The sequence below is a fragment of the Paroedura picta genome, chromosome 17 (assembly GCF_049243985.1).
Source record: "Paroedura picta isolate Pp20150507F chromosome 17, Ppicta_v3.0, whole genome shotgun sequence".
Lineage (NCBI taxonomy): Eukaryota > Metazoa > Chordata > Lepidosauria > Squamata > Gekkonidae > Paroedura > Paroedura picta.
Genome location: NC_135385.1, coordinates 18,461,853 through 18,586,107, shown reverse-complemented (window position 1 = coordinate 18,586,107; position 124,255 = coordinate 18,461,853). Strand labels below are relative to the sequence as shown.

General features: G+C 48.9%; 2 protein-coding genes and 1 long non-coding RNA gene across 14 annotated transcripts; 1 reads left to right on the top strand and 2 right to left on the bottom strand.

Moving 5' to 3' along the window:
- Positions 1-5,006: 5,006 nt before the first annotated feature.
- On the bottom strand, positions 5,007-78,300 carry MRTFB (myocardin related transcription factor B). 8 transcript variants are annotated; one of them, XM_077316415.1, is made up of 17 exons: positions 78,209-78,300; positions 73,230-73,288; positions 63,893-64,059; positions 26,404-26,469; positions 24,740-24,795; positions 23,759-23,834; positions 22,589-22,750; positions 21,247-21,428; positions 19,003-19,146; positions 16,599-16,846; positions 15,664-15,817; positions 13,286-14,266; positions 11,516-11,662; positions 10,112-10,267; positions 8,609-8,746; positions 7,493-7,553; positions 5,007-6,394 (listed from the first exon to the last, which is right to left on the bottom strand). In XM_077316415.1, the coding sequence occupies exons 3-17, from the start codon at positions 64,044-64,046 to the stop codon at positions 5,877-5,879; spliced, it is 3,243 nt and encodes a 1,080-aa protein (XP_077172530.1). In that variant the 5' UTR covers positions 64,047-64,059; positions 73,230-73,288; positions 78,209-78,300; the 3' UTR covers positions 5,007-5,876. The 8 variants fall into 8 exon arrangements, with proteins under 8 accessions (XP_077172530.1, XP_077172533.1, XP_077172531.1 ...); XM_077316418.1 differs by having other exon boundaries at positions 21,247-21,425; XM_077316416.1 differs by lacking the exon at positions 78,209-78,300 and adding an exon at positions 77,909-78,110.
- A 6,404-nt stretch (positions 78,301-84,704) lies between these two features.
- On the bottom strand, positions 84,705-99,523 carry ERCC4 (ERCC excision repair 4, endonuclease catalytic subunit). The gene is made up of 11 exons (XM_077316457.1): positions 99,304-99,523; positions 97,699-97,879; positions 96,739-96,934; positions 96,136-96,343; positions 93,771-93,951; positions 92,590-92,718; positions 91,946-92,056; positions 90,109-90,682; positions 89,160-89,252; positions 87,306-87,418; positions 84,705-86,017 (listed from the first exon to the last, which is right to left on the bottom strand). Exons 1-11 carry the CDS (start codon positions 99,484-99,486, stop codon positions 85,284-85,286), a joined length of 2,703 nt encoding a protein of 900 aa, XP_077172572.1. The 5' UTR covers positions 99,487-99,523; the 3' UTR covers positions 84,705-85,283.
- A 432-nt stretch (positions 99,524-99,955) lies between these two features.
- Positions 99,956-106,643, top strand: LOC143827100 (uncharacterized). 5 transcript variants are annotated; one of them, XR_013227186.1, is made up of 8 exons: positions 99,956-100,113; positions 101,835-102,012; positions 102,112-102,182; positions 103,376-103,568; positions 104,565-104,618; positions 105,000-105,113; positions 105,312-105,956; positions 106,413-106,643. It is a non-coding gene; the product is annotated as an uncharacterized LOC143827100 (long non-coding RNA). The 5 variants fall into 5 exon arrangements; XR_013227188.1 differs by lacking the exon at positions 99,956-100,113 and having other exon boundaries at positions 101,696-102,012; positions 103,519-103,568; XR_013227187.1 differs by lacking the exon at positions 99,956-100,113 and having other exon boundaries at positions 101,696-102,012; positions 103,466-103,568.
- The last annotated feature ends 17,612 nt before the right edge of the window (positions 106,644-124,255 follow it).

Below are 124,255 nucleotides of genomic sequence, written 5' to 3'. Positions count from 1 at the left end.
AATTTAATGTCGTTTGGCCAGTTCTGTTGGATTTGTGATCCTCCTTGGAAGCGACTTGCGCACAAATAACACAAACAACTAGGGCACGTACTAACTTGGGTTTATTTGACACACAAATTGCAAAATGGCTGAGATATCAAACGTTTCCTCATTAGCTACCACATTGCCACTATGTACAAAAGAGATCATCGATGTACGACACATATAAAAATACAGTATGCATTACATATATACATTACAATGTGCAAAACATGGCAAATCAATGCATGGAATTGATTTCAGGGGTGCAAACGGCAAATACAAAAGGCATCGTGGTTTCTTATACAAAGGCAACGCACCAGGGGCGGGGGGGGGGGGGAGATGTTTCGGCTACCTGAATGTTTCTCTTTCGCCTAGAGCAGGGGTGGCTGAACTGTGTCTCTCCAGATGTCCATGGACTACAATTCCAATGAGCACCTGACAGGGCCTAATAGGAATTGTAGTCCATGGACATCTGGAGAGACACAGTTTGGCCACCCTGACCTCGAGCATAAAATGAACAGGCTTGTGTAGACCAGTATCCATCATCTTGTTTTCACAACGTGAGATGCTAAGACATAATTGGGGCTATGGAAAGAAGAAGATGGACACCCGGAGTCACGCCAAGTACTCCCTCTACGGCGAGCCTCGCCGGCAAAGAGATCGATGCCAATTTCTTCGGGTGGTTTCAGAAATGACAAAAACGGGAATCAAGATTGCTAAGATGCCCAAACTAAGAGAGATACTTGCAATCTTCAGCTTTAAAAAAAAAAAAACTTTCAGCTGAGATTGCGGGAAGGGCTTTCAATTACTATCTTAACGGGTTAAATTAGTGTGTGTGTGTGTGGCAGTTGGAGTAGCAATACTTTGGTTTCTATAACGGAGTTTTGCTGCTGATTTTTAAGGCTCTGGATTTTTTGTAAAGTGTCACATGCAATCGTTATTTTAAAGGCTGGTTGTGTGTGGTTTTTTTTTTTTTTTTTTACTTTGAATCTTTCCAAGACACAATTCCAAGTCTTTGCAGTTTGCCTTCTTCACAACTGTGGTGCTGTCTGCCAGATTTTTAAGCCAAGCCAATATACCGGTAAACAAATACTCTGCACTCGGCTGCAGGCAGCCCAGAACAGAATGGTGGCGGCTGCTTCTTGTATTGGCAAAATTGCGGGTAAGCATTTGTCACTGAAGTTCGGTTTCGTAGCAGCTTAAAAATGCACAATAAAACGCAACAGAGTTTGCTGAGATCTGATTGAAACGTCAGTTCCCCCCATCTCCCTTTTCACGTTGTCCCGTTTTGTTGTGCCACGGCTGCCGCTTGAAATGAGCTCGGAAAGATCTGCAACGAGGATCTGTTTTTAAGACAACGCCGCGGCCAAGCTGGGTTTCCCAGAAAGCAAAAACTTAACTCCCCCCCCCCCCCCCAGCCATTAGCCTCCCTGGATTAAAAGGGGCGGAAGTAGTTTCCGGATTCCAGTTCTAAAAGAACTAAGCCCCCGCCCGCCATGCGCTACTTCCGTTTAATGCCAACAGTGGGTGCTGGTTTTTCAACCTGCTCGATAATTAGGGAACAACCCTATGCAAAGTGAAACCCCTCTGAGTCCTACTGATTTTAAAGCAAATTCAAAACGTTGCCTGGGCCCCGCCACATGCCCGTTAAACGTGAATCGAACGTCAGTTAAGTCCTTACTGCATTTCCCCCAAAAAGTACAGTACTCCCCCAGTCAAAACATTTGGTTGTCCTCTGCTCTGGAGAGCTCTAGAGCTAAGCAACGCAGACTAGGTCTCCGCCTCCCGAATTTATTAGAACCAAATTGGAAGCGGTGAAGGCAAGCGATGCACTCGGGAGCAGTCTCCCAGTAGGCCATGGGACTTAATCAGGGACCCTTCCAGAACGAGTGGTTCATACAGTGCAGATTCCGTCGACGGGCGATGATCGAAGGAATGTTTGTGCAAACAGGCGAGCATGCAGGGCAAAACCCGACGGAACACATTCCAAGGGAGGGATATGCGCTTTATCCTTTTGGACTTCTGTGCCTGAGCGAAGAATGTTTGATAGATTTTGCTTAAAAAACAGAGCTCGGTAAAAAAAAAAAAGAGAGATTCCTATGCTATACGTATTCAGTCTCACAATGCCCTGAAAAGGCAAGTCCGCGTCATAGATTCGCAGTGCTAAACCCAGCAGCATCACATGTTCTACTGATTCCAGTGGGAAGGAGGGCTCTGTTGGGGTCTGGCACAGTGAAGAAGTCACCTGCATGCTTGCAACTTCCCCAACCGGACTCAAAAGGAGGAGCTGACTGTTCATTTACTCCGCCGCCAAGCAGCGTGCAAATTTATCTCGACGACATGCTGTGGCTTTCAACAGACGGCTAATGGATGAAGCTGCCACACCGGAGACCCTGAAATTCCTACAGGGAAGCGACTCCCGGGTATTAAGCCAAACATCCAAGATGGGAAGGTGACACTGTCTGCAGCAGGGTAAGTGTGTCTGGAAATGCTGTAAGCATCACAATGGCTCTAGGGATGGAGGTAAGACGAGCTGTGAAAGCCGCAAAACCACCAGACTGCAAAGGGAAAGGTGGAAAAACTCTTGTCGTACAAAAATAGTCGCTGTGCACAAAAATTGACCCCGGCAATTAAAAAAACAAACAAAACCAAGCCCAAAACAACCTTCTCACAAGTACAGGTTCACGCGTGTGTGGGGAATCATGTACAAGAGGGAGCACATTTCAGAGCATGGGACCGAAAGCTAACCCTTATGGAGGCCCAAGATCTGTTCCGAAATGCGCAGAAAGGTCGCACGGTAGAAAATAAATACCGTCAAGTACAATTGTTTCATGATCCCTTTAGGCTGTTACAGAAAAAAAGCAGATTTGCTCTGGTTCTCAAGTGCTGGACGCAGCTTCCCTTGAAGGAGGATTTCTTTTGGTTGCGCATGCTCCTGTGGCTCGGTTCGCACACAAAGCGTGAAGGAAGCTTGGTGCCACACAGCAGTCAGACAACATCATTGGTGCTAAGCTATATTTACATGGGCTTCTGCTTACCAGCCAAGAGCAGCCGAAGGCAGAGGATCAAAAGTTCGGCAGGTGCCTTAGAGACTCTGAACTGAGCATCTTGTAAATCCAGGAAGGCGGAAGCTGGCCCTGAGGAAATGGGGGGCTGCCTGCAACAGCCAGGATCCAAAGGCCAGAGGGGAAAGGCAAGTTGGACTTACATCTGGACTGGTGTTTGGTGGGTTGGAGGACTTCCATCAGTGGAGTGGGATTTTCTCATTCTCCATGCACCCAAAATCCTGCTCCAGGGAATCCTCTGGCTCCCAAGAACAGGATTCGAGGTAATTTTGAGTGCTGGGTGTGAGGGAGGGGAGATTGCACGGCCCAGCAAGACCTCCTTGAGCTCGTAGGAATACCTAGTTGGGATCCAACCCCAGGCAAAGGGGATCAGAGTTTTGTACCACTGGGGCATAAACACCTGGCACCTGCATGAATCGTTCTTCCTTCTCTTTGGATCTGGCTTTGCTCCAAGAACCATGGGAGAACTGCAGCTTTGTTTCTACCTAGCGTTCTCCCCCGTGACATTGCAGGGAGGTTCCAGGGCAAAGGTGGAGGGGTGTTCAAGGGGAAAACAAGGCAATCTTGCTTAGGAGAAATCTCGTAAGACTAGGCCTCCATCGGAAGACAACCAAGCAGAACGGTGGCCTTCGACACGTCGGTCGGGCAAGACAAGACAAGACAAAGTGGACTTTCCGATTCTCCCGCGAGACATGTCCACACACCCGTGCTAAGTCACAACAACAGAATCTTAATGCGCTTAATGCGAAATATACAATCATATGGCAGCGTTAAGGGGAAAGTGGCGAAAGGACATTCTCCCAAACATGGTGCCCAAATTAGAGGGTTTTTTGGGGGGTTTTTTGGTGTGAAGCTACTCTGACATTAATAACATGTCCCATAAATTTTAAAGCTCCCTGCGTCAACTCTTAAAAGGAAACCGTGCTGTCTGAGTTGGCAGCTTCACCACGGCGGCTTTAACGGAAAGCAATTGGCGAGGACACAATTAAAAAGTTATGTTTTATACCCTGCTTTTCACTACCAGGAGTCCCAGAGAGGGGCTGACGATCGCCTTCCCTTCCCCTCCCCACAACAGCCGCCCTGTGAGGTAGGTGGGGCTGAGAGAGCTCTGACAGAACAGCTCTGTGAGAACAGCTCTAACAGGGCTGTGACTAGCCCAAGGTCACTCAGCTGGCTGCATGCGGGGGGGGGGTGAGGGATTGAGCCCGGCTCTCCAGATTAGAGGCTGCTGCTGTTAACCACGACTCCACGCTGGCTCTCAAAGGCGTTTAGTCGGGCTTGCAGACGCTATGCAATGGTGCGGTGCGTGGGGGGAAACCCATTTTATTCCCTTTCACTCAAAGATCTCTTTTTGTCAGCTTATTAGAATGTGGGGACATTCTAAGAGAAGACCGCTTCTTGGATGCCCCGATGAAGCAGCATACACAACCCACAGGGGTCTTTTGGTGAAACGTAATTCTAAAAAATATTTTCTCTGCTTGCTCCATTTTTTTTTCTCTCTCTCTTCCCTGCTTTGCCCAGAGGGGCTGCACACCAACCGAATCGGTGCCGCGCTCCGTATGGATCGGGCTGATTTGGATCGGTCGCAGCCAATTCAATGCGATCCATCGATATAACTTGGCTTTTTAAAAACAAGCTCACAAGTGCAAAGAGCCGCACTCTAAAACCTGATAATTTCCTATGATTCCGAGTTCCAGTAGTTTTGTCGCAGCTGGACTGAGAAAGGAACATGGTTCCGAAGGAAAAAAACGCCACTAACGCGGGGAAAACATAATTTCCCCCTCGCTATTGGAGTGTTGCTTGCAACGCAGACCCTCTGGATCAGGGGTAGTCAAACTGCGGCCCTCCAGATGTCCATGGACTACAATTCCCAGAAGCCCCTGCCAGCGAATGCTGGCAGGGGCTTCTGGGAAATGTAGTCCATGGACATCTGGAGGGCCGCAGTTTGACTACCTCTGCTCTGGAGCAACTGCGGTTTCAAAACAGTCCTTCAGGGAAGTAGAACAAAACTATGACATTTCTAGACCTAGCTTGGAAACCAAGCAGCCTGTCAGATTATCGACCAGGAAAGGTCTTGATCTAAATTCTCCCCCCCCCTCCCCCTGTGGCCAAAGAATCCACCAAAGAGGTGAATTACAGGCATTTGCAAAATATTTCCCGTTTCCCAAAAATGCAGCTCATTCTGCATTTCTGGTGTCTTGCCTCTGCACCCCCCCCCCAAAAAAAATAAATCCCCTGGACACATATTAAAATACTGAACCAAGATCCTAAATGAAAGGCGTACAGGACGTGCATGCAGGTTTGTGTGTGTGTGTGTCTGTGTGGGGTGGGGGCTTTTCTGCCAAAAGTCAGAAAGCTAAATCCAGAGCGTAGCCGGGTTCAACCGTGCCTCGAAATCTGCCAGCTCGCCCTTTCCGAAATGCATCTCGAGCTCGGCTCAGGCTGCCTGCAGGAACAGTCAGGTGCAGCGTTTATCCAGCCTTTCCGCAAACGGACGACACTCCCAGATTCGACTCCTCTCAACCGTTTGCCGGTGATAAAAAAAAACATCCGATGCTCGCAAAACCCCTTTCTCCTTATGCTTTTACCGCAGTGGAACATCCTCGGACGCGTTTCTGTCCTTGCTATCCAGAAGCACGTTTCATGTTTTTTTTAAAAAGCAAAACAAAACATTCACCCCTAAACTCGTCACTTAAAAGATGATCCCGAATGCGAGGGTTACGAAAACCGCGGGCTGGCGCCGGGAGGAGAGCTTTCCGAACCGTGCTCCGGTGTGCTGGTCCGGTGGGGCTAGTCCCAGTGCAACTGCAGGTCCTGGGGATCGAGGAAGTCCGTGGAAAACATGCCGGGGGCCGCCGCGCTCAGAGGAGTCAGCCCCGACGAGCTGCCGTGCATGGTGATGTCGAGCCACTCCATGTTATCCAAGTGCGTGTCCGGAAGGTCGAGGGACAAGCAGGAGCTGGACGTTGTGAACTGGGAGTCGGAGGTTTCCATGGGCGACTGCGAGTGGTTCAGGAGGTCGTTCTGAAGGTCCTCGGGGAGAGAGAACGGCTCCCTGTCCTCGTGGCTGCTGCCCAGAGCGGCCATTTCGTTCCCCGCGGGCAGAGTCCCGTCCAGGAGCGCCTCCAGCTGGTTCTCCAGGGAGAGCGAGAAGCCGCTGGTGGAATCTAGGGAGAGGGGAGGGGCCATTTGGACCTGCGGCGGCGGGCGGGACACGACGGTGTTCACGGGCATGGTGGTGATGCTGGCGGTGACGGGCCTCATTTTGGAAATCAGAGACGGCTCCTCCTTGGTCGGCAGGGAGATCTCTGCTCGCGAGGGAGGGAGGGAGGGAGGAAACGACAGGGGGGTCAGAATGGCGTCGGACCGCCGGCCGAACCGGTACAGAAAAGAAATGAATGCGCCAAGATGAACCTGTGCTATATTTTGACAGGGTGAATGAATACCGAGCAATTTAGAATCATAGAGTTGGAAGGGGCCATAGAGGCCATCTAGTCCAACTCCCTGCTCAACGCAGGATCAACCCTAAGCATCCTAAAGCATCCAAGAAAAGTGTGTATCCGACCTTTGCGTGAAGACTGCCAGTGAGGGGGAGCTCACCACCTCCTTAGGCAGCCTATTCCACTGCTGGACTACTCTGACTGTGTTTTCCTGATATCTAGCCTATATCGATGTACTTGTGGTTTAAACCCATTACTGCGTGTCCTCTCCTCTGCAGCCAACAGAAACAGCATCCTGCCCTCCTCCAAATGACAACCTTTCAAATACTTAAAGAGGGCTATCATGTCCCCTCTCAGCCTCCTTTTCTCCAGGCTGAACATTCCCAAGTCCCTCAACCTATCTTCATAGGGCTTGGTCCCTTGGCCCCAGATCATCCTCGTTTAGGAAAGGTAAAAGGAATTTATGAAACCTCCTAGCCGCCAGCGTCCGGATAACTGCGCTACGTGTGGCTTAAGAGACACGTTCCACAATCCACCCTGCACTAAGGACTTGCACTTGCTTTGCTCCTTGCGCTGAACTGTCACAAGGCTTTTAAACAGGGCTCAAGGCAGCCTCGGGCCACCGACTTCTTTGCACCGACTGACAGCAATAAGAGCTTTCTTTGAGCCGGAGAATTCCAAGGGGATGACTGGGGCTCAGTAGAAAACACAGCAGATCCCTGCTGGTTAATGAACCGTCATCGCCTTGTGGGACAGGGTAGCATGCTGCTCAAAGGGTGAGGCGACATTCTCTGCCCGGTCCACGCTGCTCTGGGAATTCGCTTCCTTTCTAGGCCGCACAGGGAAAAAGCTCAACAAAACAGCCATTCACTTGCTCCTCTGATGGAAAGGTAGCTATTGATTCCGTGACACTGGCAAGCCCTGCTCGGCTGCTTCTTTTCCGCCCCTGGCTTCGATCCCACTTACCTCCGCTCTTGATGAGGATATCGAAGAGGTCGTCCATCTGCTGGCTGTGTGCGCTGGCAATCTGTAACACAGAGAGCTCTTTACTGACTTTGGTCACGCAGTTGTGAAAGAGGGTCGGTTTTGGGGTCCAGCAGGGTGGTCAGGGTTATTTGGGGGAGGCCGTGTCTGTGTACTTGCATTGTCCCCTTTTGCCCGGCTGGGCGATCCCCTCTCTCTGTTTTTTAACGCATCCTGCCTTCGCAGGCTTGTTGGTGAGGGTTACCGAGAGGTGTGGACAAACCGGGCCTGTTGTCCTGGGGAAGACGGGGAGCTTGAACACAATGAGTGGCTTTTGCATCATCTATCTTGGGAGCTCTAAGAAGATCGCTGCCCCTATGGGCGGCTTGTTTAAGCAGGGCCCAAACAAGCTGCTTTGGGTCACTGCGGTGGGCGCAGGGAGGAGCAGAGCGCTGTGCTCTCCTTATTTTGGTTTCACCCAGCTCGTGGCTTCCCACGCCAGTCACATGATTTGGGAATGAATGGGAGGAAGCTCGCAGGCAGCTAGGCGGTAGGAGGTGTCTATACATTTAGGGCATAGTGCGGTTCAGGGATGAAGAACCTGCTAGAGAGGACAGCCTCTCCAAGAGAGACAAGGAGTCTTGAGGATGATGCTGTCGGGGTAGAAAAAGAAGGGAGACACATTGACTTTAACCTCCCGCTGGTTGCTCCTATGGGTGAACAGGAAGAAGGAGAAGGAGAAGGAGAAGAGGAGGAAGAGGAAGAGAAAGAGAAAGAGGGAGAAGAAGAAGAAGAAGAAGAAGAAGAGTTGGCTTGTATACCCTTTTTTACTATCCGCAGAAATCTCAAAATGGCTTGCAACCGCCTACCCGTCCTCTTTCTACAACAGGCACCTTGTGAGGTATGTGGGGCTGAGAGAGCTCTGCGAGAACTGCAACTGGCCCACGGTCACCCAGCTGCCTGCATGTGAAGGGGGAGTGGGGAATCAAACCCGGCTTGCCAGACCGGAGGCCTCTGCCCTTAACCGCAACGCCGCGCTGGCTCTCTGGCACAAGATGATTCTACGTAATAACACGGCTAAGCAAAATCATCCATTATGTTTCGGCGCCTGGGACCTACCTCTCGTTGGGAGGCCTGCATGCTGCGCGTCTGCTTTATGGCTTCTTCGTAGCGTGGGGGGTCTTTGGCCTTGGTCACCGAATGGCTGAACAGAGGCCGCGGGACGCTGTACTGCTGGGACTGGGGTGGAGACGCGGGCTGCGGGAAACGACAGCAAGGGTCAGCAGAGGATGGCACAGCAGCAAGCAGGCCCTACCAGGCGCCCTGGCCGAGATATCCCCCTGCAAAACCCACCCTCAATATGGGAAAAATGGCCATATGTGGCTGGGCGACAGTATAGCCTGGGGTATTCTGGATTCACACAGATTTGGGTCTGGATCCCTGCTTTCTCAAAAGCATTGGATACAGTGCTAGCTGTCCGGCTTGCAGAGCCTGGTTCTTATTTAGTTTGGTTCTTATTCTTCCTGACAAATATATAATTGCTAAATATGCTGGGGCGGCTGCAGAAATAAGGGAGGGCTGGTCCAATCCGATAAATTAACTGTGACTTCTATTGAATCCGTACAGTGCGTTTTATATACGTTTGTCTTATCTGTGTCCATTTTGGATCCATTCCGTAACTGGTGGAATTCGAGGGGACGGATTCATAGAATCATAGAATCATAGAGTCGGAAGGGGCCATAGAGGCCATCTAGTCCAACCCCCTGCTCAACGCAGGATCAGCCCTAAGCATCCTAAAGCATCTAAGAAAAGTGTGTATCCAACCTTTGCTTGAAGACTGCCAGTGAGGGGGAACTCACCACCTCCTGAGGCAGCCTATTCCTATGATTGTCTGTCCTACGGCTGCATTGGGATGCTGTGACGCGGTTTACTAATTTAACAGGATTAACTTTTGCTTACACATTCCCGCTGTCATGATGGTCGGTTCACGGTCTGACGAAGAGTGCTTGCGCTCGAAACCTCCCCCCTTGAATAAATCTTGGTTGGTCTTAAAGGTGCCGCTGCGCTCTGGTTTTGATTTGTGCTGATATTTTTCGCGGGGTGGCCTATGGCCGCAAATTGCTTTAGGATGCTTAGGGCTGATCCTGCGTAGAGCAGGGGGTTGGACTAGATGGCCTGTCTGGCCCCTTCCAACTCTATGGTTCTATGACTAGATGGCCTGTCTGGCCCCTTCCAACTCTATGATTCTATGACTAGATGGCCTGTATGGCCCCTTCCAACTTTATGATTCTATGATTCTATGACTAGATGGCCTGTATGACCCCTTCCAACTCTATGATTCTATGACTAGATGACCTGTATGGCCCCTTCCAACTCTATGATTCTATGAAATAAAACGGACAGGCCGATCCCTCCTTATCCCAAATGCTCTGGGATCCCCCAAAGCTCTTGTCCAGAAGCAAGACGCTCCCATCTGCTGTAACGTTTGGGGGGCTCCGTGCTGTGGCCAGAATAGGCCCCCTTCCAAAGGCTGCCCATGCACTGTTAACCTCCTCATTTAAGACAGCAACAGGGGACGCCTCTCTCCAGCGCCACTGAGCCGGCCCGGAGAAAGAGAGGTACCTTCTGAGGAGCGCTGGGTCCGTTTTGCACCAAGGGGACTTGGCTTCCTGAGTGGATGCTTGAGCTCGAGGACTGGCTAAACAATGGCTGCGGCAGGGCTGTCACAGACTGGTTTTGGGAGGAGAACACTGCGATTGGTGAGGTAGAAGGGAACACCTGTGGGAACAGAACGGGTGGAAGCCTGTTAGATGGACTTCAAATTAAGCAAGCGTGGTTGGCGAGGAGAGCGGTTTGGTTTCGAAGACAGTCAGGGGTCGCCGTAAGGAAAAGGGACCTCGTCTGGGGAGAATCCCAAATTGCCGTCCCAGCTCTTGAAAAGCCCCCACGATGGAGAAAAAGCTGATTTGAGTTCTCATGGATATAAATAACATTGCTTTGGGAGGGGGGTGTGTGGATCTAGCTTAAGGTGACCAGATTTTAGCATTGGTAAAGCGGGACACCATTGACCGGGGAGGTTCTTGATTAAAAATTTGGTCTCTGAGCAACAAAAAGTTTCAGAGAACGCATAGAACGCAAAAATTGTAATATATACATTTTAAATTTCAGCATAAGTACAATTTGCCAGGTACCCAAAGATGTCCCTCCAAAAGTGGGACAATCTGGTCACCTTAATCCAGCTGCACAATCCTTGAAATCGCGGATTTACTAACGGAACGGGCTGCTGGGTCCCTAAGGCGAGGTCTAGAGGCACCTCCGTGCAGGGTGAGAAACCATAGCCATGGGATCATGCTTTATCAGGCCCCTTGGTTACAGGAAGCGCCTTCTTCTGGCAGAACAGGATCGTATGCGGTGGCAGGAGGTTCCATGGGCAGGAGGGCAGGAGGTTTTGTGATCAGAAATCAACGCCCGGCTTGAACAGGGCCACGGCTTCAAATGAATCAGGCACTCAGTAAGAGAGGTTCTATGTCAGGGCATCAGAGACCCGGAAAGTGACTGAGCTACGTCACTGTTTTAACGGAGAACTATCACGGAGAAGCAATATTCTGTAGTTCGCTTAGCGACTTCTTGGCGAAGAGCACAGCCCAGGCGTCACTGCGGAGGTTTCAGCTAAACAAACGTTTCAGGAACACGGGGTTATTTGCCTGCTTTGCAGAACGCTACGCTCCTTGTACCACGGGGGCTTCCCGTCAGGCGTTTGGGGAACGCATTCAGGCGGCTGCTGTCCTAGGTCTCCCAGAGAAACGCCAACCGGGATCTAAGCGGCAGAACTAAGAAGGGCAATGCTCAGTCGGGCAGGGTGCCCTGCTTAACAGGACATGTTTTATCCTGCCTTGAGCAGGGGGTGGGACCACATGGCCCTGGGTGGCCCCTTCCGACTCTATGATTCTATACCCCTAGAGAGCCCATGGGTCAGTCTGCAAGCCAGGAGGGCAGGGAATTAAACCGTCGCGGCGATTCACCGACCTTTCTGTTCTGGGGCGTCTGGCCAAGCGCCTGCTGCTGGGGGCTGTTGGGTTGCGGGGGGGAAGGGTGCATCTGTGGCACGTTCGGGACCAAGCTGGAGGGAGAAGGTATCGGTGCCACGTTTGGCATTCCTGGTGGCGGCTGAGCCTGCGGGAGGAGAGACAGGGAACAGCGGCTTGAACGACGGCAGCAGGGCCTCCCTGGCCCGCACGACCACTTTGGGTCCCTTGGCCGGACAAATGAAACAATGCCGGGCCGCCCGAAAGAACAGGTGGGCGTGTCCTAAGCAGCCCCTTAAGAAAAGCCATCGGTTCCCTCCCTTTAGGTCAGTTGCTCCTCTGAGCGTATTGAACAGGACATGCTCAAATTGGATTTGAAGTGCAGCAGACCTCTACCAGGGCTGGGGGCTTCTCGAGCCTGGCCCCCGCCTGGTGGAACAAGCTCCCTGAAGAGATCAGGGCCCTCCCCGAACGTCCACAATTCTGCAGGGCAAAAGGGAGCTCCTCTGCCAGGCATTGAGAGCCAGTTTGGTGTAGTGGTTAGGAGTGCCGACTTCTAATCTGGCATGCCAGGTTCGATTCTGCGCTCCCCCGCATGCAACCAGCTGGGTGGCCTTGGGCTCGCCACAGCACTGATAAAACTGCTCTGACCAGGCAGTGATATCCCAGCGCTCTCTCAGCCTCACACACCCCACAGGGTGTCTGTTGTGGGGAGAGGAATGGGAAGGCGACTGTAAGCCGCTTTGAGCCTCCTTCAGGTAGGGAAAAGCGGCATATAAGAACCAACTCTTCTTCCTCTTCTTCATTGGCTTGAGGCCGACCGACCCAACAACATCTGCCAGCCCCCCCCTCCCAAACACGCTCCTCCGTGACTAAATATACCGACCCATCTAAGTATCTCAAAGTTCCTCTTAAGATATTGTTCTAATTGATATGTCATGGCACGATGGTTATATTGATTTATTTTATTTATTTATTCCTTTATTAGATTTTTATTATACGGCCCGTCCATACGGCTCAGGGCGGCTGATTATAAATATTATTATAAATGATTATAAATATTAGTTATATTGTAATCAACCTATGACGTTCCATGTAAACCACCCAGAGCCGTAAGGAAGGGCGGGGTAAGAATCCAAATAAATAAAATAAATCTAAAGTAGAGACACCCGAATGTATTTCCTTAGTAAGTAGCAGCATTTGGGATGTGTGTGTGTGTGGGGGGAGGGAATCTATATTTGGACCAGGGAGTTTTTCAAACCCCAACACCAGGGGTAGTCAAACTGCGGCCCTCCAGATGTCCGTGGACTACAGTTCCCAGGAGCCCCTGCCAGCGAATGCTGGCAGGGGCTCCTGGGAATTGTAGTCCATGGACATCTGGAGGGCCGCAGTTTGACTACCCCTGCCCAACACCATTTCCTTGACTTCAAATGGTTTCTCTTACCCTGCCGGAGAAAACAGAGGCCAGTTATGCTTCCCCTCTTATGGAGGAACCTATGAAATTTGGAAAACAGTGAGAAGTGGAAGAGGCTAACTTTTGTGTGGCAGCCCTGATTCTAGTGACCTCTCCTGGTTGCTCTTTACCAAGTAAAAAGGCTTCCATTGCTAGAATACGCAAATCTCCGCCATCTCATTTCCCGGCGCAGTTCTTCGTTCTACGGTCGGTCCCTCCCCACGCTATTTACGACCGCTGGATTCAGAAGCCACCGGTTCCGCCCGGGAAATGCAGGACAGAAGCTGCCTGGCCCAAAGCAGAGGAGAGCTTTCCTACCTGGACTTGGACGGCGCCCACAGGGAGCTGCACCGAGGCGGCCGGATTTGGGCCCTGCAGAGTGAGCGGCAGCAGCAGCTGCGCCGTCCCTTGGGCAGTGAGGACGGCGTGTGGCTGAGCCACCAGGGCTGTCTGAGGCTGCCTGCGCGAGCCGACGTAAAACTGAGATATGACATTCTGGGGCTCGGCTTTGGCCAGGGGGACCTCCTGCTTGATCACGAGGGCCTTTTTGGCAACGGGATTCTGGACGCCCGCCGATTCTGGACGCCTTCCGTCGGAGCAGTCTGCCAAAGCGCCTTCCTCTTTGACCACGGGGCCGAAGTGCTTCCGGTTCAAAGGGGACGCGGAAGCCGCAGGGGCCTGGGAGGGCTGCTGGTGGCCCCTCTTCTCCACTTCGAGCTGCATTTTCAGCACTTCCACCAGCTTCTGCTCCTGTTCCAGTTTCTTCTTGAGCTCTTCGATCTGCTGCTCTTTCTCCTTCAGCCTGCGGTCCTTCTCGGCCGCCGCCAGCTCCGTGCTCCCGTCGGCGGGGCCGTCTTCGCCGGCGGACGCCCCGGAAGGCGACGCGCCCGGCAGCTGTGGCGGCGACATCAGGGTTATGATTTCGCTCAAGGCGTCGGCCATGTTAGCGTCGTCGGAGCTCAGGTTCGACGGCTCTGAAGGAGACGGCGAGATGGGCAGTGAGGAGCTGAGGCGTTCCGCGTACATGGCTTTGCTCCCGGCCCCGGCGGATGGCGCTTCCGAGGAAAAGCAGTGCGCGGAAGTAGCTGCTGGCTTATTTAGCGTACTGGCGGGGAATATGGCCGCTACTTCCCCGGGGTTACTTAGATTGTTAGCGGAGGTCGTTGTGGCTGACACGCTGCTTGTGCTGACAGAATTATTATTCAGGTCCTGATAGGGTTTCAAACGCTCGATGAGATCCATTTTCGTCCCGGACACAGGTAACCCCCTCAGCTTGAGCTCCATTTTCAGTTCGGCCACCTGACGTTAAAAAAAAAAAAAAAAAAGGTGAAAAATTAGGCTGTGACGGTCGAGGAGCCTCATACAAGCTCCACATACAGGCTCCACTGCACGCGTGAGGCTCCTGCATTGATGAGGCTCCCACATTCGCTGTTACCTGTTATGTATCTCCCTTTGTATGTGCAGAGACACCGTTAACGTTGCAGTTCAGAGGCCTATGCCTAAGGGAGAGCTCTCCTGAGCTCTGGATCGAAGGTAAAATGCTTAGCTTCTTTGGCATTTTGGAAACAGGTTTTGTTTTCGATTGCAGGAGCCATTTATCTGTATTTTTAAGGTGCAGAAGATATCTGCAGCAGCCAGAATCTTACGTTTGATATTCATCTTCGGTTTACATTTTTTGATGCGGTTTTATTGTAAATCAATGTGAGTTTTTTTTTTAAAGAACGGTGTGCAAACGAGTGTAATCATTAACCGAGTCATTAAGAAAGCCACCCAAAGTGTAACGCAGAGAAAAAGCACAGCTTAGCTGGGACAAATGTAACTGTGAAGGACTTTACACTCAACGTGTGGGCCATGATCCAGCAAAAGGTGAGGGAACGAACCTGCAGATTTTACGATTAGGACGGGAAAGAACTGATATGTGCCTGGGACAAGGAATGCTCAGAGCTCTGCAGTTTTAGGAAGTGATGCAGTCTTGTCTACTGGATCATGGGGGTGGCCAGATGTCTGAAACAGCTTTTAGGTTCCCTCTTTCCCTCGATTATAAAAGCTGAGCATCTGCTGGCTGCCAACCCAGAAGACTCATTTGAGCACCCACAAGAGGTCGCTCTCCTTCCACACAGAGAAGGGCTTGCAAAATGTATCTGAAGCCGAGGAAGGGAGTGCACGTCCGGGCGCCCTAGTGACTGCCTGATTCGTTTTAAAACACCGGCTGTGGCTCAGGCCAGGCTCTTCCCTACCTAAACAGACGGCCATTTCAAGGTCGTCATGGCTTTTAAGGGTCAAGGGCCCCAAATTCCTTGTTTCTAATCCAGCCCTTCCCCGAAGACACTTGGGGAAATTATACATGGCTCCCCAGTTCAGGGGAAATGCTGCTTCCCCCCCCCCCCCCCCCCTGTACAATGTTCAGGGAAAGTGTTGCTTTTGTGCTTTTCGGCCTGCATTGTGCTTTCTTTGCCTTCACGGGGAACCGGCTTCATCGAGTCATCGTGCAATTAAAATTTTACTGGCCATGCAGGAACACGACATCCTGCCAGGCGGCATGATCCCTGACTGGGTGGAAGCAGCAAGGGGTGAAGAGGGTGTGTGTGAGTGTGTGAGTGTGGGATTAAGGCAAACATCCTCCTGCTCCACAAAAAGAATTCCTTTTGCGCCCCAAAACGCCCACTTCTGGAAAGGCAAAGGAGGCCTAGTTTTACCTTTAAGTCGTCCAGGCTAGGAGGCAGTGGTCCTGGTTTCCTGTTGGGGAGGGCATTGTTCTGTCTCGGAGCGCCGGCTGTGGTCGGCAGTGTGCTATTGTTCAAAGTGGTCAGTGGTCCATTCCCGCTGGTGCTCTGAGGATCGCTCACGGGCCTTCCGAGAAAAAAATCCACAGTTAAAGCTCACACCAAAGGCTCTCTATCATGTTACATGACGTTCTATTTCCCTAGGCCTGCAAGAATGAGCCAAGCATGGACACAATCCCTTCCGCCCACCCACTTATAATCTGCCTAAGTTCACAGAATCAGCATTTCGGTCAGATGGCTCTCTAGCCTCTGCTTAAAATCTTCCAAAGAAGGAGAACCCACCACCTCCCGAGGAAGCCTGTTCCACTGAGGAACCACTCCGACTGACAGTAACCTCTTCCGGATGTTTCGCTGAAAATTATTCCAATTCATTTCATTCCGTTGGGTCTGGCCCGACCTTCTGGGGCAAGGGCAAACAAATTTGTGTGTCTGGCTGTGCCACTACAACGACCCTTGCGCCAGGGGTATCCTTTTTTTGCCCTGCGCAGCAGAACCCGGCCCTGGGTTGCAGACTTTAAGTCTTTAAAAAACCTGCATGGCTGTATGGGGCTTGCGCTGCTCTCCCACCCTTCCCCAAGCCACGCTCTACGGAAATCCTCCTTAACCAAACAACCTTGCTTCCCTCCCCAACCTGCTCCGAAATCCCACAAAAGCCAAGCGGGCCTGGCAAGGGAGATTTCTCCCTAGGCTTCTCTTGGATGGAGGATGAAAAAAGAAAATCTACAGTTGGTGGAAACTGCTGACGGCTGGGCATTCTGCAGGAATGTTTGGTTGGTTGCTGCTTATTTCATTTCATTCGTTTTATTTCAGGCTATAAAAGAGGCAACGCTCGCCAAGGCTTGCCGTACTTGAGCGGGGCGGGGAGGATCGCCTGGTAGTTGTAGTGCTGCTGCTGCTGGCTCAGGATCTGCAGTTGCAGGAAGAGTTGCTGCTGCTGGAGCAAGCGGGCGTAGTTGGTGTCCATCTGCGGCTCGGCCGTCTCGCCTTTCTGGTCCGGAGGGATGTACTGGTGGTACTTGAGCTTCTTCACGCGGGGCTTGGGCTCTTTGCATTTCTTGCTCCGGGGCTTGTCGGAGGGGTTCTTGGGGTGCGGCTGCTGCTCGCAGACAGAGGGGAAAAAAAGGCAATCGGCATGGGCAAGGGACCCACACTCACCCCCCACGTGTTGCACGGGGCAGAGGAGCACCCTTCTAAGCATCAAGGGACTTAGCACGGTGGGTCGCTGTACGCTTAGAGAGGACGCTTTAGCGTTAGTGATATATAATGTCATTTTGAATCCTGCTTCCTGGCCCCAGGACAAGATAGCTGCCAGCTTAGCTTCGGCTTGTAGGAATGCTTCCCACTGGTATGGAGACAGACGGGGCCGGCAGTAAATAGTAGGGTGTGAGCCGTGGATCGCTGGCTTTGACAACGCCACAAGGTAGGTGAGGCTGAGACTGTGTGACTGGCCCAAGGTCACCTCGCAAGCTTTCGTGGCAGAGTGGGGACTTGAATGTGGGTCTCCCAGATCGCCATCCAACACTTCAGCCACTGCACTGCGCGGGATCTCGGCAGGGAATACACGTCCCCACGGACACCCCCTTCAGAGCCGTGCAATAGAGAGGTACATCCCTCTCTGCACCAGAATTGCTTAGAGACATATTCCCAGGTGCGCATCTCCCTCCCTTGCTTATTTTAGCAAATGTCTACGCCAGGGGTAGTCAAACTGCGGCCCTTCAGATGTCAGTGGACTACAATTCCTATGAGCCCCTGCCAGCGTTTGCTGGCAGGGGCTCATGGGAATTGTAGTCCACGGACATCTGGAGGGCCACAGTTTGACTACCCCTGGTCTACGCACTACCCGCCATTATGTATTTCTCCCGCAGTTCATGTTTGGGTATGAAATCCAACAGGCTATCATACTACTAGCTCACTCTGTCATGCCACGGACGAAAGGGAACACTGGGGGGGGGGCAGGCAGAGCAGAGCATTTTAAAAACACTTTGTTTGGACCGAGGAAACAAGTTCTGAACTATTCCCACCCCACCGCCCCGGGCCATAATCTCTGAAAACCTCAGAGTAACCTATCCCATATGCTCGGGGATTAACTCATCACCGAACTATCCGATCTATTTTTCTTGCGCTAAAATCAAGAAGGGAACCGGCGCTCCTGCCCCCAAACTAAACAGTGCCTTGATTAAAGGTTGTCTCTTTGTATTAAGAGAGAACGTGGGGTCGAGAGACCTGTACAAGGACCGGGCATGTCAGGAACACATGCAGGGAGTTCAAAACAGACCTCCTGTTCAGATTTTTCATGGGCCAAATCGGCCTCGGCCCAGTGTTCCCATTCGGATGCCACAGACGGTTTTGGCAGGGGCTTGCCGATACCGTCCAGATCCACTTGGCAAGACCGAAGGAGCTCAAAAGCACGATCTTCAACACATTCTGACGAGATTAATGCTTCAGGCATCCCAGGTTTTTCCCCCTCGGCGATATGAACACCCCTACGTCTCCCCAAATTGTAAAAAAGCATAGTTTTGGGGGCAGAAGACAGCTCCTTTCTGGACGGGAAGAGAGCCCTGACGGAAGGGGCCGTCCTTTTTGTACTAGGCCGCACGCCATGTTTCTAACAGGAGAGGCAATTCATATCCCCGGTGACAATTGGAGGAAATTTTAAGTTCCTCGCCGAAGCCTTGGCATCATCGCAGCCCTCCCGCCAACGGAGGCCCGGCGCTTCCTGGAATTGTCAGGAGCAGGGGAATCAGCAGCGTGACTTGCCAACTCCTCAAGAATGCCACAGGCCTCCTTAAGGCATGACAAGGGCCGTCTCTGAGCTCCAGGCGTTACTTGGGACAGGGCCGCGGCGAAAATTGGCGCTGCCGACAAATGACATCACCCCTGTTTCTGCGGGATTGATGGAAAGGCCTTATAAAAGGAGTTCTACGGTTACTGGCAGAGGATGTCCTCTCCCGAATTCTTTTGGGAGGGCTGCGAGTGCAGCTGGGGGGGCCTAAACAAACTTTGGTGAGAAGTCGGGGGGGGGGAAACAGACTCCTACAACGGTGACCACTGGACCGATCGGAGTCCGAGTCCCAGGGGTGATTTTAGGACCAATGATGTTTAATTCTGGTTAAAGGTTTCCTGTGCGTGCCCGCTTTTTCGGACATCTGGAGATGTTTCTTGCAGAGGAACATGGGTTAGCCCTCCACGGAATGGAAAACCGGGGATCCTAAAAACCAGGCCGCCCAAATCCTTTTTCGACCCCTCGCTTACCTTTATCAGAGTCGGCCCGCTGCAGTGCTTCACGGTCGACGCGGCGTTTGCGGTGGGAGGGGCAGCAGGGGCGGGGTGCGTGGTGTGTGGATCTCCAGCAGATGGCTTCAGGAATTCCGAGACTGAAGATGCTAACAGGAGATACTGATAAAAAAGGTAAGAAACCAGCATTACAACAAAACACAATGTAAGAGCCCTACCACATCAGATCACTGGCCAGCTTGGTGTTGTGGTTAGGAGGGTGGCCTTCTAATCTGGTGAGCCGGGTTTGATTCCCGCTCCTCCTCCACACGCAGCCAGCTGGGTTACGTTGGGCTCACCACAGCAATGAGAAAGCTGTTCTGACTGAGCAGGAATATCAGGGCTCTCTCTGCCTCACCCACCTCACAGGGTGTCTGTTGTGGGGAGAGGAAAGGGAAGGCGAATGTAAGCCGCTTTGAGACTCCTTCGGGTAGAGAAAAGCAGCATATAAGAACCAACTCTTCTTCTTCTTCAGTAATATCAGGGCTCTCTCAGCCTCACCCACCTCACAGGGTGTCTGTTGTGGGGAGAGGAAAGGGAAGGCGACTGTAAGCTGCTTTGAGACTCCTTCAGGCACAGAAAAGCGGCATAGAAGAACCAACTCTTCTTCTTCTACTACTACTTCTAATAAAGAAACTTTGTTTCCAAACAAGTTTTGTTTATGTGGAGTCGAAGAACTCCTCACCTGTTGTGTTTCTGATTCGATGATTCTCTCAGCCTCACCTCCCACCTGTTGTGGGGAGAGGAAGGGAAGGAGATGGTAAGCCACTTTGAGACTCCTTCGGGGACTAAAAAAGAGGGGTATAAACACCAAGTCTTCTCCTTGTTTGCCTTGCTAAGCTGCAATTAATTAGAATACAATTTCACTGAAGTACAAAACCCCGGAGACTAAAATATCAGTCTGGGTCCTAACCTTTTGAGCTGACCCTCTAGAGACAAAGAAGTTGTACCATGACTCTTTCTAATCCTTCCCTTGTGACTTTTTAAATGTCTTCCCCATTTATTTCCCTTCATGGGTGGAAAACAGCTTGAGCTACACCTTCCCTCCCTATTTTTGAGCAGCTTATTGTTTCAAAAAGCCAATCATCTTCCCTTGGGAAACTGTTTGCCTGTATCTTGTTTAGTCTAGGGGAGCCTAATAAAAATTGGGTTCAATAAACTCGAAGATTATGCAAGAATCCTTCCTGCCAAAGGAGCACACAGTGCAAATCCTCTGCCTTGAGAGATCTGAAGCTTGCGTTTTTTTTTTTTTAATTATGTCTCATGGTTTCCAGTATGGAAAGATTTTTGGCAAACACCTTTAGAAGGGGCTATATAAATAAAGGTTCTTGAATGTCACTTAAAAGCTAGTTGGATGTCATACGATACTAAGAACACCTGATGTTGTGCAAGACCGTGCTTCATCCAGTGTTTGGACAAGTCCGCGAAAGTTTATCTTCTAAAGAAACTTTTTATTTATTTGCGTAGTGGCTGACACGAAAACAAAATTTATCTTCTTGGCGAATGATTTGATTGCACGCAGGAACAAATATTAAATATGCGCGCCACATTCTGGCACGGGCTCCTGTGTCCGTGTCGAGCAAGAAGTCTTCCGGAAAAGGGGCATAGGAGAAGAAGAACTGGTTTTTATACTCCGCTTTTCACGGCCCAAAGGAGTCTCAGTGGTTTACAGTTGCCTTCCTTTCCTCTCTCCACAACGGACAACCTGTGAGGGAGGTGAGGCTGAGAGAGCCCTGAAATTACTGAAGAAGAAGGTTGGTTCTTATATGCTGCTTTACCAGGAGTCTCAACGTGGCTTACAATCTCCATCCCAACAGACAACCTGTGAGGGAGGTGGGGTTGAGAAAGCTCCGGCAGGACTGCTCTGGGAGACCAGCACTATCAGGGCTGTGACTAGCCCAAGGTCACCCAGCTGGCTATATGTGGATTACAAGCCTGATAAGAAGCTGCCGCTCTTAAGCACTACACCATGCTGGCATAGCATCTTAAAAACACATGCCTAAATTTCTCCCATGTTTTTGTGCACTACAACTGAATTCAAGGGGACTGATTGGCTGTATTTGTATTATCGAATTAGCATGGCTGGATAGAGCAACCTGAGGCAGGCCAATGCTTCCTTAAAAAGGAAACCCAACCTTACGTTTGCTTATCAAGAGGAAATGCCCTCCGTTGTTAGCAAATCAGCTCAAAGTGAAGGTTATAACGTGGAGACTAACGCTTTACCTGGTTAGTAGAGCCGGCTGGTTTGGGTGGGGATGGCGCTTCCCTCGCTTTGGGCTCTCCGGGGGATGCTGCTGAGCCCTGGGACTCCTGACTCGCGGGCTGATCGGGAGACAGAGCGTCGCTGCTGTCCTCGTCGAACGAGAAGTCCTCCAGAGCCTGGGGGTAGTTCTCCTGGCCAACTGCTAAAATGCAAGGGGTGGGGGACGGGCTTCATTAAGCCCCACAGTGACACACAGGGAAAGCGACATCGGTCCTTGTATGTGCTCATTTTCTACACGTCCATGTTCAAGACGATTCAGTTTCATCCGTAGCCACTGAGGCCTTTGTGGCACCCTCCGAAGCAGCGTTAGATGGGAGTCAAAGGGCTTTGTGGGGGGCAACGGGGGGCTTAGGATGCTACGCGCTGCTCCTGCAGAAACCGAAACATGCTTCCCCCAAGATGCTCGAGGACAAACCGAATGAAATGAAACGGGAGGTAATACGGTGACCGGTTTAAAGGATTGTGCGCGTCAGCTGAGCGGAGAATTAGCCCTGGGCAGGAATGGAGTCACTGGAGTGACCCGTTAAGGCTTAGCCTGCTGAGTATCCTTAATTTTTTTTTAAAAAAGAGGTTGTTAAAAGTTTGTTTTTTAAAGGAAGAGTATTTTTTAAAAAACTGGGTTGAGGGTGTCCTTTATATCTTGGTTTGCCAGCAGGGCGGTTACGGGACCAACATGATTTGAAGTCACGTTTGCATGTGGGTGGAGGGGCTTCAGACAGGCTCCCCCCTGACAACCAACCTGCAGATGCTAGAAAACCTGAAATAACCTCCTTACCAATCCCAAACTAATCCTGGGATATCCCTTTCCTCCATAATTGATCAACACGGGTGGGCTGCTGGCTACCTTCTCACAGCAGAAGGACAGCCGTCCTCACACACACAGCTTTCAATAAAGTACGAGGGAGTCATGTGCTGCACGGGGAGAGTGCCGAGCTCAGCAAATGCTTCCACAACGCCAAGGCGGCTAAAGCGTCAACAAACGGCATGGGCGTGGGGGAAAGGAGGCGTGGCACTGGCCGATGATGACATCACGGGCATGGTCCAGTAGGAGTCGGCGGATACTCTGGGACGGTGGCAACTGTAATGGTGGGAGGGGAGGGGCATGTTTTCCCTAGTGGCAAAACGTGCCATCCCTGCCAAATTAGCCAGGTGCAGAGGAAGGCCATCGGACTTGCTGAATACAATCAAGTAACAAATGCACACTGAGTCAATGTCGAACCCCCCCCCCTGCTGGCCAGGAGGTCCCTTAAGGCTCACGTGGTCGCTTGCCACACTGCTGTGCCGTATCAGACGCCAACTTGCCTATAATGGCTTCTTTGACGCTGGAGTCGACCGGGAGGATGTTCTTCTCCACCAGCTCCATCGGGCCCGGCCGCTGGGCGATCTTCTCGTTCAGGTCATCGGCCAGCCGGGCCCTCTTCAGTTTCATCTGCGTCGCCTGCAGGGAAGGTTCCGCAAACGTCTCTGAAAAGAAGGCGACAATTCTTTTTTTAAAGCAAAGGCACACGATGCTTCTGAGGCTAGTTCTTCTAGCCGTCAGACAAGGACGGCTTCCTTTGGCTCGACAACTCTCGCGGTTGCCTCTGGGTTTGAAGCCGAAATCCAGGTCAAGGAAGGGACTGAGCTGAAACGTAAGGTAGAGACGGGAAAACGCGACGTCACAGTTAATGAACTCGAGATCCACCTTCCCCGCAAAGGAGGAAAGCTTGTTTAAATTTTTTCCAAAACAAGAAGTGCTTCAGCCATCGTGCCTCTACTGATATGGTATAGGGCCAGCATTCATTCATTCATTCATTCATTCATTCATTCATTCATTCATTCATTCATTCATTCATTCATTCATTCATTCATTCATTCATTCATTCATTCATTCATCCACCCACCCACCCACCCATCCATCCATCCATCCATCCATCCATCCATCCATCCATCCATCCATCCATCCATCCATCGTCCGTCTGTGCCCTCCCTTGCAGCTCAGGGCGGTTCACGTGAAACATCGGGGTAAGTACAATTCAACGCCTTCAAACAACAGAATGGCGACCATAGCCTCAGCAACCAGTAGCAACAATTTCAACAACACTTCAATACAACAGCTTCAACCTCAGTGGTGACAACATTACCAGCTATGGTCTTCATAGGCTGGTCTATGTTCCAGAGCAGTTCATGGGGAGGAGTTTCGGGGGGGGGGGAGGCTAGCAGAAGTTGTTGTGAAGACTGTGGAGAAAGGAGCCAAACCCTTTTGGAGTTGTAATGGAAAACATCTCAAGCAAGGGACAGAAGTTCAAGGGAAGGAGAGAACCTGCCGGTGAACTGGACGAGTGAGGGATGAAAGATCTGGGAGCTTTTCTCCGTAAATGAACCATTCTGCCTCGTCAGAAGGAAGCGGACTGAACTGAGAGAGTTTGATCGCCCAACTCTATGCTCTGATAAACCGTTTCTTAGCAGGGACAGGGCGACTTGGGTTCTCACCTTCCAGAATGTGCATTCTGACTAACTCGGATCGATCCGGTCTACTACGTATCTTGTGCTTCAGAAAATTTTCAGTCTGAAAGGAAAAAAAAAAACAACAGACATGCCCATATATTCTCCGCTTTAATTGCCTGTTCGCACAAAATACTTTTGGCTCATGCCAAACATGTCTAACCAAATGTATTTAATTGCCGTGACTCAAAAGGATTGCCAAAGCAGAGCTGTTACAATTATTTCTTCATCGGGGAAAAAGTCGTCGTGATTAGAGAGTGTTTTTTTTGCAAGATGTCACTTTCTGTTGTAAGACAATGTTCTCTGTTTATTATGGAACCTTTTGGAGAACCCTACAGTACATCAAGTTCCTGGCAACTCACCCGGCAATGCAGACCTCCCCTTCCAACTTTTACAATCCAAGAGGCAATCCATAAACATCTGCTTTTTTACAGACGACATATTTCAAACCTGTTCCTCTCAACAGGGACACGAACCGATAAAATATAAAAAGGTAGCATCCCAATGGGTCAAGAATTTAGGATTCCTGGTGGACAACTCAGCGACTGGTGGCAGAGTTCAGATAGAGCTGGAACAGATTTAGCGTTTTTAATCGCAATGACAAAACATTGTTGCTTCTCCACGCCAAGCAGCGTCCCGATTACTGAAGGCATCTGAGTCAATATTAGAATCATAGAATCCTAGAGTTGGAAGGGGCCTCCTGGGTCATCTAGTCCAACCACCCCCTGCACTGTGTAGGACACTCACATCCCTATCGCTCACCCACTGTCACCTGCCACCCCCTTGAGCCTTCACAGAATCAGCCTCTCCGTCAGGTGGCTCTCCAGCCTCTTTACAAATTTCCAAAGATGGAGAACCCAGAATCTGGTTCCTTTCAGTTTCCTGTGGCTGGCAAACCTTGCGTGTCTCGCCCTTCCCCAAACGAATAACTTGAGTAACGAACTAACAAGTTTTGACTCGAATCCTTACCCGGGCCCTTTCCAAGCTCCTGATCTGCTCGTGGAATGCCGCTGGGCTCTTCAAAGCTACGAAGACAGAGAGGGGAGAAAAGTGACATGGGAATATGCTGGTACAGAGAGACGTCTTACGGCCATTTACTGATTATCAGATGATTGGAACATGTAGGACCTGGTATTTTGTATGTAACGCAGATGGGTAAGAGATTGCAAGGCTGGCTGTTAGGAAAGACAAAGTCAAACACCAAACAACTCGTGCATCAGAGACTGTGGAGCTCACTCTATGCGGCCAATTTTGACTGACACGTGTACGTTGCCAGCTTCTGGGGCCTCAACCAATTTTTATAATGGACAGGGCAAGGCTGTGCAGGCAGAACTGTGCTCAGCAATGCCCACTGCTTCCTAGGGGATGCAGCCTTGCGATCAGCAATCTCGTGGGCAGAGGAGCACAAGAGACTCCTCCTGATGGCTCCTTTTAGCCATCCTGCCTAACGCGGTCCGACCGTTTCCGCACTGGAGGCTTTGTGCCGGGCTGTAGGCTGGAGTTTGAGCCGGGGCAGTTTGCCCCGCCTCTTCCTCCTCCTGCATGGGGCCCGGTGCACCTCATCCGCCCCGGATTTGCGCTCCTGCGTGAGCCGGGGCAGCCGAGTTCCCAGTGCGGAAACGGTCTCCCTGAGGAATCCCCGTTGCTTTCTCATGGCGGAGTGAAGGGCTGCCGTTCAAAAATGCATCAGGAGACAACCGGGAAGAGTGGCCAGGGAAGGAACGCCGGATGGCCCCCGCCAGGTCCCAACAGCTCTTGCTAGTAAAAATAAGTACCCATCTGCCAATCGGATTTGGTTGAAATGTCCCATTAATATCAGAAATTCAGGTGGGTCCCTGCATTGGTCCAATGCAGCAGAACAAAGTTCGAGGCCACCTTGAAGACCAACAAATTTTATCCGTGAGCAAGCACAGGTATTTGCCGGAGTGTGCATACACACAAATCCTCATGCCTTGAATAAATAGTATAAGCAAGGGCCGGGATCTAAAGAACCACAAGCAGAAGAGTGGGGAAGGCTGCTCCCCTTCCCCACTCTTCTACATGAATACAGATGGGTTAAATTCTCAAACAAGGATGCTCTGACATGGGGTGCACCAGTGGACGCAGGAAGGACCACAGCGTTATGCGCAGTTGTGCATACAAAGCAATAGCTTTGGATACTGTTCAGTTTCCCTGGCGCTCGGCTCTCCCTAGGAGGCTCCTTCCTTGAGACGCTTACCCAAGTGGAGTTTTTCACGGATGGAAGGACATTTTTGGTCACCACCTTTCCCTGAAAACAGTTCAGGCTTGCAGGGCAATGCATGTCTTTTGCGGTTGCTCTGTGCCTGGACGGGCCTACCCCTCCTGGATTTTAAACTGCTATTAATTTCCAAGACTTCCGACGCACTTAATTCCGACAGGAAAACAAAGGCCGTCTCCTGTTTGTTCTCATTCCCAAGCGTCCGAGTCCCAGAGGGGTCCCATCAAGCTAACATTACGCTTGTGAGCCTGTTGTGTTCCCTTGGTTGTGATTCTTGCTTTGCTTTCAGACTGGGATTGAATGTTAACGTGACGGACGGCTTCCTTTCATCTCCGAGGGAGAAGGCCGAAGGATTCCGTGTTATACAAGCTGCAGAGAATAAAACTGCTCTTACGTGGCATGATTCCCTGGTCCACCAGCTGCTCTCGCGTCCGCCGCTGCTGCAGCCTCAGTTGAAGTACTGGCAAGAGAAGAAAGCAGAGTGTAAATGAGACGAGCGGGAACATCGCCGCACAGACGGCTCAGGACAAGGCGATTCCAAGAGACTTCAAAACCCAACAGGTGTGTGAAAAGGATCGTGAAGGGGAGAAACCTGCAGGATTTAATTTTTCTAGCCTCAGGGTGGCGAACAACATTTTCAAATTCTTTATAAATAACACGGCAAATTCTTTATAAAAACTGCCCCCTATTATTTATCTCCCTGTGGGCATTGATCAGAGTTTGGAGGCGTTCCAGGAGGTGGATGTATCGAGGAGAGAAGCTATAGCCTGGCCCCCAACCATAGGCCTGAATTTTTCAGGCCCACTGGAATGGTTTCGGATCCCAGAGGGCTCTGATCTCTCCAGGCAGAGAATTCCCTGGTCGAGGCCAATCTGGGCCGGGGACCCTAAGCAGATTTAGCCTTCCAGACCTTAAGATGCTGAGACTTCCCCACCCCAAGCCACTGGAAAATTATCATTATGGCCAATGGTTGGTCCCATCCAAGCAAGAATTAAACCTAACTCTCTGGGCCTAGGGCAGCGATTCTCAACCTGTGGGTCGGGACCCCTTTGGGGGTCGAACGACTCTTTCACAGGGGTCACCTAAGACCATCGTAAAACACGTTTCTGATGGTCTTAAGAACCGAGATACCACTCCTCTAGCCATCTCCAAGCCGGTCTGCCCACCTGCCTACTGTTGCATAGTCGCAAAACGTAGCAATGTAGTTTACTGTTGTTATAATAAGACTGTGACCCATGCCACGGCGTGCTTCAAGACAAAATTTCATTGATTTGTAATTCGAAATAAATATTCCACAATATATAACTCCATATCGTTTTTGTGATTAACCACTCTGCTTTAATGATGTTCGATTTCTAACAATGAAAATACATCCTGCGTGTCAGATACTTGCGTTATGATTCACAACAGCAGCAAAATTACAGTTGTGAAGTAGCGACGGAAATAATCTTATGGTTGGGGGGTCACCACAATATGAGGAGCTGTATTAAAAGGTCGTGGCATTAGGAAGGTGGGGAACCACTGGTCTAGGGCCTATTAACTCCAATATTTATATGCCATTAAAGGCTTGTTGTTGTTGTTACCCCCAATATTAATTCCTCAACATTTGACAAATAAAAACAAGAGGTGGAGGTGGGGTGGGGTGGAGACTGATGCCATGATATATGGATTTAAGAGCTTTCTTGTTAACAGAGCAAGCAGAAGAAAAAGAACAGAAATACCCCGTCTAAATTAATTGAGCAGACTATACCTTATGTGGTATAGTCAACCCTGGGATCTAGGGTTTCCCTTCCTGGTAACTATGAACAAAGTTATTGTGGGCACAGCATTTTATGGTTTCCAGCCACAGAATCCAAACAAACAAAATGCACAGAATATTTTCTCTCCCAATGTTAAACAACAGAGCAGTTCTAACTTTGATTGGTATATTATCATTTCGCAAACATATCCAAGTGTTTAATTTGGGGGGCAGCAGGCTATCACCAAGATGGCCAAACGCCAAACCTGGGCAATAGGAAGTTTCTCTTTGCAAACATCCAACCCAACATTTTGGGTTGGAGGGGGGAGATGTTACCTTACAAACAGGAATGTTCTGTAAGGTAACATCTCCCCCCTCCAACCCAAAATGTAAAGCCTCTTCAAAGAGCGGTGAGGCCGCAAGGGCTCATAGTGTGAGCTGGATATCTTATATCGTTCACTTCCAGTAAATTATTGTCAGAAGAAAGGACTGCATCCGAGAGAATCTGAAAGAACTGCTGCTAGTAAGGAAGATAAGATTTGAACCCATGACATTCCAGCTCACATTCTATCCCCATTATGGCCATCATCCCAACTGTCCAGGGCATTATCTAGGTTTTGGAGGTCACATATTGAGAAGTACCCGTAACAATTAAAACTCTCCGGAAAAATATATAACAATCATAAATCCGGCCGGCAGAGGCAGAGGTGGCACATCGAGCAGGGCTCAGCACTAGGCATGGTGAGCCTATGCCAGCCATCTTCAGCAGCTAGCCCCACTGCCAGAAGTGCGGGTAGAGGTGAAGTAGGCACCTACTGCCATGCTCCTTGGGACGGGACAAACAGACATCACGTCCGTAGTCATTTCTGTTTCAGGGAGTGCATCAGTAGATGTGTTTCCACATCAAAAAAATATGCGTTATTAATAAATACTGGTATTTTTAGAACTATATTATATTATAGTACACGCTTAGTAGGCCTACAGACATTTCCCTTTCTGTCGACCTTTTTGGGTTCCCGGAGTCTTGCTTAGGTTAAGATTCTTCTCCTTTTTGTTGTGGACGGAACCAATCGTCAACTGAAAGCCCTAGTGGGCAAGGGATGTGCCCACTGTACTCAGAAGAGCCATTTCCGACTTGTCTGAGAAACCTACAACTGATCCGAATATGTCAGTAATGTTTAGGACAGCTGGGACCCTCCAGAAGATGACAGAGCTTCATTCAGTTTCAAGCACTCATAAAACTACTAATTGTTTTTGCTGTTTTTCGTGCATGCCTTTAGAGAACGGACTGGGAGAATTCCTAATTCTTGGCTTGTTCTTTATGATGGCACACTTCCTGGTCCTCGGTTTCTTGTTTTTCATCCCCAGATCACTTGGCCTGCAGCCCGTGGTCCTGGTTCAGATACCAATGAGTATATAACTCTGGCTCCCCTTTTCCTCTATTTCCATAGATTTTAGCAGCAGTTGCTTACAAATCAGTGCAATTAGAACCAAAGCCTAAAACATTCTTTGAACAGTCACCAAAACAATTACATCTCAATATACCCTTTGAGGTTCAATATCAGAACAAAAAGCAATTAAAGCAAACAACGAACCCAACATATTTCCCAAATGAAAGCCATTCGGTATCTGCAACAACAAACTGTCCAGCATTCCCTTAATAACTTATGGTTTTGCTTTAAGAACAGAGCAATTTTAGGACAAAGTTTCCACTCAAACTCTTTTCTGTTATCAAAACAAAACTAATTGTCAGATAATCAAAATGCATGGGTTTCCTGCAAACTTAAACTGAGGACAAAGTTCAAAGGTCAGCAGAGCACTGACTCATTCAGTATCCACACAAAAAACTGTAGTTGATTGGTTAAAAGAAAAGTTCAAGAAGTTACTGGGCCTACATTTAGAAGTACAAATCCCAGGAAAAATGTTCCAGAAAACAAATTTTCCATGAAATCCACCCATTAAGAAAAAACAGATTATCATCATACCACATAAAAACTACATGGTCCGTCCGATGACATGCTGCTCTGATTGGCCCTCACAGGGAACATATAGTCCCTAAGGACCAATCAGAGACTCTTCCCTGCCCCTCCTCCTCTTCCTCCATGCAGCTCCCAGCACTTACCATGAGGAGGAAAAGCAGGTAGGAGGTAAGTCCAGGAACTGGGGATGGCCATTCACCGTCCTCCACCTCAGCAGCTCAATGTCCTCCTGGTGACTGGGACACTGGGGAAGGCCCTCTTGGCACCCTCCACACTGCCCGCAGCACCCTCCCTGGCCTCCTTGCTTCCGGAAGAGGGCAAGGAAGGCTGACCAGGTGTGCTCTGTGCTGGCCGCACCACTCTCACTGGCCTTTTAGCTACCAGGGGTGGGCAGGGAAGGCCATCTGAGCACCCTCGGCAATGGCCATGCCATTCTCCCCGGCCTCTTACCCGCTGGGACGGCCTCCAGGGCCCCCAGCCCAATTTTAAAATGCACTTTCCTACTAGTTACAATATATGAAAATACCCATTACTAAGTCAAGTCCCATGATCCTGGCTGAAAAAATGGCTGAAGCATCCAATGAGTTGTGGATTGGGACCGCACATCCCTTTCGAAGTCAGCTTTGCAGGTTAGGGGTACTGGGAAATTGAAATTAATTTTTCAATATACCGACCTTTTCCAAATTTGGCTGGGTTACCAGTTGCAGCTTCTCCAGGGAAATTCGCGTCCTGGTGAAATCCAGGGTTAATTGCCATAATATGTTGTACAGAAGATGGCATTTGAAAGGCCTTTGGAAATACCAGGGTCCTGAGTACAGTGGCTGTGTGAACCAAGATGGCTATGAGGACTTGTACTAAAACATCTCCGCTGGCTTAAAAAGCGGATTTGGGCAGGAACTCAGAATCCTAACTCAAATCTCTCCAGTCAACTCATTCCTGACTGATTGGCCCTCCCTGGGGGCTTGCCACCAATATGGAGAGAGCACTCTGCCAATGAGGGCCAATCAATTCAAATTTCCCTCTGCCAAGGAGGGCCAGTGGGTTTACTCCTAGGAAAGCATTTTAAGACCTGCACTGTTCAAATGCAACAACGGGCATTCAGAGAATCGCCTTCCCCTACCCAGCCCTACCTACCTGGTGAGATCATCTTCTGAGATTAGGCAGGTGGCGACCGGGGAGAGAGAGCCTGTTTTGCACCTGGAGGCCATTTATGTCCCTCCCTCCTACAGGGGATTCCCCTCTGTTACCATCTCTGTGCCAATTCCCGCCTTTCTGCCACTTGTATTTGGCAAAGAGGAGAGCTGAGATCACCAAGATCTGTGGGTAAAAGGTTGCCATCCCAGTCAGAAAAAGAACTAGGCCTGTACAGGTTTGCGGGCAGGAAATGTTGTCTTCCCATCAGTCAATGGTGGAAACATCTTCGGAGCAATAGGCGTCCCATTTGTTACTGCAGCCGGTCCACAGCCCTGAAAGCTGAACCTTTTTTTCTTTCTTTCCAGGCAGGGAATCTGAGATCTGGTGGAACGCCGAAATTACTCTTTCGTCCCATTGTGGAGAATACTTCAGATACCATCTCAGAACGTCCTAAAAGAGAGTGTCCAGTTCTTGCCCTGGTATGAATATTAAATCACCGAGGGAGAGACACGCACATAAATTGATACCGCAGAAAGATCCGTAGATAATATCTCGGCTCAGGGGTTGGGGAGGTCTCATTTGAACGGTGAAAGGACCACGTCGAAGAGGGGGGGAGAATCTGCCCCCTGCGTCCTGCACTGTACTTTCCTGCAGGCAGGTTTCCGCAGGGCTTTTCTACGTCCCGAGCTTCATCATCGGACTTAAACTGAGACGAGAGAAAGTACACATGGCAGAGGGCTGAGCAAAGCTGAGTGGGAACGTTGAGTGCAGTGCTTCATTTACTGGCAAGTATGTGAGAGGAGGCAATGGGTGAAAAGAAATATGCACTTGCCCTCTTCGGGTCTGACACAGCCCTTGTTCTTGTTGTTGTCGGCCATTCAGTAGAGTCTGAGTCTTGGCAGTCCCGTAGCACAGCTGTCCCCATGATCCCCCATCCCGTTAGTCAAAAAGATGAGGAGGGGGTGGGAGACTGGGGAGGGGGGAGACAAAGGGAGGTCTGATTACTTGCTTTGGAGAGATCCTGACTGGCCTCAACCCTAAGCCCGGCGGAAGAGCTCCATTTTCCAGGCCCTGCAGCACTCAGTAAGTTCCGCCGGGGCCCTGATCTCCTCAGGGAGCTCCTTCTGCCAGGCAAGGGGCAGGATTCAGAAAGCCCTGGCCCTTGTTGAGGCCAGGCATACTTCTTTGGGGCCAGAGATCCTCAGGCAGTTGACACCAGCAGAGCGAATTGCTCTCTGGGGCAAAGCATCAGCCTCACAATTTTGTGCTTGCTTACAACTCAGCGACAGCTATGCTTTCCCGTACTCTTTTAGCCCCCGTCTTCTGCCTTGACATATAAGCATTTTGTAAGGGGTGACATGTCTGAGATTGACCGCCTATTGGAAGGCAAGCCAATGCAAGAAGCTCTGCCAACCTGGAAAATTTATCTACATAAAACCGCAAGTGTAAGTGTCATAGGTGCATGGAGTCCAAATTTTAAATGAGTACAAACACCTCAGCTGCATAACCATAGGGCTCAACTGGAACAAAACAACTCACTCAGAAGGGTTACCACTGGCTACTCACCGAGAAAGGTCCTTTTCCTTAGCCTCAATGGCCAACACCCATGTCATTTCAACGCATGCACGAATTTGTCATGCCTTAAACTCTTCCTTCCAATGGAAGGTCTTTCATTTTATTTGAAAAGGGCTGTGCAACCATTCGTGTTTACACCTCCCTGACCTGCTTAGAACTGCATTCTCAAACGCCAACCTCCTAAAATCCACCACCAAGTTACAATCAGTAGTTTTTGAAGGCACTAGGAAGAACAAGCCGAAGCCTCAAAGTGGGGTGGAAGTCCTTCTCCGAAAATTAATCACCAGATTACCCGGAATCGCCCGTCCTTCCTCTCCCCGCAACCTCTCCTGTGAGGCAGGTGAGGCTGAGTGAGCTCTGAGAAAACTGTGATTGGCCTGAAGTCACCCAACTGGCTTCGTGTGGAGGAGGAGTGGGGAATCAAATCCTGGTCTCCAGATGAGGGGTTGCCCCACTTAACCACTACAGCCTAGTGTTGATAATGGATGACAAGAGTTCATATGGGGAGACTGAGACCCTAGGAACGGTCCTAAATATCCCAACAGAGGAGCTGTCAGCCCAGCTGATTATTCCGATATGTTGCTGTTGTATCCCGCTCTGTTCATCTTCTAAAGTAGGTGTTATGAAACGTGTCATCCAAATGTTCAGCTACAGTTTGGAGTTTGTAGGTATTATAAACACTCAGAGGCATGAAGCTGGAGTCACTGGCAAAGGTTCACATCTCTGAGCAGCAGGGAGGAACGGAAAAACACAAACGTAGCAGGGCACGGATTCTCTTAAATCCGTGCGAACGGCCCTTTAAAAAGGACACACGCAGGAAGCTGCCTTAGACTGAATCAGGTTCAGCGCTGACCGGCAACGTAACTGCTGTCAAAATGTGGATTTACTGAGGTCCAGTTTGCAGCACCTGCATGAGCTGTAGCTGGGAACACGTGAAGAAGCTACATAGAATCATAGAGTTGGAAGGGGGGAAATTTTTTTAAAAAACCCAAACGGTGCCATAATACCTCTTTATCAGGACCAAGCAAAATATCAGAGAATTGCCTTCCTTCAATACAAAGGAGGAAGTGGGAGAGAAGGAGTCTCGTGTTTAACAATCCAGCATTGCAGACAAAAAAAAAAAAAAAAACATCCTCTGAGTTGACTTTGTCATTTTCTTCTGTAGGGCTTTGGTAGTCCTGGCTGCTTCCCTTTAGAAAAGAATATGGCACATCGCTTTATTATTTCTGGTATCTATAACTACAGTGGTAAACTGCCATTTCTACAGTGGAGGAGAACAGATTTAAAAAAACAAACAAACATGTATCTTGACCATTGCCATGCTGTGTCATATTCCACGCTGCCTCTAGCCCTGCTTTAGGGCTGCCAACAGAGCCAAGAAGTTCTGTCACGTGTAATGCCACGAAAACCCGGCTTCCGATATTCTACCACGGGCATTTTAAAATGTCACCCCCAGTGTTCTTCTTGCTGCCATGGAAACAAATGCAGAAACGCAGGGGAGGGCTCCTTTAAATGTTCGCCGTTGCACCAAAAAATCTACTTTTCCCCTTTGGAAAACAATAATTAAAGTCATTTCCCCCCACGTTGGCAATCAAAAATTGGTGCACGGTGTTACAGATTAACGTGGCCTGGAAGTATTAACTGTTTGGAAGCGACAAGGAGATGTGGCAGCCTCAAGCCACAGGGGGAAACGGATTCCTTAAGTACCAAGAATCTCTTTGCTGCATAAGGGCATCTAAAAGTTTAAGACGGTGGTTCTCAACCTTCCTACCACCGCAACCCTTTAATACAGTTCCTCACGTTGTGGTGACCCCCAACCATAAAATTAGGCAAGTGTCCTTTCACAGAAATTAAACCAAAACTGAGCAATGGTCTGAAGATCCATTGCTCAAGATTGTATATAAATTATTTTTTTTCCAGGTTTTCTCCGTTCGGTTCCGCCTCTTATCCCACCATGCCGACCTCACTTTTTTCCGCTGCTCCAGACAGACGAACGCTCTACTTCAATCTACCCCACAAGGCTGTTGGGTGGATGGCGTCCCCCCCCCCCGGCCAATCTGCGACCCCTGTGAAAGGGTCATTCAACCCCCAAAGGGATCCCGACCCCCAGGTTGAGAACCGCTGGTTTAAGCGGAAATGCAAACACCTCTACAAACGGCAGTATTTCGGAAGAATTCGGTCTCCAGGTAATGCTGCACAATACATATGGGATGCTTGCCAAAAAAAAGACGCCAGGAGGTGTTTGCCCTAACCAGTTGAGAGACGCAAGGCCCAGAGAGGTAATGTGAAGCCAATGCCAATAACTTGCACTGCATTGTTCTGGGAAACAGAAGAATAGCAGGAAGCAGGCAGGTGCTGATTGCTCTGGGGCTGCTCTGCTGCTGCTTGCCCCATGACAACAGAGGAGAAGAAAGATTGCAGGTGTGGTCTTAATCCTTTCCCTCACGGTTGGCGAAAACAGCAACAGCAGCGAGAGGTGACCAAAAAGAGATGTTCTCTTGGGGTGGGAAAAATGACAGCAGCACAAGTCACCTAAAATGAGCCAGCTCAGGGTAGGGGTTAAAGAGTGGCGGCCTTTAATCTGGAGAGCCGGGTTTGATCCCCCGCTCCTCTTCTACATGCAGCTCGCTGGGTGGTCTTGGGCCAGTTAGGGTTCTCTCGGAGCTCTCTCCTACCCCTCATAAGGTGTCTCTAGGGAGAGGACAGGTAGGTGACTGGAAGCTGCTCTGAGACTCCTTCGGGTAGGAAAAAGCAGGGTACAAAAATCAGCTCTTCTATTTTCTTCTTCTGCATTTGCATTTCAGGCACTCGTCTTCAATGCTTCAAGATTCTCCAGAGAACTGAAGGCAACAGGTGAATAATAAAGGTTCCAAAATGGAGGTCAACTGGAGCTCTTCCACTGAGCCGCCAGCTGGGGCCAATGAAAACAAAGCCAAAGACCCAGGGGCCCCTCCCACCACCAGCCTGCACTCAGTGAAATTTTGAAAAACACCCCCAAAGTCTGGTAAACTTCAGTTGCTGCAGTTTAATCGTTACACAGATGCCGAATCTGTAAAGCTGTGCCTTTAATGTCAAAACAGTGATAAGTTGCAAGTTATATATATACGTTGTGGGTTCATGAATGCTTTTGTATTAGGCCGAGAACTAGCATTGTATTGTCATTTCTCTATTTACATTATAAGCCACCCTGAGCCGAAAGGGAGGGTGGTACATATAAATATAATAAAAATCTATATACATAAAATCATGATTGTACACCCTGACAAAATGCTGAAGGTTCCGAAGCCTCCTATTGGTGGAACATCCCTCCCTCAGGGCCAATTGCTGCACTTACTCAGAATTCCACACTCCCTCCCTTTTCTTCAGGCCCTCTGTGAAGGGAGCCTTTAACAGCCCTGGACGGAGGTGAGAACAATGCAGGGGAGACTGTGGGTATGGGTGTGTTTTCCTTTTCAGGGGGCAAAGCTTTCCCCTTCTGCCTACGTTGTGCACAGAAAGGGTTTCCAGCTTCCAAGTGAGGCACAAAACACGCACCAAACCATGAGCTAGAGCCTCCATGGTTCCTCTATATATTTGTGAAACGCCCCTAGGGGAGGAGTGTGTCAGGGGTGTCCAAGCTTGAATACGGGCCAATCAGGCACAGCTGGCCGCACCCTGCTTGGGCTAGCCCCTATGCTCGCCGCCCTCCCTAGCAGCCTCTCTCACAGGGTGTCTATTATGGGGAGAGGAAGGGAAGCTGATTTTAAACTGCTCAGAGACACCTGAGGCCTGCTGGGTCACTGTGGGCCATTCCTAGAAAATAAAATCAATCTGTTTCTCACATAAGTTGTTAATTTCACCATCCTTATCCATTGTTGTTCCTCTATATATTTATGAAAGCCTAGGGGGTGGGACGTGTCCGGATGTCCGAGTTGGAATAGGGCCAATCAGGGTGCAGCCAGCTATAGATGAATAAATTCTCTCTATCCAGGCATATATATGCCTATAGTGAGATAAGTCTGCTTCAAGTAGCCATCTCCCTGGACGTTCATATCATAGATAACTTTCAATAAGCTTAGTAGCTGCCCTAATATCCGCATGGTTTCCAAATTCACTACCAGCAAAAGAATCTACATAATTTCAGAAGGTCAGAGGCAGTTGCGTTTTAGACTATCCAGTCTTCTCAGCCAAGTTCCAAGCAAACCAGGCCTGCTCTCCATCATCCTGCAATCCATCTGAGTCCACACAATGCCCTAACCTAAACAAAATGGCAAGCGTGCCAATAAGGAGTCTTTGATTGCACACCGACATCCAAATTTTTGTCACGTGGGAAATAATTCATGTTAAAGCCTTGGAAATGATCTAATCCTCCTCCAAGCCCCTTTAGTTCATTAAATTCAGCATTTAAAAAAATCAGAATATATCTACTTTATGTTCGTTACATAAGCTATGGAACATGCTGATCTTTTAAACTCTGTCTTACTCATCTTGCAGGCTTCCAAAGTAGCATGCTCAGATAATGGGGGCTCTTTGGTTTCCATAGCATTTCAACTGAGGCAACTGGAACCTGTGGCTTAAATGAGCCTCACTATCAATGATTCTCATAACCCTCAAATGCAAAACCAATCCAGTACAGAGTTGCTGAATTGCTTTGATCTATTTGAAAGTGTATAATTTTCTGCAGTCGAGTTGTCGTCGCTGAAATGAAACTAAACCGGTGAAAGACAAAAGGACTGAACGGCATGGTTAAGGTTTGAGGCACATGTTTAAGCCTCAATGGCATCATAAGACACAAGCAAGGGGAAAGTATGGTCATGGAGCTACATATGTCTGGGCTTGCATGTTCCCGGCATTTGCAGGATTAACCACTGTTTGGCACTTTGATATGCAGGAAAAGATCAAATCAGTCATATTTAACATCAGGCTATAGTTTACTGCAAACCAGGGATTATTCAGCTACATGACCAAGCCCAAGGATGACGCAGAGTCATTATTTTATCGACGGACATTTCTGAGCAAATGGGAAGCGCTGCTTACAATGCTGGGGACATGGATTGAGGACACCTGGTTGGAACCCTTGAAGCCTGGGTCCTGAAATACATTAGGACTGCAGACCTCAACAAAGTTAGATTTTCAATATTTTACAAAGCCTACAAAGGCTAGATATATATATTTAAAAACAACCCAAAACTGGTGCCCTAATGATGATACATTCTTGACCTTATGTTCTGCTCTCAGAGAGATACCTACAAATCCAGTGAAAATTTTGTATTAACAGTGGCCAAATGGCCACCTTTTGAAGTCATGGATTGCGTCTATTAAACAATCTGAAACTCCACTGGAATGTAGGGACATTGTCTAGTGCGGTCATGTAGGAGGTACTCTGGTCTATACAAGGTATTCCCGAATGAAGGAATATAAACTTTCAAAGCCAAGTGCATGTGGCAGATATATATTATTGCATTGACGTCTACTGAAACGTTCTCTTTCAGACTCCTGCCCGACCAACGCAAAAACAACAGCCAGAGAGTCAAGTAAACCTCTCAAGGAGTGGCAGGAGGCCAGGAAATTGCATGGATTGTTACAGGAAAAGAGAGCAATTCAGATTTCCTCCTCTCTGATTTGCCAGCGACGAGACCTAGGGAAGCATTTCTGTCTCCTTAAACCGCCATTAAAATCTTGGCCTCTCTCCTGATTTTTCACATTAGGGATTCAGGGCAGGTTGTAACGGTCAGCATCCGGGATTTTGTTTTCCAATAACAAATGAAATAGGACTGCTATTAATGCCTCTAGACCGTCAAGAAATAATCTACCATTCGGCAGCTGCTTAAACCTACTGGGGGACTGAAGGACCCAACCAGCTGCTTAAACCTACTGGGGGACTGAAGGACCCAACCCAGCACAATCTATCAACATCATTCTGCTGGCAACAATATCCTGTCGTACCTGAAGAGTTAACATTTTTATGGATTAACCAAAGACACTTGATCCTAGGTTACTAATAGCATTCTGCTGCTACATATCGGAATGTTCCTTAAAACCTTATTGGGCTTAAGCCTTAATGAATGCTCTTTGTAAAATCCTTTTTCTGCCCCATCAAAGACGATTCCTGGGTAAAGATGACAGAAGATGCAAGCTCACAATTTTAATTAGTTGTCATTCTAGCCCCATTTCATACCGGGGAGAGGAGGGGAGGGGGAGGGGGAGGAATCTAAGTAATTTTATATTAACACTATTTTCTAAATGGGGACACACTTAGACTGAGTGAAAATGTACAGCAGAATCACATCGTGCACTGATGTATCTTAGCAATATGGTAAAAACGCACCTGGAACTCTTCTGCAACAATCTGCTTTAAATATTTATTTTCTGGGAGTCTATGCTACCAGTGGTGATGGGGAAAAATATCATTGTTTAAAATTGCACTATGTGCAGCTATGCAACATTTGTGTGCGCTGTGGCATTTCAGAAGAGCTAAAAGTGAGGGGATGGAGGGGAAACGAAGAAGAAAGCAAGGAACAGAAAAGTCAGCATTAATCCCAGAGTGGTTCATAACATCAAGGGCCACGATGGAAGCAACATTGCAAAATGGATTGCCAGAGGTAATCTGCATATCATTTACATAACCAAAACAGATGCTCTGCCACAGAAGGCTGGTATGATGCACCGATTTTCACAGTCTGTACTTAAAACACAACAACTTCCCCAGCCTTCCAAATCCGCTGAAGGCAGGTAGAAGACCGACCAAGTTTCATGCATGCGCCTTTGTGCGCATGCACGTGTCTTCAGATACACTGAAATGGCAATTACTCGTGTGCATCTAGAGGATGACCAGCAAATCAGCACACAGCATAATAAAGGTGTTTTTAACAGCTTCAAGGACCAAAGCTGGAATAACACACTTCGTATGTACGGTCACCAAACACGATCATATAAACAAAGCATCCCATTCCTGTTTGGCTCTTGCGTTACGTTGCCGGCTAATTTGCTGCTCTACCTGTATGTATGGGCTGTTATCTTCTGTTTCCATGTATGTAGGAAGCATGTGTGCACATGAAAACTTACACGTTGACTATAACCTGGTCGGTCATAAAGCTCCCGCAAACGTATTATTCTGGATTATTGATTCAATTTCTATACCACCCTCCAAAAGCCGGCTTGGGGTGGTGTACGTCAGAATGACCAATCAACAGGCAATTAAAACCAACAAAATGAAATGTTATTAAACGTCCGTAAGGATTGAAAAGCCCATTAGCCAGTGACCAGCTTTTAGATTCACAGCAACTTGGAGTTGTTGTCTTGTCACCAGACGTTGGCCACGACCAGAATGGACATCTCCATGGGAGTGTTTTTGCCTGGGAGGATAGACAGATGTGACGAGGTCCCTGGCCCTCAACCGAAACTTGGTGGGAGAGCTCCATCCGACAGGCCCTGTGCCAGCTCCGACAGGGCCGCGATCTCATCTGGGAGCTCCTTCTGCTGCTTCAGACCAACATGGCCACCCGCCTGAGTCTATGAATTAATGAACTCCTGAATCTATGAATTAATGACCTCCAAGACATCCTATAATTAACAGGCCTGCTCGGGTCTTGCCGACTGAGAGCCAGAGCTTCCTTAATTGAGTCGAGGCATCTCATCTTTGGTCTTCCCCTTGTCCTGCTGCCTTCAACTGTCTCTAGTGTCACTGCCTTTTCCAGAGAGTCTTGCCTTCTCCCTGCTGAAGGTAGCCCAAATATCTTTGTCTCACAACTCTTCTGAATGAAGCTCGGGCCCGGAGTAGCTCCGCAGGTACGAGACAACCTTGGAAAACACCTTTCTGTAAGCCAGCTCTGCCTATTATCAAAATGGAGCCATGAAAAAGAATGGGATAGCAATGAGGAGGAGGAGGAGGAGGAGGAGGAGGAGGGAGCTTCCAGGCTAGGAAATGCTCAAGTCATATCAAGGTCTTAAACAGCAAAGTTTCACGTTTGGAATTGTGCCTGGAAGAGAGTTAGGGGTCACAGATCCTGAAGCAATGCAACACAAGGTGTGCTTATTAACCTGGCTGGGTCCTGAAGTTGGACGGTCACATTCAGCAGCAGCCAAATTCTCTGAGCTATGATGATCTCTGGGTGGCCGGGCCTGTCCTCATCTCTCTGCTGAACCTATCTCAAAAGGTAGCTGTGAAAACCAAATATACACGCTCTACCACCCTGAGCTTCTTAGAGAAAAGATGGGTTGACAATATTCCAGAGAGAGCCAACTTGGTGTAGTGGTTAGGAGTGCGGATCTGGGTCTGAGTCTGCACTCCCCCACATGCAGCCAGCTGGGTGGCCTTGGGCTCCTCACAGCCCTGATCAAGCTGTTCTGACTGAGCAGGAATATCAGGGCTCTCTTAGCCTCACCTCCCTCACAGGGTGCCTGTTCTGGGGAGAGGAAAGGGAAGGCGACTGGAAGCTGCTTTGAGACTCCTTTGGGCAGAGAAAAGCAGCTTGCAAGAACCAACTCTTCCTTCATCAAAGCAGGCCTGGGTACCATGTGCTTGGAGATGATAAAGACAAATCTTACCAGACGGAATTGGTTTAAAGCCATTTCTGGCCACCCCGACAACCCTACAAGTGAATCCCCTACAAGCAAGGAGCCCTGATGTTGTCAACCACACGAGGACACACTTGTGTTGACGAAGCTCTACACAAAGATGGTGGGCAGCCATTTCTATAATTGTCATGACTCTTAACCCAGTGGTCACAATCACACACACACACACAACAGCTGTGGTTGCACCCAGGCAGAATCTACTCAGCACGAATGGCTTTTCTCATTTGCTTGAGGCCGACCCAACAACATCCCCTGCCCTCCCAACACCCCCTTGCATGACTGAATAATCAGACCCACCTAATATTCTGTCAAAGTTACCGTTTCAGTTGAAATATTGTTCTAGTTGATACGGTTATGATGGTAATATTTGTTCTGATGTTCTAGGGAATCACCCTACGGCATTCTATATAAACCGCCCAGAGCCGTACGGAAGGGCGGTATAAAAATCTAAATGAAATAAAATAAAATTGCAGGGACAAAGAAGATGGGTGAAAAGGGGGGGGGGTTCCTCAGTCCGCCTGTATTCCACTTTCAGCCATCAAAGACGGTACCCTGCTTACTTTTGAAACCACCCTTATAAAATTAGTGCTTGTGTTTTATTTCCGTTTATATTCTGCCCCCCCCCCCCGTTTGCATTCCACTTTCCACTGACTCCAGACCACTCTCTAAAAGAAGGTGACGATTAAAAAAAAAAACAAAACACACACACACCTTGATCGGAATTCGGTTTTGGAACGGCAACCCAGCCACTATTTCCCCTTGCTCCTTGCACTTACACAGTCCAAAAGGGAGAACGGTCGCGCACCCTTGCTCTTTTGGGGAAGAAATGTTGATTCTGTATCAAAGGAAGCCAGCCGCATTCTCTGGCTCACTCCCAGAAGCTCCAAAGCACTTAGGTAAAAGAGAACGGAGAACGGAAAACCGGGATCGGCAAAGAAAACAGGATACCGATCTGGGATGGGAGGGTGTGTGTGTGTGTGTGTAGGCAATACTGTATGGGAAGGCAGAGTCTCAGAGGAAGGAAGACTCCTACGCGATGTTCATACAATGCACAAACCTTGATTCTCATAGAATCATAGAAAAATAGAGTTGGAAGGGACCTCCGGGGTCATCTAGTCCAACCCCCTGCACTATGCAGGACACTCACATCCCAATCGCTCATCTACTGTCACCTGACACCCCTTTTCTGCAAGGAACCGTTGCTGCTGCAGGCACAAGAGCAATCTTGCGAAGGGATCCTGTGAACCCGTGTTAATATTTGCTAGCAGAGATGGGCGTTTATGAGTGTCCCACCTTCCCTCACTTTGACAGCTCAAGGGACGGCCGGAGACAGAAGCCCCACCAAATGCCACTGCTGGCGAACGGAAGCAGAACTGCACGGGACAGCAGGGGCTGGAGACAGTCAAGAACCCAGCCCCGAAAAAGAGACAATTTGTCCCGATTCCTTCTCCTTGACCTCGGAACCCCGTGACCTGTGACCTGCTGCCCACCACGGGAGCGCTAACCCCCCCCAACGTACCACTGACAAAATTAATCACCCTCCCGGCACGAGTTGTTTGACAAAAGCAACGCCTCCAACCCCTTCCAAGACAAAAAGCTGTCTGTCCTGCGAAAATTTGATACTTTAAGCTACCGGCGAGCACCCTGGCCCAATGTATCGAAACCCCAAACCGGCTTGCTCGTCTGCCTCTCCCCCCAGCCCGGGACCAGGAGACTGACCTTCCTTTAGGCTTTTCGCGCTGTTTGCCTCAAGGCATTCCTTCTCTTTCAAGGCGTCGATCTCTCCCGCGGGCAAAATCTCCGGGAAGCCCTGGTGCCGCTTCTTGGAGCTATCGATCATGGTGGAACCTCCTTCAGAAAGGCACCGGCATCCGGGCGCGGGAGAGGAGCCAATTTGCCGAGCAGCGGGCGTGCTGCTCCCCTTCCTTCAGTGCCACGATAATTGAGCAATTAGGTCTTTAAAGCTTTCGGGAGCAGCCATTATCCCTCCCCCCCCTCCCTCTCTTTCTCAGCTTGACCTGAAAGTCCGAGGAGGAGGACGGCGACAGAGTGCTGAACTCTCTGTGGCCGAGAGAGAGGCTGAGGCTCCGTGGGAAGCGTCCAAAGCCCACCTCCTTCCCCGGACGAGCCCTCCCCTTCTCAGCCAACCCTGGCTGGTGCTGGGCTTTGCCTGCGGCAGGCAGCTTGACGGTCAGAATCATCTGACAAACACTGAGTCAAGTGGTTAAAAATACATCCCCAGCCGTTGCGGAAGGAGCGGCGTTTGGCGATACCAGCGGTGATAAATTGGTGCCGTCCATTCTTCTTTTCTTCTTCTTCTTCTTCTCTTCTTCTTTTCTTCTTCTTCTCTTCTTCTCCTTCTCTCCTTCTCTCCTTCTCCTCTTCTCCTTCTTCTCCTTCTCCTCCTCCTTCTTCTCTGGCTGCCACAAGCTCTGGAAACACAGTCTGTTGCCTGATATTTGCTTTATGTCCTGTCCCCAACAATAATCACGAAAGTTTTCTTTGCAGGCTTAAGGGGGAGGGGGAGAACGAAGCAGTAACTGGATGCTTGGCTTTTAGAAACGGTCTATAAAAGCCCTTTCTCCACCTTGTTATGGCTGAGGAACCCCCCTGAAACATTCCTCAGGCTTTGAGAAACCCTAGGAGTGGCAGGATCGTGCAGGATATGGTTGGGAAGCAGAGCTTTGTGTGTGCTCACCTGGGGCTCTTTCCCATCCCACCCCCCCTCCAGGGAGGCGAAGGGGGAGCAGGCCGACATTTATTTATTATATTTATATGCCGCCCTCCCCAAAGGCTCAGGGAGGTTGACATCAAACTGGAATGATGCAAATAACTCAGTTTATAATAGCACCATAACGAAAATAAACGTTATGAAATGCTCACACTGGGGAGGACAGTCAAGGTATACTGATGGCTCAGTGGAATAGGTGAGACTACAGAGATGGTTGTAGGAGGGAGGCTTGGGGGGGGCGATGGGAGGCGGTGGTTTGGGTCGACCTCAGCCAAATGCCTGGCGGAGGAGCTCCCTTTTGCAGGCCCTGCGGAAGTGTTCAAGTTCCATCAGGGCCCTGACCTCCTCTGGGAGCTTGTTCCACCGTAGAGGGTTGTATCACCTGATAAAAGGTTTAACACATTTTAACAACCCATTAGGTCTCCGGTTCTGTACATGCAGGGTCATCATGCCCCTCCCAAATCACCTTAAGAAAACCCATAATTGCATCCTTCCCCTCAAATTGCGTTTTTCCTTTCCACACTTCCTTTCCTTAGTTGGCTCTTGTGGATGTTTTTTTAATGTGTGCGATTTCCCTTACTGGTTCTCTGACGGGAAAAATCCTCGTAAACACAGATGCAGAACCCTCGTTGCCCCCTCTCGCTCTGCCTCCTTGAAGCTAATTCCTCCAACTAATTAGGAGGCCGCCTCTTTGGGTAATGGGGGGGGGGCAATTCCCCCAGACCACCAGGACTCTCCCAAGTAGCCTTAACGGCCAGTCTGCTCCTGTTTGCAGGAATGGTGGTCATACTGGTCATACAATACCGCCTCTACTGAGGTGGTATAGGACCAGCATTCATTCATTCATACATTCATTCATTCATTCATTCATTCATTCATTCATTCATTCATTCATTCATTCATTCATCCATCCATCCATTCATCCATCCATCCATCCATCCATCCATCCATCCATCCATCCATCCATCCATCCATCCATCCATCCGATTTTTAGCCCACCACTCTCTAGAGACTTGTGGTGGGGTACAATATAACCCCCCCATCAAAGTATGATAAAAACTCCATCCCATAACAGAACATAGCTAAAAAAGAAGGCAAAGCTCTCGATTGTGCCTTTAAGGCCAGAAAGATTATATCTAAAGGAATTGCGGTGGGAGCGGGGGAATGCATAGCCCAAACGCTGGCGCCAACAGAACATTTCTAACGTAAAAAACAAAAACAGTCGTATTATTTTATTATAACAACATCTTCAACATAGCAAGAATGATATGTATGTCCCCAAGCAGCCCCCTTCCTCCCAAGAGCACAAAATTAACTAGATGACTATGGGGCTGATCCAGAGGACCGCAAATCCAGCTGGGTCCCATTACTGACCGTGGAAGGCAAAGGACCAGAAATGGCAAGCAATGGGAAAACTCTAACCGAGCTTCCCGGACGCTCCTGCTAGATCACCAAGCCTGGTCTCAGGGCCCATTCCCAGATAGCATCATTGGTAGGAAATTACGGCAACACTCAACAAGCCAAGCACAAAAACCAGATGGCTGCAGACAATATCCTGAACAGGTAGATCTTCATGGTGTGAGTTCACCTGCAAACCTGGACATCAAACTAGTGGGTCTTTCCAAGACAGCACAGCAAAATTTGAGTCCAGTGGCACCTTTAAGACCAACTAAGATTTATTCAAGGCGTGAGCTTCACTAAAAAGCTCACGCCTTGAATAAACCTTTGTTGGTCTTAAAGGTGCTACTGGACTCAAATTTCGGGGTGATACTTCAAGCCAACATGGCTACCCACTTGAATCTTTCCAAGACAGCCTGTGCCTAATCGAGCAAGGAAAATGGATGACTTTCCCAACTGCTTCACTGTCCTCCGAGGAACAGTTCGATTCACGTGTATCTGGCTGCCCGACAGATAGAGCTTAAACAGTGTTTTCGAAGGGAAAAAAAATCTCCCTCGAAACTGCTGAACTGCCCAAAGCAGTTACTTTGGAAGCAGAAAAGAATCTAGCACATCACAAGTAGAGGCTACAAAAATCAAGTATTGGGGTTAGATTTTTAGACAAGGGGACTAAGGAAATCTTGAAAAAACCTTATCACTTTCTGAGCCGAATGTAGATCACAGGGTCGCTTGGAAGATGGAATGAGACAAAACTGCTCGCCCACCCAATTACGCCCTGAGCTCCTCAGAGGCATATAAATGTGAGCCAAAAGAACAGTGTTCCCACCACCACCCGTCCCTAAAGAAAGAAGGAAGCCACATATTTGGGACCATTCCAAATGACTTTTCTCTCCTTCACAGCAACTCAACTTTGGTTTGGTGTCTATTATTATTATTATTATTATTATTATTATTATTATTATTATTATTATTATTATTATTATTATTATTATTATTATCTGCCACTTCCAAGTGGCTCGTGGTGGGTGACAACAGCCTGCATAAAATCCCAGTCAAACCCCCATTAAAACCCTCAGACATAAAAACATAACACAGATCCAACCAATCACAGTAACAAAAAAAGGAGATGCGGCGGAAAAAACCAGCTCAAATCACTATCATACCTCGAATAAAAATCTCATAGAAGGAGGCGGGGCATTGGTGGAACCCGCAAGCCGCCACTCACACCGCTCCATCCTGGAAGGGGGGGGCCATACAGATCTCCCTTGCTGTGTTGGCCTCAACCGTAGACCTGGTGGAAGAGCTCCGTTTTGCAGGCCCTGCGGGAACGCTGGCCACAAATTATACGTGTCAAATATGTTGTTTTGAGATGATCTCATCCCTGAATCTAAATGGTGTTGAGATCAGCCCTTAAGCCATAATCAATCTTCTTTCGGGATGACCTTTTTACTGCTAAAAAACACACAGGATCCCATAAATCAGCCCAGATTTCCCACCACCTCACGTTAACTATTATTTATTAAGCGTGAGAAAAACAAAATTGCCGTATCGCTGAGAAATGAACAGCCAGCTTCCTGGCAATTACAGAGAAAATAAAAAATCCCCCAAGGATCAATATGCCATTTGGCAGGGTCAACGTAGTCAAAGAGAACTACGCCAGGCTGGGTTTTTTAAAACAAGTATTTAAAAACAGAGAGGAAGAAAAAGGAGTCTTTTGTTGGCAACAAGTCTCTGAAATAGATATGTTTCTAGCAAGTTATTCACAGAATCATAGAATCATAGAGTTGGGAGGCATCTCCTGGGTCATCTAGTCCAACCCCCTGCACTATGCAGGACACTCACAACCCTCTCGCTCCTCCACTGTAACCTGCCACCCCCTTGAGCCTTCACAGAATCAAAATTAGTTCTCCTTACTGGTGAAGACCAAATGCAGGTCAGGACCAATTCTCACATTTATGACCATTCTGCTCGAGAACCAATTCTGTTTTTCCTACCCTCCCTCCACATCCATCTCTGTCCCAAAACCCACGAAAGGTCACAGCAATGTCTACTGAGATCAGAGCATGCAAGCTTTCTGAGCTATCCAGAGTGCATCTGGCAACGTTTTCGGCTAAAGCAAACTAAACCAACAGGCAAAAGGTTGTGTCTTCTTGAGATTTATTAAATCCTAAATAATTCTGCAGCCACAACAGGGTCCCGGATATTCAGTCCCGCTTTCGATTGCTTCCTCAGTGGTCGCAATTGTAGTCTTAATATAACATCATATAGCATCACCAGTATGACAAGTACAGGATATCACATAGGCAATAGCTCTTCAGTAATTGTGCACAATTGAAGAAATGGGTTCCTACCATTGCTAAGTCAGACTATCTGGGCTCTTTAGGGGCAAGGTGCTGCTTGTCCCACCACAGGATTAATTCAAGGAAGAAGATCTGTGTGGGGAGAACGTCCTGATCTGGACTGACAACATTGCCTCCAAATCTTATATGAACAAGCAGGACAGGAGGACATCTTGCTCCTCCCAGAACATGGTCCTCATCAAGACTGGCCTACTGTTTCCTTCTATCTGTCTCACTTTTTCAATCCGAATTACTTAGTACATCATTAAATTGTTGATGGCTCTTCTACTTCTTAGAGTTGCAATTTTCTAGAAGTCACGGCTTGTGGAGTTCCTGGAACTGAGGAAAAGGTGACTCCGACAGAGGAGACAGGAAGAAGAAGAAAGGGGTTCCTGACTCCCTGAGTGCATCTCCCAATCAACCTGTATATTTACATTATTGTATGTTTTTAATTGTATTATATGTAAACCACCTTGAGCCCTGTGGTCTATACATGCAAGAATAAATAAATAAATTAGATGTCCTCTGCCTCAGAGGGAGAACAGTTTTGGCAGTTTCCAGAGGGACATGTCAAGGACTGCATGGTAACAAGGGTTTTCTATAAGGCTGTTTCTGTTACTCTATTCACACTGCAATCCTGTGCACAGTTACTCCAGTCTAAATCCCCAAGTTTCGATGGACTTCCTCTGCAGAAACTCTACAGGCGATTACACTGTTAAATGCGCAGAAAAAGACTAACCTCAAAGGGTTATAAAAGGGGCAAACTGTTCAACGCCTCGGACTGGCAGGACTGCCCAGATCTAAATTATCCCTAACAGATGCTCCTCTAATCTCTTCTTCGAACCATCTTCATAAGGCGAGATGATCATTAAGTAGACTAATTATCACGGTAGGAATGTGACAACGCAGGCAAAGATTTTCCACTTAGGCAATTTCAACCGAGGGCGGCTTTGTCGAATTTCAACTCGGGATCAGAGACTGCGAGGGCCGAGTTCAAATGGACACTGCAGACTGTGTCAGGGAAGCAATTCCAGCTTTTCCTGAGAATGGGGCTGGTGAAAAAGAGGGCACTTGGTCAGTCTTTGAAGCACAGGCAGCCCCATTATTTTTCAAATAAAACGTTACTAATCGTGACAAAACTTCTCATTGCAATGGGTTCCTAAGGAACCTGGATTTAAGACTGTCTCAGTTCAGGCTATGGTCTTCCCAGTTGCAATGTATGGCTGCGAAAGTTGGACCACAAGAAAGGCCGAGCGTCAAAGAATTGAGGCTTTTGAACTCTGGTGCTGGAGAAGGCTCTTGCGAGTCCCTTGGACTGCAAGGCGAACAAACCGGTCAGTCCTAGAGGAGATCAGCCCTGACTGCTCTTTAGAAGGCCAGATCCTGAAGATGAGACTCAAAGACTCTGGCCACCTCATGAGAAGGAAGGACTCCCTAGAGAAGAGCCTGATGCTGGGAGCGATTGAGGGCAAAAGAAGAAGGGGACGACAGAGAACGAGGTGGCTGGATGGAGTCACTGAAGCAGTAGGTGCAAACTTAAATGGACTCTGGGGAATGGTAGAGGACAGGAAGGCCTGGAATCATTGTCCGTGGGGTCGCGATGGAGCGGACACGACTTCACACCTAACAACAACAACAGTTCAGGCTCACTATGACAACAGCAGGAGCCATTGGTCTTGTAGGATATGACCGGCGTGCAAGCTACACAGAATATCACCATTTGAAGGCCTGTCTCATGTTCAATTTGTCCTGTACCAACAGTCAAGCCCTAAGCCTTGAGAAAATAATGGGTTTTTTTAAAAAAAAAATTTAAGTTCACTAGTTTTGTCAGGCGGATAAATTTAGATCCAGAACATCAGGTGTCACGCTCTGAAGACGAATGAAGGATTAGATACAATAAAATATTTTGGCTTTTCCACTAATAACTTAATCCAATCAAAGATGTGCGTGCATCCCTGATCTAAATCACCCCAGCTTTGGAGGGCGTGCCATACGGATCGGGATTTCAAGAGTTCCACAAACACCACCCCTACAACGCATTGAGCAGGACAAAGCGGGCATGCACGAGTCCAATGTGCATGCTAGAGCTCCTGTGCACCATGAGGGAGCAGAGCATGCCTCTGTAAAATGACTCAGTCGTACTCCATAGCATAGCAAAGAATAAAGGCCAATGGTACAGTGAGGCTTGAGCCTCTTGTGGCGCAGAGTGGTAAGGCAGCAGACATGCAGTCTGAAAGCTCTGCCCATGAGGCTGGGAGTTCAATCCCAGCAGCCGGCTCAAGGTCGACTCAGCCTCCCATCCTTCCGAGGTCGGTAAAATGAGGACCCAGCTTGCTGGGAGGTAAACAGTAATGACTGGGGAAGGCACTGGCAAACCACCCCGTATTGAGTCTGCCATGAAAACGCTGGAGGGTGTCACCCCAAGGGTCAGACACGACCCGGTGCTTGCACAGGGGATACCTTTACCTTTTACAGTGAGGCTAACTAGAAGTCACTGGAATCAATTTTGGTTAATCCCATCTTTCGACATGTTATCTTTTCCCCTCATTCAAACCAGAGTGCACGGTATGGGATTTTGCTCTGTCTGCCTTTCCAAACAAAAAACCAAACATCAGGAAGGACAATTCTAAACAGGACAAGTTTGATAAAGCACTTGGCCCTCTGACAAATGCTGTTGGGCCAGACACTCCTGTTTTAGGAGGGGTATCGTAATATTAGTAAAGCAGAGACTATCCCTAGGACAGCTTGCTTTGAGCAATAAGACTACCAAAAGGTCCACATTGTAGAAGTTATTCCCCCCCTCGATATACAGGCAAACGTTTTCACTGGTACTCTCTTTAAAGAAAAATGCCATATTATTTTGTTAACAAAAGATAAGAAGGGTGAAATATTTGCACATGCCTAACACACACACAACCCGACAGGGGGGGGAAAGGACCTTGGGGATTTTACTTACACGGATGATGCTAAACTCCCTGCGCATGCAGACTCTGTGAAGCAAACCAGAAGTAGCGGAATAAATGAAGACAGATACATCACCACTGAAGAAACTTTTTTGGGAACACCACCATGGTCAACCTGTGTGTTCATCCGAGGATGGGTTTTCCCCCCAGAAGCTCTAACTTGACAACGGGAAAAGCCGTTTTCCCTCTTCGCTCGCAGAAAGCCGTTCTCACGGAAAAGGCATGTCGAGATGAACCAATCCCGTTTCGATCCAAGTTCATGAGCTTTGGCACCACCAGCGAATAAGGACAAACTTTATTTAACTCTTTGGGTTCCGCGAAACAGGAGGAAGAAATCGCAACAGGAAGTTGAAGCACTGACATGAACACAAACCTTCGGCAACCGGGACATATTTCTGTACGTGCAGGGAAGAGAAGCGCGCCACTCTCCAAGAACGGTTCGCTAGGAACCTGATTCCCCAAAGAGATCCGACAGAGAACGACTGGGATTTCATGCATTTCGTTCCCGGGGCCCAATGCTTCAAATTAGGGGTTAAACAAACAGGAAGGAGTGTGCCTCAAACCGTTCCTAAAAATGCGACATTATTTTTCTCGACAAATGTCATCTTGCGCTGAAAGGAAAACTTGGTCACGACCCACCCGATTATAACATTCCATATTAAAGATTTCCTTAAAAACACACTTCTGTTGCAACTTGCCTCTTTTTCACATATAATTCTTCTACAGCAACCTATACAGCCTCTTGTGGCGTAGAGTGGTAAGGCAGCAGATATGCAGTCTGAAAGCTCTGCCCATGAGGCTGGGAGTTCAATCCCAGCAGCCGGCTCAAGGTCGACTCAGCCTTCCATCCTTCCGAGGTCAGTAAAAGGAGTACCCAGCTTGCTGGGGGGTAAACGGTAATGACTGGGGAAGGCACTGGCCAACCACCCCGTATTGAGTCTGCCATGAAAACGCTGGAGGGCGTCACCCCAAGGGTCAGACATGACTCGGTGCTTGCACAGGGGATACCTTTACCTTTACCTTTTTACAGCAACCTATGTACATAGATGCAGGCTGCCCCATGCCTGTAACAGGGATTACAAACAAGCTTTAAGTGCAAATATTGCCAAATATTTATGCTTCGGTTCACGCGAAGGGCAGGGATTCTCCACCCATGAAATCAACCCAACATTTTCCATTCATGCGACTATGGAGTCCACATACGGACTAGAACCGTGTGAAGACCTCAAACACACGAATCGGCATGGTCTTCACTTTTCTTTCTGTATCTGTTAGCAAATCCCACAAATCAGCGGATGAAAGAATTTTTAGCCAAATACTAAATATTGCTTGACCCTTGGTGCCAGACTCGTCGAGATGCGTGCCTTTGGGAAAGCATTCAGTGATGTACGATGCCGTCTTGTGTGAGGCAAGCAAAGGGGATCCTGCCTGTCGTACCGTGCTGCAACTCGAATCGCAATTTAACACTTTATTTCTATATAATTGGCGTGCGGCGACACGCTGGCACGGCCTGGTATGGGGGTGGCTGAGAAGGCGCTCAGGCAGGGTAGAAAAATGCACTAATAAATCTATTCTGCCCCAACCCGACCAGCTGGGGTGTCACACCAGTAGTGGTGGATCCTGGCTGGGAAGCATTAATTGATTTTGAGGTACCAAGATCATTACAGGGATTTGGTTGAGGTCGACCTAAGCCATCGCTTCCAAATGGCCCCCAGGCCCTTCCGAGGACGACGACTGCTACCAATCTGCCTAACCCACTGGGTCCCAGTAAGAGTTGAGCTGAGGCTCTTTTGCAGTTCCGTCATTCTCTACTGTGATTGTTGTTATTCAGCCTGGAGAAAAGGAGGTTGAGAGGGGACATGATAGCCCTCTTTAAGTATTTGAAAGGTTGTCACTTGGAGGAGGGCAGGAGGCTGTTCCCGTTGGCTGCAGAGGAGAGGACACGCAGTAATGGGTTTAAACTACAACGATATAGGCTAGATATCAGGGGAAAAAATGTTCACAGTCCGAGTAGTTCAGCAGTGGAATAGGCTGCCTAAGGAGGTGGTGAGCTCCCCCTCACTGGCAGTCTTCAAGCAAAGGTTGGAGACACACTTTTCTTGGATGCTTTAGGATGCTTAGGGCTGATCCTGCGTTGAGCAGGGGGTTGGACTAGATGGCCTGTGTGGCCCCTTCCAACTCTATGATTCTATGATTCTATGATCCTGCGTTGAGCAGGGGGTTGGACTAGATGGCCTCTATGGCCCCTTCCAACTCTAGGATTCTAGGATTCTATGTAATGGTGTTGTTGTTATAATGTTATTGCTGTTATCACAGGTTACCATATGTTATCTGTATCTTTTTCCTGTTTCCTGTAAACCGCCCTGAGCCTCCGGGGAAGGCGGTATATAAATATAAATAAATAAAATAAATAATAGCCGCTGTTGTAACGTCACTGAGAATATGGATTGGGGCACTACATCGTATTGCTGGGAGCTACTGCTTGTTTTAAGCAAAGTTTGTTCTATGTTTAGAGAACATAAAGCTGGTGAAAGTGACAAGTTGAGAAACGGAGATGTTTCCTGGAAAACAATGCTCACAAGAACCTGGAGAAGATTCATCAAAACTGCTGGGCATTTCTCATGTTTCGAATTGTGCTTTAATTTAAAAAAAAAAATTTTTTTAACAGAAGCATCTTCTGGCTGAAGCTAACAGGTAAGTGGGATAGGGTGAATATACGGAGCATCCTTCCTGCTCAACGGCATGCTAATCGTTCAAGAGTGTTTGTGAATCACTGTTGCTTTGAACTGATGTGCTTCTGAGCATATATGTGCTCATAGAATACATAACCTAAAGGCTAACTTATGTGTTCCAGTCCAGAATATCATGATGGGGGGAGGGGGATACAAGGGAAAATTCTTCTTCTTCAAGCCGTTTACAGTCGCCTTCCCTTTCCTCTCCCCACAACAGACACCCTGTGAGGTGGATGAGGCTGAGAGAGCCCTGAGATTACTGAAGAAGAAGAAGAAGAAGAAGAAGAAGAAGAAGAAGAAGAAGAAGAAGAAGAGTTGGTTCTTATATGCCGCTTTTCCCTACCCGAAGGAGTCTCAAAGCGGCTTCCAGTCGCCTTCCCTTTCCTCTCCCCACAACAGACACCCTGTGAGGTGGGTGAGGCTGAGAGAGCCCTGATATTACTAAAGAAGAAGAGTTGGTTCTTCTATGCCGCTTTTCTCTACCCGAAGGAGTCTCAAAGCGGCTTCCAGTCACCTTCCCTTTCCTCTCCCCACAACAGACACCCTGTGGGGTGGGTGAGGCTGAAAAAGCCCTAATATCACTGCCCGGTCAGAACAGCTTTATCAGTGCCGTGGCGAGCCCAAGGTCACCCAGCTGGCTGCATGTGGGGGAGCGGGGAATCAAACCCGGCATGCCAGATTAGAAGTCCACACTCCTAACCACGACACCAAACAGAAAAGAGGCATTCTTGTCACATCCATGAAGGTGGGATTGCGTTGTGACACAATCCCACCTTTGTGGAAATATTCCCCCCCCCCCATCGGAACCTTTCCACCCCAGCTGCGTGTCCACATGCCAAACTCCAGGGCGGACTGTGTCCGGCAAGGGAAATCTTCCCCTGTTCATATACAGGGAGAGGTGGGGAATGCTGGTATGATGGCATAAAGGTAAAGGTATCCCCTGTGCAAGCACTGAGTCATGTCTGACCCTTGGGGTGACACCCTCTAGTGTTTTCATGGCAGACTCAATACGGGGTGGTTTGCCAGTGCCTTCCCCAGTCATGACCGTTTACCCCCCAGCAAGCTGGGTCCTCATTTTACCGACCTCGGAAGGATGGAAGGCTGAGTCAACCTTGAGCCGGCTGCTGGGATCGAACTCCCAGCCTCATGGGCAGAGCTTCAAACAGCATGTCTGCTGCATTACCACTCTGCGCCACAAGAGGCTCTTATGATAGCATAATAAGTCTAAATAACACATCTCTAAAAAACAGACAACGTAGAAAACGGCATCATACCTGCCCTTATTGAGGCTCGGATTATTTTTCAATTTACCGGAGAAAAGGGTTTGCGTGTGTGTGACAGACACACACACAAAAGCATTTCGCGAGTGATGCAACAAGGTGGCTTGGCTGAAGGAATGCCTCAAGAAATGATTCAAGCGAAGCCCTGCCTAGAAGATTATCATTATGAAAGCGTTTTGTCAAAAGGAGATGGGATAAGGTTTCACGCAGAAGAGAATTAAACAATATTAAGCAAACACGGCACGAGAAATGCAGAATTTAAAAAGAGGCCTGCTCTAATAAAAATCCATTCAAGATGAGCCACGTTGATGAATGGATTAGAAGTCGCGTTCGGCGCAGGGCGCACCAACGGGAAAACACGACCAACAAATGTGCTTTTCAATGTGCAGCCGACGTCTAACAGTTCCGCATGACAGCGCACCATGTACTTTTAAGTCACCGGCTAATCTCGCTCAGTGGCAACCAGGGCCCAGAAGCGTCACCGGAATCATTGCCCGGTTTCTTCTTAAGTTCATCGTTCCGTGTCCGAACATTAACTCGTCCTGAAATAATAGCCAGTTGAATTTCGAAAGGCTCGTGTACCACACCAAGCACATCATTTAAAGAAAACACTTAGATACTACGGGTGTTCGTTTTGAATCCCATTAGGCAGAAATGAATCGACGTACATGGAACTGCCTTATAACAAGGCAGACTTCCCGCCCCCCCTCTAGGCTATCGAGGCCAGTCCTGCCCACTCTGAATGGCTGCAGCTCTCCAAGGTCTTTCCCATGATGTACTACCTGATCGTGATAATTTGGGTCTGGAGTTGCCAGCAACGTACGCAACCCCTGGAATTCTGCATGCAAAGCAGACGCTCTCCCACTGAGCATAAGCCCTGGGACTCCTCCCAGGAGTCCACTCAGGAAGTGTGGGAAGGGCCAAGCCAAGCGGCTAAGGAAAACCAGAGGGACTTGGAAGGACCATGTTTCAGCAGCACCTGAGTCCACCTGCCAGAGGCTGTGAAGAAGACCTGAGAGAGGGATCAGAGGCTGAGCCCAGAACCCTCCAGGACCTGCTCCCTCTCCTGTCCCGCCCTGGACCTAGATTGGTGCTCTGAGTGGACCACTTCCTCACAGGATCCAGAGCATAATCCAAAATGTCAGCCAGGAACTGTCCGTCCGTCCTTCCGTCCTTCCGTCCTTCCTTCCTTCCTTCCTTCCTTCCTTCCTTCCTTCCTTCCTTCCTTCCTTCCTTCCTTCCTTCCTTCCAAGGACTGGTCAGTTTCCTTCCTTCCTTCCTTCCTTCCTTCCTTCCTTCCTTCCTTCCTTCCTTCCTTCCTTCCTTCCTTCCTTCCTTCCTTCCTTCCTTCCTTCCTTCCTTCCTTCCCTTTTTCTTTTTTTTTTTGGGGGGGGGGTGGGGCGCTAGGAAATTATGCCTCATAATTACTGTTAGCTAAACAATTCCTGTCAGCCTAGAACCAGGGGAGCACGGCTAACCTCCGTTTCTAGTCTCAAATGATATGGGAATTCAACTCAAAACTGTGTGGGCAATGTTATGGCCTCATTAACCATGAAGGAGATGAACAAACCAGCCGTTATGACTTCCTGAAGCTTATCTCGTGAGAGCCATCTCATTTCTCCTCGTAATGTCAAGCTAAACAAAGTTATCTCTCCCCCCCCCGAAAGACTGCCAGAAAATAAAAAACACAGATTAAGGAAACGGTAACTATAAAAGTGAAGGCAAACTGTTTCTTTTCTGTAAACTCATATAAAATAATTTTCTCAGCCAAACAGTTCATTTTCTTTTCCTTGGAAACGCTAAAAAAAAAAAAAGCAAGAATTCAAAATCATTACTATCATTCTGCATTCTACATACGGTTTGACCTATTCGCTGGATCTCTCTTGAAATCAGCACGACATCAGAAATGCTTGGATCAAGTTCTCCTTCACAGGGACAAATTTCACTACAGTAAAATATCATAGAATCATAGAGTTGGAAGGGGCCACACAGGCCATCTAGTCATAGAATCATAGAGTGGGAAGGGGCCATATAGGCCATCTAGTCCCACCCCCTGCTCAACGCAGGATCAGCCCAAAGCATCCTAAAGCATCCAAGAAAAGTGTGTATCCAACCTTTGCTTGAAGACTGCCAGTGAGGGGGAGCTCACCACCTCCTTAGGCAGCCTATTCCACTGCTGAACTACTCTGACTGTGAAAAATTTTTTTCCTGATATCTAGCCTATATCGTTGTAAGGTAAAGGTAAAGGTATCCCCTGTGCAAGCACCGAGTCATGTCTGACCCTTGGGGTGACGCCCTCTAGCGTTTTCATGGCAGACTCAATACGGGGTGGTTTGCCAGTGCCTTCCCCAGTCATGACCGTTTACCCCCCAGCAAGCTGGGTACTCATTTTACCGACCTCGGAAGGATGGAAGGCTGAGTCAACCTTGAGCCGGCTGTTGGGATCGAACTCCCAACCTCATGGGCAAAGCTTTCAGACGGATGCCTTACCACTCTGCGCCACAAGAGGCTCTTATATCGTTGTACTTGTAGTTTAAACCCATTACTGCGTGCCCTCTCCTCTGCAGCCATATCCCAAATGCCCTTGTACCTACGTGACAATATATTTTATATTATTACTAGGGGCCAAGCCTGCTGCATCCAGGAATACAATGGGAGCTAGATTAGGGGGGATGGGGGGGGAGAACTATGTGGTCGGCCTCCTGCCCCCCTCGGGACCCTGAAAGGCTGCAGGCAGCTGTTAGGGAACTCACTGGCAGGGGCAGCTCTCTGCAGCCTCCAAGCCTCAGACGGAAGTGGAAGGAGAAGGAGGTGGTCAGGGGTAGGGGACAGAAGGCAATTGGCTGGCTGCTGGACAGACAGACAAGCTGGTTGGAGGAGGAGGCACTCAGGGGCGGGACAGCCACCCTGAGTGGGCGTTAAGCGCTGAGTGGCACTTAAGCCATGAGACCAGCTCCTCCTCCAAGGCCTTCCCAGAAATATATAGTGGAACAGATTATATATATGCATACTGTGGGTAACTCTGTCATGGAATAGATAAATCCCAAATGAAATCAAATCCTTAATTTCATATATTCGGCTGAAAAAAGATAGATTTGTGGGGGTTGTTCTGTCACTATTTCCCCCTAGAATCACGGGTCATTTTAACCGGGGGGAGGGGGGGATAAGCACCCTGTGATATGCTCAGGTGTGATTTGGGAAATGCCTGAAGCTTTTGTAGGTGGAGCCCAAGTGAGGTCTGTGGAAAGGAAGGACATGAATGGGCTACAATGCCATAGATTTCTGCCATTTTTTCCAGAGGAGCACTTCTCCGGAGGTTGGCAACCCCAACTGGAAATCAATTTCTCTCCCAAAAGGTAATCCGTTAACTTTTTAAAAGTTATTCATTTTCCAGCTAAGCAGGTAGCTCTGCAAGAGGAATCCCCCGAGACAAATTTACTTTATGGTCTATAGACTTATTTCAACAGTCGTGACTGTCTTTAAAATGTCTCGAATATTAAAACCCGCAAACAAGATGCTTTTTGTGCTTTTGCCCGTAAAATGAGTCACCAGCCCGCATCTCCCCTTCAGATTACATCACTCAAAGCTATTAAAGGAAGGGGGGGGCGAAGTTTATAATAAATCTGCGTTCAAGTGACAGAAATCGGTCGAAGAGCTTACCAAATGGAATGACTCTGCAGAAATTCCTTCAAGTAGCCTGTGAAAATGTCAGAAGAGCCTCTGCTCCAGGGGTTGAGTCTCCGGAGAGCTGTACAGCGGGTCTTTTCACATGCTGTAATATTTGAAAAAGGTTCTCTCCAGACGCTGACTGATGTCCGGGGAATGCTAGAATTGTGGGAACTGGCAGTACCAGTAACGATGACAAAGTGAATGGGAAAGCAGCACATGCAAAATTGGCCTTCTCGTTTTGTCGCGCAAACATGGGAGCTTGTCCGTCTGTTAACTGAGATGCACGTTCTCACACTGGGTCACAACAACTTCACACATCTCCCAAATGTGTGTGTTTTTTTTTTTAAACAACCGAAAAACCAAGTTAGAGTGATTAATGTCGGTTGCAACATATCCCACTCTCCTAGGATTTCGGATTGAAGCGTTTTGTTTAAGGGTTGCAATGGAATGTCTTAATTTTGAACTTCATGGGCTACAAAAGCCTCCTGTGAAGATCAAACTTTAACTTGTTTCTTTTCCTTAAAACCGTTAACCATCAGCCTGCAAAAAAGAGAGTAGACTTCTCTTCGGAGAAGCCAAGTTTGGCTACTGCATTTAATACGTGATTTCTCCATGAGTTAAATTTCATCTCATCGTCAACTAGGGTTAAAAACTGGGAAGCCAGGATCTTCTCAGCCAAGGGTAGTCAACCTGTGGTCCTCCAGATGTCCATGGACTACAATTCCCATGATCCCCTGCCAGCGTTAGCTGGCAGGGGCTCATGGGAATTGTAGTCCATGGACATCTGGAGGACCACAGGTTGACTACCCCTGCTCTCAGCAACACCCTGGAGCTCCCACATTCAGCCCATTCTCCAGCATCTGTGTTGGCTTCTGGTCCAATTCTGGATCATGCTCAAAGTTTTGGTGAGTCTGGGCCCAGCGTACCTGAGGGATTGCCTCTCTGCCTACACCTCTCAAAGACCCTTACGCTCCATCGTCTCCAAATTCCTGGTGATCCCTGGCCCTAGGGAAGCCCACATGACCTCAACCACGGCCAGAGCTTTCTCCATCCCGGCCCACACCTGGTGGAATGAGCACCCAGAGGAGATCAGGGCCCTGATGGACCTCCCACAATGCCGCAGGGCCTGCAAACAGGAGCTCCTCCGCCAGGCATTTGGTTGAGGTCGACCCGAACCACCACTTCCCATCAGCCCCCGCCCGAGCCTCCCTCCTACGGCAATCCCTGCAGATCCGCCCAACCCACTGGGCCATCAGTACGCGTTGATTTAATGTTCTCCCCGCATTCTATGATGTTGTTTATTGATGTCACTGTATTATTATTATGAATTGAGTTATCTGCATCGTTCCTGTTTTATGTAAACTGCCTAGAGCCTTCGGGGAGGGCAGTGTATAAACACACAAGCAAGCAGAACATGATTTTCAATCAAAAATCAATGGCAACTATGAGAACTGGAGTTGATATTCGAGGCGAGAACAAATCAGATCCAACTATAGTGGGTGCTGTCGAATTTGGGGCTGTTAATAACACGTGGGCAAATTTAGTTTGAATGCCTTCCAGTGAAAATCTGCAGACTTCTTCCACCCCATCCCAATCTAGCACCCATTGTATTCCTGAATGCAACGGGCTTGGCCCCTAGTCATTTATATAAAGATCCAACCCTGGATAGTCCATCCATAAAGTGTTATATTAGGAGATAATGATCTAAGGCTGAATGCTCTGGTCTAAATCCAATTTCCTCTGGAACCAGCAAATCTCGTTCAGACATCCAGGAGTGCCTTAGTAAGTGGTGCTTGTGAGGTACGTGATGCTGAGAGGGCTTTGAGGGAAGCTGCTCTGGGAGAACAGCTCTTAACAGGACTGGGACTAGCCCAAGGAAGGCTGCATGTGGAGGGGTGGGGGTTCAAACCCAGCTCTCCAGATTAGCAGCTGCCACTCTTACCACTGCACCAACTCTTACAATACAAAACAGCTAATAACTTAAAAAACAAACAAACAATTTTATTGACAGCAGAAAATGAAATTAATTCAAATACAATGATACAGCTGCACTATTTAAAGTAGGGCTATGTAGGTCAGCAAGGGGCGGGTGGGAAAGTATTGCCGAGCAAAGAGAAGCTGGCTTCAAACTTGAAAGAGGTCAGGTGCATTTCAGTGGGGAAGAGGGTGCCGAAATTGTCCACGACCCCTTGGATGACAGAACCCGCTGACCCACCCGCCCAAAAAGCTTCACAGCCTCTTGTTTGCAGGTCTTTATCAGAGCTGCCCAAATCGAGGCAGGGGTTGCAGGAGCTTGAGGGAGATGAAAAAGGTGACCTCTTTCAATAACTCAACTGAAAGTTGAGCTGGGGGTTTATAAATCAGTGAAGTGGAGGAAAACCCCACCACCACCACCACCACCATACCTTTGTCTTCTGTTTGAGCTTTATTTCTCCCCTGCCCCTCCTTCCTGTGCTTTCACCGTTATAGTGCCTAATTGTACCTGTGCCTCAAAGACAAACCCGCCAGAGCTTCCTTTGAAGTGGGCATCAAAGCCTGAACGTGCCCCTCCAAGACATCGGCTCGAGGATCACAACTGCCCGTCTCCCCTTGCAGCAGGAGTAAGAAGATGCCTGGAACAGCTGCTGCCAACATTATCGAGGTAAGTCATAATTCTGGTCGGAGCAGTTCCTCCAGAGAAAGGGAGAACTCATCAAGGAGCCGGGGACCGAATATAAACAGCAGCTTTAAAGCAAGCAAACCCAAAGCCTGGAATCTACCCGTTTGACCTGCGTGAAATCAAACCAAACACCCTGTGAAACAGGCACATTTGCCAGGCTCCCAAAGGCTTGACTCTTTGGCGGATGGTAGGTGTTCCCGATATGAACCGCCGAATCAAGCCGCGACAAGCCGAGGATGAGTAATCGAAAGCAAACGTCAAGGGGAGTTGCGACAAGAAGCCTGCCCAGAATCTAGGTTAAAAACAGCACTGGGAGAAATCTAGTCTGTTCAGAATGGGTTGCCGGCAAGGTAGTGTGGAATGCAACCATCTGTTCCCAAAATCTAATTGCCTCGTTGGTGCTTTTTGCACAAAATCAAGAGACTTTCGCTTATGCTGAGGAGGGCCCAGCACAACAGAACTGCTACAGCTGCGTTTCTGACCATGATTACTAAGAAATAAACCCCACTGTGCCTGCCTCCCTCTCCCCATCCCTTCCCCTCTCCCTCTCTCCCTCTCTTCTTCACTTCCCTCTCCTTCCTTCCTTCCTTCCTTCCTTCCTTCCTTCCTTCCTTCCTTCCTTCCTTCCTTCCTTCCTTCCTTCCTTCCTTCCTTCCGAGGACTGGTCAGTTTCCTTCCTTCCTTCCTTCCTTCGTCCCCTCCCCTCTCCCTCCCTTGTAAAGCCACTCAAGATGAGGATGCAAGTTTTGTAGCTTGCTGGAACAAAAACTGCTCCCAGGGGGCAGAGTTAAAAGGAGATTATGGCTCTGATCCAGAAAAGCAAAGGAACTCCAAGCATCAATTAGAGAACCACCAGAATGATGCAGGTGCCCATCCTTGGTCCATCCATCTACGGCACGCACCATTCGGATCCGCTTCCAGGCACACGGCTCTCCTCCCCTATGCAGGGCAGAAATCTTCAGGCAAAGTATCTCTCTCTCTCCTCTAACCAAAGGCTAGAGTTCTGAAGCACTACAGACCTATTTAAATCACAACATGTTCCTGGCTAAATAAAGAATGCAGTGCGCAAATCGGCATGGGCGCAGCCGGATGCAGGGCCAAAAATTGCATGGGGTCAAAGAGGGACTTTTCCCCCTCCCTCTCTTTACAACTTAGCGGTCACCCCTACCAACATCCACAAGGTCGTTCTTGCTTGTTTCCCCTTCTCTGGAAGGCCAAGTCTCTTTTTCTTTTCCCTGCTAGCTGCTCGCTTGCAGGTTTATACAAATGGATCATCGGCAATATATCCTTGAGGGCAGGGGTAGTCAAACCGCGGCCCTCCAGATGTCCGTGGACTACAATTCCCATGAGCCCCTGCCGGCAGGGGCTCATGGGAATTGTAGTCCACGGACACCTGGAGGGCCGCGGTTTGACTACCCCTGCTTTAGGGGAACAAAGAGAAACTGCAAACAAAGCCGCGAGCCCAGTGGCTACAAGGAATTCGCAAGCTTCTCAAAAGTCAGCCCAGATGTTCTGCAACAATCCAGTGGTAACCCGCTATTTGAAATATTTCCGGGAGCCGAGAAAGCAGGTGATCGCACACAACCGCGTAGCCTTGCCCAACGAAGAACAGGGACCGCAGCGAGCTGAAACGAGTCTGCCAGACCTCCTTGTCTTCGGTCGCAAAAGAAAGCCCAGAACAACATTCTCTGACAGCTCCCTCCAAAACTGAGGAGTTATCGTCTGGGAGGTACGATGACAGCTCATTAAAGAAGACACAAGTTCTGATACGCTGGCACTGCAAAGGCCCATCGCTTGGCATAACCAGGCAAAGACAGACCCATATTTACGATTGTGCATATGGCGGCTTATGCAGTGCTCTTGAATGAGCGTCAGGGCGGGATGAGGCCAAGGAACAAGTTCGAAGAACTCCTTCTTTTGCAAAGTATGTGCTTCTCCCAGTTGCCTGTCCTTGAGCAGGGGTAGTCAACCTGTGGTCCTGCAGATGTCCATGGACTACAATTCCCATGAGCCCCCTGCCAGCATTTGCTGGCAGGGGGCTCCTGGGAATTGTAGTCCATGGACATCTGCAGGACCACAGGTTGACTACCCCTGTCTTAGAGGACAGGGGGAAACAATGGCGAACTTACCTGTTGTTTGTGGTTCTCTGTGCAGGCAGGCATGGGGCCAGCCATGGAGGTTTCTTCTACAAAGGGTGAGTTGCTTACAAATCCAGCAGGCTGAGACATTTGGAATTCCCCTTAGCATTAAAGACCATCACGATCATCTGATTGAGCCATTTGCAGGCTTTTAAAAAAAAATTATTTTATTATTGCTTAAATAGAGCCATAGCTCCGTAACAAACTCTTAGGCTTTTCACGTTTTTTTAATCCCTTGTTTAAGTAACTGAGCAGAGGGGGAAGGTTGGAAGAACACCTGTGAAAATCAGAAGACAGCCGGGACCTCCCATTTAAACGGGGGCAAAGAAAGGACAGAGAAGGAGTGTTTGCCCTGACCCAGCATTTGTCAACTGGGTGGGAAGGGACTGGTCCGTAAGGGGAAGGAGCTGAGTGCCGTGGTCCTTTTCGAGAGCTTTGTAGAAGAAATCTCCATGCGCAAACACAGTTGCTCCACACGGAGCTGAACAGAACCACAAAGATGACCCCTCAGAAACAGAGTTAGATGCCGAACTGGGGGGTAGTGTAGCAAGACGTGGGAATCAACAACTATTCTATTCGTAGAAGAGCTTTCACTAAAAGGAAGGAGGCTTGTTTCTGCTCATCTCCTCTTGCATGGCAGCTCGTCCCACAACGCTGCATCTCTCACTACGTTCTGGAGGATAAACTCTGGAAAAGTTTCTCACGAGGGGCACGGGAACTGAAGATGGGTGTGAGGAGATCCTGGGATCCGACCCTATCTCAGCTGGCATAGAAAGAAAGCGTCTTCAACGACCTAAAAACCAACCATCTAATCCAGGGGTAGTCAAACGGCGGCCCTCCAGATGTCCATGGACTACAATTCCCAGGAGCCCCCTGCCAGCATTCGCTGGCAGGGGGCTCGTGGGAATTGTAGTCCATGGACATCTGGAGGACCGCCGTTTGACTACCCCTGATCTAATCAGAAACTGTTTGAGGCTCTGCCCCGTACTCACCGTTCTTCCTTTCGTTAAGAGGCGGCAAACACAGGATGGGTTGCAGGGAGAGTTCCTGGAATTCGTGAGCAACGGCTTCGCTGTGGGGACTGGGTGCGAGGCGTGGCAATGACCCCGAATCGTCTTCTGGGTCCACGGTTCCCAGGCGTTCCATTGTGTTCAAGCAGCTGGAGGTAAGGGAGGGAAAGAGGTTACTCCTCTGAGCAACACAAGCTACAAAAGAAGATCTGAGCGACCGCCTGTCTGCTTATGCCACCCGCAGGGCTCTCTGCTCTGTGGGTGCTAACCGCCTGGAGGTCCCTGGCCCTAAGGAGGAACGTCTGGCTTCAATCCGGGCCGAGGTCTTTTCGGTCCTGGCCCCGACCTGATGGAATGAGCTCCCGGGAAAGCTTAGGACCCTGACGGAGTTATTAGTGTTCTGCAGAGCCTGCAAAAGGGAGCTCTTCCGCCAGGCCTTTGGCTGGGGTCAGGGCTAAGAAGAACAAGGCCCCTTCCCAGGCTATGTGGTGACATCTACCGTACCCCACCCGTGGGTGGATGGCTGCGGGAAGTGGGGGTAGGGGTGGGTGGGTTACGCTGCCACTCTTGGTTCAGGTTGCTTATTTTTAATGTCCTGCTGGCCTTGTTATGGGACTAGATAGGGTTTTATATGTTGTATGGGGGTTATATTGTAACCTGCCACAAGTCTCTAGAGAGTGGCAGGTTAAAAATCTAGCAAGCACACAAATATACAAGTGTTTACCAAATAATATTTCTCTGTTTATGGGACTGTTGTCACTTGAACGAGAGGATGGTCCATATTTCAGGCCACGCAATGAGTGTTTATAGCAGGGGTAGTCAAACTGCTGCCTTCCAGATGTCCATGGACTACAATTCCCAGAAGCCCCTGCCAGCGAATGCTGGCAGGGGCTTCTGGGAATTGTAGTCCATGGACATCTGGAGGGCCGCAGTTTGACTACCCCTGGTTTATAGTCTCCAAAATCTTTACAATTGCCATGTCAGGCTCCTAACGAGCCCACTTCGTTGGAGTATTTCATTTTATTCCATTTATGCAGGCCGTTGGTGCCCAGTAACATTTACGAGGCTTCGTATTTCCTCTGAAAATAAACTGTATCGCTTTGCCGTTAATCGCCAGCTTGGGGATGAATGACACTTTGTTTATCTGCAGGACACCCATGCTGCCATTACGCCTCCCCCCCACACACACACAATCTGGTGGGAGGGCCTCCTACAAACATAGTAGGGACAGATCAGTCTTGACAGAACACGGAGTCCTTGGCCTTTGCTAACTTTTACTAATTAAAACAAACTGCGGCGGTGTACTAGTCACAGTGAAGGAAAGAGCAACACAGATCTGGACCCCTGAAAGGAAGCGGCTTTGAGAGGAGTCACTCAAGAGGTCCTGAACAAACAAGAAGAGTTCTGTGAATATTGGGCTGGTCTAAAGCTTGCCCAGTGCAGAACTCCGACACGTTGACGTATTGAGATACTCCCAGTGTACCCGAGAGACCGTCTCTCCACCTATACCCCAAAAGAGCATTACGCTCTGCCACCGCCAACTGGCTGGTGATCCCTGGCCCCAAACAAGCACATCAGTCCTCAACAAGGGCCAGAGCTTTTTCTGTCCGGGCCCCCACCTGGTGGAACGAGCTCCCGGAAGAGATCAGGGCCCTGACGGAACTCCCAGAATTCCACAGGGCCTGCAAAAGGGAGCTCTTTGTCCAGGCATTTGCCCGAGACCGACCAAACCCAAATAACATCCACACGTCCCCCTCAGACATCCCCTCCATGGCCTGAACCAGTCTGGGGGCCTTAGCGAAGTTCCTGTTCCTGTTATATTGTTGTTAAGACCACTGAAATTGTGTTCTTCAGAACCACTGTTAGATTATTGTTGATGTTGATGACTATGTTATATGTTAGGTCGTTCCACGTATCCACCCCCCGTGATATGTAAACCGCCCTGAGCAGTATGGAAGGGCGGTATAAAAATATAATAAATAAATCAAACAAAGCAAGATATATGGCATGGAATATAATCCAGGCAGGAAATATTTTAAAATTCCTCAATATTGACAAGGTGGGGAAAGATGCTATGGAACGGCGGTGAAAAATGTCCTTGACAAGAGTGATTTTGGAGCGTGTCCTTCCTTCCTACATGATCCTAGCCCATCTGGACTTGGAGGTGGTCATGGCACCACACAGCCAACCATCTGGAGCCAATGAAGTTAATCTCATTAGCCTTCCTGCTGCCAACTGGTCCAACATCCGCCATCTTGTGGCGGTCTAACCAGGACATCAGCCCAGCTGCCTCAGACACGACTTTGCTCCCACCCCTGCACAATGGAAGGATCCTTTCATTTTCTTGTTCAGGTCTTGTCCATATCCTAAGGAAAAGAGGGTGCTTTTCAAACGCACAGGGAGGAAAAGAAAATCAAAATCAAATAGGCTTTCCAAACCCAGCTCCCACTTAAGAATCACACCTTTGCCTCGTAACAGCTGTCCGGCTCTCAAAAATTAGCTGCCACCCATTCTGCCGATCGACTGGTTTAAAATGCCCACCGGGTGCCCGTGGTGAAGCACACTCTCTTTCACAACCGCCCACCGAATCAGGAGGGAGGCTTCCTCGGGTTCTTATATAACGGCACCAAACCCGCACCGATCAGAGGTAAAATAAAATGCTTAGGATAGATCCTGTGGGTGTATTGCTTTCTCTGTGCTTATGACTCATCGCTTCTTCCGAAGCGGCTTTTCACTTTTCAGTGTTGCTTGCCTTCTAACTCGACAGACAGAATGTTCTTTCCATTCTTGTCTGGTTCAACTAGGAGCACCGGTAACATTCAGCATCCCCTACCAGTATTCACCGGAAAAAAGGTGCAATTGGGGGGGCAGAGTCAAAGAGCACAAGTCCACATCTGCAAGGTCGCTCTCTTGTCCATCTGCCCCTCCAATAGTCATCTGCTTTAGGATGCTTAGGGCTGATCCTGCGTTGAGCAGGGGGTTGGACTAGATGGCCTGTATGGCCCCTTCCAACACTAGGATTCTATGATTCTATGATCATCATCATCGTGGTTTTGACCCATGTTGGGACCATTCTTGGAGCAGAGAAGACTGATTTTTATGTATGCTTCCCATCTTTTGATGGAAGGGACTAAAACGAACACCAGGTGGATGGTCAACCAACCAACCCAATGCTCAATCTTCTCACCCTGAAGGAATGTGGTCATCGGTGCACATAAGGAGAATTAGAAATACCTACATTAAAAAAAAACAGGACTAAGGTGTTGCATTTCCTCTAAGCCTATGATGGTTCATCTTCTAGAATATGGCTTTTAGTGCTCTGGAAGAAGAAATGCTAGAGTGCACAGGCCACAAAACTCACTGGCAACTTCCGAGGTTGTACCAAGGTTCTTCCAATTTGTTGAATCTGACCCTGCATTAGAAAGAGCCCCCCCCCCCAATCCCTACCCCCAAAAGGCAATGAAGAAGTGTTGGTTCTTATATGCTGCTTTTCTTTTCCCTTTCCTCTCCCCACAACAGACACCCTGCAAGATGGGTGAGGCTGAGAGAGCCCTGATATTACTGAAGAAGAAGAGTTGGTTCTTATATGCCGCTTTTCTCTACTTGAAGGAGTCTCAAAGCAGCTTACAATCTCCTTCCCTTTCCTCTCCCCACAACAGACACCTCATGAGGGAGGTGAGACTCAGAGAGCCCCGATATCACTGCTCAGTCAGAACAGCTTTATCAGTGCCGTGGTGAGCCCAAGGTCACCCAAGCTGGTTGCATGCGCAGAATCAAACCCGGCTAACCAGATTAGACGTCCACATTCCTAACCACTACACCAAGCTGGCTCTTAATTAGACTGGTGATAGAAGAAAATAGGACAACCCTTGACTGGACTGGGCCCAGTACTGATTTGTTAAACTAAAAAAATTTAAAACGACAGTAATCCCTAAAGGCACAATGCAGTAGCAAAAGACGTTTGGCAAAGATGAAGGAATTCCTAGTGGGCAAAACCTCTTTACAGGTACACACACCTTTCACGCTATTGCATAAGTGGATGAAAAGAAAGGGAGAAGAAATTATGCCTTAGAATCTTCTCTTATGGAACTCATCACAAAGGGACCGATTCCTGGGGAGTTTAGAATTTCACATAAAGGCATTCCAAACTCGGGTGCACAACAAAACCTGTAATTGCCAATATTGTGGGAGCCTGGTTCTATTTGTTGATATTTGCTGGATTTAGATGCCCGATGTTACTGCATCATGTGGGCGGAGAAGGAGAGGAGATTTTAGAAATGTTTATTGTTTTTTTTCTCCATGCCCGTCTCGGGCACGGGTTTGGCTAACCAGTCTTCCGCACAGAGAAAGGTCCCGTTCGAAGCAGCTTTCAGATCTAATTAAATTTACAATCGTGTGCACCTACTCACGGCCTAATTGTTAGCTTTTAGAAAGCACTGCCTGTCATTCTCCCGGCCCCTCTCATGACATTATATCAGCTCCGGACGCCCCCACACTCATTAAAATAGGTACATCGTTAGGAGAGTCTTTGCAAAAAGCACAATCCCTCTTTAAAAATCTTAACAGAAATGCAAATTGCCATCTTTGGAGCATTAATGCCACGCTTCTCTAGAAAACCTATTCCTTTCAAGACCGTTTATGCACTGGAGGTTTCATGCCGGGCTGCAGGCTGGCGTTTTAGTCAGGGTAGGTTGCCCCACCTCTTCCTGCACCCAAATTTGTCCAATTTGTGCTCCGGCACAGGAGCTGGGGCAGTGAAGTTCCCAGCGCGTAAACAGTCCATGGCAGGAATGTGCAGAGAACTGAATTCCATGAAAACCAAAGGGCCTTGCAAATAAATGCGTTTGAGATCCAAGAGAATATTACGGCTCTATTTTCGGGTTTTCCTCCATTTGAAATGAAGCTGCGGGCAGAAACGCTAGAACCGTTTCTTCAAAGGCACGGGAAAAAACAAACCTGCGGCCTGCGTTTTGGGACTCCAAGAAAGCATCTTCGTAATCCTGCATTTTCAGAAGGGGGAGTTTAATGTCAGGTTTCTCTCAACCAGGGTTTCTCGAAGGTCCTGGAAGGGTTTCCCGAATGAGCGGGGGTTAAGTTTTAAAATAATTTTTAAAATTTGCTAAATTTTGGCAATACGACCAGATATGGTCATGGTCCATCCACCCACCCCTCCCCAAATGACCAGGGATGGGCTCGGAAGGAGTGGGAAGGGGAGGGGCCATGTACGCAGCTTTGCTTCCCAGGCATATTCCACATGATTGCGCCACTCCTGGGGTTCCTTGAAGCTTGAAGAATGTTTTTTTTTGGGGGGGGGGTGCTCAACCATTAAAAAGTTGAGAAAGGCAGGCCTCTGGGTTATTCTCAGGGAGGGAGAGAGATAGAAAGCAGTCCTTCTCCGCTGGATATCAAAATGCACCGCAAGAGGAGAGAAGGCACTGCCTGAAATCCCCTGTGCCCCCAGAAAGAATTGTGGAGCTGCCTGCTGCAGGATACATAACTGAAAATCACGGCCACGGATATTCCTCCGCTTACTAGATGCTGGGAGATGCTCGCTGGAACATTTAACAAATGGTTAACTTTGCGATTTCACTGACGGCGGTATATTTAAACCCCTGAGTTATTTCCATTTATGAACTCACTGCAGGTGCTACTCTGCTGATTCGCGTCAGGCAAGTCCTTGAACCAAAACAAAATAACAAAAAAAAAAAAAAAACAAAGCAAGGAAAGTATGAGATTGAGACCGAGGAGGAAGGAAATTCAGGTTTGCTTCCTCTGTGTCAAGACTATCCGACTTCTCCAGCTGCTTCTTTTGAGCCTTGAGATGACCGAAGAAGAAGAGTTAGTTCTTCTGTGCTGATTTCCTCTACCTGAAGGAGTCTCAAAGCCGCTTACAGTCGCCTTCCCTTTCCTCTCCCAACAACAGACACCCGGTGAGGCTAAGAGAGCCCTGATATTCCTGCTCAATCAGAACAGCTTTATCAATGCTGTGATGAGCCCAAGGTCACCCAGCTGGCTGCATGTGGGGGAGTGCAGAATCGAACCCAGCTCGCCAGATTAGAAGTGTACACACCTAACCACTACACCAAGCTGGCTCTGTATAGGGACCTCCTATCCAGCCACTGGCCAGACCCCCAGTTTCAGCAAGCCGACTGCAAAATGCATGTGCCATCCATGCCTTGGGCATCTGCACGGAGCTTGGCCACGAAGGAGCTGGCCCTACCCTTCCTTGCCACCTCACACACACACGACTGGCAAGCAAATCACTTCGCCAGGAGGAGTGATTAATTCTTTAAAACTTCTACAGCACGCTTCCCCCACACTTCCAGCGCTGTGGCTTATAAGACGGCAATTACCTTCAGCCTGCATCAGATGCAAACCTAAGAATTAGCTGCCATGGAAACTGAGTTGCATTGCTTATTGTTAATTCTCGCCATCGTTACTCAAAAATAGCAATTCCGCGTGCCGGGAGGCCGCAGAATGGAGTTAGAGTCCGGTGGCACTTTGAGGAGCGACAAAATTTTATCCGAGGTCTAAGCTTTCGTGGGCGTGCACGCTCCTTTGGATGCTGTGTGACAGAATGGCCTCAGCCCTTACGTAGAGGAAGGGGTGGGGAGTAGTGGTCAGGAAGGGCTAGTTAACGTCACGATGCAGGTGACTATACCTGAGACTGGATTAAGGTGGTTGAGAAGATCTGGGAATGGCAAGGAATTAGCATACAAATACAAAATGAGGCTAAAGCAGTTCCGCAGGGCCCCTGCTCCCTCCCTCCCAGAAATCCACTCATACGTTCTGCCCCTGGGCCTGTTTGCACTGTTATAGTTACCTTTGTTACAGTTATTCATGTTAATATTATTATCGTGGTGGTGATCTATGTATTATGGAAAATCTAAGTTCTTTGTATTGTTATGTGTTCTGTCAACCACCCTGAGCCTCAGGGGAGGGCGGTATATAAATATAAATAAATAAGAGTTAACAAACACACGTGATAAGGAAGTTTGAGTCCAGTGACATCCGCAAAACCAACAATATTCAATTCTGGATATAAGTGAGAACAGAGAGTCTTAGCATGCCACCTTCAGATACATGGAAACAGATTTCCTCAAAGGTTACACATAGGTAGGGGAGGTTGGCTTCCAGGAAGGGCTAATTAGAGTCAAGGTGCATAAGGAACTCGTCAGTAAATCTACTGTTCCAACTTACCTTACATTGTACTATTTATTACATTTCAACCCACTATTTTTATCTATTACTCCAAATAAGATTGGAGGATTGTTAAGAATGAGGATGTAAGGACTGGCTGAAGATATAGGAGCTCAGGTTAGCATATGCAGTGAGATGAGAAGCCAAGATCTCTGTTAAGTCCTGGGGATGCCATTGTTTTGAGTGTTGTAATAACTGGCAACTCGGCCATTTTCCTGTCCAGTCTGTTCCTGTGTAATAAAATAGCTACTTGGAGCTTAATCGTCGAACGTCCTGGAGGGCTAAAGTATTTTCCTATAGGTTTCTCAATCTTGTGATTCTGGACGATAGATTTGTGTCCATTTATCCTTTGGTGCCTACGTGGAGAATGGAAGGGCCCAGTTGGCATTTGATTTCATCTACCAGGCTTTCTCAACCTTTTTACCATGGAGAACCCCCTGAAACATTCTTCAGGCATTGAGAAACCCCAGAAGCGATGTCAGCAGGCCACACCTTCCTGCCAGGACCCCAGAAGTCACATGTCACAAGATGTGACATTACCTAGCCACTCCCACCGGATGTGACGGCACCAAAATATTTTCAGGTGATGTGTGAACAGAACCATACCTGCACCCTGGGCTGGCTACCAGTTTGCTCTTCTTCACCAAAGGGAGCCTGCTCTGGAGCCTGTAGAGAGAGGGCCGGGGCAGGCCTATGCCACACTGCTACCTCCGCCCTCCCCAGTGCCAGAAACAGGGTCAGAGCAGACCAAGCTCTTCCCCATTGATGTGGGCTGATGAAAGACCCAAACTTCATTTTCAAGGAAGGGATTACAAAATGAAACAGGATGCAGCATAATCCAGAGTTAACAGCAGATGTTCAAACGCGCTGAAGGCACTTTGAACTTGAAGTGTGCAAACTTGACAGATGTGCATTGTTTATTGATTCTGTTTAGAAATATGAAGTCCCCCGCAAACCGCGCAGAAAAATGCAGGGAGGGGACAGATCCCCCCCAAACGTCTTTCCAGGTCTTCAACGTTTCTAGAAATGCGACATCTCTCGAAATGTGACTTCTCTAATCCTGTTGCCACATCTTCTTAGCTGAGGTGGCTTTCGGGTGGCCAAGGAGCAGACTCATGGTTTCTGTCATGATAATGAGCAATAATAACTGATATGACCCTGATGAAGACTGGGCAGAAACTTCTTTAGGCAGAAAGGCATCAAGAATATCTGCCCCCCCCCATACAGATATTTTTAAGTGCAAGCTGTGAAAAGGAAACATGTGATTTATCTATGAAGCATTAAGCAAATCTACTTCTTGCAGAACTGTGTCTATGGTAACAACGGAGCCTTGACAACAACTGCAAATATTTTCTCTCAAATGTATTTTGGGGGCGGGGGCTTCCATATATTTAGCATTTCTTTTCATTGTTTGCTTGTCTACCTTACACAATTCTGCCAAGGAAAAATGCTAAGTCCAACCACATAACACGTGGAAGCTCTACGACTCAATTTCCAATTTATTTTTTATCTTTAGACTTAAAAGCTTCGGAGAGGGAGAGATTCGGGGATATAACATGAAGATGAAGCAATGGGGCTACCTCAAGATCTTTCTTGGTTCGGGCCATACTAGTATATGCGTTAATTCTTTGTTGTGATCTTAACTTAAAATTGGTCCAGAGGCTAGCCAATTGCCTTCCGTCCCCCACCCCTGACCACCCCCTCCTCCTTCCACTTCCCTCTGAGGCTCGGAGGCTGCAGATCTCTGCTGTGTGAGAGCTGCCCCTGCCGGTGAGTTCCCTAACAGCTGCCTGCAGCCTATCCAGGTCCTGGGGGAAGGGGGAGGCCGTCTGCAGAGTTCTTCCACACACTCCCAGTCTAGTGTCCATTGTATTCCTGAATGCAATGGGCTTGGCCCCTATGAAACACAGTAAATATGTTGGCTCGAATCCTACAAGAATCTGCAAGCAAACGGGTAGGAATCAAAGCACTGTCCAAAGTGGAAGTGAAATTATTATTTTATGAGAACCTGGAAGAAAGCTAATTGATTTGATAGCTCCCAGGTATCATCCCTTGTAATCATTTTGGAAAGATGACATGAAGAGCATTAATGCATGTTGGTATGAAAACTTCCACTTACCTCAGAAATACGACCACTCAAAATTGTATCCCCTTCCAATCAAAAGGCCCGCGGTGAACCTGAAAAATGCAATCACACACAAACACAAAAAAAGAGTCATGTGAAGTTACATCAAAATGTATTTAATAACCACATTTGCAATCCTAGCTCCTGCTGCAGGGAAGTGACTTGTTTCAGGTAACCTCGACGTATAGGGAACGTGATTTAGAGAAACTACGGCTAGTCAGAAGAACACATTCCACAAAACCTGCGCAGAATATTAGCTAAACGTGCGAGTGATTTAATACTGCATACTGTGATCCCTGGGTCCAGGGAAGCTCGGCTGGCCTCCACCAGGGCCAGAGCTCTCTCCATCTTGGCCTCCACCTGGTGGAACGAGCTCCCACAGAAGATCAGGGCCCTAACAGAACTTTAAGAATTTTGCAGGGCCTGCAAAAGGGAGCACTTCCACCAGGCATTTGGTTAAGGTCAACCTGAACCACCGCTTCCCAAGGGCCCTCCTCCTGAGCCCCCTCCTATGGCACCCACCGTAATTCTGCCCAACCCACTGGCCTATCAGTAAATTAAACAATTTAATGTTTCCCACATTTTTCTACTGTTTCGTGTTGCTTGTTGTTTCCCTTGATTCATTATTGTTAACCTAAGTTATCTGTATTGGTTTTGCTCCGTTTTATGTGAATCGCCCTAAGCCTTTGGGAGGGCAGCATATAAATATAATGAATAAATAAACAAACCGGACATCAACACCCATTTATCAGTTATCTAAACATGCGAGAGATTTAATACCGCGTCAACTCGACAGCATTATTAGTATTTTACGATTAAAACAAATAAGGTTTTCGTTTCCAGTTTGCGTCAAGCCTAAACAATTTGACATAAAGTTACTTGTTTCTGCACAAAGAGTTCTGCACCTTCCGTAGGTAACATGGAACGAAAGCATTGCTGAGCTGCATTCTGTCAAATGTCCCCTTCAGAATGTACACAAAATGTACACAAACCTACACCTTAAAAGATGCACAGGATCCCTAGAAGTCTAGAAAGCAAGGTATCTGTCATCTGAACACAGTAGCTGGTTAGCATCTAGTGACAGAGTTACTCCAGCTATTTGGTATTCTAATTACTATCATTGTAAATATACCCAGAATCAAGTACACTGTTGAAAGCATTTTCCATCTGTGTGTATGTGTACTGCTCATTATACACACAAAGAATAGTTAAAATAATAGGGGACTACCCACTACTGTGTTATAACTCTTGCTCAGCGTTTCTACAATCGGACACTTGATGTCCTGCTAACCACAGGTTTACGGCCTACGCCATTAAGGCAATGAAAGAGGGAAGTTCTCTATAACAGGGGTAGTCAACCTGTGGTCCTCCAGATGTCCATGGACTACAATTCCCATGAGCAAATGCTGGCAGGGGCTCATGGGAATTGTAGTCCATGAACATCTGGAGGACCACAGGTTGACTACCCCTGCTCTATAATACACAGAAGTTTCCAGGAAGGATGAAATGTTCAGTTTAGTGATAGAGATGTGAAGACCTTCCAAGATCAACACTCCATTCAATAGGAAATTGGGACTTCTTACTCTTTTTTTAAAAAATAGAAATGTTTTGATTCAGAAAGGTAAGAAATATTACAGGACTATTATTTGAGAAGAGGAAGAAAAGCATAAAGTTGACATTTAGCAATGCATATCTTGTTCTTTTACATCATCAAAGTGTCACATGCCACATACCACATTTTTAGCTTATTTCCCCCCCAAAGATAGATTCAAGAGGTAGCCGTGTTGGTCTGAAGCAGCACAACAAAACAAAATCAGAGTCCAGGGGCACCTTTAACACCAACAAAGATTGATTCAAGGTGTGAGCTTTTGAGTGCAAGCACTCCAAAGGTCGTACACACAGTCTAAGAGTCAATTATTTCTTTACATGCCAATATATTGTAAAATTGGATTCCATTTTCTTCTGCATTCTGATATTATGTATGAAACGTGTGAGTTTTGCCATTGTACCATATTCCATCAGTTTATCTAAACAGTCCATATTATCAGTCAAAGATCCTTTTCCCCATCTTGATGCATGAAGGATCCTAGGTTTTACCATGTACTGAACAAGCTCATTATATTTTTCAATATTATTTGGTACCATGTTTAATAGCGTATTTTGGATCCAGCGCAAATTTAGTAACTACCACAGAATTATGCATTCATATCCCATTATAACTCTTGGTAACTCTTGCTGTATCTTTAGGGGCAATATTCCATCTAAAAACATTTCATGTCCATTTTCTTTTACTATTTGACATTCTGTCAGTTTCAGTTCATTGACCCACAATGCCTTCAGTCGGTGCATACATATTCCCTCCAAGGTTCTGAGCCCATTTTATCATACAATCTTTAATTTGTTCTGTTTTAGAATCAAATTGCAATAACAATTTCTATCTTTTTGCCTAATAGATGTTTTGCATCACCAATTATCAGTGTTTGGTAAGCAGTAGGGGTTTTTTTTTTTGGTTCTTAGCTAACTTCTTACTCTTGTTATGGGACCCACAAAAAAGTGGTCAGATTAAAATCCCAGCTTCACTTACACTCACTCCTAGCGCATTATAAATATGCATAAACTGACCCTGAATCAACAGTATTGCAATAAAAAATTACATGGTAAGCTTCCTCCTCTGACTTCAGCAAACAGGTCGAACTGGACAACCCTCAAATAAAGTTCTATTTCAATGTTAAAGCCAACATTTTAAAGTGGGGAGTGTCAAAACTAAAGGTGCAGCAGAGCTCTCCAAACTAATGATTCTATTAATGGAAAAAAAAATCAGGAAATGTCTTCTGAATGAGACAGGAGAGTACGAACAGCCGTAACAAATCTACAGTCCTGAATACAACTATACCCCATGAACTTTAATTTAAAAAGTCATGTATAAGATGGTTTGGAATGAAAACCTGTATTTCCTCATCAGCCAAAACTTGGGACATTTTTTTAAACTTCTCTCCCCAGGAAAGAAACATAGCTGTTATTAGATGGTTCCCCTCACCCTGGGGATAAATACTGTATATATATATATATATAATAAATAAAGCACATGTCTCCGAGGGCAACTAATAACTCCACAAAGATATGTCCTGAGTCCAGTGCTACTCAACATAGTATCACCATAAATACTAGCAACATTTGTAGCTGACATGAGTCACTGGTCACTTTTTCAAATATAGCTGAATTCATCTATCTATCCTATATATTGGAAAGTTGAGAGGTTTCAAGTGCTGAATGGTGTTAGCAGGCAAATGATAATAAGCAGGTGAATGACAATAGCAGACATGATTGGATTAGGTGTGAGATACAGAGGGGTAGTAAGTAGGCATGGAGAAATCAACACTGATGTCCAGGTAGACACACTGCCTTGAGCATCATTATCAGCTGCAATTCTGCAGTGTCTCTTTCCACTCTCCTTTTGAAAATCCTTTATAAGGGGCCAGCATATTAATGTCATGGAAGGTTACAATGTGCTGATGTTTCTAAAGGTTGCAACAAAAAAAGAGGGGAGGAGCCTCCCACAAACCTTCTACTTACTCCTGTTGCAAATCAGACTGAGCTACCTTTTTCTCACACATTTGTGCCCAAGAACAGGATTGAACAGTCAAAGTGCTGTATAAATGTTTAGCATAATGCATCTTTTAAAAATCACCAATGTAGCAAGGCAGATTTGATTGTTTCAGTCATGTTCGTGTATTCCTGTTGCTTTCCCCACATCCCTGAGCTTATCAATTCTTCCTAGGAAAAAGTATCTCATGAGACTTTAAGGTGGGATAAAAATTCATATTCTACCCCCCCCCCAAAAAAAAATGCCTGTCCCCTACCACCTCACAGGTTGGGACCCAGGTGGGGCAGAGAGCCTCTGCCTCTTCTCTCCCAGAACAGTCCCGCTTGGTGCTTGAAACACAATGGGAAAAGGACAGCCATGCTGCAGCACCTTAAAGATTAGCCTATTTTTAATAACAAAATTAGAGAGTCCAATAGCACCTTTAAGACCAACAAAGATTTATTCAAGGTGTGAGCTTCTGTGTGAATGCACACTTGCCCAGACAACAGAACAGGGATTTTAGGAGTACAAATATAAGGAGAAAGTAAACTGGTAGTAAATTAGTTGTAAACTAAATCAGAGTCCAGTAGCACCCTTAAGACCAACAAAGATTTACTCAAGGCACAAGCTTTCGAGTGCAAGCATAGTTCAGGCAAGCCACAAGTCTCTTTTAATTTAATGCACTGTTTTCACAACTGGGAAAGCGTCTGCCATTAACCACTAACCTTAACAGCTTTATTCCCCCAATGCTTTTTGTGAACAACTAAACCCAAAGGACTGATTCCCTTTCCCAGCAACTAATTACCCTCCCGCCTATTCCCGACACTGCGATGCCGTCCCCCAACTTGCAACTCATCTCCTCTCTCCTTATACCTGCATTCTTAGGCTCTCTGCACCTGACAGCTCACGCCTTGAATAAACCTTTGCTGGTCTTAAAGCTGCCATGGGTGGACTCCCAATTCTGTAGGGCTCCTTCAGACCAGCACGGCTACCCACTGGACCTGATTCCAATAAATGCACCTAAGAGGCTTCCCACCCCCACCCCAGGGAGGTGGCTGCATTGCAAGCAGAGATCAAAGCCCCCGCGCACCTGCAACACGAGCTGGACCCATAACCTGGAGCATCATCGGCACGCGGCCACCGCTGGGCGGGGCCCTCGCCTCCCGCAAGCCCCGCCCCCCTCCCGAGCCCTCTGAGGTAATCCCCGCAGTCGCCGCTCGGACCAGCCCAGAGACGCGGCGCGCGCCAAGCGTTGCCCTCCTCCTCCTCCCTTCCCGCCCCGCCATGTTCGCGGCCCCCGTCCTTGGAGAAGGAGAAGGGACCGCCCGCCCGCGCCCTCTTCCTCTCCCTCTCCCTTCCCTGCGCGGACGCGAGTCCGCCCCTCACTCACCCTCGCTCGCCGCCGTTACCGCGGACATGTCCTCTCGCGAGTTTTGGGAGCGAGACGGGGGGAGAGGGGGACGGAAGAGGGGCGGGGCGAGAGGAGAGGGCGTGGCGCGCGCGCGGCACCCGGCCGCCGCGCGCTGCCCTCCATCCGGGTGCTTCGCTCTGCCGCCTGGGCAAAGGAGGGGTTGGCAGAGGCGGCTGAGGCGAATTTGGCGGGAAGAGGGTTGGAGGGGAACGACGGGCGTGTAAATAAGAATATGCACAAACACAAAGCCTCTGTTGGCGCAAAATAAATGCACCCACACAGAATGAGCATTCCACCAAGTTGATGTATTAAAGAGACTGATTGAGGCGGGCGCCCGTGTTTTGCCTGAAGCAACAATCAAGTCTTGAGTCCAGGGCTGACTTTTAAGACCGAGTGGATGGATTCAAGTGAGCAGCCGTGTTGGTCTGGAGTAGTGCAATAAAGTCAGGGTCTAATGACGCCTTTAAGACCAGCAAAGATTTATTCAAGGCGGGAGCTTTCGAGGGCAAGGTCTCATAAGATCTTGGAAGTTAAGCGGAGTCTGCCCTACCTAATATTTGGATGGGAGACCTCCACAAGACAGACTACCATTATGATGTGGAGGCAAGCAATGGCAAAGTGCCTCAGATTTTGCAGTCAAAACCCAACAGGGTTGGCATGAGTCCGCTGTGAGTTGAGGGCACTTTCTGACACATTTCAGGAGCAAAAGAAAAAATATAGTCCTTTCCTTTGCACATCAGTCGGCTGTTAACAGAGCCGCTAAGAATCTGCCTATTCTGTTTATTTATTTAATTTATTGTGTGATTTATATCCCGCCACTCCCATTTCAATGGCTCATGGCGGATCAGTAAAGTCAGCATTGCAATAGAGACTTCAGACTGCTTTTCAACTTCACTGGGTGACTCTGAGTTGCGGAGATGAAAAGTTCTCTCCATCCTTTTTTTTCCCACTTCAAGTCTCTATCATGTTCGCTGTTAGTCATCTAACAGAAATCCAGTGGGGTGTCGTGGTTAGAAGCAGGGGCTTCTAATCTGGTGAGACAGGTTTGATTCCCCGCTCCTCCACACGCAGCCAGCTGGGTGACCTTGGGCTTGTCACAGCCCTGATAGTGCTGTTCTCACAGAGCAGTCCTGTCAGAGCTCGCTCAGCCTCACCTACCTCTCAGGGTGTCTGGTGTAGGGAAAGGAAAGGAAGGCTGTTTTGAGCATCCTTCAGGTGGTGAAAAGCAGCGTATAAAAAACCAACTCTTCTTCCTTCTTCTTTTTCATTTTGTAAAATAGTTTCCCACTAAAAAGCCAATCTAACGTGTTAGTGTAAGAAGCGCATCTCACAGACAAAGCAGAGAATTCGTGATGGAAAATGCAGTTAACTTTATCATTAGTAATACTGACAAATGATACACAGAGGTTTGAGAAAATGCCCAGGGGAAGACGGCCAAATCAGTTTAACATTCCTATAAACAAAAGCCTTACAACTGATTCTCCTTTAAGTCCTGAGCCATTGTCTTTTTCCAAAAATAATCATAAGAAAACAATCTGACTTTATTACACAACCAAACAGACTTCTCAAAAGACAGTTCATTGCCAAGTCCCTGTTACCAAAAAACAAAATAAAAGGCACAATATTAAATTGGGGAGGGAGGGGGGAGTAAGTTTAGCAGGGGGGAAAGTTACACAAATACTTTCCCCTGAAATATCTAATTAGACTTGTAAAAACAAACTTAAAATGAGATGCTCAAATCAGCAATCCCATCTTTTGCTCCTTGCCAAAGATTGCCTAGCTCTTCAGACCCTGTGGTATCATTTTTTAAACTCACACAAAACACAGAGTGGAATAGGAGCAACTATGTAGGAGCAACTGGTCTAGATGAAGCACCCATGATGATCAAGAGCATAGTCATGCCCATCCATTCCCCCCAATGAGTGCCTGGAGTACATTCTTCTCCTCAACTCCACTTTATCCTTGCAACAGCTAGTTTAGTGGGTGACTGGCAGGCCCAACTCACACAGCAATTTTTCTACAGAAATACAGAGGGCATGCCCACACAGATGTTGACTTCTGGATCCTAGAAGAAGGAGGAGGAGGAGGAGGAGGAGAAGAAGAAGAAGAAGAGTTGGTTCTTATATGCTGCTTTTCCCTCCCCAAAGGAAGCTCAAAACGGATTCCATTCGCCTTCTCTGGACCCCAGTGTCACTGTTTCAGTGTGAATTGCTTTGGGAGCAGGAAAGCTCAGGAAAACGGCTGATTCCTGAAGAGCTAAGAATAATAGAATCCTATAGTTGGAAGGAGCCATCCAGGCGGTCTACTCCAATGCAGAATCAGCCTAAAGCAACCAGGATAAGAATCTGTCCAGCTGCTACTTGAAGACCGCCAGTGAGGGGGAGCTCACCACCTCCTTAGGCAGTCGATTCCACTGCTGAACTGAATTGTTTCCACCTGATATCTATCTGATATTGTTCTCCACCCATTCTTGTAGGTCCTGTCCTCTGCTGCCAACAGGAACCTTTCCCTGCCCTCCTCTGACAACCTTTCAGATACTTCAAGAGAGCCGCCCTGTCCCCTCTCAACCTCCTCTTCTCCAGGCTGGACATTCCCAAGGGGGCTTGGTCTCCAGGCCCCAGATTAATCTCATCTGGAAGTTGTGCTTTATGAAGACCAGCCTTCCAGGAAGCCAACTGACCCTCAGACTATCATAATGACGGCTCTGGTGTATCAAGAAGCAGATGCAACAGAGTTGTTGTGACTGTTTAGTTCCTATCACCATTCTTCCATCATGCCATTTGTGGCTTATGCAGATTTGCCAGAAGCTCTCATGTAGACACCGGCCATATCTAGATCTTCTGAGCCTCTTCAAGTCTCCAGATGTCCATGGACTGCAATTACCATCAGCCTCTGTCCTTTTCTCTGGGCATAAAGAGTCAGGGAAAAGGGTTGGAAAATTTACCTGCCAGGGGAACTAGGAAATGAGTGGAGATAGTCTCTGCAGCAGGAAAGGGGAATTAGCACAAGCTGCCAATTTAGTCTGCATCCAACCCAGAGAGAAGAAATCGCATAGCCACCAGCAGAAATCTCAGCTTAGTGGCTCCCCAAAAACGCAAGCTCTCAGGCTTCAGCTTGGAAGAAAGACAACGCTGTTGCCAGAACGTTAAAAAAATAAGAGGACAGTTTGAATCCTCTTTCCCAACCCGTGAAGAGATTTGCAAGGGAGCTTCGGTAAGAAAACAAAGAAGGGAACAATCCGTTCCTACAACAATGTGGGACAAGCAGGAAGCTCATCTTAACACAGAACTAAGGCCAGCTGACCACATGGATGTACGGCTCTTGAACAATTGAGCTTTCATGATTCTCTAGCGCTGCAGAAATGCTGCCTGCCGTGGTACATGTGGAACATATTCTCTCTGATTTGGATTTGGGCTGTTTTCATGGCATGCAGTCAGACTGTGTGTGGCAGGCCTGGCCAAGTTTTCCGTGTGTGCCGCATGTGTCCGACACGACAGACTGACAGAGTTCAGGAGAAATGAGTGATGAACTTTTTATCAAGTCCTTATAGCTTGCCACTGACTATTAATAGCAGAGATATTTCCCCTTCACTCTTACACCACTGCCAAGCTTGTGGTGGAGTCTGAAATCATTAGTTCATTCTTCGGTCTTGTTTGGACGCCAAACGAAGACAGATCACAGGATTTTAATTGGCTTATTTTATTCAACAAGCCCAAAGTCTGAACAAAAGAAGCAGCAGGACTTTCTCTGCAGCTTCCCCTTTGCTATGGGCATCAACTTTTGGGGAATGAAAGCACACTTGCTGATTACTCCGTATTAAACCATAAAAATGTAAGATCAGACCTGTGGTCCATCTAGTCCAGCCTCCTCTCTCACACTGTGGTCAGCCAGTTCCTCTGGAGGGCCAGCAATAGGGCATAGAAGCTGAAGCCTTCATAAGAACATCAGAAGAGCCCTGCTGGATCAGACCAATGGTCCCTCTAGGCCAGCATCCTGCTTCACACAGTGGCCAACCAGTTCCTCTGAGACCTTGCCTGATGTGGCCTTCTGGCTCCGGGATTCAGAGGTGTAGTGCCCCTGAATGTGGAGGTTCCCTTCAGTCACCATGACTAGGAGCCACCGATAGACTTGTCCTCCAGGAATCTGTCTCATCTCCTTTTAAAACTCTCAAAAAAGCAGAAGAGGGCTCTTTTTCCGGGCAACTTGGCAGGACAATACAGACGGAGGACTTCCCAAGAGGTTTGCTAGGCCATAAGCTAAGTGCCAGCTTGGCAAAGGATCAGCTGGGACAATCCATGCTGGGCAGAAAGCAATCCCTGCAGATTTCTTCTGCGCGTATCTGGGAAAGAACAAGGCGGATTTGTTTCCGGGTCAGTTGGTGACCCAAGCCATTAGGGCACTAGCCGGACTGGGAGCCAGAGCCTTTTCCCTCTCCAGGCCCCAGAGAAAATTCCCTTTTCAGCCACGCTTGTGCAAATGCCACCTGGAACCCGACAATGGCCATTTCACACCAGCCCAAGAATCTCCTGTGCCAGTAACCTGAGATTCCGCCTCGTACCCGTGAAAACCATGCCCAGTAACGCAAGCTAAGGACAACTCCGCTTTATATATAGAAACTGTTTATTTGCAGAGCCACACGCTGGATAAATAATGAGGTCATTTTTAAGAGGAACCGAGAGGAATCGGCTATTAATCATAACTAGAGCAGGACGCTTGGGGCTTGTGCTTGGGTGTCTGGGGCTGGCTTGTTATTTGTGACCCCCTCTTTTCAAGGATTGTGTTTTAAAGAGGCAAAGGTGGAATTGGAGATATAAGCCGTTGAGCCCTGTGGTTCTAAGTGCTCTGCTGCTTGTGCCACTTGAGTACATAAAGGTACAGTCCCGCCTGAAGCAGGTTTTATGGGTCCACTTGGCCCCCGTATATGACACGTTTCGAGGCAAAATAATACAAATTACTTTAGTTCTTCAGTGAAAAATATTCTAAGTTCTCTGCACTGGCAGAAGATTGACTGGTCAAACTGTCAGCCAGGCAGCTGTAAAAAGAACATCTGTGCAAATATCTAGCAACCCTGACCAAAGGAATTCCTTGCAATTCGGACTGTTTCCAAGGGGCATCCCTTAATGTTGCTCTGCAGACAAGCAATCTGTGCCCCCAGGCCTTTCCCTTCTGGGTTGGCAAATGGGGACGTCAGCCGGAAAAAATCTCCCCCTCCCTCTCTCATCCTTTCCCCTTGCTGTGGGATAAGCCCGCTTCCAACTACAGTAGGATAGATGGGGCCACAAGCAGCTCCTTCCAAACAAAAATGGAGGCCTACCAAAAGACGTTGCCCTGCCAGCAAGGCTACCCCGGGTCCAGCCAACCTACCTGCTTGCCAGGTGGAGGGGGTGGGCGTGTCACCTGGCTGCCAGCCAGTCTAGAATCCCAGCGTTGGACGGGGACTGAGTTGACCACCGCAGTTTGAACACAAGGCCCACTGCACGGAGCCCAGAGCTGGATCCAGAACATCCCCAGCAGATGCCCAACCCAGCCTCTGCCTGAAGAATCTCCAGGGAGGGGAAGAAGACCCCCTCTCTCCCGACAGGTAATTAGCTCCGTAGTCAAGCTATTCTGGCCACCAGGAAGTTATTCGCAGCACTCCTTAAATTTATTCATTTATGAGCCAGCATGGCGTATCAGCTGGAGTGACAGCTAAAATCAATGCGACCCAGAATTCATGTGGAAGCTTGCTGGTAGGGAGGAAGAGCACAGATGGAGAAAAGGTATCAACGGAGTTTAAAAGGCCTTTCTCCTCAACGCCGACCCTAAGCAGTGTCCGTCATCCGTCTACTTTATCCTCACAACAACCCTGCGAGGTAGAGAAGGCTGAGAGTGTGCGACTGGCCCGAGGTTGCCCAGGAAATGTTCACGGCGGAGAGGGGATTCAAAACCTTTTTTTCCTGTAACTTAAACCCTTTCCCCTCCATAGCAGCAGAGAATAAATCTCTGCCCTCTCCCACCCAATAGTCCTCCAGGGTGTGTTATGGTAATCTTCTCCCCGCATCTGCACAGCCCCCAGTCTTCCCTTCGGCATGATAAAAATCCCCAAAATTGTGACAGACAGTTCTGTGAAAGTGCCAGCCATTTTGGCTGTTCCCTTTGTGTCAGACTCTTCTTCTTCTTCTTCAGTAATCTCAGGGCTCTCTCACCCTCACCTCCCTCACAGGGTGTCTGTCGTGGGGAGAGGAAAGGGAGGGAGAATGTAAGCCGCTTTGAGACTCCTTCGGGTAAGAGAAAAGCGCCATTTAAGAACCAACTCTTCTTCTTCTTCTTCTTCAGTAATCTCAGGGCTCTCTCAGCCTGCCTCACAGGGTGTCTGTTGTGGGGAGAGGAAAGGGAAGGCGACTGTAAGCCGCTTTGGGACTCCTTTGGGTCGAAAAAAGCAGCATATAAGAACCAGCTCTTCTTCTACTTCTAAGGAAAGCTTAGGGAGGAGAAATGAAGACTAGACATGAGTTTATTCACAGGCATTTCATCGGCCTATCTCAGACAATATGTGTTTAAAAGATCCAAGCAACTAGGACACGTGCTATAAACAGTGACCGTGGAAACAATGACATGACATCTGATTCCCGAAGATGCTACCCCACACAACTCCTCAGCTGGAGGGGTAGACCGATTAGCAGCATGGAAAGTCAAGGCCCCGATCCATGAACATGACGTGACGATTCTCTGTCTGAAGTGCAACAGCGTGAGCAATTGATGTGCAGCAAAAGAGACACGAAAAACCGCCCTGGAATGACACACCTTCAGCTTATGGGAAAGGAGCCTTGAATGGAAATATTCTAAAATGCAGGAGGGGAAGATGGGGAATCTGACATGTTCTATATATTTTTTTAAAATCTCACCATGGAGAAAACATTAAGGCAAAGGGTACGCTAAAAGTGATGTGCCGCCAACCGGCGCACAGGAAGACTTTGTCAGAATCAAACAGAATCAACCCTCAACTGCATTCTGGTCCAAAAGATATCAGAGCAGTGAATAAGGCCCTTTTCCCATTCGGTCCACATGCCCTTCATCACCTCTTGGTTTTCCTTTGAGAAACGGCTTCGGTGTAAGGCAAATGGATGAATTCATAGAGCAGTTTGGCATTGCCGGCATTGCCCAGCAGTTCAGCCAGTTTGTCCTGAGAGAGAGTGATGAGTTCTGCCAGGCTCTTGACGTGGTTCATGATGGCCTGGCAGTTTTTGGCGTTCACCCCTGGCATTTTTAGCAAGAAGTCTTGGGGCCCCGGGTTGTATTTGTCCGACTCGGGAAGGCTTTCCGAATCCGCTGTGATCGCCGCGGCCGCCGACGGGTCGGGCTGGAGTCGGTTCTGCTTCAGCTCCTCGAACAGTTCGGCGGTGGCGTAAGGGGAAGGGCACCAGAGGAGCCGGAGGCGGGGGAAGTGCAGGGTGAGCAGGACCAGTTTGGACGTGACATCGTTGCTGGAGATCTCTTGGTGGAGAGACGCCCGCGGAGCGAGAGAGAAGGACTTGCTGGGGTCGAACTCGATGAGGAGCACGGGGCGCTGGTAATAGCGACACATGGAGACGCACTGGCCGTACAGCCTCCCGTTGTTGAGGGAGCCAATCAGGTCGCTGATGCTCTTGCGCTCCACGCAGATGTCGGGCGTGAGGATGTAGTCCCCGACTTCCAAAGTCACGGGGTCGATGTCGATGCCCCGGCGATGAATCAGCGACGGGAGCTCGCTGCGGAATTCACGCATGTCTACCACGATGCTGTGCTGGACCCTTTTTTGCTCCTGGCCACCTGGAAGAAAGAACAATGGCCGTGTGTCAGAAGGTCGGCACTGAGGCAAATCCCCCAGCCTGGCTCAGAGGCAGGGCAATGGGTTTAAGTGCTGGGGCCTGAGCCCCAGGTGGGTCCTAAAGGAAGGGCCATTTTCTTCCCCAAACCACGGAGAGCTGCCACCATCCACAGCAGATTCCAAAAATAACAGGAGCACACAAAAATAGCATGCACAAAACTAGAACAGGCTTGTGTGGGCAATCGACTCCAGGCTAATAAACGATTTCAATATCATATTATGTATATTAAAAATTCTTGTTTATTCTGCATCTGGATCTTGGCAACCCAAGATGAAAACAACCCAAAGGGGGGATAAATCCAGCTTTTATAGAGCAAGCAGCCAGGAGTAGCCATCCTTTTCTTATGACTGGTTGCTCTATAAAGACAGATTCAGCCATTCTGATCTTGTTACCCTTTTTGATTGATAATCCTGCTGATGAAGATTGAAAGAGGTACAATTTATTTAACAGAGCTCAAGGTAATGTGAAAGTATTAAAAAAACCATAAAAGGGAGCACTTCTTTTCCCCTATAAGTCACAGAAACATATCAGTCTAACAAGGGTGGCCAAACTGTGGCTTTCCAGATGTCCATAGACTACAAATGAACAGGCGGGTAGAGCAGGGAGGACTTGGGGGTTAAGGCAGGGCAACGGACAGCAGAAATTTAGTCTCAGCAAAGCTTCCAGGTAGCTAGCATTATTGTTCTTTTCAACAAAGAGATTTTCTTACAAATGGAGTTTTCTCATCGAAAGCAATCGGCTAAAACCTCACATCACTCCTCCATGCCCTTGCCCAAGACTGACCTTGGAAAGCAGGGCAGGTCAGGATCATGCCCACCTCCACCCCACTCCTCAATGGTTCCTTCCTGGCTTGCTCCTCCATAAGTGAGCATCCACCGTGGCTTCCTCCCCTTTTGTGCTTTCCCGCTGATTCTGCTGCCCGCATCATTCCTGCAGTTGGGGACGCTTAGAGGGGGCTGCCTGAATGACAAACAACTTTGGCAAGATACAGAGGACTCGTTCCAAGGCCACTGGAAGGGGGGATCCAGCCAGCTTCTCACAGTTTCCCCTGCTGGTGATCCCCGGGGCATGCATGGACAGAAGCCATACAGGACAAGGGCTCCAGGAAGGAGGCGAATGGAGTCCAACTGAGTAAGAAGGCTGGCTGGATCCCACCCACACTTTCCGGCAACCAAGCCAAGGAAATCTGGCGTTTCTTTCTGAACTCGTCCAAGAGCTCAGCCCCTGACCTGCTTTGCGCGTATTGGTGGAAACTGTAGCAGGCGTAGCATCCCTGACGAGATCCAAATTGGTCTCATCTCTTCCTTCTCGTTCCTCGGGGATGACCATGCTGGCCTTCTCTCTGAAAGAGCACAAAAAGGAAGATTTTCACAGTTAGCCATTCTGGCCGGAGCTACCAGATGCTAGAGCAGAGGCGCCAGCCGGACACTTGCCACCGAGTTGTGCAAAAGGCTGAACGGGACCCATTCACAACGTCACGATGACAAAATCGGCACCGAGGGTAACTGAGCCCTGTGGTTGGCTTCAGTTTGGCCAATCGGGCACATGCTCCTTAGACACAGAAGAACCAATCAGACGCCAGTTTGTCTAGTTCAGTATCCTGTTTCCCGAGAACAGAGGTCTCAATTGAGCTCTGGTGGCTTATTACTCCATCCATCTCCAGTTTTTCCAGAGCCCCTTTCAGATGCCTGCTTCAGCTCATGCCAATGACATTCGCGTGGATGGGGTTTACCGCCAAGTAGCACGGATCTGTGTCGCTGGAGAGGCACGGATCTCTGTCACTGAACTGAGGCTGGAGACTGAACCTCGTGAGCAAAACATATGCTCTGCCGCTGGGCCACATCCCTCTCCTGACTGCAGGCAGAAGACCGGAAAACAGAAGCTTTTGAAACGGTTTCAGCGGCGTGAGATCCTTACACGTTACCTCCCAGAAAAGGAATCACATCCATGTGGCGGCAGAGAGGAATATTCATCCACAACGCCCCTGGATTTCTGTGTGGCAACTGCTTGTGTGAATTTATTTTTCTCTGGGCAGTATCTGGCTTGCTAGCTGCAGGCTTGTCTCCAAGCACTGCCTCATCAGGCCACCCCCAGGCCAAAACAAGGCGGGGGATCAGCTACCTGATCCTGGGTGAAAAGGTGACTTCAAAAAAAAAATCATTATGTAATACTGCAACCATCTCACACCGCACCGAGCTCTTTATACAAGCTGCTGCCTTGGTAACACCAGGTGGGGAGAAGAGCCGAGAAACTGCATAGCAACAAAGCTTTTTCAAATCTCTAACTAACCCGAGTCTCAAATTCTTCAGCAGCACATGGGCATGCTGAACAAAGGAGGCTGCTTTTTAGAGGCTGAGAAAACTGTTTGCCAAGACACTGTTCACATGTTACCTGTTCCCGTGGTCTCACCATGAGTTGTGCTATGTTCCCATGTTAGTAAGCAGGCCTCTTTTTCTCAGAGCTTTTTAAAAATTGCTCTGATCTTGTATATGCATAGATTGGGAATGCTTTATAGTGTGCAGGTTTTCAGTATGTGCTTTGCGCTGGAAACCTTGGCTGGGAAACTTTCATGCCTTGTGTTTTGTTCAATGCGCCTGATTTCAAATGGGGGTGGCGGGGGAGGGATCTCAGGGAAATCATTACAAGTTATGCTTGTAAGCTTGCCCTTTAGTTCCAGCAAGGGAGCACCTTGAGCTCTGTTTGCCGTTTTCTTCAATAAAGAGATTTCCTTCAACAGCGAATCTGCTTATCATGAGTTCGACAGAGGCCTGACATTCATAAACCTTTGCACTGGAGACCTTTGCACTGGGAAACTTTCATGCCTTGTGTTTTGTTCAATGCGCCTAATTTCAAATGTGGGGTGGGCAGGGGAGGGATCTCAGGGAAAACATAAAAGTTAGGCTTGTAAGCTTGCTCTTTAGTTCCAGCAAGGGAGCACCTTGAGCTCGGTTTGCCGTTTTCTACGATAAAGAGATTTCCTTCAACAGCGAGTCTACTTATTGTGAGTTCGACAGAGGCCTGATATGCTGCGAAAACAAAGCAGGCGAAGGATCGGCAGCGCTTGCATGCAAGCTGCACATTACCGAATTAGTTTCTCAAACGCTTCCTTTTCCTTCCTTAGCGTGGTCAGGTAGCGCTGCTCTTCCGTGGACCCTCCGTATATAAGAAAGTAAACCCTGCAAGGCAAGACACAAAGATGACTTCCAACTCGCAAGAGGAAATACAAGGAAAAGGCTTTTTGTTTTTTGTTCCTTGTTTAAAGGTCAACCTGACCACATGGATCTAAATTCCATCAGGTTTCCCGATAAGCAATTCAGCAAACATTAGGGACACCTGATCCGAAATGTTCTCACTCAGGAATTAAACTCCCAGTGAAGTACAAGGAGAGTTACTGGCAGATATTTATGCATGGGTGCTGTTAGATCAGGTCTTATCAACCAGGGTTTCTTGATGGCCCTGGAAAGGTTTCCCGAATAGGTGGGAGTTAATTAATTTTTAATATTTTTGATGAACAATTATCGGGTAATACAACCATATATGGTCATGTCGACCCTCCAATGTCCAATGACAAGCCTGGAGGGGGTGGGAAGGGGAGGGGCCCCAGGTGGGCGTGTCCACAGCTCTGTTTCCCAACCACATTCTCCATGATTGCGCCACTTCTGGGGTTTCTCAAAGCCTGAGGAATGTTTCGGGAGTTTCTCAAAGATAAAAAAACTTGAGGAAGTCTGGGTTAGAAGAAGATAATTATTATTTATAGACTGAATTCTAAGGGGGTTACATGAAACAAGATGAGGGACAAGATTCGCTGAAGGGACACAACTTGCTTCCCTCCCTGTCCACCCCCCCCCCAGGAAGAATTAACCAAGCAGAGATATAACTAAATGACACAGTTCTCCTTAATTTCAATAGGCTACGAAATCCAGTTTTGGAGACGACGGGTGGAGATGGCGAGGAACGGAAGCCGATTCACTGCGGACTCCAAGATGAGAACTGTTTTTGGAGTTGGGGGTGGTGGTGGGGGTGCTAACATACCTCAACGGCTTCCCAGGCCTGCTGGCCTTGTAGATCTCCAGCTGGCGCACGAAAGACAGCTCCGCATCGTACAAGACGACGTACCGGGGATCCACCTTGTGCAGGACCCGCGTGAGGGCGTAGGGGTCGCTGCAGCCGTTCAAAGGATGAATAACAGTCAGGGGCTCCTTTAAGACCCCGTAACAAGATTCCGAGGGGAGGTCCAGTGGGAATTCTTCGGGCCTGGCTTCCCCGCCGCTCTCCTGGCCGCTGCTGACCTCTTCGTAGGGTTCTCTCTCCCCTACAGCATCCTGCTCGCACGTGCCCACCATCTGCGTGAGAGTCAGCTCTCGCTTCTTCTTGCCCTTCTTGAGTTTGGGAGGTTTACTTTTGGCCCTTTTCGGCCAAGGTTCTCCAGCATCCCTGCCCTGGGACTCGGCCGCTTTCCGGCCCTTCAGGAACGCTTCGCTGGCTTCCCTGTCCTTCCCAAAGGTTTTGTGGTACAGCCTCATCAGAAAAGCCTCGGCCCCGACCGCGATGTATTTCTTCAGCTGGGCACACGTCCGGTCGTCTCCCGCGCAGATAAGCGTCCGTCCTGCAGGTCAGAAACAGAGACGCTCTCTTACGGGGCGACAACAATCTAGCGGCTCCCCTCTCTTGCCACCCAGAAAAACAAAAGATTTTGATTAAAAGCAAATCTCTCCCTTGTTTTTTTGGACCTGTTCAAAACTGGTCCATACCTTTATTGTGCATGTTTCTAGCTGTCTTGCGTTGATCCTGCCCATACATTCCACCAACGGACAGGGAGAGGGGATTTGCTCCTTCCCTGACTCTGCTGCAGAACTCGGATTCTACCCCCAGCTGTTCTTAGGATCCCCCTTTCCTCCCTCAAACGGCATTTCGGTGAGATCAGGGGGCTACGACAAGAGAGGAAAGGCAGCGTAGTTCTATTCAGCAAACCGAAATGCCTCCTGCCAGCAGAAACGATGGACTGGACTGAGCACTCCTCATCTTAACCAACAACTGGGACCTCCCGAAACAGGTTTTAGGCCCTTCAGGACAGCCAATATGTCTGACAGCTACTGATTGGTCCTCCAGGAATGGCTGAATCCCTCTCTAAAGGCCATCCAAGTTCGTGGCTGTGCTTTGGCAATGAGTGCCACAAGTTAACCATGTACTTTGTTTCCCATTGGTTTTATTGGCTGCCTGCTTGACGGCCAGTAGCTCCATGAGAAGATGAAAAAGGGGCATTACCAGGAAGTCCCGACTGCTCGATGATGCCGATTTTCCTACGGCGGCTTGTGAAAGGGTCAGGTTTGGCAGCGACGGCCCTTTCGGCTCCTAGACTACTGTATCTCCCCAAGAATACAGATGGTGGCCATTTCTACTGTAGAAAACGCCCAGCACAACCATCCATACGCAGCCAGCTTCTCTGACCCTGCTAGAATGCACGACCCACGTGAACAACGTTAACGCTCATGAATTTGGAGTTGTGAATTCCCCGCGTTCTGCAGGGGGTTGGACTAGATGACCCTGCAGACCCCTCCCGACTCTAGGATTCTATGTCTGGTGAACTAACCAGAAAAGATATAGGGCTGGGCAACCCCAAAACTCAACTCAGCCAAGAACTGATCAGTTGTAACCCCCCCTGTCATAGGGCTGTCGTGTTATTGAGCTCATAACGTGAACTGCTGTGAGCAGTTAAGAAAATTAGATAGATACTTGTACTTTTAAATGCTGAAATAGAAACTTGGGAAAACAACTGACGGATGCCGCTTGCCACGATCCCTTCAAAATGCACCCCTTGCCCGCAACCTCAGTGGCCAGGTACTTCTACGTGCCCTTCCCTGTTCCTCACCTGGCCCACCGAGGGCTTCGCTGTTGGCGTTCTCCGTCTCGATCTCCTTGAGCACCTCTGTCAGGGCTTCCCACTTTGGATTGCTCTCCAAGATCAATTCCCTTCTCTGCCCTGAGACACAAGGGGGATGGGGGGTGGTCACTTTTTGCATGCCATCTTGCATAATGGCCAGCCTTAAACCTTTAATGGGAATGCTCTTGGTAGGCCAAAGGTTTAAAACGGAATTGTGAAATGACTTCTGTCCGCTCCCCCTGAATTAAGAATTCAAGTTCTTGACTTTTAAATTCTTATTGCTGCTGGACCAGACTGGGTGGGCAATTTAGCTGCAAAGTACAGGTGGAAAACAATCCACTGTAGTTGTTAGCTTGCCCGGTTCTATCCTCATGAAGCTATCAATCTCACTGGGTGACCTTGGGTCAGTTGCACACGCTTAGCCTACCCTACCTTGCAAGGTTGTTGTGAAGATAAAACGAAGAAGGGAGAACTGCTCTGAGCTCCTTGGGGGAAAAAATCTACTCATTGTCTAGACAGGTAATGCTTTGGTGTCCGATTCTGGTTTGGATCCAAATTACACAAAGGGAGCACTGAACATGTCCACAATGGTCCAAGCATGAATTGCCCGCTATGTCCACAGTTTGCGATACCTTTTTCTTCCTCCGCCTCTGGTTTCCCGGAAGCTTTTCTTTTCTTCTTTTCCTGGTTCTCCAGAAGGCGATAAACCCGGCCTCGGGCGTTGACGAACATGGACGTGCTAGAATCGAGAAAAAGCCAGCCTGGGCGATGAGGAAAGGTGAAAGCATTAGACATCGGAAATACCCCTTCCTTCCCGACTGTTCTGCTGAAGCCGTGGTGCTCGGACCCCAAGGGATCTCGAATAGGAGGCCGCTCCCCACCCCAAAGAAATCCAGTCGCTCCGCAGGAGCAAGCAAACGGCAAACCACCTCTGAACTTTTCTCGGCTCGAAAGCAAATCAAATTCAAATTCAAAAACCTTTAAGGGCATATAAAACATCATAAGAAAGCTCTATTGTGGGGGCGGCCAGACTGTAGCTCTCCAGAGGGCCGTGGACTACAATCCCCATGAGCCCCTGCTGGCAGGGGCTCATGGGGATTGTAGTCCACGGCCCTCTGGCTGCAACGTGACAGCGCTTGGCACGCATTTTAAAAATGGAACACGGATGGATTGTGCAGACCTTCAGGGGAGCGGCCGACAGGGACTGGGAGGGAGGCAGCACTAAGGGCCGAGATGGGAACAAAAGCCCCCACCCCGAAACCTGAGAGATGCTTCCAGGGGGATATCGGGCTGGATGGCACAGCCTCAGGAAGCAGCCGATGAGCAGGAGACTCACAGCCTATTCCTTCCGCAACCCACCACAGGCCAGGCTGAGAGCACTTGCGCTGCCCGAAATCTCCCAGCAAGGCTGAGGGCATGTGGGGATTCGAACCGGCGGCCCCCGGGTCCTAGGCCGACACTCAAAACCCCCGCCCTGTGCAGGAACCCTCCGCATCGGTGCCCTTAAGCAGGACCTCAAACAACTCTCCCTTCTGCCCCCCTTGCCCTTCCTCCGCCTGCGGGGTTTATGTAATTCTTGAATTTATTTATTATTTTTTTTGTAGGGTTCTGACGGGAACGCTGCCTGTTTTCAAGTAACAGACGCGAAGTGGGAGGCTGAATAAATTAACCGTCAGTGGAGCCCACAGCCTCACGGCTGGCTGCAAACAGTTGGCTGAAAACATTTATAGCGTGCGGGTTTGAAAATGTGTTACAGTCCTGCTTGACTTGTTAAAAAAAAAGAAGAAGAAGGAAAAAGCTGGGCCACTCCTACCTGAATTCTGACCGAAGTTTTTCTCCGAAGCCCTTAAGGACTCCAAAAGGTTAAGGAAGGTGACGCAGTCGTACTGCGTTAAATACTGCAGCAAAGTCCGGAGAATCTTCAAATCTTGCACCAACGATTTCGTCTTCGCGCCGAGCTGGTGCCAGAGAGGGTCTAGATAGTGGCGAATGGTCTAAACACGGGATGGGGGGAAACAGCACAGAATATACAGTTGATCTGAATGGAAACGCAGGTTGAAAACCCTGAATCATTCATTGGATGTCTGTTTTCTGAAGAAAAGCTCCTGGTCCTCATGAATGCAAATAAATATTCATAGAATCCTAAGTTGGAAGGGACTTCATGGGTCATCTAGTCCAACCCCCTGCACTATGCAGGACATTCATAACCTTCTCGCTCACCCACTGTCACCTGCCACCCCCTTGAGCCTTCACAGAATCAGCCTCTCCATCAGGTGGCTCTCCAGCCTCTGTTTAGAAATCTCCAAAGATGGGGAACCCACCACCTCCCGAGGAAGCCCAAACATTCTTGCGCATTCTGATACGCGAAAGAGGCTGTATGATGTATCGAGGATCGGCGATTGCTGCCACCCACTGGTCACACTGTTGAATGGGTTTTCTTAACAGTTAATTCTTTGGTTCAATGAAGGATTGCTTGATGCCTGCTTCTGGAAATTGCTGGGTGGTTTTACCGGAAGCCGTAGGAGGGGCAGCCCAGAAATCCATCCGTCAATCAAAATCCCAAAAGAGATGGACCACACAACGGCTTAGGCCACTTTTGGCGCACTGGTAAGGCAGCAAACATGCAGTCTGAAAGCTCTGCCCATGAGGCTAGGAGTTCAATCCCAGCAGCCGGCTCAAGGTTGACTCAGCCTTCCTTCTGAGGTCGGTAAAATGAGTACCCAGCTTGCTGCTGGGGGGTAAACGATAATGACTGGGGAAGGCACTGGCAAACCACCCCGTATTGAGTCTGCCAAGAAAACACTAGAGGGCGTCACCCCAAGGGTCAGACATGACTCTGTGCTTGCACAGGGGATACCTTTACCTTTAAACCCCTGCCACGCCATCTGTTAGGAAGATCACAACCTGGAGATACTGTGGCTTGTGGCTGGAGCAGTGAAGTTGGGTGTGTGGGTGTGTGTGTTTGAATTTGTATCGCTATCTTGATATTATTTTTAACGTTAGTTTTAACTGAAGGGTTGGGAAGATGTTTGTTGTTATACAGTTTTTAGGGGGTTATTGTTATTTTTTTTACTTTGCAAGCCGCCTCGAGCTGGCCTTGTCGGGAGAGGCGGGATATAAATTTAAAAATAAATAAATACATTTGCCGGTCCATGACTGTAATAAAGGTCTGCTCGCCTGCCATGCCTTACGGCGGCAAATTACGGCGAGGTGCGAAAACGTTCATTTTCTTTACTAGCACATTCTTATCCCAACCACCTTCCAAGAAGCTCAGAGGCACTCCCAGAAAAATACATCCTCTTCCAGTAAATTAACACAGTTCTCTCCTCTTCCACGTTACCTCAACAACAATCTGGTGTGGTAGGTCAGGCTGAGAGGGAGAGAGACAGAAGACCAACACGGCCCAGCAAGCGGCAGGGCCGATGGGGATCTGAACCTGTGACTCCCCGGGCTTGTCAAATTGTCTCACCACTATACCGCGCTGCCCCAGTTTTTTGCCTCCCAGGAATTGGCAGTTCGTCCACTTCACTGGACACCTCCATGTTTGAATAAGTCTCCTCTCTCTAACCGCAGAGCATTTTATGATGTAGAGGTTGCCTGGGGTGACAGAGCATGGCTTTCTCATTAGAACGTCCATGTGGCAGGGGGTGGGGTGGGGGGTCTACACAGCAGGGTCTGTCTTTTTGCCAATCTGGGCCTCTTTGCACGCAAAATCCAGTCTCGTCTTTCTACCGTCTCGGCAACGCCAAATGATTCGCTCCCCTTGACCTCTGGCGTTCACTCTATCTATTTGGCGCGGAGAGAGAGGGACGCCGATGTAGCACAAGGCTAGCTATGTGACGGTCCTGGCCCGGAACGATTCCGTTGTTAACAAGCGTACGATAAGCCTGCCAGGGCCTTGGAGAGATAACAAAACACACTTTCATGGAAAAACTTCGCCGAACTCATAACAGATGTCTCAGTTCTTCATTTTAAAAAAAAGGGGGGAAAAAGAGGATACAGACTTTCCTTTCCTAAACAAAATGCAGCTGGCAGGAGAAGAGAAATAGAATCCAGCCACGGCTGGATCGCGCCCCTCGATCTTAATTACGCTGCAGACGGGTTCACGTCGCCCCCAGAACAGCTGCACGGTCCTGCAGAGCTGAGTGCCACGTGAACGAAAGTGAACGGACGCTTACCTTGTCAAAAGCCTTTCCGATGGCGTTTTCCAGCGACAGATCCTCCGCTTCCAGGGCGGGGTTACAGTGCTTCAGTTCCCTCAAGCAAGCGTTCAGGATGTCCAGGATGGAGCTCTGGATGGCGCACATGGCCGGCGTCATGTTCACGTGCAATTCCACCACCTCCGGCTTGTGCTGCTCCAAAAAGGAGTGGACCGCGACATGAAACCTGGGGAGAGGGTTGGGGGAGAGAGAGAGAGAGAGAGAGAGAGAGAGATCATGGAGCACTGCTAAGATGCTTTGTGCCAATTCATGATGCTAGGGGCTTATGGGAATTGCGTGCTGGCAGGGGCTTATGGGAATTGTAGTCCATGGACATCCAGAGAGCCACTATTTGGTCACCGCTGAAGTAGACAATGCTGGCTGTGAGGAAGACTGGCTGTCTTCAAGCAAAGGTTGGAGGCACACTTTTCTTGGATGCTTTAGGATGCTTAGGGCTGATCCTGCGTTGAGCAGGGGGTTGGACTAGATGGCCTCTATGGCCCCTTCCAACTCTATGATTCTAAGACGGTTTGATTCGGCACAAGGCAGCCTGTGTTCAATTTACTTGCGGGCACGGCTCACCTGGGCCACAGGTAAAGCTTCCGGACGAAGAGATTGCGCATGACTCTTTCCACGTGGCAGAACCCCGTGCTGAAGGAGACGGCGCTGTCGGAGAAGGCCTTGACGAAGCCCTGCTTGTTCTTCTGCCGGTAGAGCCGTAAGATGAAGGCCTCCTGGCACGACTCGATGATTCGGTGGGCCTTGTACACCAGGATGCCTGGAAAGACACGCAACGGGGCGCGGGAGGGTCACGGGAAGGAACTGAGGGAGCCCATCGAGGCAGGCCCAAAGTGTTTAAAATGTTTCAAGTAAGGAAAAGGGTAGGGACATGGCAGGACCACTGCGAGGACAAGAAAGCGAAGTTATAACAGATGATGATGAAGACAGGGCTGAACTGCTTACCTCCTATTTCTCCTCGGTCTTCTCTTGTGAGGGAAATAGTGCTCAGTGTAAAAAAAAAACGTAACACAACAGAGGAGATGGGAAGGGTGGAACAGGATCCCTGTTGGGGCAGCCCACAAACACCTAGGTTCTTTAAATGAAACAAAGTCTTCTGGGCCAGATGAACTGCATCCCAGAGTACTGAAAGAACTCGCGGATGTCGTCTCTGAACCTCTGTCCCTTCTTTTTGACACTTCTTTTTGCAGAGGCTGCTTCTGTGGAAGCTTAAGGGGGTGGCAGGTGACAGTGGATGAGCGATAGGGTTGTGTGCAGAGCGCAGGGGGTTGGACTAGATGACCCAGGAGGTCCCTTCCAACTCTATGATTCTACAAGTTAAAGAATTGCACAAATTGAGGCATTCCCCTCAAACATGGGCAGTTTCCACATCAAGCTGCCGTGGGGTATGCATGCATGTAAGCTCACACGGTGGGTAGGTGAGATCACACGGAAGGGGCAACAGTTCGAATTTCTCAGGGAGCTTCCTGGAGGGGAGGCATCCCAAATTAGAGCTCGGCCGCCCCCCCCCAGCAAGCTTCTTACCGGTGATCAGGTCCGAAGGGATTCTGCCGGTCAGGAAATCCACCACAAGGATCCGGCTTGTGGCGAAGATGATGCCGCCTTGCAGGTACACTTCGTACCGGCTGCTGCTGGGGATTTCATTGGTGATGCGCTGGGGAAGGTGAATCACGTTTGAGGCTCTCAGCTGGTCGATGAAGAACTCCTAGGTCAAAGGACACGAGTTGACATAAGCCCAAAGGGTGTGAAGGCGGACAGACAGGCAGTAAAACGTCTACAGCGGAAAACAGCAGTGACAGTTTGTTTGAGCCGAGGGTCAGCTCCAGAGAGCATTTTAGACTGGCTTCTGCGGGAAGAGACTGTGGCTCCCACCCCCCTTATGAACTCAAGCCTAGGGAGTGAGTCCGGGGTCCTTCTGACAGCGCCATCTGTGACCAGTTAAAATCACCGTTGATGTACCTCTAGTCCAACCGCACCAAGGGGAGGGGGGAGGACAATGGAGACACCTTTATAGAATCACAGAGTTGGAAGGGACCTCCGGGGTCATCTAGTCCAACCTCCTGCAGAATGCAGGAAATTCACAATGGCCTGCCCACCCACAGGGACCCCAATTCCATGCCCAGGTGATGCCCCCTGGTCACTTTGGTTCCCAAGGCGGATGGCTGTATTCAACAATTCTTCAGGGGGTAAATTATTTCAGCAGTGGGCTGCTTACTATATGCATCGTAACCCAACGGTATGGTCTATCCCCCCACATTTTTCTGAGTTGGTTTCTCTCACAATTTTTGTTAGTTAAAACATCTGGAGAGCCCCAGTTTGGTGGCACAGAGGATTTCCATAGAGTCACAGAATAACAGAGCTGGAAGGGACCTCCTGGGTCATCTAGTCCAGCCCCCTGCACCATGCTGGACACTCACCACCCGATCGCTCCTCCACTGTCACCTGCCACCCCCTTGAGCCTTCACAGAATCAGTTCTAAAAAGCTTTCAGCGGCCCCTTCTCTCTTCTTTAGGAGGCTTCCAATAGCCAGCCCATGAAAGTACCTTTATGCCACTCACCCTCCCTGAGAATGACCCAGTCACCCCCCTCCCCCCAAAAAAAGAGGGGGACACGCAGTAAATAATAATCCAGCCTCACATTCAGGAGCCAACAAATGTGATCTCGAGGGGTCCCACTGTACTGCTGCCTGAAAGTTGTGCATTGCATGCACGGGTCTAAATGGCTTAGTCCAGAGCCCGGTGTTGTCTGCCTTTTGCACTTGTACAGCGCTTGAAACAGCTGAAACAGTAATCCTTGGAGGAAGCGTGCCTGCACACGGCAGCTCACGCCTTGCATCCACCTTCATAGGTCTTAAAGTTGCCCCCGGACTCGAATCGAGTCGCAGTCTGGGCAGTCAAGGTTGCACCCCACCGATCTAGGCAAGGCTGCAAAAGCAGAGGGCTGCAGCGGCATTCAAAACGACACCCGCAGTTCTCAAAAGGTGCCCTGCCTTGTGGGCGTGGGGAAGGAAAGCTGCAAATTGTTTTTTTTAATTGAGATGATGCTGAAGATGATATCCCCTGCTTTCCTCCCTTTGCAGCCCCGGTTTCTCACCCCGGCGCGCCCCCCCCCTGCCCATCTCCCCCTGACCTCCTCTGCAGGGCTGGTGTTCAGGACCAGGACCAAGCCGCTGGGCACGCAGTAGAGGCGGAGGAAGCGCAGGAGGAGCCGGTCGATGCCCAACCCCCGGGCGCACACCACCAGCCCGTCCTGGTGGAAAAGATCCAGGAAGATCTGCGTTTCGTGCTCCAGCGGCGCAGATTCCGCCGCCATGGCGGGGAGCGGCGCTGTCAATGAGCGGCGACGCCAACGCGCATGCGCGACAAGCCCCCCCCCCCAGCGCCTTCGCCGCCATCCCGGACCGCCCGTCGAAGCTGCCTCGCGCACGCGCAAACTAAGAAAAGCCTCCCCCGCCCCATCTTTCTTTCTGTCACTCTCAGCCTTTCAATCTCTCTTGGGCTTTGCGCATGCTCGTGGCCACCCGCTCGGGCTCGGCGTCCCGCGCATGCGCAGAAGCGCCTCTGAGGTGACGGAGTGGGGCATTATATTTATGAAGGGACCATATATATTTATATATTTATGAAGGGACCATAAAAGCCTGTTAGTAGCGCCAGCCCTTCTGACAACCAGAGGCTATCCTCATGTCCACGGACTGCAATTCCCATGAGCCCCCTGCCAGCGCATGCTGGCAGGGGGCTCATGGGAATTGCAGTCCGTGAGCACGAGGGGGCCGCCGTTGGGCCACCCACGTGGGCTTTTTTGCATGCAGCGCGTGCCCCCTACAGTTGGTCAACGGCTCCCTTCTCTCTCTCTCGAGGGCTTTCCCCTCAGAACAGTTAAAAACGATCTCTCCCCACCATGAAACCCCCTGTTAAAGAGCAATTTTCTCCACAAAAGGAGGTGAAACCTCCAAGCAGTGCTTTGTCAAAGTGTTTTTTTAGGGGGTTTTTTTGTTTGTTTTTTTGTTTTTTTGTTTGTTTGTTTGTTTGTTTGTTTGTTTGTCAGGAGGGCCATGATGATTAATTAGATTTATTCCCCCTCCCCGGGCAACAGGCTCGGGGTGGCTAAAAACATGTACCGAGGAAGCATAAAGACATTTACAACGAGCTATTAAATTTTTTTAAAACCGGGACTCTGCCGAGTCATCTGACATTGGCCATGTGGGTCAGTCGGTTCTGGTGTTAATTTCCCGGCTGGTTTCCAGGAAGAGGGGAAGGATGCCGGCACAAACCAACCAAGATGCCGGCACAAACGGCTTCAAATTGAAGCCCGTGAAAAATTTTTGCAACCAGTGGGACGTGAAGATAAATTCTTCCCTCAGTGCAAAGAGTTTCTGAGGCGGCCTAGTTTGGGGGACATTCTGGATTTGCTGACAGAGGCGTTACGCTGGCACCTTTGTAAAGGGGTGCACTTTGTGTTTCCACCAAGGAAATCCAGAGTCGTTGGGTAGAAGCAGGCAATGGCCTGCCACATCTGGGCGTCTCTTTCCTTGAGAACCCTACATCAGGGTTGGCCAAACTGGGGCTTTCCAGATGTGCTGGCAGGGGCTCCTGGGAATTGTCATCCATGGATGTTTTTGAGAGCCCCAGTTTGGCCACCCCTGCCCTCCAGGGTGGCCATACGTCAGCCACAGCCTGACAGCAGTTCCACCACCCCATTTTTCATGCTGTGAGTGGCAACTGTGGGGCAAACATCCATCTGAATGCTTTTATGTACTCCTACATGGGGAACGCTGGGTCTGATGCCCTCCTGTTTCTGGAGGAGCAAGATCGCAAACTTTGAAATCAATTTGAAATCAATTTAGGTAGGCTGTGTTCTTCTGGAGAAGGTAGAGGAAGAAGTCCTTTTCTCCCTTTCTCACGATACAAGGATTTGTGGGCACTCAAAGAAATGAAAGAGCAATAGGCTAAGGATAGATCAAAGGAAGTTCTTCACCCAAAGAGTTATACGCACAGGGAATTCACTGCTGCAGAATTCATTCCTGCCAGCACAGACAGCTTCGAGAGGAGATAAGATAAAGAGGGGATTTGGTGGTGACTATAAGCACAGACAGAGCCTCTTGTGGCAGACTGGTAAGGCAGCAGTCATGCAGTCTGAAAGCTCTGCCCATGAGGCTGGGAGTTTGATCCCAGCAGCCGGCTCAGGGTTGACAGCCTTTCATCCTTCCGAGATCGGTAAAATGAGTACCCAGCTTGCTGGGGGGTAAACTGGGGAAGGGAATGGCAAACCATCCATATTGAATCTGCCATGAAAACACTAGAGGGTGTCACCCCAAGGGTCAGACATGACCTGGTGCTTGCACAGGGGATACATTTACCTTTATAAGCCTCAGCTTCAAGAAGGGACTAGATATATATATGGAGCTGAGGTCCATCAGTGACTATTAGCCACAAGGTTGGAATGGAACACTGTGTCCGCAGCTGTGATGCTCTTGTATTCTTGGTGCTTGGGGTGGGGGGGCAAGGGGAAAATTGAGGTCCTGACCCCACTGGTGGACCTCCTGATTGCACCAAGGTTTTGGCCACTGGGTGACACAGAGTGTTGGACTGGATGGGCGACTGGCCTACTCCAACATGGATTCTGTTATGTTCCTATGACTCAGTGACTGTTCTCATTGGCAGTGAACATGCTACCATGACCCTGGAACAAAAGAAGAGCCCTGCTGAATCAGACCAGTGGCCAATCAAGTCCAGTGACTTGTTTCATAAGAGTCCGTCAAGATGCTGCAGATGATGCACAAGGAGTAGCGCAGAAGGCAAAGCTTCCCCCTGTTGACGCCTCCCAACAATTGTTCTTGAGGTATACTGCCTCTCAACATGGATGTTCTAGTTAGCCATCGCTGCTAATGGTCACTGATGGGCCAGTCCCCCTCTTCATTAATTTCTCTTTCCCTTGCAGGAGTTTGACCACCTCGAATATATTCTGAAGACCATCATGGGTCTGTGAATTACTATGAAGGGGGAAAAATGGTAAGCGAGCGTTAAAGTCGATTCTCTCATCATCTGAGTAATGAGGACAGTCACCCCTCAAAGGGGGAATGGTTTCCCCCACCTCTCAAAAATGTATTTTACAATTAACCTTTCATTTGTGAGAGGCTCCCTTGGGGTCAGGAACTGTTTGCATCAGACAATCTTTCCAGAAGTGATTTCGTCTCAGGCTTCATGGGTGCATCTTGGTTGCAATATGCCACTCAGTCCTGTAGAGGGCAATGCAGTCCACGCTTGCTTGTATGGCACTCTAGACTCCCAGCTTAAATCTTGTTATGAACAATGTTCTCACCTGTGTAGTGAATTCCTTTATCATCTGTATGCTAATTTGCCTCACCAACTGTGCTATTCCAGTCTGAGCTGTAGTTATTGCTCAGTGACATAGGCATCTTTACGCTAATGACCCCTTCCTGGCACTAAATGCACCCCACCTATATTCAAGGGGATAGCCATGTTAGTCTGAAGAAGCACAACAAAATTTGAGTCCAATGGCACCTTTAGGACGAAGCTTACACCTTGAATCAATCTTTCTGGGTCCTAAAGGTGCCATTGGATTCAAAGGTTATTACTTTACCCATCTGTAACATTTAAAGAAACCTGGCAGTTCGCCAGCTTCTTTTCCTCCCTTTAGCCCTCCAGAGAGCTCAGCCTTCCGCCAACTCCTCGAATCCCTAGGCCACGTGATGGCTAAGGGTGGCATAGTCCTCCTTTTCACTTTGTCCCAGCAATCTTGAATATAAGACCTAGTTTTTATCTAACCCTTCCAAAAGCACATGAGAGGGCCCCTGCTGGATTGGACCTAGGAGGCCCATCTAGCTCAGCTGCCTGGTTCAAAAACAGACCAACCGGGTGCCAGGAAAGTGCAGGGCAGGCAGGGAAGGGGCAGCCGTGCCTGTCCTTCCTCCTTAGCATCTTGTCCTCAGGCCTTCCTCCCAGGGAAGTAAGGGCTGTTGCAGGCAGCACAATCAGTCCAAAGCCCAGGTGCCCAATCGGTGGGCTTGGAAGGACTTAGAGAGTTGGAGGCTGAAGACCATGGGGGGAGGGGTTTCAAAGGGAAGGGACCTCTGGATTCACCCTTACTCTACAGCTGTTTTCTCCAGGGGAACTGTCCTCTGCCCTCTAGGGCCCAGTTGCCCTTCTTGGAGATCTCCCAAGGTGTCCCTTGTCTGGCTTAGGTCCCCCAGCTCCTCTCAGTACTCCCAGGTAGACTGCTCCTGAACATGGAAGGGCCATTCCTGTCATGACGCATGGCTCACATCACACAGATGACATCCAGGGGAGGAAGAGAGAAAACATTCAAGAACCCCCATTTCTGCAGGCATTAGAAGACATCACAGAGGAGGACCTCTGGAGTCTCATAAGATTTCTGTGAGTTGTATGTTGGGCAGATCCCCAGAGGCATAGTTAGGTTAATGGATCAGAGGGAGGGAGAGAAGACTCCAAGGAACAGGTCCTCTGGTGGGCAGCCAGAACCTGCTGGGTTCCAGAGAGGGTTCGCTGAGAATTGAGAGAAAGCAGAAGTGGTCGAGGCCAATGTGGAAGAACCCACAGGAACGCGTCAGAAAGACTCCTTTGCGGGTCTTTCTTTTCCAAGGAAGTGGAGGTCCTCAGAACAAATGTCACAGGGGATCCTTGTGGAAGAGCAGGGGGCATATCATGCCAAATGCAGGATCACCGAAAGGGCAAACTGGCTGCTGGGAGGAGACTCCATAGACCTCTGCCCAATGCGCCATTTGATTGCTCGATCCCGTAGTCTCCTGACTGGCAGCAGCTCTCTGGGGTTTGGGTCAGAGGGTCTTTTTGGGGTGGTCACCTGAACAGAGCCTTCTGTGCTCCACCAGTGAATGAGGGGACTTTCCCGAAATGGTAGCTGATCTAGCTCAGATGTCTATTTCGAAAAAGGACCAGCCAGGTGCCAGGAAGGGGCTGAGAAGAGGCAACCATGCCCAACCTTCCTCCATAGCATCTTGCCTTCAGGCCATCCTCCTGGGGAAGGAAGGGCCGTCAAAGGCAGGACAATCGATCCAAAGCCCAGGTGCCCAATCGCTGGGCTGGGAAGGACTTGAAGAGTTGGGGGCTGGAGACCATATGGGGAGGGGTTGGGAGGTAGGATTCCCCCTTACTCTACAGCTGTCTTTTCCAGGGGAACTGTCCTCTGCTATCTAGAGCCCAGTTGTCCTTCCCGGAGATCTCCCAAGGTGTCCCGTGCTTGGTTTAGGTCCCCCAGTTCCTCCCAGTGCTCCTAGGCAGACTGTTTCTGAACATAGAAGTGCCATTCCTGTGGCCTTTGTTTGAATGGCTTGCGTCGCACGGATGACCACCAACGGTGGGAAGATATTCACCAACCCCCATTTACCCCTGCAGGTTTTGAAGGAGTTTGATGAGGACAGCGCGGACAGCATTTCAATATGGAGCACAGTAAGATTTCCAATGGTTGTATGTTGGGCAGATCCCCAGGGGCAGAGTTAGGTTTACGGGTCAGAGGGACAGAGAGAAGAATCCAAGGAACAGGCCCTCAGGTGGGCAGCCAGAATCTGTCAGGTCCTGGTTCTCCTGGGTCACTGAAAGAGAAACGTTTCTTCAAAGGAGACCTGATTGTCCATGGAGTGACAATGGCTGAATGTCTTGTCCAAAGCCTCCTAAAGAGTTCGGGGCAGAGACCAGGTGGGGGGCTCCTGACTCTCAGCCTCTGTGCCCCCTCCTTGTAGTGGAGGAGGTTGTGGGTTGTGCTGTTCTGCATCTCCACACATCAGCTCCCATAAAGCCTGACGCTTTTCTCTGTTTTCTCCATTCCCCCAGGATTCAGTGACATCCCTCGACGGAGGATCTACCCCCAGTGGGTTGGTCTCCAGCTGGGAATCTTACCCCTGTGGAGACGAATCCAGTGTGTCATCTGGACACATATCATTTGAGGTACGCCAATCCCAGCCCTCAGACACCCTCCCGTCAGTGGCGGCAAGGAGGCTGAGAGGGTCAGGAGTCTGCCCTTCTTGGCGATTCGCCCCCAGCTTCTTTTCCTCCCTTTCGCCTCCCTTTTCATGCTGTTCTGCGCCTCCAAACATCAGCTCCTATAAAGTCTGATGCTTTTCTCTCTTTTCTCCTTTTCCCTAGGAATCAGCTATTGCTGGATCGTGGATCTACTCCCAGTGGATTCATCTCCCATTGGGAAAGCACCCCTTCTGGAGACGAATACACTGGGTTATGTGGATGTATTCTTTTTGAGGTACACCGAGCTCAGCACCCAGTCCTGCCAGTGAAGGCAAGGAGGCAGTTCACCCCCAGATTCCTTTCCTCCATTTGGACCTCCAGAAGCTTGGCCTTCCACCAATTCCTCCAATGTCTAAGCAAAGGGATGGCTAAGGCTGGCAGGCCCACCTCTCCCAGTCCCAGAAGGGTGACCCGTTTGGTCTCCTGCCTAAATCTGGGCTTTTAGATAATGTCCTGGAGGGTGTTTGTCCTGCATGGGATGGACAAAATCTTCCAGTCTTTGGCTTTCCTCTCGGAGAGTTCCTCGTCCTCAGGACCGAAGCAAACTTGGAGGTTGTGAGTCGTGCTGTTTTGCGCCTCCAAAGATCAGCTCCCATAAAGACTAGCATCTTTCTCTGTTTCCTGCTTTCCCTCTGGAACCACTCAAATCTGAGTATCGAGGATCCACACCCAGTGGATTCGTCTACAGCAGGAAGTCTTCCAGGTCACATGAAGACCGATCCCCAGGTCACACGAGGACCAATCCCACATGAAGACCAATCCATAGAGGTATGCCCCACCCAGCCTTCGGACACCCTGTCAGTGGCAGCAAGGAGGCTGAGAGGGTCAGGAATCTGCCCTCTGTAGTGGTTCGCCCCCTCCCCATGCACCGCCCGAGTGCGCGATCCTGTTGTCTCCTCTCCTCTGACTGGCAACAGCTCTCTGGGGTCTGGGTCAGAGAGTCTTTTTGGCTGAACAGAACTTCTGTGTTTGGCCTGCCTCTTAGCATTAGGTGAGCTTCATGTAAATTGGCTGTAGCTGTCCCCTTCCACTTTCGCTGCTGCCTGGGAGATTGAGCTGGGGGCCTTCGGCATGGAAGTCGCACCCGACTGGCCACCAAATATCCGCTGCGAAGCCAGATTAGCCTCTGGGATTGCCTTCTGCACAGTCAGACCAGGATTCACCATTGCTCCAAAGCCACGAGCGCAAGCACAGGCTGATTTGTGTGCCTCTCTTTTACCACAGGTGCACCCTGCCGCGACGGACACCCCGATTAACTCCCAGGAGCCACCTGCAGCCAGCTCACCTCCAGCCCCACCCCGGATTGCCTGGGCCGCATCACCAGCGTCCCAGGGGTGTGTGTGTGTGGGGGGGGGGCTGTGGGCACAGCTTCAGCGGGGCCTCCACTGTCTACGGGCTTGTTTTTGTATATATTGTAGATAGTTGTAAATATTTTGATATAAATTTTTGTTTCTTCGTAAAGTTTCTTCGTGATGTTTTCTTCCTCTTTAATAACCCTTGTTGACTTCTGACATTTGTGCTTCTTTGCCGTGTTTGGGTGAGGTGGTCATCTAGGCAAGGGGTCGATATCCGGGTCTTTCCCCTCTCGGAGACTGCAAAGCCCAAATCTCTTCTCTCTGAGCCGATCCCTACATAGGAATGGCTCCCGTGTGCTTTTTTTTCCTGCTTAGTATATGATTTATCGGCTCAATATTCCGAGAAGCATTGGATTAGTTCGTTTGCAAAAGATGAACTTGTGTCACTTGGCTTCCAGGGCTGACTGCCTTGGACATCTAAACGACCTCGGTTCTTCCCCCCCCTTGTCAATACTCTCATAATGATCACCCATCACTACGGCAAAGGTTATAGCTTTCCAATTACACTCAGGCGCTCCCCCCCCCCTTTCCCACCCGTAGAAATAATGGCCTTTGGGTGCTGAGGGAATTGCTATCCCTTCAAATGACAAATCATTACAAGGGAGTGAACAAATCGCTAGATGGTCGCTCTTGCAAACGGTAAAGGTCAGCCGGCGATTAAAGGTCAGGCTTGTGGAAGATGCGAGGCTACAATGCCACCTAGTTGGGTGACTGGAAGGAGATGCTCAAAAGGAAGCTGGTGAATATCAAATGGGTCGCAGGAAGAAGAAAAAAATGACAGGAAAAGAAGGGGACGGTTAAAGGCTCGAGAAATACAGAGGGATTTTGCTCATGCTGCAGATTTAGAAGAATCGTAGAATCATAGAGTTGGAAAGGACCTCCGGGGTCATCTAGAAGAAGATGCTGCGTCTTGCTACCCAAAAGAGTCTCAAAGCGGCTGACAATCGCCTTCCCTTCCTCTCCCCACAACAGACCCCCTGTCGGGTAGATGGGGCCGAGAAAGCTCTGAGAGAACAGTGAGCAGCCCAAAGTCAACCAGCGGTCGGCATGTGGAGGAGAAGTCAGGAATCGAACCTGGCTCACCAGTTTTGGGGCCGTTGCTCTCAACCGTGACCCTAAGCTGCTTCATTTCACCAGGCAGTAATGGTAAACTCAGACCTGGATGGCCCAGGCTAGATCTCAGCCGCTAACCAGGGTCAGCCCTGGTTGTAGAGGGATGGGAGACTACCAAGGAAGCCCACAGATTGCTAACACAGTGACAGGCCATAGCAACCCACCTCTGTGGGATCCCGAATTGAGCAACGGGTTGGCCTAGGTGACCTGTACGGCCCTTTCCGACTCTGTGACGCTGAGGTTCATCTCTTGCCTTGGAAACCCCATGAGGGGTCACCAGAAGACAACCATGATGCTGTTAGGAATGATCCACGGGGGAGGAGATCCTTGACGAAGCCCCATTGAAAGAGCTGGGAGATTAGCCAACATAGGAGAACCAGAAAGGCCACCCTGAGTTCCTCGGAGGAAGAGGGGGATAAAAATGGATGGCTAGAACAAAGAGTAGATGCCACCTTGGGCAAACTCCAGCAGAACACCCCTCCCCAAATATTTGAGGTTTCCTCGCAGCCTTAAACACCCCGTTCCCTTCTCGTTTTGAGGAACCCCAGAGTTTCCTGAACCTCTGTAACCTCCCCCCCACCCATCAACGTTCCCTCTCTGCCGCATATCAAATTTAATTCTCTCCAATAAGGAAGTAATTTGGTAAGGAAAAACTCGCTGACAGAACAATTAAGAGCATTTTTCGTATTAATTTGAAAGCTACGAACATGGAATTAATATTCTTCGGTGTGATTGACTCCTCTAATTAGATTGCTGGTTGCATCCTATTAGAGGAAAGGAATATTCCCCAGGTTATTTGGGTTGCTGTGCTATTTAATATTTAAACGGCTGAAGGGAACTGCTGTTGCAGCCAATTTGGGAGCAAGAGGGTCGATCTTGGGTCGGGACCAGCGGAAAGACCATCCCGTCGGAAGCAAGCCTCTGAGCTCCTCAGAATTCTCTTTTTTATGCTACTGTTTTGTTTTTCTTTAATTTGAGGACTTGCACTCCCCCTCCCTCCCCTTCTTGTTAAGATTTTGTTAACTAACATGTTAATCTAACGGCCATTTGACCTCTGGCCTGAATTATTAAGAAGAAGAAGAGTTGGTTTTTATACCCCGCTTTTCACTACCCAAAAGCCTCGCAAAGCAGCTTACAATCACCTTCCTTTCGTCTCCTGACTACAGACACCCTGGGAGCTAAGTGGGGCTGAGAGAGCTCTGGAAGAACTGCTGGGCAAGAGCGATTCTAAGAGAATTGTGACCAGCCCAAGGTCACCCAGCTGGCCGTAACCCGCCTTGAGCCAACAGAGCTGGGAATGGCGCTAAATAAATGTAATAACTAACTAACTGAATGAATGAATGAATGAATGAATGAATGAATGAATGAATGAATATATCCTGCCTCCTGGTTGCCAGTAGGTCGACAAAGAATCAAATGTATCTGGGAGTTAGATGCGTAGTTTTGACGCTGTTCTTTTTGCTCAAAACCTTTAGATGCCACTTACGTCACTGTTAACCCACCTCCTTCCCAAAGAAGTGGTTTCTTCAGGTTCGAGGAGACCCGAGAACAAAAGCAGGTTCGATTGTGGATGTATCAGCGAGTCCCTCCGAGTCTCTCCCGAAAAACCGAGGACAAACGACTTGGGTTGCTTCGCAAAGCCTGTCTGGAGGGTTAATAAATTAATTTTTGTCAAGTGCTTTGAAAATTACAAGTACTTACAGGCTCTTTAGCAACGACTAAACGTCGCGATGAATATGCATGATTTCGGGATTAGGGCTGTCTCTGACCCAAAGTCTTTGAAATGCTTTCTCTTTCTTTCATTGTCCCCCCCCCTCCCCTGCTTTGTTTTAACTACTTTTGTGTACTGAAAACAACAAAATCTCCAAAAAATCAGCATGGAAGATGATGGGGGCGGGGGGAGAAGCAGCATAGATTTTACTTTTGAAAGAGGAAGCTTGCTTTTCTAAAGAGAGAAGCTTGTACAAAAATCGAGTGAACCAGCAGGGAGTTTTTTAGTGCATGGCTCTGGATGCCCTTCAAGAAAGAGTCACCCTGCCTGTTTTTTTGGGAAAGCGTGGGGACTCGGGAACAAATGGCAGAATTACATATCAGGATCTGTGGGGTTTGGGGCTGGGGGGAGGGAGGGAGGTTCCTGCTGCCCCACAGGGTGAACCAGGGGAGAGGCTACCAAGTCAGCCATCTGAGAAGCTTCTGGAAGGTCCAGCCACTAACTCGGCCGCTGAGTCACTTATCAGGCTCCCAGGAAGCCAAGCAGTCCTCCTTGACCTGCAAAGAGGCTCGTGGCTCAGTGCCGGAGCGTCTCCTCAGCATGCAGAAGGTCCCAGGTTCTATCCCCGCCTTCTCGTATTAAAAAATTTAAAAGACGTGAAGGACCTCTCCAATAGACCCCAAAGGAGCAGTTGCCCGTAGGAGGCAACTTCACTGGCCCATGAGCATCAGGTCTTGGTGGTTGGTTGGTCCCATCTGCTCTTTGACCTCTGGCCTGAATTATTAAGAAGAAGAGTTGGTTTTTATCCTCTGTGTTTCATTACCCAAAGGCGTCGCAAAGCAGCTTACAATCACCTTCCTTTCGTCTCCTGACTACAGACTCCCTGGGAGCTAGGTGGGGCTGAGAGAGCTGCTGAGCAAGAGCGATTCTAAGAGAACTGTGACCAGCCCAAGGTCACCCAGCTGGCTGCCTGTGGAGGAGTGGGGAATCAAACCCGGTTCTCAGGATTAGCAACCGCTGCTCTTAATCCACGACACCAAATTGCGATTTCATTCTTGTCTATAAACTAGGATTCTAAAGGAGGGTCCGCAGACAGGAGACAAGAAAGAACCACAGTTTGTCAAAGCACCTGGATCTGGACTTCCTGGCAAAGGGTGGTTTATATCATGGAGTTATGCGTGAAGGAAGGAAGGAAGGAAGGAAGGAAGGGAAGGAAGGAAGGAAGGAAGGAAGGAAGGAAGGAAGGAAGGAAGGAAGGAAGGAAGGAAGGAAGGAAACTGACCAGTCCTCAGGAGGAAGGAAGGAAGGAAGGAAGGAAGGAAGGAAGGAAGGGAGGGAGGGAGGGAGGAAGGGAGGAAGGGAGTGAAGGAAGGAAGGAAGGAAGGAAGGAAGGAAACTGACCAGTCCTCAGAAGGAAGGAAGGAAGGAAGGGAAGGAAGGAAGGAAGGAAACTGACCAGTCCTCAGGAGGAAGGAAGGAAGAAAGGAAGGGAAGGGAAGGAAGGGAGCAATTAAGCTCAGCCTGTTTCCTTCATGGACAAGCCACAGTTCTTTCATCAAGTCTGATGAACACAGTTTTCGCAGCCTGCTGATTTGCATCTCAAAGTGCGAACGGCGTTCTTTCATAAAGCCATTAAGCATTCAGGCTAATCTCCGCGACAACCGCCTCGTGGCATCAGGGTTCACGGACTAATGACTGTTGCAACACAAAGCAACTTGTTTGTAAACAGCCTCCTCCATTCGGTTCCCGGCCCAAAACTCTCTGGAGAGGAAGATTGTATCCACGGTAATGAGTTTGGCTTAATTCTCTTTATGAAATAACCGGATTCTTTTTTTTTCCTTTTTTTTTTTGTCTGTCCCCCCCCAAGAGCTGTTTCCCAGCCTGGATGCCCTTCCCTCAGTGATGGAACATGCTAGTTTGAAATTGTACGCATCAATTACTTCGGAATTATACACACAAAAGGAGGACTTTCAGAGATGACAAAATTATAGGCAGGCGAACAAGCGCGTCAGGCATGTCATAACAGATTGGGCAATTTCCCCATTTCGATACGATCCTCCTTTCCAGTCGTTTTCAGAAGGCGCCGAAGAGCCAGGGAGATTTCGGTAGCCTCTCGAACGACTTCCAAGGCCCAGTCAAGCCCCAAAAGGGCTGTTTGGGTATATCAGACCCCCAAAATATTGGTATTATACTGATAGCTGAAACAGACTGAGGAAATCCAGAAATCCAGGATTGATTCCAGTTCAGATGAACCAAATGCAAATGCCTAGGCAACCCAAGCAAAGACCACTAGAAATGCTAGCATTGGAATATTAATTCGAAGGTAGGGAGATGAAGAGCCTCTTGTGGCGCAGAGTGGTAAGGCAGTGACATGCTGTCTGGAGCTCTGTCCATGAGGCTGGGAGTTTGAACCCGGCAGCCGGCTCAAGGTTGACTCAGCCTTCCCTCCTTCCGAGGTCGGTAAAATGAGTCCCCAGCTTGCTGGGGGGTAAACGGTCATGACTGGGGAAGGCACTGGCAAACCACCCCATATTGAGTCTGCCATGAAAACGCTGGAGGGCGTCACCCCAAGGGTCAGACATGACCCGGTGCTTGCACAGGGGATACCTTGACCTTTACCTTTTAGGGAGATGGGACTGTCAACAAAGAATCCAAGCTGACTCCAATAATCCCTCTTTAAAGGTTCATTCTTGGACCAGAACGAATCCCACTGGAGGCGTCCCTCAGTTCACCCCCGAACCCCATCGCCTGGCAAAGGGGACCCTTGGGCAAGAGCCAATGTGAGCTGTAACCATCTATCACCCTCTGGCTCGCCCTCCCTTCCAAACACAAGCGTTTTCGACTGGCTAAAGCAGGGTGCTGGGTTCCCCGCATCTCCTGCCTCACCTCTTGCAGGATGAAGGCTCTGTTTCCATTGAAGGTGACCGCTCACTCCCCCTTTCGCTCCCTGCCAGCCGCTCCTCCTCTCCCTGCTCAGCCTCATTGTAGCAGATGGCTCCTGCAGTCCTGCGGGCCCTTCTTTCCCCGGTCGCAAGCGCATTTATTTTCATCTGGACGCTGTCACCTCCCGTACTGACTCTTGTGAGATGGTCCGGTCATGGTTGAGCTTCCTCCTTCAGCTGTTCCTGGGATCGTCTCTGTATCTGGGGGATGCTTGTGGGAGAAACAGGGTCCATCATATTAAACCAGCTCAGGACTGGTCATTAAAAAAAAAAAACCAAATATTGAAGGAATGGCATTCTTTCTCCGCTGTATGGGAAACTGTTTTTGTTTACTTTATATGCAAGAGCTCCTTAGCTTGGTTTGGGGGATGCGTGAAGTCTGCAATTCGGTAGACGCAGACAGGGAGTTTTTTTTGAAAATTCGGCTCTTTATTGGATCCAGCTGTGAGCAGAGCCTATGTTGAGCCCCACAGACATCACAAAATCCACCCAAAGCAACTTGGCTGTAGTTCGCACGACCATCTCAGCACAGGCCTTGCCACTAACTTGCAATTAATTCCCAGGGCTTCTAAGAAGAATTAATCGTCAAAAATCGTCGAGTTGTCGCTTAAGGAGGAGAACGCCGTGGGGTAAATTTCCACAAGATGGCACTATCTGATTTCTGCTTTGGAAGGCAAGGAAGAAAGATGACCTGACACTGTCCCGTCCCCCTCCCCCTCCTTCTTGTGCTTCCGGCGAGGGTTATATCCATTTTATTCGGGGACTTGAAGCCTAGAACGTGTTCTCTTAGCTGTCTTTTCCAGTGACGGGGACGGCTTGCAGGTTGGAGCTGTTCATTGGTTTTCAGAACCCACTTTTTATCCCCGAAGGAGTCTCAAAGCGGCTTACAATCGCCTTCCCTTCCTCTTCCCCACAGCAGACACCCTGTGAGGCAAGTGGGGGCGAGAGAGCTCTGAGAGAACTGCTCTGGGTGAACAGCTCCAGCAGGACTGCGACTAACCCAAGGTCACCTAGCTGGCTGCATGGGGAGGAGCGGGGAATCAAACCCGGCTCACCGGATTAGAGGCTGCCGCTCTTAACCATGACACCAAGCTGGCTCTTGTACCAAGCGAGTTTTTGTTTAAAAGCATTCGCCACTCCACTCTGCAGATGCGGGGGGCGGTCCGGGGTCTCTTCGATGTGCGCGTGAAGATCTCCCTCACCTCTCCAAACCCGTTACTTCCCTAATAAATTCTTGTGTTTTGTTTTTAATCTTGCAAGCTGCTTCAAGCAGGCTCCTGGAGGGGACGCTTGGAAATGCTCTAAAATAAATAACCAAAAGGGAACCCCCCTCGTGGGCCACAGATCACATGTGCCCATCCCCTCCCACAATCATCTAGCATGTGCAGACGAGAAATTCCTAAACCAGCCAGCCCCGAGTCTCTTATTCGGCTCGCCTGTATCTATTTCCTAGCACAATTCAGCTCGGAGAGGCCGGGTGTGCAGGAGGGGAAGAAAGGGAGACGTGCAGGTGAAATGAATCTTTCCCCACCCCTGTGGTTGTCAGAAGCAAAGGTTGCGGAGAGAGATTTCGCCGTCTGACAACTTGATTTCACCTCCTGCCGAGAACTGGCAGACGAGGGATGACGACTGGGGCTCTGCTGTGATCTTACCTCCCATTATGCTTTTGTTTTGTTACCCAAGGCCCATTCTGTGTGCGGCACATTTTTTTTAAGGGTGTTTTGGGAAACTGGAGCTGGCGCATTGATCAGCGGGGGTGTGTGGGGGGGAAGGCAGCCTCCTGGTGTCAAGGGCTGTGAGGAGCTATGCGCTGTTGCCAGAGGTGGGAATGAGGCCAGCAGGCCCCGTGCAAAGGCTGGGAGGGTAATTTGAGGAGGCAGAGAGTCAAGCCGTCCTTCGTCCTGTGAGAAGTTTCTGCCAAGGCACAGTGCCAGCTTTGGGGACCTGTGCTTGGTGCGACGCAGGAAGAGGAGAAGATGCATGGACAGTGACAGCCGTTGGCTAGACGAAGAGCCTTCACTGTTACTCACTTGTCTTTTCCGTCTGGGGAACAGGGTCACCCCTGGTTTCTTGGCCTGCTAAATGCGCCGCAATCAGTGGCAATCACATCTATCAGACAGTGAAGGGGAAGGACCCTCTCCTCTTTGGGGAGTGTGCCACCCTTCCAGGAGAGCCCACGTCTGCCCCTGCTGCTCCACAGAGAGAGAGGTCAGGATGTGGACAATGTTGGGTCACCTCAATGCTCTGGAACCTTGTATCCTGACCCCAAATGCCAGAGCTTGAAGTTGACCTGGGCAGGATTCCACCAGGAGTTCCTACGTCAGAGGTGGCTAAACGGTGGTTCTCCAGATGTCCATGGACTACAATTCCCATGAGCCCTTGCCAGCACATGCACATACTGGCAGGAGCTTGTGGGTGTGCTGAACCTAGGCCAACAGAGCTCTGATTTTCATCAAGGGTATCTACTTAGTGTTGTGACTAGGGATACGAACAGAAAGGGGAAAGATTGTTCATCTCATCTCATTCCCTCCAGAAGGTGGAGCCTCTGTTTGCCTTGGGGCTGTGCAGGGAAGGAAGAGACGGTTTAACCCTTCACTGCCCCTCCGGTTCACTATTTCACCCTGGAATACTTGCTTGGTGATTGGCATTCTGAGGATCAATCCTGCACGGCATAATCTCTGATTGGCCCGGATCATCCGTGGCATCGTTCACCGAATGAATACCAGCGAGGAAACAAATTATTTATTAATTAAATGGCGTCAGCGTAGCAACAGATCTGAGAAACAATAACTGCAAATAAAGGTAGTTTCTGGACATTTTAAAGCAGAGGCTAGATCCATCATCAGACAGAAATGCTGGTTTTTATGAACTGAGGCAGATGGTGAGTGGTGGGCAGGAAGGGATGGGCCAGTGTTTGTCTCTTGTGGCCCTTCCTTGCATACCCAGAGGATTGCTGATTGCCCACTGCAGAACGTTAGGTGGATTGCTTCCAGGCCAGGCTGGATTCTGGAGATCTTTGGTGTGTGTGTTTAGGGCATGGAATTGGGGTCTCTGTGGGTGGGCAGGTAGTCGTGAGTTCCTGCATCTCTGATTCTATGATTTGCATGATGTAGCAATTTCTGGGGAACGTTTTTGCTCCTTCAAAGGGTATAGAGCAGAGCGACGAAGATGATCTGGGGCCAAGGGACCAAGCCCTATGAAGATAGGTTGAGGGACTTGGGAATGTTCAGCCTGGAGAAAAGGAGGTTGAGAGGGGACATGATAGCCCTCTTTAAGTATTTGAAAGGTTGTCACTTGGAGGAGAGCAGGATGCTGTTTCTGTTGGCTGCAGAGGAGAGGACACGCAGTAATGGGTTTAAACTTCAAGTACAACGATATAGGCTAGATATCAGGAAAAATTTTTTCACAGAGTAGTTCAGCAGTGGAATAAGCTGCCTAAGGAGGTGGGGAGCTCCCCCTCACTGGCAGTCTTCAAGCAAAGGTTGGAGACACACTTTTCTTGGATGCTTTAGGATGCTTAGGGCTGATCCTGCGTAGAGCAGGGGGTTGGACTAGATGGCCTGTATGGCCCCTTCCAACTCTATGATTCTATGATCCTGCGTTGAGCAGGGGGTTGGACTAGATGGCCTGTATGGCCCCTTCCAACTCTATGATTCTATGATTCTATGATTCTTCCCCCGACCGTAGCTTTGGACTCTCTCAAAATGGGAGGACGCTCAACGCATCTTTCTCTGCAGCCTGGCAACACAAGTCATTCAACCTTGCAGGTCTTTGTTTGCTGACAAACGTTCTGTTTGAGTCAGAGGGATCAATAGGATGCGGCAACCAGCGCACCAACCATGGTGCATGTGTTATTATACTGCCTGTTTTACAAGGCCATTTGTTCTGCATATCTCACCCCTGTTCTATTCAAGTTCCCGGGGAAAGTCTGATAAATTCGAGACATCTCTCCTCCCTGCAGACCAATCTAATGAGATCACCTCTGAGGAGGCACATCCCGGGCTGGGGCTTTGTCCATAAAAAAAAGCACATATTCCAAATATTTTAACATTTATGTATAAAATTTAGTATACCTATAGGGCTGTGAATTTTCTTTGTGCATTAATTTTACATCTGTATGGAAACCGTGCGGTTGAATTCCTGTTGGCTGATCTTTCGGTCGTGGTAATGAGTAGCACAGCCTGTCTCCACTTTTTTACATTCTTCAGGCTTCGAGAAAGCCCAGGGAGGGCACGATTGTGAAGAATATGGGTGGGAAACAGCTGTGCGCATGTCCACCTGGGGCCTCTCTCCTTCCCATCCCCTCCAGGTCCACTGTTGGCCATTTTGGGAGGGTCATATCACCCAATAAATGCTTAACGATTTTTAAAAATATATAACAAGTTAATTAACTCCCACCTCTTCAGGAAACCCTTCAAGGGCCTTCAAGAAACCCTGGTTTTTCATGCAACCCTGGTTGAAAAAGCCTGGAGTAGGAAAACACACAGGCCAGGCAAGTCCCCAAACCCTGCCAGTTGACCCTGTCCCTCTTCCCAGCTACCTGTTCCCAAATCTTTCTTTGCTCTTCTTTCAGAACGAAATAACCACAGCTTTTTAAAATCTCTGAAGTTTCTTGAGCTGCGAAGCACGCGTTTTGTCCTAAATACTCACATCTGAATTTACACTTTCCATCGTGTTCCAGACAAAGCTGATTTCATTAAACACAATGAACTGAACACGGTGGAGGAACTCTGAACTCAGCTGCGGCGTGGGTCTGTTGAATTTCTGGAGTACATTCAGTGATCCATGCCTTCCCTGTATCTTCTTTGCAGATGTGCACAATTGCCAAGTAATGTTCGGCGTCCTCTCAGGTTCTTAGAACGGATCCTGCAGATGGCTGGGCTTTTGCTGGCTCGTCTCCCGTCTAGCCTCAAGGCTAAGGCTCATGAGTCCGTGAACCCCCATCTCTTGATTTATTTTACGAAGACGCTTTTTTTGGTCCTTGGGGAAAGCCACGAGAGGCTGCTGGAAGAAATGAATAACATTCGTAGCCTCTCTGCCCGAAAGTGACCACAGCTCCCTTTCCCTTCACGAAATTGATAAGGAGTGTTCTGTTCAATCGTGCTGGAGGGGGAGAATGGGAGGTGGTGTGTGTGTGATGCTTGTGCTACTTTGGAACTACGTTGTAACATATTCATGCTCAATTTTTTTTTTAAATACAGCAGGGAGTGGAGGATGGTGGGCAGAGACACAGCACTGGTCAGATCTCAAATGTCAACATTTTGAGGTGGGAAACAGTGGAAGAAGCCAATGTGACTTTTGAGATTCTGCTTTAGGTTACTGCGAATTCCCTCCCAGGGGAGGGGATAACTCATGTTTTCTTGGGATTTACAAAACAGGCAGCAAACAGAGGGGCGCATTTGGTGCTGTGCCTGACTCAGGAGATTTTAGTGTGGAAGGGATGAAATTCCATGGAATGTTATGGGTGCTGCCGTAAAGGTTTTAGAAGAAGAAGAAGAAGAAGAAGAAGAAGAAGAAGAAGAAGAAGAAGAAGAAGTCCGCACTCCTTACCACTACACCAAGCTGGCTCTTAAGCCCCATCAGCCTAGACTCTTCTGATGGGCCCTGACTTGTCAAAAGGAGTATCCATGTACCGAAATATTTTTCTCCTTATTTCCAGTGCCTGGCACACACCAGGGAACCATGTTTCTTCAGAAAGAGAGAGAGAGAGAGAGAGAGAGAGAGAGAGAGAGAGAGAGAGAGAGAGAGAGAGATGTTTCTTGTGTCTTCTTAGGCCAGTGGGGAGATGAAGAAGATCATCTCCCGGTGACCTCTGACCCACAAATCCCCATGAAACTGGCAGGACCCTAGGGAGAGGCACCCTAGAGAAGGTGTCCCCAACCTTTTTGCGCATGCTGGCAGGGGCTCATGGGAATTGGAGTCCACGGACATCCGGAGAGCCGCAGCCCCAGGTCCGGACCCTTTCCCTCGTGAGCCTTTCCTCCAGCCGTTCTTGGGAGAGCATCCCCTGATTGTAACGGTGACGAAAAGATCAGGGTGAAAAGATCAGAGACGGAGCACCCGTGTGCCTTGACACTCAGCCATTGATCCATGTTGCTCAGCAGCGCCTTCTTTACGACGCGGATCTTTTTTTTTGCCAGCGACAGGAATCCTTATCGAGAGCTACCAACGCCTCACTCGCTGTGCAATTAGGGTTCTCCACAAAAGGAGCACGGAGAAACCTTCCTCTTGTGCTTCACACACAATATTATCCTGAGATTTAGAAGAAGGAGGAATAAAAAGAGGCCTCCAGTTGATTTTAAGGAAGCGTAAACATAGGCTGTTGCTCTCTTCCCTGTGTCTCGTTTTTTTCTCCCCCTGTTGCGGGTTGGAATGATTCACGGTTCCACGTCGCCTTTTAAACAATCCTCGAGTGGATCGTGCCACTTTTGAAAGCACTTGTCCTCGCTCGCTGTCTCCCTAGCATTTGGTAGCAGCTTTTCCAGCAGCAGCTCTCTGGGGAGACTCATGGGATCTTTGGGAAGGCATGCCCAGGGCCAGATTCACCCATCTCAGGAAGGCCTCCAGGGCCATGAAGCCAGGCAAGATGCCGTCAGAAGGGCCCTGCTGGATCAGACCAGGGGCCCATCTGGTCTGGTCCAGCCTCCTGCCTCACACTGTGGCCATCCAGGTCCTCTGGAAAGCCAACAACAGGGCAGAGTGGCCAAGGCCTTCCTAAGAACTTCAGAAGAGCCCTGATGGATCAGAACAATGGTCCATCTAGTTCAGCCTCTTGTCTCTCACAGTTGCCACCCAGGTCCTCTGGAAGGGCCACCAGAGGGCAGAGAGACTGAGTCCTTCCTAAGAACTTCAGAAGAGCCCTGCTGGATCAGAACAATGGTCCATCTAGTCCAGCACCCTGTCTCGCACAGCGGCCAGCCAGTTCTTCTGGAAGGCCAACAACAGGGCCTAGAGGCCGAGGCCTTCCTAAGAATTTAAGAAGAGCCCTGCTGGATCAAACCAGTGGTCCATCTAGTCCAGCACTCTGTCTCACACAGTGGCCAACCAGTTCTTCTGGAAGGCCAACAACAGGGCAGAGTGGCCAAGGCCTTCCTAGGAACATCAGAAGAACCTTGCGGGGTCAGACCAGGGGTCCCTCTAGACCAGCATCTTGTCTTGCACAATGGCCAACCAGTTCCTCTGGATGGCCAACAACAGGGCTTCACACCATGGCCCGGGCCAATCCCAGCCCCTTCTGTGTGACCTGTAGGCACAAAATCAGCTATTTAAAACACAGGGATCCTTCAGTTGGGTTATCTCCCTGTCTTTTCGTCTTTTTCAAAGCCAAGCTAGTGTCAGCTCCCCCCCGGGGGGGAAAAGGGGGTTATTTGAGGAAATCCTACATTCTGTGCTACAAAGGAACTCTGAACAAGAGGTGAGAAAACAAATAGCAGGATGTCTATTCAACCCATCTGTTGGTATCCAGAGAAACTGAGCAAGCATGGGGTGGGGTGGGGGAAATACAGTTTCGATTCTTTAAAAAATAAAATAAAAAAAGAACCCAAGCCAACCGTGGCGGATCGTTCCTTTTCAACCCCGCTGCGTTTCTGAAACAGAGAAAAGGAAAAGGTAGCTATAATTAAGTCAAGGCACCCATATGGTGGCTTCTGAAATCCCATATGGGTCCCTGTCAGCTTGCACATGATCTTTGCACATCCGTGAAAGGGAGAAATGAGTAATCGGGGAAATATTAATCCGACTTTGACTATATTCATCCTTTGAACAAGAGCAGCCATGACACAAGACTTGTTAGGCTTTCTTGACCCAAGATGGCAGGAGCCGCCAGAAGGATCCATGTTGATCCATGATGATATTTTGCTATGGGGGAGAGGGAGGAAAATCATCCCTCGGAGACGCCAATGAGATGCTCCTCGTTCGAATTCCTCCCTAGGCAAGGAGTTGCCGGTCCATAATGTTTCCCGTCGAACGGACCCCCCCCCCCCGTTTTTCTCCATTGAAATGGGATTCGTTCTGCTGTTATTGGGCGAATTCGTTCTGCCTTTATTGGGTGGCCCTTGGGACGGAGGCGGAAAACGTATTCCGGGAGGATTGTCAAAGCAATATTAAGTGCATCAATAACCGTGAGGAATCATGAAGGCAAAATGAATGGACCGCCTGGGTTGTACATAGGAAAGGGACGCAGTTTTAATTCTGCGTGTTTTGTTTTTTTCTAATGTCCAAACGAAGGTCCATTTTGGGGGATCGAAAGGACCCATTTAGCAAGCCAGCAGGGAATCAGCGTCCCTCACAAGGCGCCGGGGAAATTAGGAGGCATTTGATTGAGAATTGCATCTCAGCAATGCGGAAGGAAAGGTGCAATTAATGTCAGCAAGTCACAAATTAAACGCACAAAGACTAATGCTCCATTATTTGATTGTGTCTAATTGGCTCCCGTCACTTCTCTGTCACCTAAACGCATTCTGGGTCTTCGTTTCAGCGGCATTTAGCTGGCAGCCAGGTGCTCTTTCCGTCTCACATCTCGGTGGTCTCAAATTTAAAAAGGGCCGTTTGGATGCTTGTCTGTGGCTTTGCATTTCCTTGTGAGCCCAGGGGAAAAGGGCCGGATGGGGTCGGATTTCTTCTCTAACAAGGGAGAGGCAAACAAGGCATCATTCATGGGTTAACTTCAAGAGTGGATTTCCAAGGTATACTTTTGCACACTGACTCAAGCACCTACAGAGAGCCTGAACGATGTTGTGGTTAAGTGTGGCAGCTTCTCCTCTGGCGAGCCAGGTTTGATCCCCCCCCCCCATTTTCCTCCACATGCAGCCAGCTGGGCGACCTTGGGCTAGTCACGGTCCTGGTAGAGCTGTCTCCCGGAGCAGTTCTGTCAGAGCTCTCTCAGCCTCCTCTACCTTGCAGGGGTCTGTTGTGGGGAGAGGAAAGGGAAGGCGATTGGAAGCCACTTTGAGATTCCGTTGGGTGGTGAAAAGCAGGGTATAAAAACCAACACTACTTCTTCTTCTTCTTCTTCTTCTTCTTCTTCTTCTTCTTCTTCTTCTCCTCCTCCTCCAGGCACAGTGGGGCGGACTTAACTGGTGGGGGATAACGGCGACCAGCTTTGAGGCCAAGGAATTTCTCCCAGCAGCGATTCTTGATAATTGATACTGCTGAAAAGCAGGCAGTGCTTTAGGGATGTAGATCGGTCCGGAACAGAAACCTAATCTAATCCATCAACCGGTCTTCATTCGGCCGTGGAGATCTGGCGCTCCCAGGCAGTCCACGCCCACGCACAACGCCCACGCTGTGTACACAGAAGCTGCATGAGCAACGGAGGAAGCCAGCTATCGATTTTTCTGGTGCCCAGCTGTACTCCATTTATGCTGCGTATCGGTCCGAAGAATGTTAGAGAACCGTGGCGTTTTCAGTGTGTGTGTGTGGGGGGGAAAGAGTCACAACAACTATTCTTTCTGCCGTTCCCCAAAAAGTCCTCCGAGGATCGAGTCACGGATCAGCGAGTGGTTTGCGTTGGCTAGAATGCAAAATCCAATTCACATTTGTCCGTCATCTGAGGAGCAGGGGATTGGGGCCCGGGGCATTCTCCTCCATTTATGTCTCACTCCCCCCCTCAAAATATAATGTAGATTTTATGGTACATCCCTTAATCTTGCTTTTAGTTCTATATTCTAAAAGTTTAATACTTTTATTGCTATTATATGTCTCACTTTGCTTTTCTAAAACAGTGAATGGTATTCAATGCTTCTCTTAAATATTGACTTTTATGGTTTTGAAAGTTCTGCAGTTCTCCTGCTGAAGCATTTTTAACCTATTTCCTCCGCTTTTCACTGCCATTTGTTTATTAGCGCAACTGAAAGAATAATGAAGCGCGTTCGGCTGACAGAGAATGACCGCTCCATCCATCCAGTGGAGAGGAATGGGAATCCGAACCCGGGATCTGCCCAGCTCTAGCACAACTCTCTAAGCATACTGCCACCATCCTTCCCGCCCCCTTCTGCAACCCTTCCCCTCCTAGATGATCCCTTCTGGTCAGAAATGAGGGAGAAAAGTATAAGCCACATTTTTCGACAGAGGCATTAGTGTTAGATTTGCTGGGCAAAAGGGATGTGTAATTACATTACTGCTTCAAGCTGCACACGCTGATAACAAGCCATGGCCGACACATGTGGTGTGCTGCACATTCTTTTACGGAGGGGCCCGGGGCTAAAACGATGTGGTGCCAGATGGCAGCGGGGCTAAAGCCAGGCCAAGCAGGAAGGCACTCGGTGTGCAATTGTGCGCACACAATCTCTGGCCAGAGGGCCATTAAGTGCCAGGCATGCTATACGCTTGTCTGCTTCGCTCGGCAGTGAGCAGTGAGGACACAGTGGCGGAGAGGAGCATCCCATCCCTGTGGCTTTTAGGAAAAGGAGGCGCACCAAGATCTGTGGTGTTCCATCAGAGCCTCCCAACCGCCTCCTCCCCTTGCAATCCAGACCATAATATGCCACAAGTAGGCTGCAAACAACCCCGAGTTAATTTCCCCCAGCGTTCCACTGCTCCTTAATTTCCAGCGGAATGAAGGGAACAGCCAAACGGTTCCAGAGTTGCTGGATGCAGTTGGCTGCCCATTCTGCAATTCTGCATCAGGGGTGGCCAAACTGTGGCTCTCCAGATGTCCATGGACTACAACTGCCATCGTCGGGAGAGCTACTGTTTAGTTACCCCTGTTCTCTTCCCTGCCTCCATACATACACATTTCTCCTGTCTTCATGGTTGGAAGTGCAATCAGCAAGTAAATGAGTGCAGTGAACCCTGAAGGGTTGTCGTCGTTAAATAGCTAAGCCGCAGCTATGTACTCACTAGTGACACCAAAAGGTCACTACTAGAATTGCAGTGGAAATTTCTGAGCACACGTGTCTGGGAGATGCTTTTGTTTAAGCTGGGTTACTGCCCACTTCCTGTTCTTTAGGAATAGAAGGGTTTTGGCTAGTGAGGAGGAAGCATCCTCCACCACTATGCATGGGCTGATGCATGGGCATGTAGTCCTGCTTGCAGTCTAGCCATGGGGGCTTGCAATGTGTTGCTTTTGTAATGGCCTTTTAAGGGGGAGGGAGTGAAAAGAGGGTGAAGGGTGCAAAAGGTGATGTCATGTCCGACGATATGTCACTTCTGGGGTGTGGCAGGGAGGCGTGGCCAGCTGATATCGCTTCCGGCGTCCTTGAAGCCAGAAAATGTATTTCAGGGGATCCTCCACAGCCAAAAGGTTGAAAAGAGATGACTAGGGACTCCTCCACGCACGGATAAAACACTACAGAAAAATTGTCTTGATACAGCTCTTGATACAACCGTTAACTTTTTTGCTGTGTTGGATCATTGCATATACATGCGCCAGTAATCTAGGGGTGGAGGAAACACATTAATTACCAGAGGGAAGCCATGAATGCACCGCGCGCCATAAAAAAAAATCTAAACACAGCAAAATGGAGCACTTTTAATACATCGTTTTCAAACAAGAAGAGATAATTGGGAACTCCAGGATTGGGGAAAATAAATTAGATCACCCATTCAGAAGCACGGCTCCCTGAGCAAGAAAGCGCTCCAAATGTAACAAGCAGTCAAATCACAACACATAACATTGGCGAGGGATTTTAAAAGCCATTTGTGTATTTTTGTGTATGCGTGCGTGTTTATGGCAGGCTGTCTTGACCAGGGTTTCGTGAAACCCTGGGGTTTCTTGATGGCTGAATGGGTGGGAGTGAATTAATTTTTAATATATATTTAAAATTTGTTAAACATTTATCAGGTGATATGACCTTATACATAAGAGCCTCTTGTGGCGCAGAGTGGTAAGGCAGCAGACATGCAGTCTGAAAGCTCTGCCCATGAGACTGGGAGTTCAATCCCAGCAGCCGGCTCAAGGTTGACTCGGCCTTCCCTCCTTCTGAGGTCAGTAAAATGAGTACCCAG

Excerpts from the sequence above, each read along its gene's own strand:
- MRTFB (XM_077316415.1), bottom strand. The coding sequence starts at position 64,046 with ATGGAACGCCTGGGAACCGTGGACCCAGAAGACGATTCGGGGTCATTG. Across the intron at positions 22,751-23,758 it reads CAGAATGCACATTCTGGAAG|AGACGTTTGCGGAACCTTCC; the intron begins GTGAGAACCCAA and ends CCTTCTTTTCAG. Across the intron at positions 16,847-19,002 it reads GCGGGCCGACTCTGATAAAG|CAGCCGCACCCCAAGAACCC; the intron begins GTAAGCGAGGGG and ends GTCTGCGAGCAG.
- ERCC4 (XM_077316457.1), bottom strand. The coding sequence starts at position 99,486 with ATGGCGGCGGAATCTGCGCCGCTGGAGCACGAAACGCAGATCTTCCTG. Across the intron at positions 93,952-96,135 it reads TCGGAAAGGCTTTTGACAAG|ACCATTCGCCACTATCTAGA; the intron begins GTAAGCGTCCGT and ends TCCCGTGTTTAG. Across the intron at positions 90,683-91,945 it reads CGAAGCCCTCGGTGGGCCAG|GACGGACGCTTATCTGCGCG; the intron begins GTGAGGAACAGG and ends TCTGACCTGCAG.